This window comes from Equus quagga, chromosome 9, assembly GCF_021613505.1.
Source record: "Equus quagga isolate Etosha38 chromosome 9, UCLA_HA_Equagga_1.0, whole genome shotgun sequence".
Classification (NCBI taxonomy): Eukaryota; Metazoa; Chordata; class Mammalia; order Perissodactyla; family Equidae; genus Equus; species Equus quagga.
Window position 1 is genome coordinate 88,846,391 of NC_060275.1, and position 144,179 is coordinate 88,990,569.

At 39.6% G+C, this 144,179-nt stretch overlaps 3 protein-coding genes across 8 annotated transcripts; 2 read left to right on the top strand and 1 right to left on the bottom strand.

Annotated features, from left to right (window-relative positions):
• Positions 1-20,757: 20,757 nt before the first annotated feature.
• Positions 20,758-54,011, top strand: PRKAA1 (protein kinase AMP-activated catalytic subunit alpha 1). Of its 6 annotated transcripts, none has more exons than XM_046671671.1 (11): positions 21,106-21,254; positions 22,440-22,572; positions 22,998-23,088; positions 34,598-34,739; positions 36,658-36,751; positions 40,248-40,392; positions 41,595-41,682; positions 44,948-45,172; positions 47,472-47,958; positions 48,070-48,196; positions 50,588-54,011. In XM_046671671.1, the coding sequence occupies exons 5-11, from the start codon at positions 36,692-36,694 to the stop codon at positions 50,830-50,832; spliced, it is 1,377 nt and encodes a 458-aa protein (XP_046527627.1). In that variant the 5' UTR covers positions 21,106-21,254; positions 22,440-22,572; positions 22,998-23,088; positions 34,598-34,739; positions 36,658-36,691; the 3' UTR covers positions 50,833-54,011. The 6 variants fall into 6 exon arrangements, with proteins under 6 accessions (XP_046527624.1, XP_046527627.1, XP_046527630.1 ...); XM_046671670.1 differs by lacking the exon at positions 21,106-21,254 and adding an exon at positions 22,284-22,333; XM_046671674.1 differs by lacking the exon at positions 22,998-23,088 and having other exon boundaries at positions 22,440-22,519.
• A 3,190-nt stretch (positions 54,012-57,201) lies between these two features.
• TTC33 (tetratricopeptide repeat domain 33) lies at positions 57,202-97,488 on the top strand. The gene is made up of 5 exons (XM_046671626.1): positions 57,202-57,542; positions 62,148-62,369; positions 88,478-88,559; positions 90,228-90,359; positions 95,422-97,488. The coding sequence occupies exons 2-5, from the start codon at positions 62,149-62,151 to the stop codon at positions 95,773-95,775; spliced, it is 789 nt and encodes a 262-aa protein (XP_046527582.1). The 5' UTR covers positions 57,202-57,542; position 62,148; the 3' UTR covers positions 95,776-97,488.
• Positions 97,489-107,003: 9,515 nt separating this feature from the next.
• Positions 107,004-120,632, bottom strand: PTGER4 (prostaglandin E receptor 4). The gene is made up of 3 exons (XM_046671625.1): positions 120,090-120,632; positions 118,709-119,633; positions 107,004-108,967 (listed from the first exon to the last, which is right to left on the bottom strand). Exons 2-3 carry the CDS (start codon positions 119,588-119,590, stop codon positions 108,377-108,379), a joined length of 1,473 nt encoding a protein of 490 aa, XP_046527581.1. The 5' UTR covers positions 119,591-119,633; positions 120,090-120,632; the 3' UTR covers positions 107,004-108,376.
• Positions 120,633-144,179: the final 23,547 nt, after the last annotated feature.

Genomic DNA, 144,179 nt, shown 5'->3' on the forward strand with positions numbered 1-144,179 from the left:
CTGAAGGCAATGATAAATCATTGAAGTTTTCAAGCACAGAATGGCATGATTAGTTATCATTAGCAAGATTAAAGTGTAAGGTGATGGTGGTGTGTGTGTGATGCGTCTTGAAGCTGGGAAATCAGGCAGCAGGTTCTTTATGGTCTGTGGAAATAATGAGATTATGGACTAAGGTAGTGGCACTGGGATTGGAAGTGGCAGGAGGGTCTCTACTGAGAACATCTAAAACTTGAATCAAAAGGAGTAGCTTCCAAGCCCCCCCCCCCCCCCCATCTCCTGTATCATAGGCTCTGAGGATTCCATGAGGTCATAATGTGAGAATGAAGTGTGTCTACTGCAGCAGGCCTCACATACATCAGGGAGATAGGAGTCTTGGATGGCAAGTTTCTGACCAGGGCAAGGAGGCAGTGCATTCACTGCAAGGGAATGTAGAATGGAGGCAATGAGGGGAAATAGTAAAGTTGAGTGGTTTTGAGATGCTGACAGGGCACCAGGAGGAAACATCTGGGAAAAATTGAGTAAACCTGGTGGCACTTCAAGTGGCTGGCCCGAACTAGAGATCTGCAGTTGGAAGTAATGAACATGTAGTTGTGAAAGGGAGCTGGTTTTAAGGATTAGAATGGTAAAGATAATTTAAATGGAGATACGAGGTGATGGTGAGACCTAGGAGGCATTTAGAAATGATGGTGAGGGAAAAGGATTCAGTTTCTTGACTGATGAACTTGAGTAACCATCCTTGACTCAATAATGGTTGAAACCATTTGAAAATGTACTAACTGGAGAAAGAGAAGACAGTTTAGAGAGGGTCAAAGAAAGAGGAGGGGAGGTGTCCATAGGAGACACGAGGACAGAGTGTGGTTCATTCATTTTAACATGATAATGTATGATGCGCCTACTGTGTGCCAGGCCACATTAGAGATACAGTGGGAGCAAAACACATGGTTGAAGTTGACAGTCGACTCCAGTGGTTGCAAAATTAGCCCAGGAACTAGGATAGGATCCATCACACAAACCAAGAAAGATTATATTTGAGGCGGCACTAAGTCATATGTGCCTGAGGACAAGGAGAATGAAGATTTAAAAATGAAATAAAAAGGGGTTAGCCCCATGGCCAAGTGGTTAAATTCACGCGCTCTGCTTCAGTGTCCCAGGGTTTCGCCAGTTTGGATCCTGGGTGTGGACCTAGCGCTGCTCCTCAAGCCATGCTGAGGCCATGACCCACATAGCAGAACCAGAAGGACCTGCAACTACAATATACAACTATGTACTGGGGGGCTTTGGGGAGGAGAAGAAGAACAAAAAAAAAAGGAAGATTGGCTACAGCTGTTAGCTCAGGGCCAAGCTTTTTTATTTTTTTTAAAGTAATTTCTGAAATAAATAAAACCAAAAAAACCGACTTCTGCATTTGGGAAAATTTAGGTTAGTGTTTACTTTCCGTAAACCCCATTTCAGAAGAGTATCAAGAATAAAGTTAGTTGCTAGGGGTTCAGGGTAGATTGGGCAATGAGGAATGGAGAGTTCAGTTTAAAAAACCAAAGATGCTCTTTTTTTTCCTTTTTTCTTTGAGGAAGATTAGCCCTGAACAAAAATCTGCCTCCAATCCTCCTCTTTTTGCTGAGGAAGACTGGCCCTGAGCTAAATCCATGCCCATCTTCCTCTACTTTATATGTGGGGTGCCTGCCACAGCGTGGCTTGACAAGCTGTGCATAGTTCTGCACCCGGTGAACCCTGAGCCACCAAAGCGGAACGTGCGAACTTTACTGCTGTGCCATCAGGCTGGCCCCCTAAAGATGCTTTTGGAAGGTTACCTAAATATTCTATGGTTCCCTTTCATTTCTCTTGATAAAATAGTAACCCTTCCCATGAAGCAAATATCTGTTTAGTGACCTGTATGTGCCAGAAGCAGTTCTGGGCCCAGGAGATGTAAGTGGAAGACAAGACAGACAAGGACCCTGCTCTGACATCTCACTCAGTTGTGCATATGCTTTTGTGTGTGTGTGTGTGTGTTGGGGGTGTGACAGTGAACAAGTAAGCACTTTCAGGTGGTGATAAGTGCTATAAAGACAGTGAATGTGACCATAGGGGTGGAGGAAACTGCCTTAGGTGATGAAGAAAGCTAAATGATAAGGAGGGCAAAGATAAGACTAGCCATTCAGGCAGAGATTGTACTCAGCCTGTTTTGAGTTCTGGGATGGTTACAAAATTTAACCTTGGTTGTAATTAGCTGATACGTTGCACTACTGTATATTAGTGTAAGAAAAGCCAAGTAAAATATTATAGAATTGTTTTAGTTTCAGAGAAAGAGCTTTCTCGTTCATACTAGTACATATGGATTATGTTTGGTTTTTTCTTTTTTTCTCGAAACAGAATAAAATCATAACCTTAAGAGAAGCACTGGGCAGAGACTATCAGTAACCTCAGGAACCAAGAACGGAATGTGAAGCAATAGCTTCCTTGTATAGTAGGGTAGAGGAATATTTTGTCAAGGAGAATTCCAATGAAACAGTGGTTCTCATGTGTGCAAGAGATTTGTAGAAGAGGCCTAGTATGTGGATTGAGACAAAAACAACTATTTTTGTGTCCTTATCTTTATACAGTGGGAATCTGCCCCAGTGTCCCAGGATGACGACTTGGTCTGTCCCATCCATGTATTTTTAGATCACTCTGAGATAATAAAAAATGTCCTCCAGGCGCCGGCTTGGTGGCATAGTGGTTAAGTTCGTATGCTCCGCCTCGGCTCCGCTCATCAAGCCATGCTGTGGCAGCATCATACATACCAAATAGAGGAAGAATGGCACAGATGTCAGCTCAGCAACAGTCTTCTTCACCAAAAAATATACGTATATTCTCCAGTCATAATTGTAAAAAATTTTATTTCCATAAGTAAAATGTCCAGTTTTATGTAATAGTCAAAACTCAGAGTTGACTTAACTCACTTCTTCCACTTTGGGCGGGAAGCCAGCAGTGGAGGAGGCATGATTCCTCCCATCTCAGCTGTCTCCCTGTACACTTCCCTGGGGCTCCTGAGCTGCACTTTCACTCCTCGGTGGGGTTAAAGGGTAGACGGGAGGAGGGAGGGGTGAGGGGTGAAGGGATGGGGCCCTGTGTGGCCAGCAGATGATTAAGCTGACTTTTTCTCTCGGGCACTTCTTTCACCCCTTTGGAGGCTCCCTGCTGAGTTCCCTCTCCTATAGCTCCCAGTTCTATTTAAAATAGTCCTGTGGTTCCTTCCTAGCCCCTAGGATCCAGCTGTTTCTCCTGAGGTTTTCTCTACCTCTGAGGGCCCTGTTGGCAGGAACCAAAATTATCCTCTGCTGTCTCTCCTGAGTGGCCCATATCTGGTCCACAGGAGACAGTCCCACATCCTTGGACGGAACACATTCTGAAGTGTAAGGTGACCTCATAGCAGCAGCCCTCTCTCGGCCCCCCACCAAAAGAGTTGTAGGAAACGCCTTTCAAAGCTCTGGGGTGGTTCCTTTGAGTTGTCTTCCCTGGGTTAGAGCTAGAAGGCAGTAACCCCCTTCTCCAAGAAGGTTGGATTGAATACTTAAAACTCTTCAAAGGAATTTTTTACCAACCTCTCCCTTAGACCCCTTTTATATCCTTGATCTGGCTGAGGATTCTACAGGCTGTGACTAGGTTCTTAGATACACTTCCTCTGTTTGCCCTGTGTGTGTGTCTAATTTTGCTAGTTCCCTGAGGCAAGAAGAGTCCTGTTCTGATAGGGTGTTACATTTATATAGCTCTGCAAACAAACAGCTAGCAAATGTATAAAGTACTTGCTTTGCCTTCAGAAATGTTTAAAATGATTTGAACTGAGTGTATTATGTGTAGAAAATAAGTCATTTAGGGAAAGGTATTTTTTAAAAAAGATAACTGGCAAAACCGGACATTGGAGAAAGGTCCAGGTTCAAGTTAGGGCAGGTGGTCAAGGTGGCTGAGGAGGAAGCAGCTGGGATTATTTCAGGAACACAACCATCTTGGGCAAATGGGAGAAAGGGAGGGTTGGGAGTATATGGTTGAGCAACCTCAGAGTGGAGAAAGTGTGGTGGTCAGGGCAGAAACTGTCCGTGGTTCGTGTGTAACGGGAGCAGTCCTCAGAGGAGAAGCAGCTCCCCAAGGGAGGAGAGAGACAGGAAGCAGGAAGCCTCAGAGGGAAGAACTGTCCAATTAGGGATGGCTCCAGGGAGAGAAACCTGGGGACGGAGCCCTGTGAGGTAGCGCAGCACGGCACAGTGCTTTTAGAGTTGCAAGAGACGGGAGATGGTGTAACACAACTCCTTTACTTTGGAGAGGAGAAAACTAAGGCACAGAGAGATGATTTGTTAAAGGTATACATTTCCTTTCTCTGGTAATAAAGAGTCTGACAACGGTGAGTGTTGTTGGAATGCATTCCTTTAATAAAGATAGTATACAATGTGAGAATACTTTTGCGGTAAATCTGCCTTCATTGAATAGAATCCTTACCCATCTACGGCCTGGGTGTGGAAGCACAGTGCTAATCATACATCATGAAGGACAGAGGTCTAAGATACTATTCACACACAGAATTTTAGCATTGGATTAACTTGTTTAAAAGGTTAAGGCAAGGGGGCTGGCCCCGTGGCCGAGTAGTTGGGTTCTTGCGCTCCGCTGCAGGCGGCCCAGTGTTTCGTTGGTTCGAATCCTGGGCGTGGACATGGCACCGCTCATCGAACCACGGTGGGGTGGTGTCCCACATGCCACAACTAGAGGGACCCACGGCGAAGAATATACAACTGTGTACCTGGGGGCTTTGGGGAGAAAAAGGAAAAAAAAAAAAAAAAGGTTAAGGCAAGCCGTTTTCCAATCATCTGATCAGGGCAAATTTGTCCTTTCCTGATCCCTCCCCCACAAAAAGCCCTATGAGAGAATACATTATGGAGTGAAATCCTCAATGGTTTTACATTTGTGAACAGTTTAAAATTTTGAATAAGTTTCATATTCATCAAAGAGACAACTCTTAAAAGTTTCAATAGATAAACTTGAGGCAGATTTAAAGACAGGATCACATTCTGCCTTCTGGTGTTTTTAATGTCTTAAGTTTAGACCAGTGCTAAAATCTGTGTAGATGCAAGCATAGACAGGCAGTTAGTCTTTGCAAAATAAGAAAGCTTCAGTTATTGGACTGCAACATGGTAATTCATTACATAAATACCAAAAATAACATGTAGAGAATAAAAACATCCAATAAAAATAGTTGGTATATTAGTCAGGGTTCATTGAGGAGACAGAAACCACGCAGTAACTTGAACAGGAAAAGTTTAATGTAAGAGATTAGGGTAAAGAGGGATTGGCTAGTAAAAGTTAAAGAGAGTTCTAGAATATAAGAAGAGCAGAAATAAGGAGCAGCCGCTAACACTAGAGCTGAGATAGAGCACCCAAAGAGGCCTCCCCATGCCTGGAGCTGAGATCCAGATGCCAGGGAAGGTGCAGCAGCATAGCTCACTGAATGCTGGAGTGTCGTGCTTCTGGACTTGCTGGAAGGCCACCATAGGGATGCCAGTTGGGAAGACATTCATGGGGAGGTCCCTTGCCCAATAGCATTCTGCTGTGAAGCTGCCTGAAGGGGCTATGGGGGAAGCATTTACTCATTAGTTGCCTCTGGCTGGTATACATGGCAGAAACCTGGCACAGGGGAAGCCACCCACACTGCAGCGGCCTGGCATTGGGAAAGACCCTCATACTGTAGGAGCTTGACCTTGGAGAAATCATAGGCCTCTTTCTGAAGTTTACCAAGAATCTTTTTTTTTTTTTTGCTTGAGGAAGATTGTCCCTGAGCTAACATCTGTGCCAGTCTTCCTCTATTTTGAATGTGGGATGCCACCACAGCATGGCTCAGTGAGCGGTGCGTAAAGGCCATGCCCAGCATCCAAACCCATGAACCCCAGGCTGCCAAAGTGGAGCATGCAAAGTTAACCACTATGCCAGTGGTCCAGCCCCAAGAATCAATTTAATACAGCTTAGAGCTCTTTGTCAGATTCAACCTGAGTAAAATCTGTGCTGACCTGGCCAATATAAATGTCTGTAAAATATGCTAGACAAGCCTTGTCTAATAGAAATATAATGTGAGCCACAAGTGCAAACCACATATGTAGTTTTAAATTTTCTAGTAGCTATATTTAAAAAAAGTGAAGCTAATTTTAATAATATTTTATTTAAACAATATGTCCAATGTATTATCATTTACCATGCAATCAGTACAGAAATGATTGAGATATTTTACATTCTTTTTTCATAAGTCTTCAAAATACAGTGTGTATTTTACACTTTCAGAACATCTCAGTTCAGACTAGTCACATTTCAAATGCTCAGTAGCTACGTGTGACTGGTGGTTACCCTGTAGACAATAAAAAGTTTAATGTTTTGGGGATGAATGATCATTTGGTAAAGTTACCTTCATTAAAAATGTGGCTTCATTCACCATGTAAGGTAAAATCAAAACACGCAAAAATTATAGCTTTTAGGTCAGTTAATTTAAGCCCAGTTTTTTACCTGTAAAATAGTAGAAAAGTTGTACCTACCTCATAATGTTTGTTGTGAAGTGTTGCTATGAGAACAAAATGAGATGGTGCATGTAAGGTGTTCAGCATGCCTGGCACACGGTAAGAGTTTGAGAAATGTTTTTTTGTTTTTTTTTTTTAAATATTGGCACCTAAGCTAACAAGTGTTGCCAGTCTTCTTTCTGTTTTTTTTTTCTGCTTTTTCTCCCCAAATTCTGCCAGTACATAGTTGCGTATTTTAGTTGTGGGTCCTTCTAGTTGTGGCATGTGGGATGCCGCCTCAGTGTGGCCTGATGAGTGGTGCCATGTCCATGCCCAGGATCCGAACTGGTGAAACCCTGGGCTGCCAAAGCAGAGCATGAAAACTTTACCACTTGGCCACGGGGCTGGCCCCAGAGTTTGATAAATATTAGCAATCTTTATTATTTCTTTATAGGTATCATTCCCTGGATAATGGATATCACTGTGTTAATAGCAGGAAGACAAAACCCTATAAGACAATATGCATCTTGGTGAATTCACCACGGTCAATGGTCTGTGCTATATGTTACAGACTCTATAGCACTGTAGGCTCAGAAATTTGATTTGATTAGAGCAAATGAGGGTGGTTTCTCTCTCAAGTGAAGTTCATATTAACCAAGTCATCAAGATGGATGAATAGTCAATAAACTTATTTTTAAGAACATTCTATCTACAAATGTAAACTGAACACTGTCTATGTGCCAGGCACTGACCTAGGCATTGGGAATACATCAGTGAACCAAGAAGGGTTTGGAAAAGGGGAGAGTGGTCATGGATAAGCCGATATCATGTTTAAGACAAAATTACAGTCAACTCGTATTATCCAGGTAGGGGTGGGGTTAACCATTTGGAGATTATCTCTACTTGAGGCTCAGCAGCTACTTGGTGGGGATTAGGTTGAAAGGCAGAGGGAGCAGAGAAGGCATGGTCCTGAGATGCCTACTACGTGGGCTCAGGTTCAATCTCAAGGTCAGACTTTCTCCATCTACTCAACTTCTCCACCACTCCATGCACTTCACCTGCCTCTGTGGTTAAACAGCGAACTAATTAATCCACCCATAGATAATAAGAATCATTTGAAAATAAGCTTGCCAGTTGATCCAAAATGTAACTGTCAAATAAGCAGAATGTTCCTGTTGGCCTGACAAATAACTTTCTCTAACTCTGAAAGAGTACTCTTATTTTTGAGTTCAACAGGAAGCACCTTTCTATAGATCACATGAACTAACCAAAAAGAAAGTGGGAAATCTTTGCTTTAACACAGAGCTAGTAGGCTAAATGGCGAGGTTTAAGATCAGACACAGTACCTTAGAACTAGCCACCCACAGCCTAGTTAATTACACCATAAGCTGACCTATGTGGGTATGGACCTGAAACTAGACCCAATTACTGGGCGAAAACGTGGGGAAACATTGACCCAGTATTCTCAATTCTAAACATGGATCCTACACAAGCACTCTCACAAGGGCACAAAGTTACATGCCCAAGGGCATTTGTTGCATTATTTGTCATATAAAAAAATAGACACCACACACCAAAATAAACTCAAAATGGATCAAAGACCTAAAGATTAGGCCTGAGACAATAAGTCTTTTGGAAGAGAATATAGGCAGTACACTCTTTGACATCAGTTTCAAAAGAATCTTTTCGGACACTGTAACTCCTCAGTTGAGGGAAACAATAGAAAGAATAAACAAATGGGACTTCATCAGACTAAAGAGCTTCTTCAAGGTAAGGGAAAACAGAATTGAAACAAAAAAACAGCTCACTAATTGGGAAAAAATATTTACAAGCCACTTATCCGACAAAGGGTTAATCTCCATAATATACAAAGAACTCACACTGCTTAACAACAAAAAAACAAACAACCCGATCAAAAAATGGGCAGAGGACATGAACAGACATTTCTCAAAAGAAGAAATGAATATGGCCAATAGACACATGAAAAGATGTTCATCATCGCTAATCATCAGGGAAATGCAAATCAAAACTACACTAAGATATCACCTTACCCCCGTTAGATTGGCAAAAACATCCAAAACCAAGAACGACAAATGTTGGAGAGGTTGTGGAGAAAGAGGAACCCTCATACACTGTTGGTGGGAATGCAAACTGGTACAGCCACTATGGAAAACAGTATGGAGATTTCTCAAAAAGTTAAAAATAGAAATACCCTATGACCCAGCCATCCCATTACTGGGTATCTATCCTAAGAACCTGATATCAGATATCTCAAGAGTCCGTTGCACCCCTATGTTCATCGCAGCATTATTTACAATAGCCAAGACGTGGAACCAGCCTACATGCACAGAAACTGATGATTGGATAAAGAAGATGTGGTATATATACACAATGGAATACTACTCAGCCATAAAAAAAGACGAAATTGGCCCATTCACAACAATGTGGATGGACCTCGAGGGCATTATGTTAAGCGAAATAAGTCAGTCAGAGAAAGACGAACTCTATATGACTCCACTCATAGGTGGAAATTAGTATATTGAGAAGGAGATCTGATCGGTGGTTACCAGGGAAAAGGGGGGGTGGGGGGAGGGTACGGAGGGGGAAGTGGTGTACCCACAACATGACTAACAAAAATGTACAACTGAAATTTCACAAGCTTGTAATCCATCATAACATTAATAAAAAAAAAAAAAAATAGAAACAACTAAATCCCATAAGTAGAGGCTGAGTTAAATAAACTGCAGTATGTCCTTAAATGGAATAGTAATAGAGCTGTTAAAAAGTTATAGTAGTCAAGATACTGTAGTATTGGTGTAAGAGTAGATATAAATCAATAGAACATAACAGATTCCAGAAACACATCCACAATTATATGGTAAATTGATTTTTAACAAAGGTCCCAAGATAAGTCAATGGAGAAAGAGGAGTCTTTTCAACAAATAGCCCTGGAACAACTGAACATCCATATACCAAAAAAGTTTCTAAATAAAAATATCTCAAAGCTTGTCTTGCACTATGAAGTCAAGATGCATCAAAAGCCTAAATGTAAAGCCTAAAATTATAAAATTCCATGAGAAAAACAGAAAATCTCTGTGACCCTGTGTTAGGCAAAGTTTTCTTAGATATGGCATAAAAAGCACAATCTATAAAAGAAATAATTGGTAAGCTGGATTTCATAAAAACTAAATAGGAAGCTGGCCCCACAGCCTAGTGGTTAAGTGGTGCTCTCTGCAAACCTGGGTTTGGTTCCCAGGTGCGGACCTATACCACTCATTGGCAGCCATGCTGTGGTGGCAAACAACATACAAAACAGAGGAAGATGGCACAGATGTTAGCTCAGGGCCAATCTTCCTCAAGCAAAAAGAGGCAGATTGGCAACAGGTCTTGGCTCAGGGCAAATCTTCCTCAGAAAAAAAAGCAAACGAAAACTAAATATTTCTGTTATTCAAAAGACATAATTAAGGAAATAAAAAGACAAGACACAGGCTTGGAGAAAATATATGAAAACATATATGATAAATGACTTGTATTCAGAAGAACTTAATTAAAAAAACAATTGTCCAGTTTACTCTTTTCTTTTTTGCTTTGTGAGGAAGATTGGCCCTGAGCTAACATCTGTTGCCAGTCTTCCTCTTTTTGCTTGAGGAAGACTCTTCCTGAGCTAACATTTATGCCAATCTTCCTCTATTTTGGATGTGGTACACCACCACAGCATGGCTTGATGAGCGGTATGTAGGTCTGCACCCGGGATCGGAACCCGGGAACCCTGGGCCACCAAAGTGGAGCTCACGAACTTAACCACTATGCCACTGGGCTGGCCCCCAAATTGCCCAGTTTTTAAAATGGGCAAAAGATTTGAACAGATAGTTCACCAAAGAATAAATATGCATGGCAAACAAACACATGAAAAGATGCTCAACATCTTTAGTCATCAGGGAAAGGCACATTAAAACCACAATGACATAGCTGACAAAGCACTACACATCTGCTAGAGTAGCTAAAATAAAAAATAAATAAAAATTGGCAATACCAAGTGCTAATGAGGAACAACTGGAATGCTCATTCATTGGTGGTGGAAATGCAAAATGATACAGCCACCTTGGAAAACAATTTGGCTGTTTCTTATAAAGTTAAATACATACCTACTATAAAACTCCAGGATTTCACTCGAGTATTTATTCAAGTAATGAGAATGCAAAGACTTACATATGAATGTTTGTAACAGGCTATTCCTACTCCAAGAACCAGAAACAACCCAAACATCATAACTAGAGAATGGATAAATAAATTTTGGCATATTCATACAATGGAATACTATTAAGCAATAAAAAGCAATAAGCTACTGACACATGCAACAACATTCACATGGATGAATCTCAAAAGGGTTGTGCAAAGTGAAAGGAGCTGGATACAAAAGGCTATATACCGTGTAGTTTTCTGTATATGATATTCTGAAAAAGGCAAAATTATGTGGACAGAAATCAAAAGGGTGCAAGGGAATTTTTCGGGGTGATAGAGGTATTCTATATCTTGATTGTGGTAGTAGTTACACAGCTGTAAATATTTTTCAAAGCTCATTGAACTAGACACCTGAAAAAATGAATTTTGGGGCTGACCTGGTGGTGTAGTGGTTAAGTTCATGTGCTCCACTTCGGTGGCCCAGGGTTCGCCGGTTCGGATCCTGGGTGTGGACATACACACCACTCAGCAAGCCACGCTGAGTGTTTTTCATAAAACTACTACCTGGATATGTCCCACCAAAACCAAGGATAAAAACAAAAACAAAAAATGGGAAACCATGATTACAGGAAACAATAAATCTAACTTAAAAGAGAGGTAAAGGGAATCTCCAGGACGGTGGCGAAGGCAGATTCTTGGGTGAAAACTCTGAAATGGTCTAGAAGGCAAATGACTGAAGCAGCTAAGAAAGCTCTACAAGAGTCGTGTTCAGGATCAAACTGATAATGCACATTACATGTTTCAGTGTCTTGAGAGATTTTAGACAATTGATGGAAGTTTAGGTTGAATCAATGATAAGTACATGGAAAACTAAGCAAACAAAAAATATAACAAAGTATTAACACTTTCTGCATATTATAAGCCTCATGCATTTCGATGTCTTGAGAGAACATTTTAGACAATTGGTAGAAAGTTTGGGTTTAATTTATGATAAGTACATAGAAATCTAAGCAAGTCAAAAACACGACAAAGTATTAATTCCAGAAAAAAGTCTTTTAGTAAAGGTTAATTATAATGTACGTGATCCAATAAGACACCTAGAAGATTCTCCAAGTTAAAATTTCAGACTCAAGTAATCTAGAACCATTTCAGTAAAAATAAAATATACCAGATGTAGAACAAATTCCTAACACAAAGAAAATTAAATTCCTCTATAAAGCCAACTTAATTTCTGAAATTAAAAGCTCTACATTTCACAATATACTTGAATTTAATTGGGTTTTACCCTATGGAAGAGAAATAATAAAGAATATGAGAATTAAATTAGTCATTTCATGTACTGGTTACATATGTAAGGAATAATATTCCTTACTGAAAAAGACAAAAATCAGATCTTTAATCCTTTTCTTACTTATATAATTTATTAGTTATTGAGGAAACTACCAAAGCTACATAACAGCTCAGTTCTTCAGAGTATATCCTTTTGATACATTTAACATAACTTTTAACAAAGCTGTACCATCATAAGATTTTTCTTTTTTTTGAATAAAAATTTTATTATTTTTCCTTTTTCTCCTCAAAGCACCCCAGTACATAGTGGTATATTTTAGTTGTGGGTCCTTCTAGTTGTGGCACGTGGGATGCTGCCTCAGCATGGCTTGACAAGCAGTGCCATGTCGGCGCCCAGGATTCAAACTGGCGAAACCCTGGGCTGCCAAAGTGGAGCGCATGAACTTAACCACTCGGCCACGGGGCTGGCCCCAAGATTCTTTTAAAAAGTATAAAATATTTAAAAATATTGGAAGAAAATATTTTAGAATGGAGACTAATCTTCCTTAAATTTTTAAATGTTATATTTTCCTTGCTTCAAAAGCATTTAAGGATGACAGAAGAGATTCAAATGAACGTTAAATGGATATTGCTAAGGAAAAGAAGCCAGTGTGAAAGGACTACATGCTGCAGGATTCCAATTATATGACATTCTGAAAAAGGAAAATGAGAGAGTCATGAAAAAGAGGAGAAGGGTTGAATATGTGAAGCACAGGGGATTTTCTAGGGTGATAAAAATATTCTGTATGATACCGTAATAGTGGATACATGACATCGTACAGTGGTCAAAACCCACAGAACTTCACAGCACAGAGTGAACCTTAAGGCAGGCAAATTTTACAAAATCTTTTGGGAGTATGTGGTGTAAGGCCTAATATTAAGGCTCAACAGTATAGGTTGCTTTGACGTCTGATAAAGGGGGGCCTCAAATGGCCTAACTGTAAGTTCTCCTCCCCCTTCTTCTCCTATACATAAGTCCCTCCAGCCAAACAACCTTCCTTCCCAAAGGGCCAGGCACAGTTAGTGCTAATGCCTGAGTAGTGGGTTTCAGCTCCCTTCCAGTTTGTGGAATTCTTCAAAAAACTAATCACATTCTTCACAGGAACAAGTGGGCACCTCACCCTCTTGATACTACAAAGCCTGCCTTCCAAAGCCTCTGGTTGTTCACTTGTTCCTAAGTGCATCCCTCGTGTGGTCCTGAATAGTGTGTTGCACTCTTCCCCTAGGCTTGACTTTATGTGACCAAAAGACTGCTGTCAATATATCTGTCCTGTGTTGGGTGTTGTGTGGTTGGCCATCCCCATAACCCTGGGGAGGGAATTTCTCCCTCACCAACAAGGTGAGTAGGAGTGATTGTGACAACATAATCTATGTGTATGGTAGGAAACGGCCTCACTGAAGAGGGTAGAGGGAATAGGTACTTACCTGAGGAAATAGGGAGTCCAAGATTACCACTTGGAAATGAGTAGAGTCTGTAAGACAAAAGATAAAAGGAACTGCACACCAGTACTAGACGTAAGTTAATAAAATTGATATCCACAGGAGGAAGGTTAACCATCCTGATGCTTCCCTACATGTATACTCGAATTGAGCAATTAAGTAAATGGATGTTAGATAATGGAAGCTAGGTTTCTCACTGTCAGAGTGGGAGTTTACAGATAAGCAAAGGGAAGAGGCTAGAATGATGCATGAGGTAATAGATTAGAGTTGGTTGCATGGATCAGTATGAAGCCCTGTTTAGCTTAATATAGATGGGGTGGTTCCACATACAGAAATATTTAGAGATATGGGTATATTTATTAGTTAGTATACACACATATATTTCCTTGTTCTGTCAGCTGAGAGGGTCTAGAAGCAAAGACACTCTGAGAACCAAATCTTGGTTTCTAAGACCACTCTCCAATAAAACCAACCAGGACACCTTGGAGAAATGGCTGATCCTAGGACGGGGGCAGGAAGTATACAGGATGAGCCTGGAATATTTTGTAACACCAGAAAGTAAGGAAGTGCTACACAAACAAACAAACAATAAAAACTACATTGATGGACGTATGTCAAAGGGATACAGGAGCCAACTGAAAGAGCGCCCAATGACCAAAGTTGGAATGATTTAAGCAACAAAATGAAGGAGTACTGGATCATAACCTAGGGTATAAAGTAAATATTCATGAGTCCATACTGCTATAAATAAATGACTGACCAAATAAATAAATGGGAGAGGAAAGACAAATCTGTGAAGAATTCCAAATAATTCATATAGATAACCAACCCTAAAGGAGCGGGGAGCATAACTCCCCAATCCTTAAGGGTGGGCCATGTCTAGGCACTTCCTTCCAAAGACTACACTGCAGGAAGGAGGAAAAAAAGAGTCACTGTAAGGCAGAGAAACTTGACAAACACAACCTTAGCCAGGTAATCAGGGTCAACATCAACAGCGATAAATCAGGTGGATAATAAGAATCCTTGATGTGAGGAGATTAAAATGGACCATTGTCTGCATTCTTCCTGCCCAAATCCCATGACACACCAGTCTAGCCATGAGAAAACATAAATTCCAACAGAGGGCCATTCCACAAAATACCTGACCAATACACCTCCATCCTGTCAAGGTCCTCAAAAACAAGGAAAATCTGAGAAGTCACAGCCAAGAGGAGCTTAAGGAGACATGACAACTAAATGTAACGCGGTGTCCTGGATGGGACCCCAAGACAGAAAAATGACACTAGGGAAAAACTAAAGGAATTGAAATGAAGTATGGACTTTAGTTAATGACAACATATCAATATTGGTTCATTTTTTTCATTAATTGTAACGAATGTACCACATAATGTAAGGTGTTGATAATAGGGGAAACTGAGTGTGAGTATATGAGAACCCTGTACTATCTTCACACTTTTTTCTGTAAATCTAAAGCCGTTATAAAAAATAAAGTCTCCTAAAAAAGGCATCTGGGAAGTCTAGAGAGTAATAATACCCAGCAAAGTAAATAATGAATAAATGAGGAAATAAAGAACTCAGAGTACGGAAGATACGATAAATCCAGGGATGAGGTTAGAATACTAATGTGCACGCCTTTAGCAAGTATATCTTTGTTAGAGGTAGGCTGTAAAGTGGGGTCGGCTGAAGTAAGGACGCTTTGCATGTCTGTTTCTTAGAGCCTCCCTCAGTCCACTCCCTCACTGAGGACAGAGGACAGCAGCAGCAGACGAGAGGAGGCTCAGCTGGGCAGCTGCACAGGAGCCAGTCTACAAGGGATGCTACACATCCTGGGGGCCAAAGCATGCCTGGGATTTTTACTTACTGAGTTCTTCTCAGAAGGATGTGGCTTAAGAGAACTACTTTGATAAATCACCCGGGGTGGGATAAGACCTCCCCACTCCACAAAATGCACACTTCGATGGTGTGTTAACTGCTGGCTAAGAAGTTAAGGACTAGTAACCACAGGGTCTTTGTTCCCTGGGACACGGCTCCAACAGTCCTCTTTCTCTGCCTTTCCACTGAAATAAATGTTGAGCCGAGAATATTGTTTTGAAGGGGACCATATTACTAGTCTGAATGCAGAACCAAATTATTAGCCTATTCAAAGCGTCCATGTTTACCAGCCCCTTGTATTACCAAATTGAGTAAAAACAAGTTCTAACAGTGACTAGGAACAGGATAGTCCAATTACCTCTGTCTCTGATAGTCTCAAGTGATCCAAGGGTACAATTAGACTGTCAGTCTATCCTTCAAGCATCTATCCAAGGATATTATTTCCCTTAACTGATTAGAATAGGGCAGCAAGGAGTTGAGAGCCACACTTTCTGGTGAACGAATATACTTTGTGCTGCTGATCACAGATTGATCCACATGCCTGATACTCAGCAAGTCACCTGAGAGGTGGGCGAGACTGACATTTTCTTGTCAACAGGAAGGAACCTAACCAGGACCAACCAACCACATCTACCAAGACATGGGTCAAGGGAGTTCTTGTGAACAGTGCTAAGACTTTCTCTAAAAAACAGTTCTGGGCCTATTTCTACAAGGGTAATTGAAGCTTAAAATTCATCATCATGAGGGGGTTGCAAACATTTTAACCTAAAAAGATTTCAAACCCGGAGTTAGGAATCATCCACCCTCGTTAAACAGGAGACAATTATCCACAAACTAATTTTAATCACTGTAACTTCCTGGGGAGCTTCTAATATAATTTTTTTTTCTGATATAAACTGACTGCCTTTCTTTCTCTTCCATAGGCTTACACTGCTCCTGGATCTTCTTTTATCCAAACTCTCTCAGTAAGTTTTCGGTTCTTGGATCCCTTGACTCTACAAACTGAGGAGATCTCATCCATACTCACTGCCCTGCTTCATCTGCCATTTGTTTGCGATGACACCCAATTTGTACCTCTAGACTGACCTTTCTTTGGAGTAATAGACCCATATTGCCAGTCTATCCTGGGTCTCTTTACCTGAATGTCTCTTAGATGCCTTAATGTTACAAACAGAATTCACTATTTCTATGAATCTCCATTCCCCATCCCCCAATAATCACTCCAGAAACTTGGGAGGTAATCAAGATTCCTTCCTTTTCCTCTCTGTCTACACCAATCTCTATACCTCACTAATTCCACTTCTAAATAGGTCTTGAGTTTTCCCTTTGCATGCATGGTGCCCGTCTCATCATTTCTTCACAAGATGATTGCAAGCCTCCTGTTTCACCACTCAATCTATCCTCCACACTAAAGTCAGAGTGTAAAAAATTTTTCTAACAGTTAATTTTTTCAACTCTGTAATAAATGCATAAGGTTCAAAACCAAGAAGTTACAAAAGGATACCCAGGGGAAAGTCTCTCCCTTGCACCTGACTCTGAGTCACCCAGTTGCCCTCCCCAAAGGCACCCATAGGTATCAATTTCCTTGGTAAAGAATGTATTTGTAAAATGCATCTACTTCACACCCTCCCATGGAGGATCTCTATAAGATAATATGTCCAAATTGAGAAGCACATGTGAGTCCTGCCAGGATTTAGTCCTGTTTACCTCTCGTTTCTTCTAACAAGTCCCTCTGTGCAATCAGATTTCATCCCCTGTAACCACTTGCTTTTCCCTAAAAAGCTAAAGCTGTGATTCTGCATATGCTCATCCCTCACCGGGGCAGAGCATTTGGGATGCTTTCCCCAAATTCCTCCATCCCCCAAGCCACCTTTTTCTTTGAGTAGAAAACACCATCTCTTAATACTCCTTTAAATATATTCAAGTTCAAGTCTTTGTGGACCCCCACAAATAAAGATTATATCCTCCTCTCATGATGCCCTTTTAGGACCATATATATGTTTTTATTATAGCACCTATCACATTACTTTACCACTCAAAGGCAGATACCGTGTTCTTTTGTTCTTTGAGTCCTCAGAGTCCTGCAAACTGCCTAATACCTACCTGGTTGTTGTTTAATAAATATTGAATATTAGTTACAATGTAACTACAACTAAGCTAAGGAAATATTAGGCTGCATTTATAGCACCATAGTACTTCAGGTGTTTAGTTCTGACCACCATATTTAGAGATAGACAATAAGGAAGTGTAATATCCACCTGACAGTGGAGGGTCTACCAACACTATGACGGCCTCAAGAAGAAAAGACTAAGAGCACCCCCACTCCCTTAGAATTTCTGAAGGGCTACAGAGGAAGCCCCTCACAACTAACTACTGAGCTCGTCCAGGAGACTGGAGGTTATCCACCACCATGTTGGGTCATCCTGGTATGTCTACATCAGTGCTGAGGTTTACTGTAATGTATTTGTACTAATAAAAGCTGAAGTACTGAAGTTGGAAAAGAATTTGCTTTTAGAGGCTGGCCCAGTGGCGCAGCAGTTAAGTTCGCACGTTCCGCTTCTCAGTGGTGTGGGGTTCGCTGGTTCGGATCCTGGGTGCGGACATGGCACCGCTTGGCACGCCATGCTGTGGTGGGCGTCCCACATATAAAGTAGAGGAAGATGGGCACGGATGGTAGCTCAGGGCCAGACTTCCTCAGCAGAAAGAGGAGGACTGGCAGTAGTTAGCTCAGGGCTAATCTTGCTCAAAAAACAAAAAGAATTTACTTTTAGCCCCTCTCTCAAACTAGAGTGGATTCAAGGTTACTTCTGTAAAGTCACTCCTGCTTACTTATATTCCAATATACTTTGCTAAGATAGCGGTAGAGTTACAACTGAAGGGACCAGAAACTGGGTGTAAGCCACAGTTTACCTATCTTCACTTCTATACTGGAAGAATGCCGGTGGGAAAAAATGTGAGAAAAACTTCTAAAAAGAAATGAAGGAAAGAGAAAAAGCAAAGGAATAAAGGAGGCTTACTATTCACTTTCTTAGACATTGTTAATTGAATTCACTTTTTAACTCAACTTAAGGAAAAAATAAAAGCTGCTAAAACAGAGACTATGGAAGATTGGATAAGAAAACCTCTAAGTTCCTATTCAATTCTTTGATCTATGATTCTAGGTTTTATTTCTGCAACAATGCTTTTGAGTGACTAGTGGCATTTAATGAATATTTATTAAGTAAAATTATAATCTAAAATAACACCAAAGCAGAAACAAACTGATGTTTCTGCTAAAAAATGTTCATATTACTTTTGTTTGTTTTTGTTTTTTTGAGGAAGATTAGCCCTGAGCTGACGTCTGCTGCCAATCCTCCTCTTTTTGCTGAGGAAGATTGGCGCTGAGCTAACATCCGTGCCCATCTTCCTCCACTTTATATGTGGGATGCCTGCCACAGCATGGCTTGCCAAGAGGTGCCATGTCCACACCGGGTATCCAAACTGGCGAACACCAGGCCGCTGAAGCAGAACATGTGAACTCAATCGCTGCACCACCGCCCGGCCCCTATATTACTGTCTTAATTGGGTCTTCATGGTTTCATGAAGAGACTGGAGATGAGTTTGCAAAATTCAGCTTCAGTTTGCCCCCCTGTAAGATGCTCTGTGGTTTAACGGGCACCATATAGAGCTGAGGTACCTTGTGACTTTTTTCTTTTAGGTTAAAAGAAATAACAGAACCTTGCTAGGCTAAATTCTAGACATGATGCAAATTTAAAGTAATTTAAGATGCTATTTCTGGGGGCAAAAGTTAGGTTTTTTTTCCCTAAGAGAATCCAGAGAGCTATTTCCGCTTTGTAGAGATCCAAAAAGCCTGAGCTGCAGAAACTCACAAGGCAAACAGGTAAAGGTGAAGAAACCAGGGAGCAAAAATTACAACAGCAACCACTGCCCGCCCCACACATATCTCAGTAATCAAAGATTTCTTAACTTTTTTGGCCCTTCAAAATATGTGCAGGGGCCGGCTCCGTGGCCGAGTGGTTAAGTTCGCATGCTCTGCTGCGGCGGCCCAGGGTTCGGATCCTGGGCGTGGACATGGCACCGCTCGTCAGGCCACGTTGAGGCGGGTCCCACATCCCACACCTAGAAGGACCTGCAACTAAGATACACAGCTATGTACCAGGGGGTTTGGGAAATAAAGCAGAAAAGAAAAAATATGTGCAGTCCATAATACAGTAGGAGCTGATCCAAGGCTTGTGGTAACTGTTCTCTGCTTATTTGATGGAAGTGTAAGCTCAAAAGCTTTTTCTTCCTCTCCAGTATCTCACTTGGAGCAAAGCAGTGCTTAATGCATGTTATTTTGATTTCGTAAATAGAAAGTCTATAAAAGTCAGGAGAGTTGGGTAACTTTCGTTGGGAAGAAAAACGCCAACTTTTTTTTTTTTTTTTAATGTTATGATAGATTACAACCTTGTGAGATTTGTTGTACATTTTTGTTAGTCATGTTGTGGGTACACCACTTCCCCCTTTGTGCCCTCCCCCCACCCCCCCTTTTCCCTGGTAACCACCGATCAGATCTCCTTATCAATACACTAACTTCCACCTATGAGTGGAGTCATATAGAGATCGTCTTTCTCTGAGTGAAACGCCAACATTTTTAGTCTTTTTTAAAAATATTATTTTCATGAAGAGTCCAACTCTTTGTCCATTAACACTGGCCCAAATGCTATGACACTGCAAAACTGAAACCATATAAACTGGTTTTTTGGACACTTGATTTTGCCCATGTTAGAGGAATATAATTGAGTAACAAACTCACTTAAAAATTCGATTACAAATAAGCATACTTTCTCACCTCCCCTGTGATATGACATGATCCCATTTCTATAGATAAGACTAAATCTTACTCGTTGTAAGTAAAATAAATATTTGTCGATTGATTTGGTTGACGCAACCGTAAGCCTCGTCTTCAGCTCAAAGTCTACATTTTACTGATAATCTAAAAATATTAATTCCTATACATCAAAATGTCTAGATAACATCCCACTTCCCGAACACACATACATTCACAGATATGCCCAACCTGCTCCTTCCAACAGAGCTTGCTTCGGGGACGAAATTTCACAGGAGTATCTAGCGCGAGGAGAGACCGACGACGCCACTTGAGCTGCGGAGGTGCCCAACAGCAACTCACTGGCTCAAAGTAAAAAAAGAGCGGCGAGGCCGGGGGGCGGGGGAGGAAGGGAGAACTCCATCAAAGATCCAAGTGACAACTCCCAACGGCTTCTAGATTCCATCCGAACAGGAAAAATGAAAAGGTTAGAAACGGTGGCAGGGCGTTGTCCCCTGCCATGTTTCAATTCACGCTGTACTAGGAACAAGCCACACATCTGTCCTACCCAAGGGGGCTTCTACAGTGCCCGTCTCCCCACCTTGGAATCACAGGGAGAGCAGTCTCCTCGACCCAGGAGGAATAACCCAGGGAGACTACCGCGGGCAGAGACTCAGCCAGAGCGGACAGGAACCAAGGGGCTGCCGCCCTCCTCTGCAAGCCAGGAAGCCCCCTCCCGCCCGCAGGTGGGCGGGCGCCCGGGGCCGAAAGGATGCAGGGCGAGGAAGGGGGTACCGGCGCCCCTCCCAGCGACCCCGCCCCGCCCCGCCAGGGGGAGCGTCTGCGCCCGACGGCCCGCGGCGGGGACCGAGCGGGCGGCGCCGGGTGGCGTCTCGGCGGCGCGGCTCCCCTCCCGCCTCCCCACCCCCTCCCTCGCCGGCCGCCCGCCCCCGGCGCGGCCCTGCCCGCCCCCTCCGCCCCCTCCCGCGGCGCCATGCGCAGACTCAGTTCCTGGAGAAAGATGGCGACAGCCGAGAAGCAGAAACACGACGGGCGGGTGAAGATCGGCCACTACATCCTGGGGGACACGCTAGGGGTCGGCACGTTCGGCAAAGTGAAGGGTGAGCACCCCCGGGGCAAGGCTTGGCCCCAGCCCGGGATCCGGGCGACTTCCGCCTCCCGCACCCCTACATCCTCCCCCGCCCGCTGCGTGCCTCGTCCCCCGGGCTCGGCAGTCCGTGTCCTGGCTCCGGCAGGAGCGGAGCCCGAGGCCGCCGCGGGACTGCGGCGCGGCCCTCCCAGGCTGGGCGCGGGTGAGGGGGGCGTCGCCATGGCGACGGCGCCGCGGCCCGAGGGGCTCGTCGGGGCGCGGGGCGGGGATGCGGAGGTGCGAACTTTCCCAGGTGGGGCGGTCCGGGGCTCGCGGCGCGCTCCGAGCGCGGGGTGGGGGTGCCGGGCTCTGCCCGGAGCGGCGGGGGTGGCCTCCCTGCGCCCGGCCGTGAGCCCTCGGCCCGGGGCCAGCCCATCGCTGCTCGGCATTGTCCGTGTTTCCGTCCTCTGGAGGAGGCTGTCGACTTACCTGCCCCGGCCGACTCTCAAGTGTGAAATAATGTGTTCCCCCCCAAATTAGGCTGCTTTGGGAGTAGCTTGCAGAATTAAAAAAAAAAAAAAGGCCATCTCGTCGGAAGGATCACTCATTGTTTTCGGAGCAGTTAGTGAGTATAAACCGGTCCTATATTTGCGGTGTAGGGTTTGTGTTCTGGATGCAGACTCCGGCCCTTCGGTGTTTCTGAATGATCAGTTTTGCAGTCTCTGTGCCAAACCTGGTAGGTGGTGCAGATATTGCCTCCAGATAGTATTTCTTCATTAATGCAGTCGTATTTTCACAGGATATTTACATTTTAATAAACAATTCAGTGCACATCATGTGAACTTTTTAATTTTTTTAAAGAAAAGCGTAGAATCTATTACCCTTGTGTTTCAACATAGTATTCTGGAAATAACGAACTTGGTCTCCAGTTCACCAATTCTGGCACAGAAAGTTTAATTGCAGATTTTGTGAGGCATACATATTTTTTTTCTTTAAAATATTTTACTGTTATTAGGGATATAGAAGAAGGAAGTATGGAACTGATCAAAATAACTTGCCCATTGGTTTTGGATGAATGATAGACTATGACTTGCATACGTTAAGCTCCTGGTAAATATTTGACTTTAAAGAAAAAAGAGTTTGTGAAAGTCTGTACGGTGAATTAACTGAACCTTGCTGTCCCAGAGCTAAATAAACATTTTCTGATTTTATCTAGGGATGGAAGAGGAGAACCCTTCCTTCTCTTGCCCTTTCTGAGTCATAGAACTGGAAAATTGCCGTATAGCCAGCCCACAGGCAAGCAACTGCCTAAACCTTCTTATGAAAATCAGCAAGGCCAACAATGTAAGGTCAGAAGCAAATGCCAGAATAGGATACTAAGAGCCATTAGGGTGGGTCTGTATTAGGCCAGTAAGATGTTTCTGTGCCCTTGAAGTTATTTATTTACTTTGGCTATGCTGTCTCTTGTTAGTGGTTACCAACTGCTTTTAGTTTACAAGTATTTGTAGGAAATGCTCATTAATGTGCCCCAAATAGTGATGACACTTTTGATGCCCTCACCCCGCCCAGAGTTCTGCCTGGATTAGGGAGCTCATCTTTCTCCTAATACAGACCTGAACAGAGTCAGCTCCCATATTCTTATTTACTAGATGGCTTTTGGCATGGCAGATAGGAAAGCAAGAGGAAATTTTTCATTTTCTGGATTTGATCTGTCTTGTGGCTGGGACGTGAATCCCTCTAGTGACTGCTGTTCCTTAACCTTCACTCCGCGCAGGTGACTCTTGAAGTACCACACACTGGCAAAGTCAGCAACCTCTCCAAATATAGAAAGGCCAATATTAGTCAAAGCATCACAGGTTTCATAGGTATGATTACGTTTGTTCATAAATACTTTAGTTGATGTTGGTCAGAATGCTCAACTAGTGCATTTTTTAAGTTGTTAAACAATTGGGATGCTTTTCCCCCCAAGTGATAGAAAATCCAGCTCAGCCTGTCAAGAACATCTCTGTGGTTCTCTCTCCAGAGCAAGGAAGCTCCAGCATATCTTCATGGATCTCATGGCTCATCCAGTCACTCTGGCCGGGGATGCCAGTTGGCTCAGACTTGTTCCTAAGTTGGCACTAGCAAGGGAGATGGCATTACCCTTGGAGGAATATGGCCCACTGTTGGATGTGTGTGTGTAGGGGGGGGTGCATCTTCTTCTGAAGTGCTTGGATAGTGTAAGGAGATGGGGTAGCTACCTACACAGAAATGAGTATTAATTGTTAGGAGAGAGAAAGGGGGACATAGATGCTTGACAAGCAGGCAAAAATAGCTACTATAGTGGTAGCAGTAACTTACCCTAGCTTTAATTTGACGAGAATTCTTATGAATAATACGATTAGCCATATGTTTCAGTGGAGACAATTTAGAGGAGATAAAGCTTTTAAAATTATACACCTTGGTAAATTGAACAGAGAAAAGGAATCTAATAGAAGATGTGATGTTGATGATAGGCAGAAAAATTCCCAATATGATATTCCGGGCTTAGGGGAAATTTAATTTTGGGGGGGAGGGGAGTGTAAATTCATAGTAATTATTTTGTTTCCTTTTACAGGCTAGAAAAAAAAAATCCTTCGGTAACTTAATTGTAACGTTTTGAGGGGAAAGTTTAAATAGACAACTAGGATTAGTTTGGGATTATGCTTGAATTATCTTTTATTATTTCCACGGTATTCCCTTCCCCGCACCCCCCCCCCCCCCCCCCCCCCCCCCCGCCCCAGGTGGAACAGTTATAAAAGCATGGATGAATAAAGTCATGTCACTATTGCAGGAAATAAAAATGGCAGTTTTTGTTAGTTTTCCAAGAGAAGAGAAGAGTCTCTTTAGTGACATGGATGGTCTTTGGCAAATGAGTTGTTAACACATAAAACCTGTTTATTAAGTTGGTGAGTAGTTCTACATAAAATTGCAATTTCAGGTAAATAGGTGTCTGTTCTCTTTGTGAATGAATTATAATACAAGTTATTTAAACATTTCTTTAAGTTAGAAATCTGTATATGAGCTAGAGCTATGTATAGCATGGGTGAATCTCAAGTATATAAGATTAGACCACAAAAGCAGAAGTAGAAGAATATGTGCAGTCATGTTATTTATATAAATTTTAAAAACATGCAAAAACACTCATAACTTGCTGGTGGGAGTATAAATTGGTACCACCTCTATAGAGTGTGACAGCAATTCAACTTCTAGGAATTTATCCTGCAGATATACTCGTGTGTGAAATAATGAGTTATTCACTGTTGTATTGTTTGTAAATACAAAAGATTGGAAGTAATCTTTCTAATAGGTTAGTAGTTAAATTATGTTTTATCTATGCAGTGATATACTTTGTACACGTTAAGGAAAAAAAAGCAAGAGACTTTATATAATTTAGAGAACAATTTCCCAGGTGTATTTTTTTTTTTAAGGAAGATTAGCCCTGAGCTAACATCTGCCACCAATCCTCCTCTTTTTCCTGAGGAAGACTGGCCCTGAGCTAACATCCGTGCCCATCTTCCTCTACTTTATATGTGGGACGCCTGCCACAGCATGGCTTGACAAGCAGTGCGTAGGTCCGCACCTGGGATCCAAACCAGCGAATCCCGGGCCACTGAAGTGGAATGTGTGAATTTAACCACTGTGCCACTGGGCCACTGGTGTATTTTTAAGAGGAAAAATAAGGGGATAGTAGAACAATGTATATAGTATACCTACCATTTGTGTATAAAAGCGGGGGCAAGTATGTACCTAAGTGTAACTGCTTATGTATGTGCCGAGTGTCTAAAGGTACACATGAAACTGTGTTACATTAGTTGTTCAGGGGCGGGGGAACTGGGTAGCAGGGGGAAATTTCACAGTATGTCCTTCTCTACTTTTGAATTGTGTAGTGTAGGTATTATGTATTCAAAAGAATATATAAAATTAAATTTGTAAAAATCAACATGAGAAACATTGTTACTGTACACATGGGAAAGACAAACACTGCATTCAACATAGTAGTTCCCTCTGGAGGGAGAGAAAGGGATCTGGGAGGAGTCACACAGGGCTCCAGTTGCGTCTGTAATGTTTTGTTGCTTAAGTTGGTGGTATAGGTGGGATCTGGGTATTTGATTTGCCTTTTGGGATGCCTGAAATGTTTTGTTAAGAAAAGGTACCTTTCTCAAATTTCCACTTATGGGTTTGAAAGCTCACCCTTTTCCAGAATTAATTTATTTACCTTCTACTTTTAGCAGTGGGATTTTTATTCTTTTAATTTTAGAGCGAGAACAAAATGGTTAGGTGATTAGAATATCTTCAGTAGATATTTCTGTCTTTGTGGCATCTCTTTCCTATTTAAAATTCTTTCTTTCAAAGTATGATCTTGTTTCACTTTGATTACGTATCTGATAAGAAGAGCATTTGTTGCAATGTTCTGCAGTTAGACAAAGTTCCCTTTAGAAAGCAGTGACAGTTTGTTAGCGAGTATTTGGTTGACTAATCTGCTGTTCTAGTGAGACAGTGTGAATTCTGGTAACCTTTGCTGTGAGTGACTGCAGGTCTTCCCTGGCAGAAATATGTGTCTTCCGTTTCATTCAAAAGCAACATCTTGGCACTACTGTAAAACAGTGACAGTCTGAAAAGTAAAGTTTTGAGCTTTGGAAAAGGGGAGCAATTTCTTAGTAATGCATATTCCTGACAAAGTCCATTTACTACATTACAAAGTCCATTTACAGTCCGTTACTACAGTGATTTATTGACTATGGAGCAACAATTAATTTGGCTGCAACTGAGTTTAGTCAATGGAGAATCTTTAGCCCAGTGTTGAGAAGGCGGTTCAGGTTTTGATATTGTGCCGTTTTCCCCTCCTGCTGCACATTGATTTTGGGGTAGAGTGCATCGGTCAAAAGACTTGGAGTCAGAAGACCTGTCCCAACCTGATCGCTTAATAGCTTTGCTTCAGCAAATGGCACATTCTCTCAGAGCCTCATAATTACCTGCATCATAGGTTTATTGTGAGGATCGAATATGATAATTTGTTTCCTAAACTGTAAGACACTATATTTTCAACAGTATTATGCTACTGAAATTCTAATATTGATGTTGGTAATGGGGTTCAAGGAAAATATTTCTGTTCCTTTAAGGAAAACATTATCATATGATGGCCTTAAATTATCAAGATTTTGCTGGGAAGAAAGAGGGGGAAAAGCATTAGGGGGATACTGCCCACTCTGAGAAAATATTTTAGAGTCATCAGTGTTGGGTCATTATTTGAAAAGCGTGGAGGGAAAAACCTGTGTCCAGTTAAGACTGGGAAATACTAGGTTAAACAGCGTTTAACAGGTTTCTTTACTATAGGGCTTTTCAGAGCCATTGCTGTGTTAACAGGCATAGTGAGTTTCCAAAAGGGAGAGTGTACATCCTTTCCCAGACTTCCTTGATTATGAAATCTTTTTCTGTGGAGAGTCTCCAGTCCTAGTTTTTTGTAGAGCATACTTTAGAAAATCTATTCTAATAATTTTAGTTTTGTGATTTTTCTAGCTCATAGAAAATTAGAATCCCCCAATTAGAACATTGAGAGGGGGCTATAAGAGCTGACTCTTGATAGACCTGAAGGATGTAACACAACTTCAAAAAACAGAAAACCACACGAGCTGGAACCTAGAACCTGGGAGCCCGGGAGCAAGAAGTGCTGTCGGGTGAAGTAACTCCCACTGTGTCACTGTTTGAGGGGAAGTAACTGATGCTCACACAGGGGGAACCTGTGCCTGCCTCCCAGTCATCACATAGAGTGTGTTCCGTTTAAGAATTCTTGGGCCTCTGTAGTACAGTTTAGAAAACCTGTTTTCAAAAAAGATTACTTTTGTTAACTTGTTCGTTTTAATGGAGAATATCATATTTTAGGAAAAATGTATTATGTCAATTTCCTAGGGCTGTAGCAACAAAGTACTGCAAACTGGGTGGCTTCCAACAACAGAAATCTATTCTCTCCGAGTTCTGGAGGCTGGAAGTCGGAAATCAAGGCTTAGTAGAGTCACACTCCCTCTGAAGGCTGTAGGCGAGGACCTGTCTTTGTGTCGTCCAGCTTCTGGTGGCTCCAGGTGTTCCTTGGCTTGTGGTAGCAAAACTCCATTCTCTGCCTTTGTCTTCACGTGGCTGCCTTCAGAGTGTGTGTGTGTGTGTGTGTGTGTCCGTGTGTGTCCATGTCCATGTTCTCTCCTCTTCTTGTAAGGACACCAGTCATTAGAGAGCCCACCCTAAATCTAGGATGATTTCATCTTGACATGCTTAACCAATTACATCTGCAAAGACCCAACTTCCAAATAAGATCACATTCTGAGGTTCCGATGGACAGGAATTGGGGTGGGGGGTACTCTTCAAGCCAGTACGCTTGCCATTGTGGTTTATATGCTTCTAGTTTATGCTCTTCGTTTCTCCCTTGTATTACTTTAATTTTTGAGTAACTTTTAAATTGGTTTGACAGAATGAATAAAATGTCTTCTTGGTATCTTGTCTTAAAACATTGAAATTGGTCTGAGGCAGGTTTTTAGTTGACTGGATCCATTTTCTCCTATGGGAAAAAGGTCTGTAGCAGTGCTTGGCACAGAGTGGGTGCGGGTACTCAGTAACTATTTCTTAAATGAATGAGGGAATTTTTAGAATAATTCTTATTAGTGTGGGAGAATTCAGTCTATTATTTTTTTCAGACCACAAGACTATAAATTAAGGATTCCTCTGATATGTTCAACTTCTACTACTTATGGCTTTACATTTGTATTATTATACTATGTAACGTCCTCTTGAGGATTATCTTTTTTAAAAAATTATCGTATTTCACTTACCATTTTTGGAAAAAGCACACGTTTTTGAAGCAGACGGGTTCATGTTTTGGCTTTGCCAGTCACTAGCTGTGTAACTTGGGGCACGTTATTTCATCTTCCCATTCCTCCCTCCGTTACCTGTAAAGTGTTGCTAATAGCATGGTAAGAGTTAGAGTCAGTCTGTTTGTGTACAAACTGGGTGTGTCTCGAATATTAATTAGTAACTTGCATAGCTTAATTATGTGTTACAAATCAACTAGATTTACATTTTTAAAAGATAGTATTTGTTTAAAAACTCTGATTTAAACGCAAGTCAAATGAACCTGATTTTTCCCTCTGCATTCTTCTATGAGGGAACAAGTGTTCCCACGGTTTTTAGGTAGGAGATGAAATCACTGTCCAGGGCCAGCTGCTGTGTGGATATATGTGTAGCAGTAATATGTTGGAGATTAACCAAAGTCAAGAAATGAGTTGAACTTTGGAAACTAGAAATCTCAGGATTGGTGGCAATGGGAGTGGGGAGGGTGGAACAGGTTGGTGAAATCGAAGCTGTGAGGATGGGAGCCTGATGCATAGAGATCACAGCTGTTATTTATTCAGCACTTAGTATGTGCCTGGGTAAAGACATGCTACTGAATCTAAGTGGATAAGGGGGACAAATAAAAGAGCCGAGATAAAATTGGTTTTATAGGGATTAAACCAGAAAATTTAGGGCTGATTAGATAGGGATGGGGGATAGGTGTGGGAGCAATGGAAAATAACCCTAAATAGTAATAGCCAGCATTTATTTATCAAGCACTGACTGTGCCGGCACCATAGAAAAGTGCTTTACAAATCTTCCCTTGTGTATTCCTTACAGTCACCTTATGGACTATGTGGTATTCTTATTTTTAGGTAAGTGACTAGACGGTTGAAGTAATTTCACTTGCCCAAGTCAAACGTTTGGTAAATACCTTCATGCAGGAACAAAACCCAGGTCTGTGTGACTACAAAGTCTGTGCTTTGTGCACAGGTTGCCTTCTCACGTGGAAGTGGAATTGGGTACTCAACCCACTCCTGAGAAAGGTGGACCTACTAACAGCCGTCGTTGTTTTTCCCTTCCCTTTGGAATTTTTTTTAATGGAAAAGAATATAGAACAGTAAGTCAAATTTGAAAAAAAGTCACTGTAGAATAACTATTTTCATTTTAGTAAATTATCATTTTCATGTGAATATTTTTTGTGTAGCTGGAAAGTGTCAAACGCATATATAATTTTTGTTTGCTCTTTTCGTGTTTATAAGAAGATTTTCTTTTTCTGTAGTCTTCCTATGAGAGTCTGTTATGTTGGAATAACAAGGTATTAAATTCTTCTCTGGAATGGGTCATTTAGGTTACTTGTTGTCTGTGCTCTTACGTAAGACACTGTAATAGACATATTTATGCACATTTCTTCATCTACTTGATTCCAAGTTAAATTCTGAGTAGGGAACTGCAGATTGTAAAAAAATGGAGTATCACTCTTAGTGCTATTCTAGGACGTTGACTCTTCTTTAATTCCCCTAAAATGTTCTCTTGGTTTACGCAGCCATGAATAGGGAACTAGTGTACTAATTTTCCATTCAAAAACCAAACTGATCATGTCCCCTGCCTGTTTCCATAGTTCCTAATGTCTCCATGTGTGTGTGTGTGTGTGTGAATTTGAGTGATTTTACAGTCGCTGTCATGACACCCTCTCCCTCCCTGCCTGTCTCAATTTTGGTTTGAATATTTATGCAATCATACTTTTGTGATTTCTTCTGTTGTTTCAAAAGAGAGGAAATTATGCCTCTATACTTTCTTCTAATTAATTTATAATTTGATGAAATGCTCAAGTACTAGAAAAAAGTCTTGAGCTACACCTTGATTGTTTGGTTATTGATTTCGTTCTTTATTCTGCATTTTTTGGCGGGGTTCTATTCATAGGCAGAATAATATTCTTCTCCCTGTTACTCATGAATTGAATTTTACTTGATTCCCTGTTCCTTGTCTATCACTTTCCCTCCAATTCTTGCCAATTTCTTCCTCATTTTTTGGTATGTGTTCCATAAAATTTCATCACATTTCTGCTGCAACTTACTGGTTTCTGAATGATTTTAATTGTTCTGTTGGAGTTGGTTATCTTGCAGTTGCACATTTGCTGGAAGGATTTACATTGTAGAGGTATTGTGAAGGTTAAGAAAGAATCTAGACAAAATGGAAGGTGAAATTAGGTGGTAAATTGTATTCTTGAAAAGGACTGAGAGTTAAGACTCCAACTTAAACACTTTTCTTTGAGTCTTATTTAACAAAGACTTTTTTCTCCCATCATGAAATACTGTATAACTTAACATTGGATTTAATATTATTAACTAAAATATTTAAACAAAGTAGCAAACGCTTAAAAAAAATTCAAACTAGTGAGGAACCACTTCATCCCTTGTTCTACCCTCTTGACTGCAGGGTGTGGGGTGGGGCAGAAGAGCTGGTCACTCGTTGTCTTGGGTAGCCTGGTCGGGATAAAATGTTGAATTGTTGAAAACCTCTGGACCTGACGATCTGTAAGGAAGGTTCTGTTTAGTTCTAAAATGTTGTGCTTTTTATTGTTAAATAGTCAAGAGCACCTATTCAGTGAGCAGCAAGCAATGAGTCTTTTCTTTCTTTGAGAAAAATAATTTCACTATCTTAGAGCTCCCCTGCTTGAAGACCCGCAGTGCTTCTTGATCTTTGGGGGTCTTTAAAGGATGGTCAGCTCCATCGCAAATCCCAGATCAAGCAGGAAAGCCTATTTATATTTAGATTGGAATAATGAGAAAAATTCTTTGTTTAAAGTAATGTTTTAGATACAAGAAATTTAAAATATCAGTGTTGAGTTTTCAAATGGGAAATAGTAAAAAATATTGTATTCATCCACTAGGGCTGCCGTGCCAACAGATGGCAGACTGCATGGCTTTAACAACAGAAATGTGTTTCCTCATGGTCTGGAGGCCAAAGTCTGAGATCCAGGTTTCAGCAGGCTTGATCTCTTTGGAGGCCTCTCTCCCTCGCTTGCAGATGGCTGCCTTCTCCCTCTGTCCTCACATGGGCTCCTGTGTGTCCCCCTGCTATCTCTGTGTGTCCTCATTTCCTCTTACGAGGACCCCAGTCAGGTTGGATCAGGGCCCACCTGCACTGTCTCATTTTAGCTCTGTCGCCCCTTTAAAGGCCTTGTGTCCAAATGCTCTCACATTCTGAGGTACAACAGGTTAGGGCTTCAAGGTGAATTTTGAAGGAGACACAATTCAGCCCATAACAAGTATAAATTACTAAGAAGGGATTTCTTGGTATCATTACACTTGATTTTTCAGCTGGTCGTTATCAAGATTGCCAGGGAAAGCTCTCTGATATTGGTCTTACAAACTATGTTCTAATTTAGAAGAGAAGGTTTTCTTCCTGAAAAGATAAAACCCTAAATCGCTTATTTAAAAATTAAAATATATATATATATTTTTGTAAAGTAATACATAGGTATGTTAAAAAAGAGTGTTAAGAGGTATATTCATAAAACAGAATTCCCTACTCCCCACTTTCAACTCTTAGCTGTTTCTTCTTATATTTGTTTCTGTGGTTTATTTTTTAAACCTCCACGTTTCTAATTGATGTATGCATGTGTACAGTCTATCTTGTAATTCTTGTTGACAGAGTGTTTTTGTTGACTCCCTGTTATGGTACATGAGGATTTTAGTTCTCTTGTACCTTTTCCTCTACACCCTTATTCTCCTAATATAACTATATCATACTTGAAAAGACTTCATCTTTGGCATTTTCATCATTGTGACTGTAAAAACTATTTGCTGAGCCAATACTATGGCTATATTTTCTTATAGAACTTTTCATTTTTCCTGTAGTTAGTAAATTACTTCATTTTTTCGTTTGCTTAGTTTTATTTGAAACTAAGGGTAAATTTCCCACATCTTCAAATGCCTTTGTAAAATATCTCTCAATACAGTGTTCCATACTTTCAATCTGTAAGATAATTTGTCCTTTTTCGCCCCCTGGGAATAACTATCTTGGATCCTCTGTTGCATTTCTCTCTGGATTTGTTGCCTTCCAGGCCCCTACACATCTGTTACCTAGGACTTTGCTTCATTACCATATTGCAGATTCTCTTAGTTTTTCTCCTATGTTAGAGATCCCTCTTTTACTGGATAGCATCTTTTTTGGTTTCCTTCCAGATTTGATGATTATATATTCTCCAGTAGATTCTTGAGAAAGGGTGAATAGAAGCTAAATTTTTGGAGACTTTGCCTCTATAAGAATGTCTAAATTCTTCTATCATCGTTGGTTATCTGGGCATAGTATTCAGAATTGAAAGATAATCACTTAAATTTGTTTTTCTAATTTTGAAAAATAGAAACTACATGCTCATGAACCAAAATGTAAAAGGTTCCAGGGGTTATGGATGGGGACATGCATCTGCAGTGTGAGGGAGTTGCTTGGGATGATGGAACTGTTTCATGGCTGATTATAGTGTTGGTTACACCAGTTTCTACATGTGTTAAAATTCGTAGACCTGAACACCAAAATAAAAAGCTTCAATTCGAATGTATGGTAGTTTTAAAAATGAAAAATAAGTTAAAAGAGTTTGCAAATAGACGACATAAAGAGATGGAAAGACATTCCATGCACATGGATTGGAAGAATAAACATAGTTAAAATGTCATACTACCTAAAGCAATCTACAGATTCAACACTATCCCAATCAGAATTCCAGTGTCATTCTTTACAGAAATTGAACAAAGAATCCTAAAATTCGTATGGGGCAACAAAAGACCCTGAATTGCTAAAGCAATCCTGAGAAAGAACAACAAAGCTGGAGGCATCACAATCCCTGACTTCAAAACATACTACAAAGCCACAGTGATCTAAATAGCATGGTACTGGTACAAAAACAGATGCACAGATCAATGGAACAGAATTGAAAGCCCAGAGATAAAACCACACATCTATGGACAGCTAATCTTTGACAAAGGAGCTGAGGGCCTACAATGGAGAAAAGAAAGTCTCTTCAACAAATGGTGCTGGGAAAACTGGACAGCCACATGTAAAAGAATGAAAATCAACCATTCTTTTTCACCATTTACTAAAATAAACTCAAAATGGATCCAAGACCTAAAGATTAGGCCTGAAACAATAAGTCTTCTAGAAGAGAATATCGGCAGTACACTGTCTGACATCAGCTCCAAAAGAATCTTTTCAGACCCCATAACCCCTCACATGAGGGAAACAATAGAAAGAATAAACAAATGGGACTTCATCAGACTAAAGAGCTTCTTCAAGGCAAGGGAAAACAGGATTGAAACAAAAAAACAGCCCACTAATTGGGAAAAAATATTCACAAGTTATTTATCTGACAAAGGGTTAATCTCCATAATATACAAAGAACTCACACAACTCAACAATAAAAAATCAAACAACCCAATTACAAAATGGGCAGGGGACATGAACAGACATTTCTCCAAAGAAGATATACGGATGGCCAATAGACTCATGAAAAGATGCTCATCATCACTAATCATCAGGGAAATGCAAATCGAAACTACACTAAGATATCACCTTACACTTGTTAGAATGGCAAAAATATCCAAAACCAAGAGTGACAAATGTTGGAGAGGCTGTGGAGAAAAGGGAACCCTCATACACTGTTGGTGGGAATGCAAACTGGTGCAGCCACTATGGAAAACAGTATGGAGATTCCTCAAAAAGTTAAGAATAGAAATACCTTATGACCTAGCCATCCCACTACTGGGTATCTATCCAAAGAACCTGAAATCAGCAATTCCAAAAGTTCCATGCACCCCTATGTTCATCGCAGCATTATTCACAATAGCCAAGTTATGGAACCAGCCTAAGTGCCCAGCAACTGATGATTGGATAAAGAAGATGTGGTATATACATACAATGGAATACTACTCAGCCATAAAAAAGGACAAAGTCATCCCATTCACAACAGCATGGATAGACCTTGAGGGTATTATGTTGAGTGAAATAAGCCAGACAGAGAAAGACGAACTCTGTATGACTCCACTCATAGGTGGTAGTTAACGTATGGACAAAGAGAACTGATCGGTGGTTGCCAGGGGAAAGGGGGGTGGGGTGAGGGCACTAGGGGTGAAGTGGTGTACCTACAACATGACTAATAATGATGTACAACTGTAATTTCACAAGGATGTTAATTTTCATAACCTTAATAAAAAAAAAGTTCATAACTAATAAAAAAAAAGAATTACAAATACAAAAATGTATACAGCAAAAATGAAGTCTCTTTTCTTTCTCCCTCCTCTTGGCTTCCAGCTTACCTTTCTGGAAGCAACTGTTATCACTTTCATATGTTGTCTCCCACTTAATTACTCTTAAACATGTATACATTGACCCATTCATGGGTCAATCAGGGATAATTAAAAGGAACTTAAATTTGCTCAAGTATTTTTTGAGAATGCTAAGATTACTACTCTTAGAATACCTCTAAATATGTTATTAATGAAGCCTGGCTCTAACTTATTAAAATTATTTCTCCTACAGTTGGCAAACATGAATTGACTGGGCATAAAGTTGCTGTGAAGATACTCAATCGCCAGAAGATTCGAAGCCTCGATGTGGTTGGAAAAATCCGCAGAGAAATTCAGAACCTCAAGCTTTTCAGGCATCCTCATATAATTAAACTGTAAGATCTGATTGTATTAAATATACTCATAGAATTTTTGCATCATTTTTGTTAACCTACTTAATCCAACAAGCAAGAAAGATGACTGACATTTCCTCGGTCTATTCCCTGAGGGTTTTAAAACTTCTTCCCATTCATGTATTTATCTAACCCCATTCATGGTCACTTAAGCCTGTGTTCGTGTTTTGCTTATCAGCTGTTATCTTTCTCATTCTTTCTTGTCTCTGGACAATGCCCTTCTGATATCGTTCAGTGCCCCTATTGCTGTAGGACGTATGATTATTTGCTGGTAAAAACTCTTGACCTCTGCATTTCCCGGTGGTGTCAGTTAGCTCACTAGAGATGGTGCAGTAGAAAGCGTTCTCCCCAGTGCTGTTTATATCTGGTGAAACAAATGACAAATACTAGAATTTCAGGAATCCAGTATTTCAGAAGGGCAGTAATATTACCATTGTTTTACAGTTGCCAAGTGTAGGGTCTACAGATAACTTAGTTACTGCTCAGCTTTCTTTTTTTTTTATTTTCTGATTAGCCCTGAGCTAACATGTGTTGCCAGTCCTCCTCTTTTTGCTGAGGAAGACTGGTCTTGAGCTAACATCCATGCCCATCTTCCTCTACTTTACATGTGGGATGCCTACCACAGCATGGCGTGCCAAGCAGCGCCATGTCTGCACCCGGGATCCGAACCAGCGAACCCTGGGCCACCAAAGCGGAACGTGTGCACTTAACTGCTGCACCACCAGGCCAGCCCCTACTCAGCTTTTTTATGCAGGCTATAAGTTAAAACTGCTTAGGCTTTTCTGCTGAACTGGCTGACTCACGCTTTATTTCACTCTCACCTCTTCTCATTGGTTGAGGTGCCGTGGTTTTAAATACCATCCATATGCTGATAACCCCTAAATATACATCTCCTGCTTTGAAACCTCAGCCCTGGACTCCAGCCTCATATGCTCACTGCCTGCATCTCCATTTGGATGTCCAGGAGGCCTGCAAAACTCGACGTGCCCAAAACTGAACTGTGTATTACCCTCCAAACCTGCTCTTCCCACAGTTTTTCCCATCTCAGTTCATATCCAGTTCCCTCAGGGCAGAAACTTTGGAACCATCCTTAACTTCCCATTTCTCCCACTTCCCACCATCTGTTCTATCTTTCTCTTCAAAATATGTCTGGGATCTGAGTGTTTCTCATTTCCTTCATTGCTGTCAACCCAGCGTCAGCCACCTCCGTCTCTCTCATGGACTACTGCATTCGCCTCCTGCTTCCACCTTTCCCGTCCAGTCAGTTCTTCACATTGCTGCCAGAAATTAAAGTTACCCTTTTAATAGACCAGATCACATGACCGCTTTGCTTAAAACTTTCAGTAGCTTTCCCTCTCCCTGAGAGTAAAACCCAGAGCCTCATCCTGGCTTGTAAGGTTCTGGGTCCTCTGGTCTCCAGTTACCTCATTGACTCTCCATCCTCTGTCCCGCTCTCAGCTTCCTCTGCTCTTGCCTTCTTACCATTCCTCAAACATGCCAGCTGGGCTTCCACCTGGGAGCCTTGCACTTCCTGTTCCCTCTGCCTGGTTCACCTTCCTCCTAGATAATGGTATAGTTTGCTCCCTTACTTCCATCAGGCTCTGCTCAAATGCTACTTTATCAGAGAGGCCTTCCTCGAACACCCTGAATGAGAGATTCCCGAGTTTGCTTCATTCCTCTTCATAGCATGTTCCACCACCTGAGATATTGCTTATTTACTGAGTGTCTGTTTCCTGGCTCCTGGAACATGAACTCCGTGAGACCAGCGAATCTGTTGTGTTCTTACAGTGTTCCCAGTTCCTAGCACAGTGCCTGGTATATTATAGGCGCTTAGTAAATATTTATTGAATGAATGAGTAAATATGTTTTAATATTGGTAGATAATGTTTTCTCTCACCAGGTACCAGGTCATCAGTACACCATCTGATATTTTCATGGTGATGGAATATGTCTCAGGAGGAGAGCTATTTGATTATATCTGTAAAAATGGAAGGGTAAGCCGTTCTGATTTAATCCTGTGTATATTTGTAACTCCCCTTATCCCTTACTAGCTTTGAGATATCAGGAAGCAGTTTTATTAAGAGGTCTACTTGATAACCAGTTCCCTTAGTTTTATACTTGTCTAGAATCATAGACTATTTAGAGCTAGGAAGGACCTTAAAGATTATCTCCTTGGCTACTTATACAGATGTGGAAACAGACTCACAGTTTATATATTTGCTCGAGGTCACATGATTTATTAATGATGGAATTGGATTGAGAGCCCAGAACTCATGATCCTCAGACTTGTGCCTTTGGGGCATACAAATACCTTTAATACACATCTTAAAGTATATACTTAATCCTCACAAAATTTATTATTAAATACTTAAAGATCTAGGCCTTGCTAGTCAAAACCCTAGCCATATTTAAATTGCATTCATTTTTTGGTTTCAGAAATCTGATGTACCTGGAGTAGTAAGAACAGGCTCCATGAATGAGATTTAAAGAACTTAGAGTTGAAAGGAGCTTTAGAAGACATTTTGAGCAGTATCTTAAGTTAAGATACAGAAACCGAACACTGCCCGCCATCCATCCCTTTTCTCACACCCAGGTTATGTGGTATGCAAAAACCTCCTCTGGAAGAGCCGGATCTGGCACGGAGAAGCCAATTTTTTTACCTCCCAGTCCTAAAGTTCATTATGTTATTCATTCATTTGTTATATGCAGCATATCTGTTTACTTTCATCATTAACCAAGTTAATTTTGATTTTCCCATTTCTTAACATGGTTCATTTCAATTTCAGGTATTCTCCTTCTCTAGTCACTGTAAACCACCCCCACCCCACCTCCCCACCCCCAATTTTCTGCCTGGAAAAATGGAAACAGGCACAAATGGAATTGCTATCTTGTTTTCTTACCTTTTCTCTTCTTTTTTTCATTTCTTGGTCATTTTGCTTTCCATTATGGGAATTTTCTCTAATTTTTACCCGTTGCATAATAAATTTCAGCTTTCATCTTTTATTTCAGAGGTCTCTTTCTTGTTTTCTGAAATTTCCTTTCTTTAAATAGCCTATTTTTGTTCCACAGATGTAATAACCTTATCTTTCTGAGGATGACAGTTAGTTTTAAACAAAAAGGAGTCTTCTGCTCCCAGCATTGTTTCTGTTCCTTCTGTGCTCCTTTATTTTCTGTTCATTTTACTGGTCTTTGTCTGTTGTGTATGGCCCTTCCTCAGATATCTGGTGATTCTTGGTTGTCCACTCATGTTTGACAATGGGGCACTAAGTGCCAAGTTCATCTTGGTGGAACTTATTGATTGGTGGGCCTTCGCATAGGCTGAATAGGTAGAGGCCTGTCCGTTTTATTAGGGTAGACCAAAATGTCAATAATTACAAATATTTTTCCCTTGGATCAGATAGTTGCTCCAGAAGATACCTTCCTGTTTCCTTGAGAGTATTAGCTGCCAGTATTCCAGTTGCTGAATGGGGAAGAGATCTGCAAGTCTCACTAGTTAATATGTTGACTTTCACTTAATTGCCAAATTTTCCTTCTGGGACCTCATCTCTGCCTTGGTGTCCTTGAGAACAGAGCTGCTTCAGCATTACTAAAGAGTAAATCATGGGTCTTATTTCCCAGTAGGACTGAGTTTAAAACTTCTTACTTCAACCAATTGTCCTGTTGTCAGTCCACCTCTCCCTTGTCCCTCAGAAATCCCCAGTGCTTCCAATTTCTAAGCTTTTCCAGGGTTCTGTGAGTAGACAAGTTTATTATTGGTTTCCACCCCCTTGGGCTTAGGTTTCAGCTTTCTCTGGCTGGTGAAGTCTTTGTCGCTCTTCATCCACTCTCTGGCTTGGTGACTTCTCTTGATTACTGCTGTCTCTTCTCATACTATTCTTTATATGCTAATGTCATTTTAGGGATGTTTCAGGGAGTGGAGACAAAGGTTCAGTATTTACCCGGAAATGAGCTTTGACTTTGCTAATCTTCCTTTGTAGACTTCTCCTCCCCCATCCTTTGTACCGTATTTATTATTGCTATAGTTTAATTTTCACTTTTTATAGCCTATCTAGTTATTTTACCTTTTATATTTTGTTTAATCAATTAAGTTTTCTTCTATTTCACATTTAGAACACATTCTTGTTTTCATTTAGTATATTTGATATAAAAAGTTTTATTGTATTAAAAAATGAACCTACATTTCTTCTAGAAATAAAGGTGTTAGATTGTTAACGCATTAATATTTTCTTTAGAGGAAGGGTATCTATAGTACTTTAGTAGTTTTAGCTTTGGCTTCAAAAGAAATTCCTAGTTCATCTTTCCCCCCAGATTATTTATGCCATTTAAGGTGTAGAAGTGTGGTTTTAGAATGCTAATTTGTGACCTGTGTTAGAGAATTGCATATTAGAGTCCTTTGCCTAGAGGATTAATAGTTTATTTATTAAATATGACCTCTTGGGAACAGGTATGTCTAAGTGGTGGTTATCGCTTATGGAAAAAACATCATAAAATAAGAAAATATGGATAAATAGAATGAGAAGTTTTTAAAGAATCTTTAAAAAAATGTAGTTGCAGGAGCTGGCTTGATGGCATAGTGGTTAAGTTTGTATACTCCACTTCAGTGGCCTGGGGTTCACAGGTTTGGATCCCAGGCACAGACCTAGCACCGCTCATCAAGCCACACTGTGGCGGTGTCCCACATACAAAATAAAGGAAGACTGGCACAGATGTGATCTCAGGGACTATCTTCCTCACTCCTCCAAAAAAAAAATGTATTTGCAGCATAACATATAATTTTTTCAGTAAGCAGACTAAAGATAAATGCTTTCGTATTTTCTAAAACATATGAATTAAGGTTTTTCTTTTGTTAAAATTAAAACATCTTTTATTTCAGGACCTGTAACGTTGTTGCTTACTAATTCATTAACAATGCTTAAATGTACTTCCTCATAGAGTCTGAAATAGTATCCCCGCCACAATATAACTCTCTGTGCCCTTATCCTGCTTTGCTTTTCTTCAAAACACTGTCACTCTTTGACGTTGCATTTATTTGTTTATTGTCTATTTTCATCCACTAGATTAGGGCCTTTTTTTATTTTAGCTATATCAAGAGCATCTAAACAATGCAGGGCACATTGAAAATATTTAATACGTATTTGGTAAAGGCGTAAAGGATGAAACATTTCTAATTTATAGGAGAAAGCATGCCTCATTTCAAGTAGAAATTGAAACTATTTGTAATAGCTCATGAGACAGAAAGGAGAGCAAGCTATTACAGTGTAGTTGTCTGAGTGATAATATTAGAAAGTTGAGTTGCTGATTTGGGCTGCAAGATCCTCTGAGCATTTCTGTTTTGTGCTGCATATCTCTCCTCCCCATTCAAAAGTATCTCGTGAGTGAGGTTTGTGGGAAAGGTTTCATGCATTTTGACAGTTTTGTAGGTTGGAGAATTGTAGGTAAAAGATTTCTTATGAAAGACACACCTTTAAGATGCCTCTCTTCTTTTCTTAGCTCGATGAAAAAGAAAGTCGACGTCTGTTCCAACAGATCCTTTCTGGTGTGGATTATTGTCACAGGCATATGGTGGTCCATAGAGACTTGAAACCTGAAAATGTCCTGCTTGATGCACACATGAATGCAAAGATAGCTGATTTTGGTAAGCAGATTTTTATAGTTTCATACGTGCATTATGTTTAATAAACATTAATAGCATTCCTCAGATAATTTTTACTTCTATAGAATACATTGAGTATCCCAAAATAGTATATCCCCACCATTTTGTGTAGGAGTATACAGAAAGGGGAAAAGCTAAGGAATTCTCTTTTCTTAGCTTTGTGTCTTTAAAATTGAGTTTTATGATAGGAGGTAAATAATTTAAGATGGCAGCCTTAGAGAAATCATTTGAAAAGAGAACTATTATAAGTGAAGGAGAAGTTAGCAACCTTGTTTCCTGTGTGTTCTTGTGATCAAGTATGGAGCAAGAGGAAAGACACTGGGATAGTTATTTAAACTTGGAAAACCAGAAGGTAAACTATATGAACAAAATTATTTAAAAAAAAACTATTTTAAATGACAGAAAAACATAATTACAGCTTGAGGAACATTATTTCGATTGTCCAAAATGAAGTGATTTTTCCTTTGTTTCCTATACAAATTGCCATTGCCATTAATAAACCTAAGAAAAATGAATCTCTGCCACTCTCTTTTGCTTAGCTTCAGTTCAAATCAGAGGAGGTTCTTAGAAGTATTTTCCTCACTTTTGAATATATATATTTTAGTCTGTGGAGATTCATGGAACAGTGCCAACCAGCTCTGGGTACTGTGTGATTTTTTGGTAACTAAGTTGTTTTGACTGACTTATTCCTCAATTGTCATGATTATTTTTATAGAGTGCATTTTTGAGGAGGCAGAGGTTTCTTTTTGGAGTAAAACTATGAAGGAACTTTGATATTAAAAATTATTTCTTGTTGATTTTTTTTAGAGAATCAGAACAGGGCTTAATAGAAACTTTGAATTTTAATTCCTCTGCTCATGTGTCCTACATTTTTTCCCCTTGTAATTTTTGTATTAACAAAACTTGAACATGCCAACTTTATTCTAGTAAGCAGAATAACCAATTGCTTCATATATATTCATTAAACTCCAACAGTGCACTACCTTTAAATGTTGAAATAGATTACAAATTTTAGGGCATGATAGCAAAATATTTGGGAAATAGTAAAGACTACACGATTTTGTTGAAGTAAAGAAAAAATGATGATTTATCACTTTAATACAAACACAATTTTAGTGTTTAACAGTTTTGTTTTTATTTTTGTTCTTGGGAAATCTTGAGTAGTTGATTTTGTGTATTTTCAGGTCTTTCAAACATGATGTCAGATGGTGAATTTTTAAGAACGAGTTGTGGCTCACCCAACTATGCTGCCCCAGAAGTCATTTCAGGAAGGTAATATTGGACTCTCCCCCAGTACATTTGTACTTGCCTTTTTCTCTTAGATTTTGTTATCCTGTAGCATCATATTTAATCCTAGTGAAAGGAAAGAAATTAGAGGGTTTATTCTTTTATTGAGAAAGTGTTCTGTTTTAAGAATAAAACATTATAATGTCTTTATTTTTCTTTTAATTTTTTTTTCCTTTTTCTCCCCAAAGCCCCCTGGTACATAGTTGTATATTCTTCGTTGTGGGTCCTTCTAGTTGTGGCATGTGGGATGCTGCCTCAGCGTGGTTTGATGAGCAGTGCCATATCCGTGCCCAGGATTCAAACCAACGAAACACTGGGCCGCCTGCAGTGGAGCGCACGAACTTAACCACTCGGCCACCGGGCCAGTCCCTATAATGTCTTTTTTTTTTTTGACGAAGATTGGCCCTGAGCCAACGTCTGCTGCCAATCCTCTTTTTGCTGAGGAAGACTGGCCCTGAGCTAACATCCGTGCCCATCTTCCTCTACTTTATATGTGGGACGCCTACCACAGCATGGCTTGCCAAGCGGTGCCTCGGTCTGCACCTGGAATCTGAACTGGTAGACCCTGGGCTGCTAAAGCAGAACGTGGGAACTGTGGCACTGTGCCACTGGGCTGGCCCCAGAATAAAACATTATAAATGAATAAGTATTAAGGACTCCATTTATAGAGGAGAATGTCGGTTTGCAAGTCAATATTAAAGTGGTTAAATGAGAGGACTTACACTTTTTTCCCCGGTGGAAGAAATTGAAGGTTTAAAACTAGCGGGTTTTAAAGCTAGGTAAGACATTAAAAACTTGAATAATACATAAATATCTCAGTTAGAAATGGTTGGGGCTGGCCCGGTGGCGCAGGGGTTAAGTTCGCTTCTTGGCAGCCCAGGTTTTGCTGGTTTGGATCCTGGGTGTGGACATGGCACCGCATGGCACACCATGCTGTGGTGGGCGTCCCACATATTAAAAAGTAGAGGAAGATGGGCACAGATGTTAGCTCAGGGCCAGCCTTGCTCAGCAAAAAGAGGAGGATTGGCAGTAGTTAGCTCAGGGCCAATCTTCCTAAAAAAAAAAAAAATGGTTTACTATTTACTTAGATGAAGAATTAAAAGTGCAGTGTGTACCTTTCATTTTTCAAATAGATGGCATTTTGTAGCTTTAGGTTTTATGATGAGGTGTCTTGGGGAATTGGACTGAACTGTTGATAAAATCTTCAAACTTGATTTATTTTAAATTTTCATTGTTTAAATCTTTTAGACTGCAATATTATAAGAATTCTGACCTCTCAATTTACTAACCACCAGTGCTGAGAACATGAGGATCTTTGTACAGTGCAGCTTTTCACATAGTTTAGATAACAGGAAAATTTAATTTAATTTTTCTTTTTTAAAGATTGGCACCTGAGCTAATAACTGTTGCCAATCTTCTTTTTTTCTTTCTTTCTGCTTTTTCTCCCCAAATCCCCCCAGAACATAGTTGTATATTTTAGTTGTGGGCCCTTCTAGTTGTGGTATGTGGGACGCCGCCTCAGCATGGCCTGATGAGTGGTGCCGTGTCTGCGCCCAGGATCCGAACCAGTGAAACCCTGGGCTGCCACAGCAGAGCATGCAAACTTAACCACTCAGCTGGCCCAAAATTTAATTTTTTAAAGGGTAATTGTTCTTCACTATACCATTGAAATTGAAAACAGAGAAGGTTAAGTTTATTTACTAGAGGTTTTTGTTTGTTTGCTTGTTGTTTTAGGACGATTGGCCCTGAGCTAACATCTGTTGCCAATCTTACTCTTTTTTTTAGCTTGAGGAAGATTAGCTCTGAGCTAACATCTGTTGCCAGTCTTCCTCTATTTTATATGTGGGTTGCTGCCACAGCATGGCTGACAAGTGGTGTAGGTCCGAGCCCAGGATCCGAACTTGTGAACCCAGGCTGCCGAAGTGGAGTGTGCCAAACTTAATCACTATGCCATAGGGCTGGCCCATTTACTTTTTTTTTTGGTGAGAAAGATTGGCCCTGAGCTAACGTCTGTGCCAGTCTTCGTCTATGTTGTATGTGGGTGGCCCCCACAGTGTGATTTGATAAGTGGTGTGTAGGTTTGTGCCCAGGATGTGAACCCGCAATCCCCAGGCCACTGAAGCAGAGAACGCAAACTTAACCACACCACTGGCCTGATCCCCCCCACCGCCCATTTGCTATTTTTATAATTAACTTTTAATAACTTTTCACTCAAACCACATTTCTTTATTTTAATGTTTCACATCCTCATTCATTCGGAATGCAGAAATCTTGTAGAATTTTCTTTCTGTTTTCATAAGGTTGCTTGCGTAGCCTGCACAGAGAAATTATATTTGTGTGAAAGCATGGCTATGAATAGAGCAGAAGTATCTAATTTTAGACTTATCAAGCTTCATCATTCTCTTTTTATATTAACCTGATGTTCAATTTTTTTTTTTAATTATTTCATTTGTGTTGTCGAAATTCTTTTGGAAAGAAAACAATTCAACACATGGATCCTGGGGACAGTGTTAGTTAAGCGAATAAAAATAAATGTAGTTATGCATATATGCAGTGGGCATTTTTGAAGTCTAATTTTCCCAGTTTGTATACGGTCTTTCTGTGAGGTCTGGATGAATGGAAACTTACTTTCAAGACAATATTTATCGATCAGTTCAACAATTTATTTGACCAGTTTATAGACATCTTTCCCTGAAGCCAGACTTCGAATGGGTTACTAACTAGTCTGCAGCTGTTAAGTCAGTTGGCTGGAGTGTATTGCAAATAGGCATTTAAACTCCTCTGTGAACCAGTTAGCTTGGTTTCCTTGTGCAGCTTCAGACCCCTTTAACCTTGGTAGGAGGTCTTGGGTTATTGGGGAGAGTGGATTTAGAGTCCATCACTAAAGAACATTCTCAGTTGATGAAAGATCATTTAATCTCTCCCCTATAACCAAAAACAATGGTTTTAGGTTTAGTGGTGATATTTTTGTTTAAGGTTTGGCCCTATTGGTTGGATCTCCTGACGATCACAGTAAGATAGTGAGAAGAAAATTTTAATTATAGTCTATAACTTAAATTCATAACTTTTGTTTTCAAAGATAATACTGGTGAAATTAGTATAGAATCTTTATGTGTAGTGTGCAGCAGTGACTATAGAAACCACGTTCTGACTGATAATTCTTTGTGAAGTATCCATATTGAAAATTTTTAATTGATTGACTCTTAAGTTGCTAATGATTCTTTAATGCAATTGGTATTTCCTATTACAGATTGTATGCAGGCCCAGAGGTAGACATATGGAGCAGCGGGGTTATTCTCTATGCTTTATTATGTGGAACCCTTCCATTTGATGATGATCATGTGCCAACTCTTTTTAAGAAGATATGTGATGGGATCTTTTATACCCCTCAGTATTTAAATCCATCCGTGATTAGCCTTTTGAAACATATGCTGCAGGTGGATCCCATGAAGCGGGCCACAATCAAAGATATCAGGTAATAAAGCAACTTGGAGATCAGCAGCTCTAACAGTATCAATGAGATAAGTTAAGTGAAAGAACAAGTTGCAGGACAGTATGTACAAGGTAATCCTGTTTTTATGTTAAAAAATACAGTATATGGACACATTTATTTTTTTATTTCGGTATTTAAAAATACACCCTAAACCTGCCCCCTCAGGGAAGTGAGACTGGTGGGAGGGAGGGCTCTCACCTTTTATTTACGCATCTTTCTTTGTTTTGAAATTGTAACAATGAACATTATATTGCTTTTTAAATTAAAAAAAAAAAGCTAATGAAAAATAAAAAGGATCCTGGTGGGATGTTAGATTTTGTAGTGGGTCTTTAAAATTTTTTGTAGTATGCTTCATCTGACTTTTATGTGTTCTCATCAGGGTTAATACTTTATAGTTGTAAATTTGTGTGTTGCTATTTGAGTTCTGATCTCATGAATTATTGTCTTTTTCCCTTTTGTTCATCTCAAGGAATGAGAAAATTTTAATCAATGACATGTTTTTTTGTTGTAGTATACATTGAATCGCATATGAAATTGCTGTTTGGTAGGTAAAAAGTCCCTCAATATTGCCAGTTTCATATGGTTCAACCTAAGAGTTTAAGTAAGGCAGAAGTGATGATGACAAACATACTTCTCACATTTAGGCGAGTCGTTTCTGATGGAGACTTTAAAAAATCACTTCAAACTTTGTTTCTTCTGCCATCATTGTTTCCTTCCTGTTTTTCCCCCTGTGGAAATTTCTCTTTTGGTCTTCTAATGGTTAGATAGCGCACTTCTCTGAGTTGGAGGGACAAGGAAGAAAGAAATCAGATGTCGATCTAGGAATAGTAAATAAGAAAGCATTAGGGTTATGAAGAAGGAAAGAGTATATGTAGAACTTAAAGCTTGTTTCCTTTCCATTTACCCCATATGCTGTAGACCACCTGAATAAGAGGCCATGGATGGCAGGGCAGGACTTTACCAGCAGAGGAAAAGGACAAATCATTCTCTAAAATTCTAATAATTCTCTAAAAACAGTCATGCGTCACTTAATAACAGATATGTTCTGAGAAATGCATCGTTAGGTAGTTTCGTCGTTGTGTGAATATCATAGAGTGTACTTACACACAAACCTAGATGGTGTAGCCTACTGCACACCTAGGCTGTATGGTACTAATATTATGGGACCACCAATGTGTATGTGGTCTGTCATTGACTGAAACATCGTTATGTAGCGTGTGACTGTATTTTAAAGTATCTGAGTGAGAGAGGCTTTTTCCTGGGTTTTACTTAGTTTTCCAATTTAAATGTAATATGTGACAATTGGAACAGATTTAGAAAACACCAAAAAGAAAATAGAGAAGAGGACTAAAATGATCTTTAATTTCTTCACCCAGAAGATAATCATTGTTCTTTTGGGTGTTTCCTCTCTTGATGTTTTTAGTTTCAGCGTAGTTTTTTGACGTAGTTCAGATCAAACATATCCTTTTGTGTGTGAAGTTGGGATATCCTCAGTTCCTTCATTTAAAATAAAGGGACACTATTATCTTTATAGAGTAGTTTTGAAAATGAGGCGAGATAATGGATATAAAGTGTTTAGCTTAAAACCTACCACACAGTAAGCACTCGATCAATGGTAGTTGTCTATTTTTGTTGTTATATTTTTTCACTTAACATTGTATCAAAAGAGTGTTATAATGAAGCTCACAGAATATGTTCTCTTTCTGAGCTGGAAATAAGCTGGTCTTTGTCATTTGTCATTGTCCTTCGTTCCAAAACTTTAAATAAAAGTGTAGACATTTCTCTTACTGTTGCTATGGCAATGCTTTCTGCCTCTTAAAATCAGAGGGAGGCTGGAGCAATTCCCCCAATATTTTTTGTTTGTTTGTTTGTTTTTTTGAGGAAGATTAGCCCTGAGCTAACTGCTGCCAATCCTCCTCTTTTTGTTGAGGAAGGCTGGCCTTGAGCTAACATCCATGCCCATCTTCCTCTACTTTATATGTGGGATGCCCACCACAGCATGGCTTGCCATTCGGTGCCACGTCTGTACCAGGGATCCGAACTAGCGAACCCCAAGCTACCATAGTGGAATGTGCACACTTAACTGTTGCGCCACTGGGCCGGCCCCTCCCCCATAATTTAAACTGAAATGTGACCGAGAAGAGGAAAATCTCAATTTAAAAAATGATCATACCCTAAGAGTATAAATACAAAGAAATTCCTATCCTAAATTTCCCAAACCATTACTTTCAGTTTCATCTCTACTGGAAATCCTTCTCCTGATCTTGCCATTTTCTCTTAGGGAACATGAATGGTTTAAACAAGACCTTCCAAAATATCTCTTTCCTGAGGACCCATCGTATAGTTCAACTATGATTGATGATGAAGCCTTAAAAGAAGTATGTGAAAAATTTGAATGCTCAGAAGAGGAGGTTCTCAGCTGCCTTTATAACAGAAATCACCAGGACCCTTTGGCAGTGGCCTACCACCTCATCATAGATAACAGGAGAATAATGAATGAAGCCAAAGATTTTTACTTGGCGACAAGCCCACCTGATTCTTTTCTTGATGATCACCATTTGACTCGGCCCCATCCTGAAAGAGTACCATTCTTGGTTGCTGAAACACCCAGGGCACGCCATACTCTCGATGAATTAAATCCACAGAAATCCAAACACCAAGGTGTAAGAAAAGCCAAATGGCATTTGGGAATTAGAAGTCAAAGTCGACCAAATGATATCATGGCAGAAGTTTGTAGAGCAATTAAACAACTGGATTATGAATGGAAGGTAAGAAAGAAAGAGCATTCTGATTGTTGGCACATTTGGCAAACCTGTAGTCTGAAAATATTTTATAGAAGAATTGCTTTTGACTTTGTCTTTGTCCATACCATATGCTAGGTTGTAAACCCATATTACTTGCGTGTTCGAAGGAAGAATCCTGTGACAAGTACCTACTCCAAAATGAGTCTACAGTTATACCAAGTGGACAGTAGAACATACTTACTGGATTTCCGTAGTATTGATGGTATGTATATCACACAAAACAACACTGTTAACATAGTTAGACCTTATTACCTACCTTGGCATTTTAGTCTTTGGCTCTTTTGAAGCTTCTTGAATTGTTCCTAGTAATTCAATAGCAAAAGAATATTAAAATGTGAGATTTTATGCCTTTGGGATGTCAGCATTTGTGAATCTGGTTCTTGGAATCTTAGAGTGTATTGTCCTTTTAAGGTTCTCTCCTTGTAAGATCCTAAAGCCAGATGCAGTCTGATCCTAAAGGGGTAGTTTCTGCCACATTTCTGGTTTTTGGTGTGGTTCATTTGGTAAGATAAAACGTTTTATTTAGAAACAAATGTTGACTTTTTATTTTAAATATGTTTTATATCTGACATTTAATAACATTTTTACTTTTTATTTAAGAATTAGAGTACAGTTATTAGCTTTTAGAGTCGAGTGACAAGGCGCTGTCAATAGATTCAATTCCTAGCTCACAGGACAAGCAATTATTTGCCGAGTTAGGTTTCTTTCAGGGGGCAGAGGGAAATATTTGGTACACTTTAGGGACTTCTGGTTATTTTTTTCTTCTGAACTAGCCTTTTCCTCCCAGCCTGACCCTAGAGACATAATCAGAGATATGTGTCCTCTGTTCGTTTTGTGAGTGCTTTATGATTCCAGTATTAATTACATTTCAATAAAATGTTCTTAAATAATAGATCAGTTTTCTGTGGAATGCACTATGTAAGGATTCCTGGGACTAAAGCATTTTAAGTCCAAGATAATTATCATAATTAGTTAAAGGTGACATTGTTAACCTTATACCAGGTCTCCTGTACATTTGTATTTACCTAGAATCATAAATAATAATGTACCACCTAATGATCAAATGACTGAAATATTTAAAATTTTAAGTTAAGTATTTTAATTGGTCATCAAAATAATGACCCTCCTGTACTATAAGATCTTCAGGTACCTCGAGTTTTATTAAAGAAACTTTATGTTGAATATGTTTTACTGTTTGAAAATGAAAATCTATACTCAGAAAATATATCTCTGATTACCATTATGTATAGTTTGCCAGAATATCCCCTCAACTATTTAGATTGGTTAAGTTGAGGTAAATTATTAATGCAGAAAGCAGACATTTTTGTTTTTGTTGTTGTTTTTATTTTTAAATGGGAAAAATATATTCCAAGGTATGTATGAATAAACTATAACAGACTTCTAGTAAATGGTACAATATCATAACGTGGTTTGAAATTTACATTAATTCAGATTTCCCATGAGTATGCACTCAAACCTAATTTACCTTATCTATTAAAAAGCCTGACGGAACACACTTGACTCATAATTCAAGTAAAAATATTCTCTTTCTTTACCCCAAGAGAATATTTACAAAAGGGTATAGATGTATATATAAATGTTCTGTCACAGAGCCTTTAATTAAGTACAAGTTCATGGCAATTCTTCACTAGCCAATCAATTGAGTTAAGATGTGTTGCCACTCTTGTTCATCTGAGATTGAATGGAATTATTAGATGAGATTCACCTATGAATTTTTTGCCTTCTTTATAAACTCCAAGATAGTAGCTACATAGTATCAGAAAGACACAGGTTTGAGCCTGTGATAAGCTAGCCAAACCTGTTTGTCTGCATATCTGTATGTCCAGATGGTGTGTACCTGCTAATACCTACGAGTGCAGTCTGAGATATGAGTGTTATTTTTCTCACTGTATTTGGATCAATTTCCCACCTTAGGCTTATGAGCACCTGGACTTACCATTTGAATGACCATTTATTGTTTTCGTATGTCTTCCCAACTGTAGATTTTCCTTGATTTTTGTTCATTGGAAGTGTTGCTCTTTAATAAGATCTTAAATCGAATATGAAGAGAAAGAGGGAGAGTGAAAAGCACTGAGATGAGAGTGAGGAGAGTTGGGTTCCAATTTCCCTCTCTGTTCATTTGTTACCTATGGCAAGGCACTTAACTTTTGGGGGTTTATGTTTTCTTATCAATAAAATGAGGAGCCAGATGAGATGATTTCCAAGATTCCTTCCAAATTTTAAGTGTGTTTATTGTATGATTTTAACATAGAGGGATTAATTTTTATTGCTAGGGAATGATGTTTATTAAGCCCCAAGTTATTAGTTTATTGGGCTCTCAATGTTGGATTGCAAGACTGATGAGTCGCTCCGTGCTGTACCCAGTCTGGATTAGTCATCAGAATACATGTTGTGCGTAAACGTCGAGTGGTTTAACACAGATTCATTGCCTCTATTTTAGAAGATGTTCAAAATAAACATGCTCTTGATAGCTGGTCAGTGGTCTTACTCAAAAAAGCAAATTAAATACCATTAAAAAATTGGAAGGGAGTATTTCTAGATCATAATAAATAGAAGCTTTTTTTTCACCCAGATGAAATTACTGAAGCCAAATCCGGGACTGCTACTCCACAAAGATCGGGATCCGTTAGCAACTATCGATCTTGTCAAAGGAGTGATTCGGATGCTGAGGCTCAAGGAAAATCCTCAGAAGCTTCTCTTACCTCATCGGTGACCTCACTTGACTCTTCTCCTGTTGACTTAACTCCAAGACCTGGAAGTCACACAATAGAGTTTTTTGAGATGTGTGCGAATCTAATTAAAATTCTTGCACAGTAAACTTAAAACTTTGCTTATTTCTTTGAGAGCAATAAGCATGTATAATAAATCATAGCCAAATGCTTCCATTTATAATCAAGTTATGTATAACTATAACTGAAGATTGGCCTTTTGGAATGCAGTTTGCACAGGGATTGGAACATGATTAATAGTTAAAAGCCTAATGTGCAAAAATGAATTTAGATAATTTTATTGTTCGTCGTTCAGTAGGAATATAGCGTAATATAATATACACAATGAATTATAGGTCTCTCAGGCTCACTTGATTTTTGGCTATTTTATATTTAGTGTACACAGGGCTTTGTAGAATATTAATTTACCATGAAGGCCTTCGTATATTATTCCATGTTGGTGTGTTATATATTTGCTTCATAAATTTATTCAATAAATATTTGCCTAGAATCCCCAGAGACCTTTATAGATGAATTTCTTTTCTGAACTCCTTAACTTCTTAAATAGCAACTATCTTCCAACAGTAGGAACAGTCTGGATGACTCTTCCATATCCCCCCTTAATATTCTGTAGTCTATGGTAAGTCATATCAAAGATTTTAGACACAATTAAAAATTTTTCTTTAGCTTGGTAAGCCCCAAAACACACAGAACTTACCTATTCAGATACTCTAGGCACTAAGTTTAATCTTAAAATTTGTCTCATTCTATTCTGTACATAAATTGCTCTTTTTGTCACAAGAGCTGAGTTGCATATACTGTAAATAAATCATGTTATTTTGCCAATCTCACAAATTCTGCTGCTCATCATGTCGGGGTATTGAAGGTATGCAAAAATTTCTAGCCATTCGATTATCTATCTTTTAAATCGATTCAGTGTGCAGAAAGCACCTTTCTTACAAACTGTTCAAATGCTCAGATAAGACTATTTCTCCCAAATTTTATTATGAACATTTTTAAAAATAGAAAAATTGAAAAGCTGGAGGGTGATCCCACGTGTATGTACCACTTAGATTCAGTACTTGTTAACATTTTGCCATATTTGCTTTATCTGTATCTATCTATGTGTATATAGATATAGTTAGACATATATATGCATGTGTATATATGCCTTTTCTCCCCCAAACCATTTGGATGTCGCAGACATACTCATCACCCCTCAACATTTCAAGCATCTCCTAAAAATAATGACATTTTCCTAAAAAAACATAACAGCATTATAAAACTAGTAATTCCATAATGTCATCTAATCATGCATATTTAGACTTCCCCAGTTGTCCTCCAAATTTCTTTTATAGCTAGCTATTTCAAACTAGGATTCAACTAAAGTTTACACGTTACGTTTGGTTATGTCTCCCTAGTCAGGTATGACATTATTATTATTCTGATAGAATATGGAATAAATCAGTTCTTCTAGATGGTTACATTTGTTTTGGGTTTTAATTACTTTTAAAAAAGTAGCATTATGGGAACTGCCTGAAGACGCTTAATCTTCCTAAGATCTCTGATTTATGTTTTTTCTTGCTCTCAGTAATAGCATTACATAATAGGTGTAAATGAAGATTTAAAGTCACCTCAGATAAAATTGGTATCATGTGTATTCTAATAAGAAGTAAAAAAATAACTATCACCCATAATTGCCTTAGACTATTTTAACTTCAAGAAATTGATTTTGGTGGGGGGGTATTAGTCATTCTTCCATTGCAACAGAGCTGTTCTTTTTTTCTCTTTTAAGACTCTGTATTATGGGATTGGTTTGTGAAGTAACAGCGAACACCTATGTAACCAGACAATAATGTCCTCAAATGTTCTGACAGCTTGCATAAATTATTACTGTGGTTGTAGATTTGGCTTCAGCACCCCTGGAAATGTGCACTGAATTCAAAAGAAAAATCTTGCTTCTTTTTTTGTCCAGGGCTTGTTCTATTCAACTTCGAATCGGAAAGCTATATAAAATAATAGAGGAGTTCCATTTAAATATAAGTTCAACCTGTATTTATAATTTGTATGTGGCCTCTGTTTGGGGGATATTGATTTCACAGATGCTGTCAATGCAGCATTATGTTCCTGATGTTAAGAACAGAAGAGTGTATTTTTAAAGTCACAGATTTGTATATAGAACTAACATCGCGGTGAAGTCTCTGAGCTGTTGTGGGGAGGGGGGAACAAAAGGAGGAACCCATTGAATAGGACCTTCTAAAAATTGTTAATTTTGTAAACTTTGCTTCTTTTTAAGTTATTGTGATTCCTTTTAGTTACTGAGTTTTATTTTGAAGATATTTAAATATTGCACTTGTACAATAGTATGATAAATGCACAGAATATTGCAGTGAATTCTTTTTTAAGCTGAGATATTTGAAATGATAACTTTTGGTTGAGTATGTCAAGGTTGCATCAGAATTTTCACAAATTTATTGTGGTTTGCAAATTCTTATTAAATGAAGCTATAAGGGAGTCAATGCAAATGATTTTTAATCTTTTTTTATCTTTTCAGCAATTTATATTTTTTGTGATTTTATGCAACCATATTTTTACTTTGTCTTGACAACTGAAAGATGTATAAGGTTTTTGCCAGAAATGTACTGTATACATAGTTTTAAATATAACAGATTTTACTGATATGTAAAAATTTTGCCATTAAAATAAATGATTTCTCACTGAGAGGAACTTTTCTACCAGGTTGGGGGATGTGGGAGCTTAATATATCATATCTAATTTAAATAATTTCACTGAAATAAACTCCATTGCTTTTACTTTGGTTATATTTTCTCTTGAGATGCTTTTTGTAGTTTTTCAGAGTTTTAAATGATTTTATACAAAAAAATCCTGCCCTCTGCCCCTCCACCCCCCGCCCCGCTCCCTTTTGACCTGGTAGTAATACCATTCACATTGAATTAATGCTTGGTGGACTGTTGCTGGCTGTAGAATTTCATGTGTCTATGCTCTGGCACTTTTGGAATGAGAGAAAAATGTGTGTTGTTTCAATCTTTTCCCCTTAATTCCCTCCATCTCCCCTATCCACAATAGAAATCTCATTGTCATCGTGAGTTCTGACGAGATGGATAAAATTCCACATACAACGTAACTTAAGTGGGTGGTAGGGTAGAAATCAGTCTTTGTGGTACAGCATTTCTGAGATGTGTTCATGTATGTTTTAACTGGAGTATAAGTAGATAACTTCAAATACTTTGATTTGGAAGATGGGTAATAAAGGAAAACATCATTTTTCATCTGTTACGATGTGCTTAACTTCTTTAATGTCTGGAAAAACTAAATGAAAAAAAAAAAGCTCTGGTTCATGGCTGACCATCTGTGTACCTTTTTAACAATGTGCCTAAATATAAAATATAGTGCTTCAACAAATTTTAGCACTCAAACATTGTGATTTTTGTCTCAACTAAATTAGTTTTGATTTCATCTAGGAGTTAGCCACCGAAATATTAAGATACATAGAAGAAAAGTCAAAGTGGGTCCCATATCTGTGGCTGCTAATAACATTGGATTTGGTTAGAATTCTGTTACTTTAGAATTCAGTTAGTCTGAAATCTTCTATCCCATATGGCACTGTTAGCCAGGCTTGTGTTCGATTGTTGGCATTATAAATCCTTAAAATAGCTTGATAATTGTAACAAAACAAAACACTACTAAAGAGTATAATGAACAGTATGTAAGGTGGTTCTTTAGGGAACTTAGAAATTGCTCTAGGTATTTACCCTGACTGTACAAAATTGTACGAGAAATTCTTTTCTTTGAAAAATCACTATTTATTCAACTGTCCTATTTATTGTAAACAAATACTGTTCTATTGTGAATGTCAATAGATGTTAACTATGATAAATTTAGAAGATTTCTAGCAAGTTGGAAGATGATCATGTCTATAAACAGACAGCATGTGAAATCTGTTAAATGTATTGACAGCTACATCAAGATCAGAGACCAAAGTTAGCAGAGAAGTGGTGGGTGAAGTGTGAAAGCTGAGTGTTGGAGGTAGCCTGTACCAGAGTAGAATGGATCAAGGTTAAATTATTTGAGAGATTTAGGAGAGACCCTAAGAAAGGGGTACAGCTTCAAGACCATTTAATAATTCATTCTGCAAACTATATGCACTTGTAAGGGTACTATGAAGCAAGCACTACGAGTGTGACCATAAGGCATAAATCCTGCTCTGAGCATCTGGTTAGGGGCATAGATATTTTTAAAGACTTCTATAGAAGTACAGCATATACAGAAAAGTGAACAAATCGTAACTATTTGGCTCAATGAGTTTTCAGTGTTTTAGGTTTCTTAATCTCTACCCAGCTTAAGAAACATTGCCACCACCTTAGTGTCCTTTATAATTAATATCAGAAGTGATATACTACCACTTCTGCCCTATCTCTTAGGTAACACAGAACAACCCTGGTACTATGTGGGAAGGAAGTACACAGAGTGAATGTCAGGAGGAGGGACAACAGGAGGCCATCTTGGAAGCTGGCTACCACAATCATGCATTGATCATTTTGAAAATAATGGTTCACTTATGCAGCTCTTAGAAATGTTGATGCATTAATCCAACGATATAAATAAAAATCACGTCTGATATCACCACTGATCTCATCAGAAAAGTGTGGAAGTACTGGGAAGCTACTCAAGATCATTATGGCAAATACAAGTTTTCCGAAATCATAAATTCTTGAGTTTTATCATTGGCAGCACTGTCGCTTGTTTTTCTTGAAGTAACAGACTCCCTTTGTTCATTTTCAAGAAAAGTCCTGTCATACTGACAAATAAAAATGGCAAGCAATAGGATATATTGGACTCCATGAGGAAGCCATTTGGTTTAAACCTAATTCGGCCTGACCTTGTCTTTCCAAAAGGGCCTGACCGAGGCTATTGAGCATGCACTGTATATCTGTTTTATATTCCCTATGGCAAGAACAAAGGCCCTTGAGATAAAGGTGCAACTTCCCTCCCCCTCCCAACGTTGGCATTCCCTTAAAGATTAAGCACCTCTCCTTAGGCTAGGAACTGATTGCTGCGCTCACCTGTGACCACCCAGCTTGAGACAATAGACTTGCCTCCTGCTACGCCCACCGAGATAGCAGACCACTACCTGCTGTGTCCATCAAGTGCTGTGCTGACAGGGCAATCTTGTGACTATTGTGGGAGGGACATTTCAATCATATTGTGGACAAAAATAATCCATAACCAATCTATATATGAAAATTTGGATGAGTTTACTCTGAGCTGAAATCTGAGGACCATGGCCCAGGGCCTTTCTTCTCAAAGGAAATGAAAGGGTACCAAAGAAGTGAGGTACACAGAGTGGTTATATACCCTCATACGGGACATTTCACATATGACTGAAATCAATGATTTCAAATATGATTGAAAAAATAATTGAAATTATTTTTTCCTACCATGAGTGTGTGGTGGTGAGGAACAGGAGGACTTCTAGGACAGTTTGGTATCCTGGCCTTAATTCGTGCTGAGGCACCGGCGGTTTTACCCACCACTGCTTTTCCATTGCCAGGGCAAGTGTCCACACTGTGAGAAAGGCCAGTGATGTCTTCATATTTGCATGAAAATCGTTTTGACTTTGAAAAGGTCTTGGCAACCCTCAGGGGTCTGGATCACCTTGGAGACTCATGGGTTCACATCAGTGCTTCTCAATGGGGCAGGGGTGGGGGGACCATTTTTCTTCTAGGGACATTTGGCAACGTCCGGAGAAATTTTTGGTGGTCACAGCTCGTGGTGGTGGATGCTAAAGGCATCTAGTGGCTGGAGACCAGGGATGCTGCTAAACACCCTACGGCGCACAGCAGAGCCCCCCGCTTCCCTCGACAACGAACATCCAGTTTGAAATGTTACAGTGCTGAGGTTGAGAAAGCCTGGTCTACAAAAATAGTTTTCCTTTGCACAAGATAGCTACCTCGACAAATTAACAATCTCAATTTTTCAATTTCCTAAACACCTCCCTGGGTTACATTCCTCCCCCCACCCCCCCTTATTTATTTTTAAGACATTAGCCACAGTTATTTTCAGGCCGTAACTCTCTCTTCTGGGTCTAATTTATTTGATTTTCCGACGTGAACCCTACAGTTCAACCACGGCCCTCTGATCTGCTGCCCTGAACCCTTTTTCAGCCGAGTTTGGCCTCCGTCCTCCGCATCTGGCCGGCCTCCTCAGTGGGTGTAAACTCCCTCAGGGCAGGGCCAGATCTTAACGCCCGCGCCTCCACTGCGTCCCGCGCTGACCCTGTGGTGGGCGCGCTTTGGCCGGGACTCCAGCCTTGAGATCGCCCGTGAGCCTGACGCTTGGGGCTGCTGCTAGAGGGCGCTCCCGGGCGGGGTGGCCCGAACTACAAATCCCAGAGGGTAGTGGGGGTGGGGACGGCCGCAGTGACTTCTGGGAGTTGTGGTCCCGGGGGAAGAAGAGACTGGCGTGTGAGAAAGGCTCTGAGACTCGCTTCTTTCTTGACCGCTTCTTTGGAGGGTTCGGAATATCGGGGTGGCCAACCTAGTTTCTTAGGAGACCAGGCGCAAAAGTAAGGAGGTAGGAGGGCGAGCTCGATCATTTCCGTTTCCGGTGGGCAAAGGACAAGCGGAATGTAAACACGGGACCCGGGGAGTGGTTATCAGGTAACTGGGTTACCCGGTCCGTGGTGGAAGCCGGAGGAAGAGAAGAGAACGAGGCGAGTGGGTCTGTGGTCACGGGAGAAAGGAGCTTCAGAAGTGGGAGTTGATCTCCACCGGGACGTGGCAGAGCCGGGACACTAAGGTTGGTCTCTAGGGACGAGCGCGTCTGGGGGTCGGGCCCACCAGTGAACCGCGCCTGGGGGGCTTCTGCACCTCGAGGCTGACCGGGCGGCGCGGCTCTTCCCCACGCGCTGCGGGGCGGGACCCAGTTAGCTTTCCCCGCGCTGCGGAGGTGCCTGTGGCGGAGGGCGGGGCTGGGGAGCTCGCGGGTGACGTCCGGGGCAGCCTGTCTGGGCTTCGCACGTTTTTGTTGTGGAAAATGAAGGGAAGTCGCTGATACTGGTTTCTCTCTTGCGGTGATGTCTTCGGGTGCATTATTTCGTGAATTCCTCACTTCTGAATACATCCCTGTACCCGAAAGGACGCTGTTTTGATTTCCTGATCGTGTTCATTCGGTGGTTTCTCGCCGGGGGTGCTGCATCCCCCGACGCCGTGAAGACAGGCATTCTCTCGGCCTTGTGCCTGGGTTAGCTGGCAAGCCGTCAACAGCAATTGATCGCCTCCTATAGGGATCACTGTACCAGCAGAAGAATTTAGAATACAACGTCGTTATTTAGAATTTTTATGGCCTTCTTTAACTCTAATTCTGTATAAAATGAGTTTGTGTTTCGTGAGTTTAACGTGAAACCGTATGATTATGATTTACCCGTGTGATTTCTTATCCTGGTGAAAAAAAATGTAAAGGCTGGGATGTTGGTGCTTTGTGCATCTAACCATGGATTCAGGAAAGCCTTCTTTGTAAGAAGTTTTAATTTCACGTTTAGATATCTTTAGAGGAACAATTAACTCGTACTACTGAAGATATGTGAATCAACTCGTAGTGTTAAGTCCTCCAAGGCAGGAAGTGTTTTGCATTTGTTCTAGAACTCACCCTCCTTTTTAAGCCTAGCTAACTTTTATTCTTCGAAATTTACCGCCTCAGGAAGCCTCGTGTCCCTTCTTGGACGTCATAGCATCCTTTGTTTACTCCCTAAACGCACTTATCCTGTATTGTGTTGACTGTACGCTTGTGGTCTCCAGACCATTTTGAAGAAAATATAAAAGTATAAAAATATAAAACTAATGGCCTTGGTAACAGAGTCATGCTTTTTAATCTCAGTAGGCCCTTGATACTGTTTGATATCTTTACTCATCCCTTATTTTGCTTTTCCTGCTGTCCACAGTGACTATTTCAGATCTTTTCTACTCTTCTCAAGTGCTCAGATCCATTTCTTTTCCCTTTGCTTGGAGCAGAGGGCTAACCATTTCTCTGAGAAATGTGAAGCTCAGGGGGATGAAATCCTTCATTTTCTTTTCCCTCTACCCCTGAACTTGCCTATACCTCTCAATATTATCTCTTGTCTGAGAGGAAAGTATTGTTTTCCCTCTCTTCAAGGCTAAATTTGTCAATTGCTAGTGGTCATCAGGCCTTTTATACCCCTATAACCTCATTTTGTCCTGACCTCCACAGCCTCTGATTTCTAGAAGATTGTAAAGGATTTGTGGAGGAGAATGGCAGAAACACCTGAGGCAGCACTGTGTGTGGCTTTTTCACACATGGTTGAGAACTACCATCTGGGGCCTTAATCTCTACCTGTCTTCAGCATTTACACTGTGGTTTGGGTTGGAGGATGGAGGAGGGTATTGGGAGTCTGAATGACCTATTCATTTTTTAAAAAATACATGTAGGTCTGTCTGTCCCTTTTGCCTTTCCTCCCCACCCTAACTCTTGCTCCTTTCCTCCCCACCTTAACCCTTGCACCCTAATCTACAGAGCTGACAAATGAGTTCTAATATAATTTGCCTTTAGTAAACACACCAGGTTTCCATCTGTGTTAGACGGGTTCTCACACTACCTGGTGCCTCACATTGCGGATTTAGAAACAAAGTTCCATTTCAAACTTGAAGCCAGAAAACTTAATCCTCCTCATTCTTGTCACATTTAGAGACAGTCATAAGTACTTTTTTTTTTCCCTCCCCAAAGTCCCAGTGCGTTGTTGTATATCCTAGTTGTAAGTCCTTCTATGTGTGCCGCCGCCACAGGATGGCAGCTGACAGACAGGTGGTGTAGTTGCACGACTGGGAAGTGAACCCAGGCTGCCAAATTGGTGAGAGTGCTGAACTGTAACCACTAGGCATCAGGGCTGGCTCCAGACTTCGTTCTTAACTGGACTTATCTTGAGATCTTGTGAGACTTTCCTATCCATCTATTGTCTCACATCCTCACTCTCTGCCTCTGGACTTCTGTTCCATAGTAACCGCTCTTCCGTTTTCAGCCATTTCTTGGTTCTTCCCCTGAGTCACTTGTAGTCATCTTCAAACATAGGAAACTAGTTCTCCTGTGTTATAATGGATCGGGAGAAAGAGTGTAGCATTGGCCTGATTCCTTAGTATAGCTTAGTATAATCCATTACTCCTCCAGGTTTTTCTAAAAATCCCTGCTCCTGTGGAAGGCATATGGTTCACCCATATCAGCCTATACATTTCTTGATTGCTGTAATTTATTGGCACTTCCTCATATTCATTGAGAAATTAGGCACATGGCCCACAATTTTCTTATCCCCCTAAATTCTGTCATTATCTTGGGCCTTTCATGTGCATGAGCTCACAGCTACCCTCACTTTTTTTGTCCCCTTCCTTCGAGTGATTACTTATACTTTACTTTAGCCATGTGCATCAGTAATGAAGATCTCGATATCTGCTAGAACTTACCGTTTCATTTTTCTCCCTCCCTTACTCCCACAATGCCCATTCTTTGATAGTTTTATGAAGACCTCTGATTCATTGCTTTTTCTTACCCCTCTAATTGATCTAGCCAGCCCTGGTGGTCTAGTGGTTAAGATTCGGCACTCTCACTGCTGTGGCCCAAATTCATTTCCTGGTCAGGGAACCATACCACTCATGTATTGCTTGTCACACTGTGGCAGTGGTGTGTTGCTGAAAGCTGTGCCACTGGTATTTCAAATACCAGCAGGGTCACTCATGGTAGATAGGTTTCAGCAGAGCATCCAGACTAAGACAGACTAGGAAGAAGGACATGGCCACCCACTTCCAAAAATATTAGCTCTGAAAACCTGTGAATAGCAGTGGAGCATTGTCTGATAGAGCCCTGGAAGGTGAGAACATGGTGCAAAAAAGACTGGGCAGGGTTCCGTTAGGAGTCGGCACTAACAACAGTTAGTCACTCAGTTGGTTGATCATAATCTCCTTGGGGTCATAGACTTCTTTAAGAATGGAATGAAAGCTTAGACACTCTTCTCCAGAGTGCACACAGGCATATAAAAATTTGTATACAATTCCGGGGCTTTCTCAGGATCTTTAAGCCCATCCATGTATCTGGTAAGAGTTCTTGGATCCTTCAGTAAACCCCTTCAATTAATAAATATTTGTTGAATTCTTCTAGGGTTTCCTTTGACTTTGTTCCATCAATTTTCCTGTCTTTCTTACCTTTACATTTGTATATCATTGCAGATTTACAAAGCAATTTAACATTTATTATCTTTTTGGTTCACCCAGTAGTTCTGTGAATTAAGTCATTTACCAAGTTTGAACTTTTATTTAAAGCCCACTCTGTTAAACACATTTTATTTTATTATTATTATTATTATTATTTTGCTGAGGAAGATTCACCCTGAGCCAACGTCTGTGCCAGTCTTCCTCTGTTTTGTATGTGGTTATGGCCACAGCATGGCAGCCAACGAGTGGTATAGGTCCATGCCCGGAAACCAAACCTGGGCCACGAAAGCAGAGCATGCTGAACTTAACCACTAGGCCACTGGACCAGCCCCAAAGTTTGAATCTTTAAAAAATTTTTTATTATGGAGAGTTTCAAACATATATGAAAAGAGAGAGAAAAGTACAAGGAATCCTTTGTGCTCATCACCTAACTTCATCCACTATCAACTCACGGCAGTCTTTTCATCTCTATTTCTCCTCTACTGCACCCCTTCCCCTGCTGATTAGATTGAAACAATTCCTAGATATATAATTTCATGTGAAATATTTTAGTATGTGTTCCTAAAAGATAAGGGTTCCTTTAATAAACATAATCACAGTACTATTATCATACCCAGAAGAAATACCAGTAATTCCTTGATGTCATCAAGTATCAAAGCAGTGTTGTCGTTTCCCCTTTTGTTCCATAAACCTTTCCTTCCCACTGGCCTGTTCGAATCTGGAGCTGAACAAGGTCCACACATTCTCTTGCTCAATATATCTCTTAAGTCTCTCTCAATCTAGGAATTACCTCCCATCTTTCGCTCCTTTTTTTCCGGCAGTTTATTTCTTGAAGAAGCCTGTTTTATTTTTCCTTATTTTCTGTTTTTTACTGTCTGCATCTCTGATACGTTATTTAGCATGCTTATCTCTATCCCATATTTCTTATAAGCTGGTAGAGGCTTGATCTGATTCAAGATTAATTTTTGGCAAGAGTATTTCATGGATGATGTGTCACCTCCATCAGGAGATGCGTAATCCAGTTGTCTGTCTTTATGATGTTAGTAGTCTTTGATGATGGTTACCTAAATTTAATTGGGGATTAAAAAATGGTGATAGTCTGATTCTATTATTCCTTCTTCACTTGTTAGTTGGAATACTTTCATAAAGGGCCAAATTTGAAATTTAAAGCTGTTTTGTTATAATTTTCCAGAATGGCTTCCTTTGGATGGAAGAGGAAAATTGGCGAGAAGGTCTCCAAGGCCACTTCCCAGCAGTTTGAAGCTGAAGCTGCTGATGAGAAGGATGTAGCTGAGAATGATGAAGGAACCTGGCTACATGCTATTAAACGTAGGAAAGAAATTCTCCTTGAAGGCTGTGCTGAGAAAAGTAAACAACTGAAGGATGAAGGAGCCACTTTGGCTGAAAATAAAAGGTAAGTTTTTAGAGTTTTTTTAATAGAGAACAGTTTACATTTTCTGACTCACTGTCAGTATTGGGATAAAGAGTTATGAATTCTATAAATTCATGTTTTTAAAATCTGATCTAGTTGCTAAATTAAGCAAAGAAATACGAAATTTTAAAATCACCTTTAAACATTCCCATGGAATCTGAAAGTTTATAAAAGAGTCTTCAAGATGCTTATAATGTCTCTGCTTTGCCATCATTTTTGTTCTGTCTGAAGTAGAGTAACTGCTAAGTAAAATTTTATCTAACTTATTGGTTGGTAGGGATGATCTAATTTCTGGAAAATTTCTTGTTGTGATATTATGTATGAGATAAATTAGATGTTTTCTGAACAGCTTTGAGGGCATATACTTTTTACAAAAAATAATCATTCAGTTATCCTTTTCTACTGACTTCTGATATCCTCTAGTAAACGTGGTTTGATGCACAGGAATTTGATAATAACTTTATTTATTCTTAGTCTTTCCTCAGCTAAGCTCCTATACTTCTATATTCACCCTTCCTTTCTTCTTTTTCCCTTTCTTCTTTTCCTACTTTCTTATTCCTTTTCCCTTTCTTCTGCTTAGATCTTTCAGGGGGATCAAAAATCATTCTTGGGGCCCATCTGGTGGTACGGCGGTTAAGTTCGCACCTTTGCTTCGGTGGCCTGAGGTTTGCTGGTTTGGATCCCAGGTGTGGACCTACACACCGCTTGGCAACCCAATGCTGTAGCAGGCGTCCTGCATATAAAACAGAGGAAAATGAGCACGGATGTTAGCTCAGGGCCAGTCTTCCTTAGCAAAAAGAGGAGCATTGGCGGTGGATGTTAGCTGAGGGCTAATCTTCCTCAAAAAAAAAAAAACCCATTCCTTCACAAATCAGTAGGGAAAGGACAAGTTGTTTAGTAGATTGTATAGAGAAAGCTGGACTTCTGGATGGAGGAAAACAAAATGATCTGTATCTAATACCACTTACAGAGATGGACTCGAGAGGGATCAAAGACTACACAGTTAATAAAAGAAAATATAGAAGGGTATCCTTATAACCTAGAGGTAGAGAAGAGCTTTTTTATTTTTAAAAATTTCAAATCTATATTAAAGTTGAAAGAATAGTGCAACCCATGTATTCCCTTTACCTAGACTCAAAAATTCTTAATAATGGCTTTACCTCTTCCTACACACACACATACACACACACATAATTGTCTATTTACAGTTTTTTTTTCTTTTCTGAGGAAGATTCACCCAGAGCTAACATTTGTGCCAGTCTTCCTCTATTTTGTATGTGGGTCACTGCCACAGCATGGTTCCATGAGTGCCTTAGGTCCACACCCAGGAACTGAACCTGGGCCACCAAAGCAGAGCACACTGAACTTAACCACTAAGCTACAGGGCCAGCTGCTATTTACAATTTTTTCGCTGATCTGTTTGGAAGTAACTTGCAGACATTATGACACCTCAGCTCTAATTCAGCATGCTTCTCCTAAGAATATGGATATCCTCTTACCAAACACAATAACCATCAAACCTCTGAAAATTAACAATTCTGAAATTTAATGTTCAGTCGACATTTAGATTTTTCCAATTTTCACCTAAATGTCTTTTATAGTATTTTTTTAAAGCCAGGATCCAAACAGAGTTCACACGTTGCATTTGGTTATTATGTCTCTTTAGTGTCTACTTGGGTCTCCTACTTTCATCGCCCATAATGCTGACTTTTTGAGGAGTCTTCTGTTTGCTTGTTTTCTTATGGATGTCATTTAACTTTTCCTCTGTCTCATGTATTTCTCGTAAACTGAAAGTTAGGTGTTGAGGTTTGATTTAGATTCTGATTAATGTGGTGTTGAGGTTTGATTTAGATTCTGATTAATGTTTTTGGCAAGAGTGCTTCATGGTAATGTTTGTACTTCATATTGCATCACATTGGGAGATAAATAACATCAGGCTGCTGTTAGTGTAGCCGTTTGAAAGACATGGTGCCTCAGTCACTCTGTTCAGTGTGTTTGATATCTGCTGAAAGTCCCTATTTTTAGAAAAATCTTGGCACACTTATCCTTGGTGAAGGAAATATATTAGGAAAATTACCCTCGACAACATGAGGAATGTTGATTTGTTTGCACTAAAGGTATGATTTTTTAGAGGATATATATGTGGTCAGCAGGAGTAGGATCTGAATAGGTCTTTGGACAGAATACTCTTCAGATCTAAAATCTAAAATCGGGCCCATGTGCCTTCGACTGGTATCTTCCATGTGGTGTTGAAGAGTTTGAGAAATTAAAAGAAATAGTGGTGAACAAGAAGCACTTTTTTTTTCTTTGTTCCTTTTTTTTCATTGGTAAGGGTGGTTATAAGATTCCTTGTTAATCATTTTTGTCATAAATGAGTCAAAGGTGGGGAACCAACATTTTAGTTTCTAGGTCTGCTTATATTTTTTATTCTGAGAGTAATATTTTGTTAATATATTTTAATATAAAACATGAAATGGTGCTTAAGTTATAACATTAGCACCTCAAATATGGAATGAAGAGTAGAAAATAAATAATAATCAAGGACAGTTAACACCTTAATAGCCTAATGTTAGATGATGAATTCTCATTTGTGGTGTTTTAGGCACAAAGATTTTTATCTTGTAGAACTTTGCAAGATTGGCCATTCTTAGTCACAAGAAAACCAACCATAAATTTTCCACATTTATGAAATCATTTTTCAGAACATCCATAAAACGTCTTTAGAAATTCCTGTAAATGCCTGTTAAAAGTTCATTAAGTTTGTTGTTTTTATCTTTTTCTCTAGACCACACTAGTGTGTAGAAGGGAAAAGTTATTAAGTTATTGCCATGGGAGTCCCTCTGAATTTCCTGTGGTAGAGAGAGATATCAACTTTGTACATAAACAAAATAACTCTTGTTTTTTTGCCTGCATGTCAAAACATTGAGTCATTTCACTGAAATCAGCTGGATTGGATGCTTTATTTTGAATGGAAACACTGTGAGATGGTAAAGTTTTTTTGCTGGTTTGCGTTTGTTTTGGAGTAATGTATACACAGCTTTAGAAAATAACTAAACAGAATTAAAGGAATCCAGTGGAATTGAGTCGTTCTATGCCAAAAATAAATAGAAATAATAATTTAAAAATATCTAAGAGAATATTAAACTTGATTGGAAATAATATGCGGAGTAGAAAAGAATGTAAGGAAGAGTGAAGTTAAATTAAAAAAAAATAAAGGTGAATCCCTGTCTTCCAAATCAACTGCCCCTTAAACCAGTCTCATTTTTTCTGCGTTTTAGCCACACTCGCCATCCTGGTGCTGTTGAACACAGTTCTTATACTGCTTTGTCTTATGGCTTTCTCTCTAAAAAGTTCTTATCTTCCGTCTTTCTGATGTGTATCTTCTCGTCTTCCAGATCTCTGCTCACGTGTCGTCTTCTCAGCCCCTCTCTGAGTACCCCGTCTGAAGTAGCACCCCCTCCGTCTCCATCCCATCAGCCTTTTTTAACTTCTGGCATTTCTCCCTTTATGAAGTTACCTTATACACTTATTTTGTTGTTTCTATGCTGTTTGTCTCTCTTCCGTAGAAATGTAAGCCCCAGGCCAGCAGGAACTTTGTCCGCCTTTTGTACGCCATCTGCAGCTCTTAGAACAATTTGTGGCATTTACCAGGCCCTCAATATTTATTGAATATTTATAAAGCTGCTATTTTTTGCTATATTGTTTTTGCCATATTGTGTAACTAGGGTTTTGTGGATTAACTATCATTTATTGTATTGTATCTATAGGAATATACCTTTTAAACTCCACATTAGAATGTGGTATTCTGAGAATATGTTTTATTTCATATCCCAACCACAAAGGGCTTTTGGAAATATAGATGTTTTTGTTCGTTTGTTTGTTTGTTTTGGTGAGGAAGATTGTCCCTGAGGTAACATCTGTTGCCAGTCTTCCTCTTTTTGCTTGGGGAAGATTGTCTCTGAGCTAACATCGGTTGCCAGTCTTCCTCTATTCTCTATGTAGGATGCTGCCACAGCATGGCTTGATAAGCAGTGTGTAGGTCCATGCCTGGGGTCTGAACTCATGAACCTTGGGCCGCCAAAGCAGAATGCGTGAACTTAACCACTACACCACGGGGCCAGCCCCAGGAAGAGTTCTTTTACCCTCCTCCTGCATGAGAATATGGCACTTGAGAATAATTCCTTTTTCTGAGGCTCATTCCTTTTCTCATAACCCATACTTCTCCTATTCCCTTGTCCTCTGGGAAACTAGTGGTCTTGCTGAGTTGAGGAGATGGCGATTGTGTTTTGGAGAGGCTCAGGCAGCTAGAAGTTGTGGAGTAGAGTACCAGAGAAGAGGGAGCTACTCAGAAAGACCTCCAGAAATCTGCGTGAGGTCCCCTTGAGTATGTGTTGAACATTAGGCTGTCCAACTGTGGGGAAATTCTACAAGTCCAGGCAAAATGACTGAGGAGTTGTAAGCTGAACAGTTCTCAAGTTCAGGCAGAGCAGAGGGCTGTTCAAGCTTCAACCAACCAGAGTGAAGAGTCTTTGGTGGTCCCCAGGGACATTCTCTGGAGTCCCCTTTGTAGAACAGCTACGCTCTCCCTGGAGGACACTGTGGTAGACCTTCCCTAGCAGAGCTTAGCAGGTTTTGAAGAGTTCAGACTGATACATGAGTTACATAACTACCTGCCAGAACAGTCAAAAATCTAACATTTACAAATATCCAACATCCAATCAAAAATTACTAGACATGCCAAGGAGGAAAAAACTGCCACTCATAAACAGGAGAAAAATCACTCAATAGAAGCAGACTCAGAAATGAAATAGATGATGGCAGTAGCAGACAAAGAGGTTAAAATGGTGATATAACTATGTTCGAATGAATAAAAGGAAACGTGAACCTAATCAGGAGTGAAATGAAAGGTATAAACAGATAGAACATCTAGAGGTGAAAAATACAATATCCAAAATGAAAAACACACTAGCTGGGATTAGCAGCTATGCTATTTGAGTCCATCAAGAAGCAGATGCCAAGACCAGATTAAACACGCAAAGGTTTTATTAGGAGAAACACCTGTATGAGAGAAAATAGGAAGGGAACTGAGAGAACTATTACACTGCAGTGTTTGTCTGACCCTGAGTGGATGAGGGAAGGAAGGAAGATTGGGTGGAAGTATCATAGGCTATCAGGCAAGGCCTTTGTTAAAGTTTTAAAATTCTTCTAAAAAATGATTGACTTTAAAAAAACTATAGCAACATATTGGAGATTTATACTATATAGAAGTAAATGCATGACAACAATAGTAATGATAAAGCAGGCATGGATAAATGCAATTATATTGCTGTTAGGCTCTTACAGTATTGTGAAGTGGTATAATATTTGAACCTAAACCCTAGAGCCAAAGTAATAAGTAGTAAGAAGAAGCTTATAAGCCAAGGGTAGAGATAAAATGAAACAATAAGAAAATTTTTAAAAAGTACCATTTACAGTACCATGCCCAAGCAAAATTATTAGGGAAAAAATTCAACAACTAATGTGTAAGAACTGTATACTGAAAACTACAAAACATTGCTGAGAGGAATTTAAGAAGACCTAAATTGAGATAGACATACCCTGTTCACGGATCAGAAGGTTATTTTCTTGAGACATCTCAGCTCTTCCCAAATCGAGGTGTAAATTCAATGCAGTTCCAAACAAAATCCCAGAAAGCTTGCTTTTGTAATAATTGACAAGCTTGTCCTAAAATTTATATGGAAATGCAAAGAATTTAGACTAGCCAAAACAATTTTATGGAACAGAAACATGCTTAGAGAGCTTAGACTACTTTATTTCAACACTTAACCACATTCTTTTTTTTTTAGGATTGGCCCTGAACTAACATCTGTGGCCAATCTTTTTTTTTTTCGTTCTTCTCCCCAAAGCCCCCTAGTACATAGTTGTACATTCTAGTTGTAGGTCCTTCTAATTGTGCCGTGTGGGACACTGTGTCAGCATGGCCTGATGAGTGGTGCTAGGTCTGCGCCCAGGATCTGAACCCGTGAAACCCTGGGCTGCTGAAGTGGAGCGTGTGAACTTAATCACTTGGCCATAGGGCCAGCCGCACTTGCCACATTCTTGAATGCTGTATCTTTATAGTATTAGTGTAAGGATAGATATATATAGCTCATGAAAAGAATATAAAGTACAGAAATGACTCACATTTATGTGGTCACTTGACCAAAAGTTAAAACTTCTGGTTATCAAAAGGCATAATTAAGAAAATGAAAAGTGAGGCCACAGACTGGGAGAAAATATTTATAATACATATATTTGACATAGGTCTTTTTGTGGAATGTATAAAGAACTCTCATAACTCAATAATGTCCAGTTAAAGAATGGATACAAAGTTTGAACTGAAGCTTTACAAAAGAAGATATATGAATGGCCGGAATGCAGACGAAAAGCTGCTCAGCATGATTAGTCATCAGGAAATTTCAAATTAAAACCACAACATACTACTACATAACCACTAGGATGCTAAAATTAAGATCGGCAGTATCAAGCTAGGATGTAGAGCAACTGAAACTTTCGTAACATTGCTCATGAAAATGTAAAATAGTTTTACTACTTTGAGAAACAATCTGGCTGTTTCTTATAAAGTTAAACACACACCTTACTGTATAATCCAGCAATTCTACTCCTAGATGTTTGCTCAGGGGAAATGAAAGTGGATATCCACACGCAGACTGATCTAACAATGTTTGTATCAGTCTTATTCATAGTGGCCATGAACTAGGAATAACCAAAATGTCTATCAAGAGGTGAATGATAAATAACCCGTGGTATATCCATCCAATGGTATCCTACTGAGTAATGAAAACGAATGATTGATGTATCTAAAAACCACTATGCTCAGAGAAAAGTCAAGAGTGCATACTGTCTGATTCCATCTATATCAGCCTCTCTATAGACAAATCTAATCTGTAGTGACAGAAAGAAGATGAGTGGTTGTGTGGGGCCAGGAGTTGGGGTGGGTGGACTGAGAAAGGGCACAGGGAACTTTTGGGTTGATAGGAATGTTCTTTGTTTTGATGGTTGTGGTATTTACATGGGAGTACACATTTGTTAAAACTCATCAAAGAGTATGCTTAAAATGGGTACATGTTTTGGCATATAAATTATACTCCCAATAAATTTGATTTAAACAAGTCAAAGTTGAGGGCTTGTCACATGTAAAATAATTCTATATTTATTTGCTATATTTTTCTATATGTTCAGGATGTGTTTTTGTCCTGTATTTGCTATTATTAAGTTAACTGACAGAAGGAACAATTTAGATTCCAATAAAGCTCGGACCCTGGATATTGCATGTTATGAGGTCTCGATCATTTTATCACCGTCAGCCTGCTTCAGCACTTCTTGTGCTCTGGGAGCAGTGGCAGGAGTCCCCAGTCTTAGTTGAGACATGGGGAGGGGATTTTCACAGTTGCATGGATTCACAGATCTCGGGTTTGAATTTCACCTCCTCAAATTAGCACCTCAGAGGATGTATATAACAATCATGTAATCTTTTTTCATGTGAATTTTTGTAAAATAATGGTAAAGATTAAGCCCAACAAAATGTGGAACAGCTTCAAACTTGAAATGAGTGATAATCCTTAGAGGGGCAGAGAAGCAGAAACGCCTCTGGAGGAAGTGCTAGAGAAGGAGGGAGGGAGGAAGGTTGATGAAGAGACGCGGGAGCCACTTCTGCTTCTTGGGATATGTTCTTTTGCCTCCTTGTGATTTTCTCTTTCTTTATTTCCCCCTCAATATTTTCTCAGTTAGTTTTATTTAGCACTTAGAGAGTCTGAACACATTAAATGTAGCACCATCCAAGTGTGTTAACGTCTTCGTTCCTCCAAGGAGGCACACAGTTCTTTAGCATCACAGGGTCTCCGGCTGTCCAGGTTACTTCGTTAGTAACTCAGTATAACTACTCCGAAAAATTTGGTTTGTAATTGAATGGTTTTTAAATTCTGAAATTCCTCCTTGTAGTATTCATGATTCTTTGTAAGAAAAGACCAGTTTACTCTTCTACCCAAGCCCTAAGTAATTCTGGTGCTTTGTGGAGATCATATGCTGAGTCTAGTGGTAAGAGTGTGGATTTTTGAAGTCATTTTAACTCCATTCAAATCCCAGCTTTATCATTTCTATCCGTATGTACTTTGGGCAGATTATTAACTTTTAAGTGTCAGTTTCTAGTTTCCTCACATGTGAAGTGATGTTATCTCATAGACTATTGGGGGCTTAAAGAGCAAGTCCATGTAAAAGTTCTTAGCACGCCACCTGACACTTAGCAAGCACTCAATACATGGACTTTAGATATTATGTTTCAGTATCTTATGTGATTGGTACATTTTATATAGTATTAAAGTTTTTAATAAGTTATTGTGTTTAAACGTCTTTTTCTAGAATTATTATTGCTAACTAGGGTATACCTTCTCAAGGGTCACTGTGTGGCTCCCAACTTTGATATGTTGGCTTTTAAGGTTTCAACCACTAGATGGTGATATTTGATTGTGTACCTAAGTGGTCAGATTTTTCTCTGTGAGAGTTAGTGTGTGTGTGTGTGTGTGTGTGTGTGTGTGTGAAGCAGGACTATAAGTGGAATTTACCATGAATTTTGTCTGGAAACGTATACCTAGCAAAGTGATCTTGAGGGTGATCTGGCCATGTGACACATAAGAATGTTGAGTGCCAGCATGGATATATTTAATGACAGTGATCTTGCCTCATGTTCTGTGGAAAAAAATAGACATAGTCAGCATAGAATGCCTTTCTTTCTCACCGCCATATCTTCCAGTCTGACTGTATCTCTCCCCATGCCATCTGCCTTCACTCCGTTGTAATGGAGTGCCCCTGCTCTAATTGAAGGCCCGCCCCTCCTTTGTGCACTGGACCCCAGCCTTTCTTGCCTTCTCAGGAATATTGTTCCTAAAATCCTCTTTCATTTTGATGTCGTCTGTTCCTTCCTCTCTTTTGGCTCCTTCTCACTGGTGTACAAGTGTACCCTGATAACATCTGTGTAAAAAGCTTCCCTTGACTCCACACGCCCTCCCATTTCTCTGCTCGCCTCCACCACAGACTCTGTTTCTTGATGCATCATCCTTTCAGTCCATTCCAGTCAGGTTTCTGTCCCCATGAATCTTCTGAAACCACTCTTGTAAAGGTTGTCAGTGACCTCTGGGCTGTCGAATCCAATTATCATGTCTCTGTTCTCATTTACTTTCTCTCTCATCATTCAGCAGAGTTGACCACTTTTCCAAATAGACCGCTCACTGATCTACAACACCTCACTCTCATGCTTTTCCTTTTGTCTCAGTGTCCACTCCTCCTTAATCTTCTTAGCTTGCTCTTTTCTTTGCTCATTTTCTAAATGTTGGTGGGCCACAGTATTTAGAAAGCACTACTTCTCTTTTCCATATCCATTCTTTCCCTTCTTAACTTACATAGTCTCCTGGTTTCAGGACCATCTCTATACCAATGACTACCAAATATATGCCTGCAGTGCTGTCCTTCCAGCTGAATTCCAGACCCTTAAATCTCCAGTGCTTGTTTTATACCCACTCGGGTGTCTAATTAGTATCTCAAACTTAACATGTACAGAGCAGAGCTCTTGATTTTCCTCCCAAACATCTGGTCCTTTCCCCATGTCGGTAAACAGCACCATCATTTACCGAGGTACTCAAGCCCAATGCTGCTGGTTTATGTGTCACTCTAAAGCTAATTGGCCCCTCTCACCTCAAACTCCCTGCCCTTGAGACAGCTCATGCTCTTCTGATGGCCAGAAAGCCCTGGCTGCTGCTACTGTCCCCACAGACAAAAGTCGCCTCACCTGTGGTGCTGACTGACAGTGAAAGACCATCACAGCTCGACACTGGCCAGACTGGACCCAGAGATGCCCTGGAGGGACTGAGTCACACACTTGCAAGTGTTAGGAGGTTAAAGTCTTGTGGGGCAGATTTTGACCAGTGGGAGACGGGGGGTATGAGGGAGCATGCAGGTAAAGTCTTTTTCTTCCTTCTCCCACTGGACTGTTTCCAAAACACAGAGGTTTCATACAGTCTCTTTGAAGAAGTTCTAAAAAATTGGCAATCATCTGTGTTTGTTTTTGAAGCTATGGCCAGCTTAACGTAGGCCTTGTATTTGGTCTCCCTCCTTCCTGCCTCCCTTCTCTTTTTTCCCCTCACTCTTGCTTCCCTGGGATCCTACCCCGCACAGTTAGCCAGTAAGCTTTGGCCTTAGGCTCTGTTTCCCAGGTAACCAAAGCTAAGACAGCATCCTGGATTCATTTCGTTTTTTTTTTTTTACTCCTTATATCCAATCCAAGTTGAATTGACTTTTTAAACATACTCTGAATCTCTTTTATCCTCTCCTGTGTTTTCATTGCTGTCATCCTGGCTAATTTACTGTCATCTCTTACCTAGATTACTTGGGTGGGCTCTTAACTGGTCTTCCCGTGCTCGTTCTTATACCTCTACAGTTCACTCTCCTCCCCGGGCCTGACTGATCTTTTCAAAATGTAAATCAACTCATGTCTCTGTGCTGCGTAGAGACGCCATGGATTCCCCATCACATATACAATGAAATCCACACTCCTCACCACGGCGCACTAGTTCCTAAGTGATCATGGCTTTGGCCCACCTCTCTCCTCTCTTTCTCCCCTTCTACTACAGCCGTGCTAGTTTTCTTTCCTTGCCTCAAAACATGGGGTGTTCGGTCTGCCTTGGGTTCTTCCCTTTATCTGGAATGAACTTTCTCCAGCTCTTCACTTGGCTGACCACTTTTTGTCATTCTGATCTCAGCTCAAACGCCTTCCTAGAGAGAGCTTTCCTGAACACGCATTCTGAGTAGCCACTGGTCCTTCCCTGTCACATTCTTCCATTTGGCTTTTATCATGGCACTTACCGTATTTTGACTTACATTTGTTGTCTTTCTCCGCCTCCTTCCCACACGCAAACATCTTTAGAATGTAAGATCTAGAAGAATAGTAGGATCCTTTTATATCTTGTGTAATGCTGTCTCCTCAGTACCTAGACTAGTCCCTGGCCAGAGCAGGTACTAAACAAATATTTATTAAGTGAATAAGCTAATAACTATATGGCTCATTAAACTTGCAGCTCTAGTAAATTAGAAGTCTAATTGGGAGCAAAGTAGCTGAGTACTTTGACGTTTCCATCTCGTAAACGCGCACGCTATCTAACTTCTTTGGCTTGATCACCAGCTGTTCTTTACCTCAGCGGTTATCTCAGCCTGCGCTTGTGCAATCCGTGCAACTATTCACTCCGCTTCCTTCCTTGTGCTAGTTTGGTTGCATACTGTTAAGGTTGTCTTTAAACTGGCTGAATCAAACTTTGGTCATTTATTAACCCTAGTGACTTTAAACTAAGTTTTTATCTTTTAATGCTTCCTGTCCAACAGCTGCAGTAAGGCTGTGTCTGTTCACTCTGTTCCAAACTGAAGTTGAATTAAGAGATATGCTGTCGAAGTTATGAGAGACCACAGATTTATTAGGTGCCAAGTTTCCTATGATCCAAAAATGGAGGAGCTAGGTGGTGCCACCCTTTATTCATAGGCCAGGAAAAGTAAATCAAAGAGAGAATTGAGAAATGAAGGAGAGGAAGGAATGCAACAAGCTGAGCGTAGTGAAGTAAATGCCCACCAGTTCTTGCTTCTCTCTAGTCAGTGGAAAACAGCTGACTTGTTTCTTGAAACCTTTGTATGCCTTGTGGGCAACAAAGCACATTTCATTTAGCGCTGCCTCTGCTGGGAGCAGTGGTTATATTTTCAAAATAAAAGCAGAGCAGTTGAGGGGAAAGGACATTTTTCTTTTTTCCTCAAATCTGTGTGCCTTTGTTTGCACATGTGCATGTTTGTGTGCGTTTGACTGTCTGCGTACCTGCCTAGGGAGAGGAAAAAACAGCTAGTGATGGTTAGTGTCATCTTGAACTTCTGAGTTTATTTCATACTTTGGGACAACTTAAGCTTAGATATGTAAGCGACTTTGTGGGGTGGGATTGGGGTAAGCCATCCTGTTTCTCAGCAGTAGTGCTATTGACATTTGAGACAGGATAGTTTTCTGTTGTGCAGAATTTGCCCTTTGTCTTGCAGGATATTAAGATCCCTGAGCCCCTGCCCCTAGTGCCTCCAAATCATAGTGACAACCCAAAATGCCGCCATAAATGGCCATAAATGGCTTCCATGGGGTATAACTGCCCCTGGTTGAGTTAGGCAGAAACATGACTGAAAGTAAAAAGGACATTATAAAATGTGACAAATTTTAACACTGGTTGGGTCCTGTAGAGCAGGGATTGGCAAACCACAGCCTGCTTTTATAAATAAAGTTTTATTGGGACACAACCATACCCATTTATTTATGTATGGTTTATGGCTGATCTTGTGCTGCAGCAGAATCGAGTAGTTGTGACAGAGACTTTGGATATGGCTCACAAAGCCTAAACCGTTCACTGTATGGGCGTTTAATATGCTGACCCTTGCTCTAGAGGTCAGAGACCTCTAGCCCCGTCCTCAGAAGCCACAAAGGTTCCTGAAACCTCAAATATACCAGGTCTTAAGGGCCCTCTGCTCTATGTAGCATTCCAATCTCCTGGCTCTTTTTAGCCATATTCCCAATCTCCTAGTCTTGGGATTTCTTGTAATTTCTATACCTGCAACGGTGCAGTGGAACAAAGTAGGAATTACGGTGTTTGCTACTGTTACCTTAGGGTAGAATTTGTTTTCATTTCATTTTCTGAGATATTATCAGCATGCCAGCTCCTGTTACAGCCTCTTTTCCTGCCTTCTGTGCTTCTCTCTTTGCTGCTTTCTGGGACTTCTCTGGGAGAAGGGAGGACAGAGGAGATGTAGAATCTGTGATATTAGCACCTTCTGTGTGCCCACCCATGTTCTGGGTGTCAGAGAGAACACAAGCAGATCCACCTTTTGGCCCCTGAACTCATTAGTAAAGAGGAGATAAAAATACATGGAGGAATTAGAGATAAATTAAATGGGAGACAGCATTGGAATAGTTGGAGAAAGCATTAGTCTTGTGGTTATGACAGCTAGCTTCAGATCCTGATCTCTGCGGGCTTAATACCCTGTGCCTTTGGACTAGTCCTGTAGCTACTCTCTTGCTACCTTTGTTTCCTCATCAGTAAAATGAGAACAAGTAATGCCAATCATAGGACTTATGAGAACCAAGTGAATAATTGCATGTTAAGTAACTGTGTTGAAAGTGCTTTGTAAAACATGAAGTACTTTAGAAATACAAGTGTTACTATGTGGTCAGTTAAGTGGTACTCATGGTCTGACGAACAGGGGATTTTAACTTGGTCTTAGAGGAGAAGGAGCCTTTGAATAGGTGAAGAGGGGGGAACGGAATCTTAGATGAGCATGTGTTTGTGCGCTCGGGAACCCACATGAACAAAGCCACGATAGGTGGGTCGGGACCTGGCAGAGATGCAGCTGAGTGGAGCAGAGCTGTGCGTGGGGAGTAGTAGGAAAAAGATTGGACGGAGAGGCTGACACTGGAAGAGAGACGTTTACTACTGTTAAGTCCTGCAGAATTTACTACTGCTGCATTTATTAGAATATTATGAGTAGGTTATTATGAAGGAATAGGTTAATTTTCTAGAGAAGGAAGATAGAACATAGCAAATTTCTGAGTTTTCATGCTGTATCTATAATAACATTTAGAAATATTATTTAGAGACAGGCTTGAAGTCACCCAGAATTTGCCTAAAGAAGTACAGACACTTTCTTTTTAGGTGTCATAGTTAATGCTTCCAGAGGTACATAATATCATTAAAGCTTAGTAGATAATAACACCAAGAGACTAAATTTCTTTGGTGTTAAGAACATTATAAGTAATAGCTGTAAAAAATCAGAAATAGGTGTGAAATTATATTAAGTATTGTTGAGTGTCATGTACTTTTTTCCTCCATTATCTGTTACGTATGAAACCTTTCCTAATGTTTTTCTGAGTTGTACCCTACATGGTCATGTGGATTTTAAACTGTAATTAATTGCTGGATTTAATTTGCTAATCCTTTATTTAGGACTTTTATATTTATCTTATGGACTGAAAAGTCATCAGTGATTACTAGGATTCTCTTTTCTCCGATAGTGTATCTATCCTAGGACAAAAGTGCACTTTATCTTTATTGCTAGATCCTCCAAGTGTGCTGAAATGCATTAGGACTAGTAGGACTACATTTCTAATTGGGGTATTGAAAGCTTTGGATTCGGCAATGGTAGCTGTTTTCTGGTCAGGGCCTTTTCCATATCATCCCAGTTCATGCCACAAAGGCTGTCGACTACTCCTCGTGTCCACCTTACTACTTCAGAAATGATTGATGTGGCTTAGGCGCTGTTGTGTTTCGGTGCTGCAGCTGCATATCCCTTGGCGAGCAAAATACCTTTTGCACTGTCTACATAGAGCTTTTAGTTTAAACAAATACGTAAATAAATGTGAAGTTTCAAATTGTTCTATGAATAAAAAATAACTGGATACCATGAGCCAGTATTCACCAGAATGATTTAGATAAAGAGTCAGAGAAGGCTTCTCGGAGGAAGCAAGAAGGCAAGTGATTGGGTTCATCCAGGTGAAGGGAAATTTCAGAGTCCTATTTATTGTTTTGCCTTTTGCATAGTTTGTAATTTTATCATGTATTTATCATTTAAATAAGGCAACTTGCTGTAGTCCTGCCTTTTTACTTATACATGTTTTTGTTTCATCCAAATTATGCCATGATACTAGAATCAATTTCCAGTGAGTTTTATTTTGTGACAACATTTGTGTATATGCTAAGTGAATGAACAATATAGGTGGTAAAATATTTTAAATGATCTCTATATCTGAAGTCGAAATTGGGAGATTAAAATTGTGACTTTTTACTTGTTTCAGAAAATTCATTGTCTAGTGTTGCAAGGAGTAGAACAAGGTAATTGATTTCAATAAAATAACATCTAAGGGATGTCCTGCACTAGGTAGAAGTTGGCATCATTGTTTTAATTTGCTTTGGAAAATGACCTTTATTCAGTGTGTGTACACTTGCACGTAATTTCAGAGCTCCTTCCTACTGTTTCCAGAGTGAATTGATCTGCCCTAAATTGTTTGCTCTCGTCTGTAATAAGTTAGAAACTTTTAAAGACATGTTTGTTCTTTTGTGTAAGTAAATAGTTTAAATTATTACTGAAAGGAGGCTTTATGACTTAAGCTAATCCTATATCCACATCATTTCGATAAGTGATAGCGACTAAAACGCAGAGCAATTTAGGATTTATTTTTAAAGTATCTTTTCCTTTGCCTAGTAGAACGTTCTAGAACTTTAGTCTGAGCATCATCTCAAAACTTCTTCCTGATCCTGTTCTCCTTTCCTAAATATGACTGTCTTGAGAAGATATGCAATTAGGAAGTGTGTTTTCTCTCTTTTGTTGTTTTTGCTCCTTTTTTCTTTCTTTCTGAGCCTACATACAGGATATTAGGTTGCTTATGATGAATGCTCATTGTATGTAACTGTACAATATTTTGTCCTTCCTTTCTTCAGAATGCTACTCCAAATTCTAGACAGAGAAGCTCAAAATAATTCAGACTTTTTTGTTTCTTTCAAGAATTTGACCTTTGTTTAAAAGGTGGAACCTGATCTACCTACATTGGAAATCACACAATTTTCAGTCAACTTAGCTCTATCTAAAAACTACTTTCAGTATTATTATAATATCTGTGTGAAAGCTCCCACAAAATCAAGGAAATAAACAAAACTTTTAATTTAAAACATTATATACTGAACCAAGGAAAGTCACTTCCAATAACAAAACCTAAAGTGAGCCAGAAAAGTTATTTCTATCATTAAACATTTTGGGACACAATTATTATAAATATTATTAGAAACACAATGTAAAATAAAGTGAAAACTTTAAAGTTCTTGACAACATAGTTTTTTGTTTTTGGGTCTTTTTTGGTAAGGAAGATTGTCCCTGAGTTAACGTCTGTGCCAGTCTTCCTCTGTTTTGTATGTGGGATGCTGCCACAGTGTGGCTTGATGAGTGGTCCATGCATGGGCTCCGAACTTGTGAACCCTGGGCCACCAGAGTGCGCGAACTTAACCACTACGCCACCATGCTGGCCCCTTGACGGCATAGTTTTTAATAAGGAGATAAAATGATGAATCTTAGTATTAGCTACTGATTTGCTAAAAATATAGCTGTATAGGAATGACCTTTAAATTTGTTTTGATATTTCCACATAAGCACATAAAATTGTGTGATAGAAGTCTTTCATGATATTAGTGGAAAGTGATAATCATTTGTGATTGGTTACATTTCATTTGATGTAGACAAAAATGCTATAACATTTCTTCTTAAATATAGTCAGTCTTTATTCATGGATTCTGTATTTGTGAGTTCACCTACTCACTAAAATGTATTTGTAATCCCAAAATCAATACTCATGGTGCTTTCACAATCTTTAGCAGACATGTACAAAGCTGCAAAAAGTCTGAGTTGCCTGATGTGTATGTGCCCTGCTGAGTCAAAGAAGGCGATGCTCTGCCTTCTTGTTTTGGCTCTCATTCTGTAAACAAGCATCCTTTTTGTGGTCTATTTAGTGTTATGTTTTCCACATTTTTTTGCTTTTTCTTGGTGATTTTGCTATTTAAAATGCCCCCTAGGTGTAGTGCAGAAGTGCTGTGTAGTGTTCCTGAGCACAAGAAAGATGATGTGCCTTACAGAGAAGATACATGTGTTAGATAAGCTTTGTCCAGCCATGAGTTACAGTGCTGTTGGCCACAAGCTTAATGTTTGTGAACCAGCAATGTATATTAAATGAGATGTCTTTAAAAAGAAACACACATATAACAAGGTTATCTATTAATCAGTTGATAAAAATGTTGTGACCCGAGGTTTGAAGGAACTTAACCCTGTATTTCCCCTAGGAGCTATGATTCAGTATTTGCTAATTCAGTTTTTATGGTGATTTTATAGAACATAACTACTGGGAATGAGAACCAACTATATCTAGAATAAAGCTTTTGAGTTTAGTAGTGTTTTAATGTATGCAACTTTTCTTTTTATCAAGGATTTAAATAATCAGGACAAGTAATTAAAGTTTACTCTAAAACTATGTAAAATCTAAAAGTCTCTCTGATTCAGCAAAGATAAAATTGTGTTCCATATGATTTGACCTTGGTTTTATATTCTGCTCTCCTCACCCAAATAAGCTTAGTTTCTTATATCTTTTTCTTACAATTTTTTTATTCTTTTTATATAAGACTAATTTCTTATATCTTTTTTTACTCACTGAACATTTACTTAGTGGTTTTGTTAGGCACTGATGCCACAAGGAAAATATTAGATAGGCATCTTTTGCGGGTTATACATAGAGGGAAACTGTTTTGATATGGAGTAAAGAGTACTGTTTTTTTAAAGAGTTCATTGGTTGATATAAAAGAAAGGCATTTAACTAAATGGAGGAATAGAATTATAGAGTGTTTGAGAAGACTTTTCGGGAGAGCTGGTATCAGAGCAGAGTCATGAAGAGAAATGGGAATTAGCAGAAGAACAATGTTCCAGCCATAGGAATCTGGATGCGCAAAGCCAAGAGGAAGCCAGAAGAAATCTCTCCCCTTGGAGTATCAAAAATAGTTCAGTAGAACTGGAAGGAGCATAATGTACAATGTCAGGTGGAAGAAATGTCTAGAGGTGAGTGGAGACTTTGACGCAGAGAGCATGTCTGGGGTCTGTTGAATGCCTTGCTAAATTTAAGAGGCCTGAACTTCAGTGTCCTGAAGGTAGCTCAGTAAGGTGAACTTATCAAAATTGTGTTCTGGAAAAATCTTTCTGACATAAAATAGAAAACGGATTGGAGTCAGGCAAGACTGGTCTCAGGAAGACAGATTAATTGAATTTTTTATAATCCCGGCGAGGAAGACTGAGGACCTAAACTAAGTAGTAGCAATGACAATGGGTTAAAGAAATGAATTAGAGAATTGATGATTAATGTGACTTCGGGCAGGGAAAAGTGTGGTCAAGAATGTCTTCAGAATTCTGTCTTAATGACTTGGTGGTGCTGTTCTCTAAGCCAGGGATATAAAGGTGGAGTAAGTTTGGAGTAGATAATGATGAGTTCAGTTTGCACTTGTTGTGTTTGACATATGTGTCAACCCTCTCTTGACCTTATATTCCTGCCCAGTTATCTTCTCATTTCTCTCTTTGGTATTAACAGAAAAACTTCCCAAATGAGTTGTCAGCATTCATTGTCTTCACTTCCTTGCTTCCAGTTCGCTCTTCAGTCTGGTTTCCGTTCCCACAATTTCAAGAATACTGTTTTGCTCAGTGTCACCAATGACCTACATGTTACTAGATCTCTCTGAGGTATTCGGTACAACTCATCACTCTCTCGATCACAGACTTCTCTCTTCTTTTCTATGAAATTACACACACTCCTAAATTTCCTCCTTCCTCTCTTTCTCTTCTTCTCAGTCATCTTTGCTGGTCCTTCTCTGCTTGACCTCGAATTTGGAAAACCCCAGTCCTGGTATCTTTTCTCGTTCTCATCTGCTCTCTCTCTGTATGTGGTCTTACCCAGTCCCATGGTTTGTTTAATTTTTTTTTTTTTTTAAAGATTTTATTTTTTCCTTTTTCTCCCCAAAGCCCCCCGGTACATAGTTGTGTATTCTTCGTTGTGGGTTCTTCTAGTTGTGGAATGTGGGACGCTGCCTCAGCGTGGTCCGATGAGCAGTGCCATGTCCGCGCCCAGGATTCGAACCAACGAAACACTGGGCCGCCTGCAGCGGAGCGCGCGAACTTAACCACTCGGCCACGGGGCCAGCCCCGGTTTGTTTAATTTATTCTTAAAATTTTTAAGGAAAACAGAAAGGCAATAATATATGCTCATGATTTCAAAAAGAAAATGTAGTAATAACAAAGGATATACAGTGAAAAATCAGTCTTGCCCTCATTCCTGTCCCCTGGTCTATTAGTTCACTTTCCCACAGGCAACTACAGTCACCAGTTTCTTGATGTCCTGCCAAAGATAATCTTTAGATTTATAAGCATGTGGGTCTATATATCTTTTAAAACTTTGTAAATGGTAGCATTCTAAATATATGTACCATTCTCTCCCTTTCCTCTTTTTTACTTAATATATCTTAGAGATCATATTATGTATAGACTTGCCTTTTTTTTTTTTCTAATGGCGCTATAGCAGATCTCTTACTATCTAGACTCTTATTATCTAAAATCAGGAACCAGAAACATTTGGATATGAAGGGATACTTGTATTTCATTGTGTCATGTATTAAAATGTATTTAACTCCCCCTCTTTTGAGAAAGGATGTTTTCATCTTCAATTTTTACATATGATACAGTGAATATCCTTTCAGAGATATAAGTGTGTGCTCATACAAGTCAGTCCAAAAGAAAGATTTATAGAAATGGAATTGCTGGGTCAAACTGGATGTGCATTTGAAAAAACATTTTATTTTTTTCCCATTTTTCTTTAGAGTGAACTGTTACTAGAAACAGGTGGGTTTTAAAGGTTATGTGCGAGTATGTGTATATAGATGCATAAAATGCATGTATAAAGATAGGGAACACGCATATAACTTTCCGTTAAAAACTGTTTTCTGGGGGCTGGCCTGGTGGCGCAGCAAAGTTCACACGTTCCGCTTCCATGGCCTGGAGTTTGCCGGTTCGGATCCCCGGTGCAGACTTATGCACCGCTTGTCAAGCTGTGCTGTGGCAGGTGTCCCACATATGAAAGAAGATGGGCACAGATGTTAGTTCAGGGCCAGTCTTCCTCAGCAAAAAGGGGAAGATTGGTGGCAGATGTTAGCTCAGGGCTAATCTTCCTCAAAAAAAGAAGAAACTGTTTTCTGGACCAGCGTGGTGGCCTAGTGATTAAGTTTGGCATACTGTGCTTCAGCAGCCTGGGTTCAGTTCCTGGGTGCAGACCTACACCACTCATCAGTGGTGATGCTGTGATGGTGGCTCACATACAAAAAAAGAGGAAGATTGGCGACAGATGTTAGTTCAGGGTGAATCTTCCTCAGTAAAGAAAAAAAAAGAAAAAACAGTTTTCTTTTTATTATGAAAATTTTCAAACATACAGAGAAGTTGAATGATTATACAGTGAACAACTCTTTACCCACCACTCAGATTCAGCAATTGTTATCTTGCCATATTTGCTTTATCTGCTATGTTTTATTAACCATTTGATAAGTCATAGACATCATAAAAGCCCACCCCTGAAAACTTTGATAGGAATTTTCTATCAATAAGGACCTTTTCCTATATAACCATAATATAATTAGCACATAAGACAACAATAATTTCCTAATATATTCTAGTATCTCATATGTATTTAGTTTTGCAGTTGTCCATAAAATGTTTTTTGTAGCTGTTTTTCTGCTGAAGATCCAAACAAGGCTCATACATTGTTATTGGTTATTATGTGTTTTTAGTCTCTTAATTTAGAGCAGGTTCTACAAACTACAATTAGCTGACCAAATCTGGTCTGCCATGTATTTTGGTAAATAAAGTTTTGTTGGAACACAGACCCACTCGTTTGTATTGCGTCTTTCACACTACAGCAGCAGACTTGAATGGTTAGAACAGAGACCATCTGGCCTCCAAAATCTAAAATATTTTCTATTTGACCCTTTACAGAAAAAGGTTGTGGACTCCATATTTAGAGCTTTGGAACAATTCTCTCACCTTTTACATTTTTTCCCATGGCGTTGATTTTTAGAATTGACCTAACAAATTGTTTTGTAGACTGTCTCACACGCTGGATTTGCATGATTTTTTCCCTCTGGATCATTTAATTTTTTCCTCAACCTTGTATTTTCTGAAAACTGGAAGTTAGATCTGGCAGCTTCAATTCATGTTCAGTTGTTTTCTTTTTGCTAGAATAGTCATGGTGGTGTTTACTTTCTATGGCATCACATCATGATGTATATATCTGGGTACCCTTTAGTGATGCTGAGATAATTTACATCGTTCACGTGGAGTATCAGCCTTATCCTCCTTTTCACAGTTCTGCATCAGTCTTTTCCCTGATAGCTTTAGCGTCCACTGCCTAGATCCATTATTTGATAAATGATGATTTTTTAAATTCTAATATTACGCCTGCATATTTATTAGCTTCTTTCCTTCTATGAAGAACTTTCCCTCTTCAGCATTTGTTTAGGCATTTATTTTTATTTCAAAATTTTGAAGAAAAAAAGTCCTGTATTTGTCCTTCACAAAGGTTTTGAAAATAGTGTTCATGTACGCGTTCTCTTGTTTACTTAGTTTAAAATAAAAGTAATTGTTCATTTGAAGTCATGCTTTTGAGTGTGTGTCTGTGTGTGCATGTAGTTTGAAGACAAGATCGAGGAGAGAGGACACAAGAGGCTGCTGCTTTGCGTTTCATTGAAAGGTCTTTTCCCCCTTTTCTGTAAGACTAAAAATAAAAATTTAAAATTATAATTCTAATTGTTAAACATGTATACTAGTGTCTAGATGAATAAACAGTCTGAATATGATTTATATTTTAGATACAATCTTATATTGAAAGAGTATTGGTGTCATTTGAATTTTTGGTTAGCGTAGAGATTGCTAGTTGTAATAACTAAACCAATTGGAAACTGAAATCATGTTCCTTGTAAAGCTGGCAGGTCATATTAATAGGAAGTCTGAAAATGAGTAATATAGACAAGTAAATATAATATTTATTCCTTCCTTCATTGGCTTTTTTCTTAAAGGAATCAATGGGAATGATATCTTTTCTAAGGTGATCTCATTTCCAGTCAGTTTTACATTAAATGTAATATGTGTATATGTTTGACCTCCAAAATACAATTTTTCTTCAACAATTATTATTCACGGCCCACTTCCTTCCAAAAGAGAATTGTAATGGCCAAAGGGTAATGTTTTTTTAGCTTCATTGAAATATAATTGAGATATAACGTGTAAATTTAAGGTGTACAACATGGTGATTTGATACACTTACATATTGTGAAATGATTACCACAATAAGATTAGTTAACTCAGCCAGCACCTCACATAGTTACTTTTTCTTGTGGTGAAAACATTTAAGATTTACTCTTTTAGCAACTTTCAGGTATATAATATGATATGTAATAAACATGCTGTACATTAACTCCCCAGAACTTACTCATCCTATAATGGAAGTTTGTACCAAAGGGTAATTTTTTATGTCTAACAATAGAGGATTCATTTGAAAGAATTTTGCTTTGGAATAGCAGTAATCAGTCTTTAAACATTATACTGGAGAGAGAAGCATTTGATGACTTAAAGACGTAAGAAAAATGTTTCGCGTGTGTGTCATATACAATACATTGAAATAAACTGGAAGAAATATTCTAGTAAATGTTAACTATCTTAACTATGGTTATCATCTTCGGGTGGTGAAATTATGAGCATCTGTAATTTCTTTGCGTGTGTGTGTGTGCATGCCTGCTTTCCTCTATTTTCTGATTCTTCTCTATTTTTATACCCAGGAAACAATTTTTCATATCAAAACAATTGTCCTTTACTCAGGTATATAACACAAGGAAGACCTGATTTAAGAATATTTTAGTGTTTAAAAAAAAATTGAATACCCAGTACAAGTGCACAGTGAGTTTTAGTGTCTGGCATAGATTGCAGTCTTCGGCTGCCTTGGTAGCTGTACACACACAGATCAAAGAAGCAGGAGGTCTGCTGGAAGCTGCACAGCCTGCTTCCTCCTCCTCCCCGTCTCTCCTCTCCACAAGCTGCGGTTTTTATCCCGTGAAGAGTCCACCAGGAAAGTTCACACTTTCTCATTCCTTCTCTGTAGGTTCCTTTTCATCTTCTCCTTTGCTAACTTGTGTACTAGGTGAGGTCCTCACATCTTTTCTCTACTGTCCTTCTTTGTAAAAAGTGCGTTTTGCCTAAAGGAAGCTACTTTATCTGGGGGGGCTAGGAAAGGAAGGATTGTAAGAGTGGGACCCTTAGGGGGTTAACATAGGAGTCCAAGCAGTATGCCCTGATAGGTGGTAACCCTGCAGAAGCAGCTAGTTATTTAGTTCTGTATAGTTGATGGTATTTTAATTGAGTAATTGGAATTCATAAATAAGGAATTTTAATGGTAGCTGAAAAAGGAGCCTTCAGTAGCTTAGTTTAAAGTGCGTTGGGCAGGTTCTAAGCTGACATTCACATGTGAATTACCTAAAAATAACTGTGAGCCTCAGATTTCCATTCAGCGTAACTGGGACTAACAGTGGGACACAGTGGCTTAACCATCGTGTGTCTACCACCTGCTAAGAACAGAGTTTGTATGAAGAATTGTGTGCCAGCCACTCAAGCTTCTACAGGCCAGGCTAACGGCATAGCCTGAGACTGGGCAGAAGCGCCCAAGCACATGGAAAGCAGAGCAAGTCCTAGAGCATTTTGAAGGGGTCTTAGGGAGATGGAAGGAGAGCGCTGACAGACAGCACCAGTGAGACTGCACGTCTCCACCATTACCTCCTGTTTTTGGGACTCTGGCTCTATACAGATGCTCGAGTTTGGCAAAATCCTCGATAGAGGAATCATTTCCAGTTAGTGAAACTCTGAGAGATTTGATTTGTGACATCAGAGTATTGCTGATGCAGGCAGAGGCTGGGAAAAATACAGCATCACAGTAGCGCATCATTTAAAACTGAGGTGAATCATGGTTACACTGTTCAAATCAGTGGTAGTTCCTAAAATTCAAGTAGTCTTTTACTCAGAGTTAAACACAGTGTTCAAACAGTTATCTCCTCAGGACTCAGCAGGCCTCTGTGAGAGAAGAAGATATTGACGGTGGTCCAGACAGTCATTCTGGTGGCCGTCTCTGCGTATTCAGATGTGGTTTGCCTGGAAACAAAGACTGCCAGCCTTTGGGGCGTGATCTTCAGCTTTTAGTTGTATCCATAGCCCATTACTGCAAAATAACAATAGCCACTGCTACAACCTATTTGGCAGTTAAGGCAGGCTTCGTAAAGTGCATGGCCGGCTGTCTCAGCCTCACCCCTCCTGCTGGCCATGGAAGTGGCACTGTGGCAAACTTACTCCAAGGTGGCTGTAGCCCATTTGCCATTTGCTGAGATGGCATAAGACCCCGGAAATGGTTACCCTTTTGTATTATGTGCTAGTAAAGGAACTCTATAGCAAGGTGAAAACAGAGTGTGTACTTTTTTATGTTCTTCAACTTTATATTTTCCACCAAATTCTGCCTTTATTTCTTTAGTTCTCTGCTCCCTGCTAATAATAATCAGTGCAGAGAGCCCACATTTTCATTGTTATGTTTAGTTTGGATCTTCACATGTTAGGTAGGAAATTATTTACAAGAACACATACAGAGGAAATGAAGGGTCTGGAAAATAGGTAACAAGAAGTGATTCAAGAGAAGATAGCACAAGATAGGGCTTGGTATACTATGAGAGATGTTAGTGGTTTACACCCCTGGTTTTTATTAGCGTTACCTGGGGAACTTTTAAGAAATACAGATGCCTAGGCCCTACTCCGAGAATTTCTATTTTAATTGATCTGAGGCAGGGACCAGTGTGTGTGTGTGGGTATTTTTTCCCCTCCACTATCTTCGTAGGTCATTCTATGTGTAGCTAGGAATGAAAACTGGTAGATTAGTTTTTCTCTGTTTAGCTCTAGAAAGCAGAACTAGTAGCATTAGGGGAAAGGTACAGAATAGAAAGTTCCAGCTCATTATAATGAAGAATGTTCTGGTAATTAGAACTTTCATCTAGAAATATTCATGTGTACATGAATTAGCCACTTGTGAAGGATGCTGTGAAGATGACTACTTTGGATAACATGTAGGATTTAATCGTTCCTTAATTTAATTTAATTTTTTAAAAACTTTTTATTAAGATTATGATAGTTTACAACCTTGTGAAATTTCGGTTGCACATTATTGTCAGTCATGTTGTAGGTGCACCACTTCACCCTTTGTGCCCTCCCCCTACCCTTTCCCCTGTTAACCGCCAATCAGCTCTCTTTGTTTATATGTTAACTTCCACCTATGAGTGGAGTCATACAGAGTTCATCTTTCTCTATCTGGCTTATTTCACTTAACATCTCTCGGTGGAGATGTTAGTTGACTGTCTGGCTCTGGAGCTCAAAGGAGAGACCTGACTGGGTAAAGGGTGAAAAGTGTGGTTTCCCAGAAACCACATTGTAAGTGGAATAAATAGAAGTAGAATCGAGAGTTCCACTGAAAAGATGGTAGGGGAAATCACCATCTCCATACTATTTGTCATTCTTGACTCATTTTTTACTTTAAAAAAGAATTTTTTTTTTTGAGGAAGATTAGCTCTGAGCTAACATCTGCCACCAATCCTCTTCTTTTTTGCTGAGGAAGACTGGCCCTGAGCTAACATTGGTGACCATCTTCCTCCACTTTATAGGTGAGACGCCTGCCACAGCATGACTTGCCCAGTGGTGTATAGGTCCACACCTGGGAACTGAACTGGTGAACCCCAGGCTGCCAAAGCAGAATGTGCAAATTTAACCGCTGCACCACTGGGTCGACCCCTGACCCGTTTCTTATAAACTTACTATGTATTAATAGTGATGAACAAGACATGGTCCCTGTGCTCATAGAGCTTATAGACAAGGAAACTGAAAACTGAAGAATCTTTACAAAATTACGTGGCAACTTCTTCAACTGTCATGTGTCAGGTAGATTGCTGCAGTAGAGCCCAGGGTTGCATCTGGCTTGTAAATTCCTCAGGAAGGTCCTCTGTGGTACATCTAAAACGAGTGACAACATATGCAGACGTTGGGGTTAATGAAAAAAAGAAAGATCCTGGTGTTGATTTCTCAACCCAGAAAATAAAATCTTGGAGAAAGTTTTCCAAGATCTCTTTTATTTATATTTTGCTTTTTTCTCTTTTGCTGTCCCTTCCCTTCATCTCTTAAATTTTCCTGCTTTCGTAACGTCAATACATATTACCAGTTCTTGAATAGAGATATTTTGTGATAAGCACTTATTCCTTAGTATCTGATTTTTAAATTTGGTCATGTATTCTCAAGGACTCATTGAAAATATGGTATTAATGTAACTTTAACGACCACAGATACCGAGAGGCGATTCAGAAATGGGATGAAGCGCTACAGTTCACCCCAAATGATGCTACCCTGTACGAGATGAAGTCACAGGTAATGATTGTGAGGAATTTCTCTTTCATTATGAAGCTGTGCTATGTTTGTGTGGTGAGCCAAAATAGTATTTTCTTTTTCAAAGACAGTTTATTTGGGGAAAAAATGTTGCCATGTTATTTATGGCTCTTCCTCATGCATCAAATTAGAAATTCATTTACCTTTACAATGAAGTTAACTGTTATTTCAGCCTAACTGTGGTAAGATATGAGCAGATGGATATCTGTAAAGAAGTCACTGGTGATCTCTTAAATAAATGGAGTGTGTTTGCTTTTCTTGGGAATTATTTGTAGTGGATTTAGCAATAACTTAATTTCTTTAGAATGAGGATGAATTGGATTCTGGATGATGACATTTCCCTAAAAATGGCCTAATCCTTAGCAAAAGGTCAGAATAGACTTAATTTATTAGTAGTTTAAACACAACATTTGTCCTTAAAAATACATTTCTAATATTTTATGGGAAAGTTCACAGAGAAAACCTGCGAGCACTTGGGTTAGGTTAGCCACGAGACTTAAAATCTCAAACAGCATTAAACGTATTTTTGGCAGGGAATAGTTGGAATTTAGCCTTGATCTACACACCTAACAGACAGCTTTCAGATGATGATCTCAAGCATAGGGCACATCTTTTATCAGCTTTGATTTTAGCTCATCTGGGAAAAACCTAAATAATTTATGTCTACGAAATGAAGTGCTATGAGGACCTTCATTTGGATAAGACTTTAATTTTCAATCTTGAATATATATATATATATTAAAGGCAGGATGGGGCCGGCCCCGTGGCTGAGTGGTTAAGTTCGCGTGCTCCACTTCGGGGGCCCAGGGTTTCACTGGTTTGGATCCTGGGCCTGGACATGGCACCGCTCATCAGGCCATGTTGAGGCGGCATCTCACATGCCACAACTAGAAGGACTCACAACTAAAATGTGCAACTATGTACTGGGGGAGTTTGGGGAGAAAAACAAAAAAGAAGATTGGCAACAGTTGTTAGCTCAGGATTTGTAGAAGGCAGGATTTGTAGCTAACTGTATGAACCGAGTTGTTTAATTTGGAGCCTGATCATGATGGTTATATCACAAATCTTGTGAAATACAAATTGTTCCAAAGATTATAGATAAAATCCAACCCTTTCCTATAATTAAAATTCTACAACTTTCTGACTTTTCTGGTTCGTAGGGTTTGAAAAACCCTGTTGTGGGGAGGCCTGTGGAGCGTAGAAATGATTTTTATAGCAGGAAGATGTTCACTGGGGACAGGATGGGTGGTTGAACAAATTTAAATTTACCTAGTTTAACAGCTAGACCTGGGGTTCCCTAAAAACCGCATTGTAAGTAGAATAAACAGAAGTGAAACTGAGAGTTCAAGTAGCTCTGAGCCATCATGGCTAGAATATGACCGCTTGGTTTGGACCAGATGGACAATAGGCTTCAATAACTAGAAAGGGAATAGTTTATACTTTCATAGTTATTTCAAGAGTAGAAAGAAGAATATAATTCCTGACTCTGAAAGGCAGAGGAGAGGGCTCAAAACCACTGAAATGCTATGTTTACCAGACTAAAAATATATTTTTCAAAATGAAAAGCGTTGTTTGCATGTGATTATCCATTAGTAGTTTGCTAGTGTATGAATATTACCGACAGGTTTTTTTTCATCCTTTTGGCTCTAGGTCCTGATGTCTCTTCACGAAATGTTCCCAGCAGTCCATGCAGCAGAAATGGCTGTCCAGAGAAATCCACACTCATGGGAGTCTTGGCAGACTTTGGGACGAGCTCAGCTTGGATTAGGAGAGATAGTCTTGGTAAGGAAGTCAGATTATCGTAATACTGAAATTTTATTTTGGCATGCTTTTGATCAACTGAACCAAAAAGTAAGTAGTCATTTATCAAATCTATGCAAAAATAAATAGCAGATTACCTCTTAAAGATATTAACTCATAAACACAGATCAAAGTAATTACCAAACATCTTTTTCCATTATAAACACCATTATATCAGGGTCAGAATATTTTTCAGGTATTTAGCATCATGAAAGTTAAAAAAAATTTAACATGAAACGTTGGCATTTGGTAAACTTTATTTAGATATAAAATAAGGAATTTCTAGGTTAGTTCTTTGCATCGTTAAATTTACCACATTATAAAGTGATATAAGTATCACCATGGAGACAAAACCAGTAAAAGATTATGTTAGGGAAGGAAAAAGTAGGCTGGGAGAGTGATGGTGATAAATCTTTAGACTGAGAAGTTGCTGGCTTAGTGAGGAGAAAATGGGGAATGGTAGAAGCTTTTGAAAATGAAATACTCATGTAAAGTTTCCTGTAAACTGGTGCTTAATGCCTTTCTCAACTTGCCTGGACTATACCTTGTAGGTAGCAAAGGCTAGATGGGTGAGAGGTGGCTGTGGGGACTGTCCTATTTTTGTTTTTGTTTTGACTGGGCTATATATACCCGACAGCTAATTTCCTAAAGCATGTTTGCAAATCTAATATAGTGGTGCCAAATTTCCTCTTTGTCATTAAGTAAATTAAGACTTTTCATGCTTTTTTTTTTTTATGATAAGAACTTTATTGTATTTTCTGGGTATACAAGGTAAACACAATCAGCATAGAATCTTTAAAATAAGCAGATAAACAAAATGCCAAAACATCCCTCAAAATCCTGATTACATAGTTATGTAATTTCTTCTTGTTTACCTAAAATTTTGGCGTGAACTTCTTTTCCTATTACTAAATATTTTGCTGTAACATTGAAAATATCACTGTAGTATCGGGATAGCACCAATTGCGTAATCAACACTATACTTTTGAAAGTATACCTTTTCTTTCTTTTTCTGTTGCTACTATAAACAGTGCTATGAAGAACATCAATACAGGTGAATAATCACATCTTCCGGTCACTTTTTTCATTCTTGGACCACTCATAAATCTTATGGCATCTCACTTCTCAACAGCACTCAGAGCTGGTGACCATTCCCCCAGAAACACTCTCTCCTTCCTTTTGATGGCTCAGGATACTAATGTCTTTTCTTTTTTAATGACTGCTCCTTTTCTCTTTTGTAGCTCTAGCCTCCTCCACGAAATATTAAATGTTAGAATTCCTCTCACTCTTCTCATTTTAAATTTTCTCCTAAAGCCTTCTTATCCACACCCATATGCTTTTTTTTTTTTTTTAATAAATGTTATGATAGATTACAACCTTGTGAGATTTCAGTTGTACGTTTTTGTTAGTCATGTTGTGGGTACACCACTTCCCCCTTTGTGCCCTCCCCCCACCCCCCCTTTTCCCTGGTAACCACCGATCTGATCTCCTTATCAATATAATAACTTCCACCTATGAGTGGAGTCATATAGAGTTTGTCTTTCTCTGACTGGCTTATTTCGCTTAACATAATACCCTCGAGGTCCATCCACGTTGTTGTGAATGGGCCAATTTTGTCTTTTTTTATGGCTGAGTAGTATTCCATTGTGTATATATACCACATCTTCTTTATCCAATCATCAGTTTCTGGGCATGTAGGCTGGTTCCACGTCTTGGCTATTGTAAATAATGCTGCGATGAACATAGGGGTGCAACGGACTCTTGAGATTTCTGATATCAGGTTCTTAGGATAGATACCCAGTAATGGGATGGCTGGGTCATAGTGTATTTCTATTTTTAACTTTTTGAGAAATCTCCATACTGTTTTCCATAGTGGCTGTACCAGTTTGCATTCCCACCAACAGTGTATGAGGGTTCCTTTTTCTCCACAACCTCTCCAACATTTGTCACTCTTGGTTTTGGATGTTTTTGCCAATCTAACAGGTGTAACGTGATATCTTAGTGTAGTTTTGATTTGCATTTCCCTGATGATTAGCGATGATGAACATCTTTTCATGTGTCTATTGGCCATATTCATATCTTCTTTGGAGAAATGCCTGTTCATGTCCTCTGCCCATTTTTTGATCGGGTTGTTTGTTTTTTTGTTGTTAAGCAGTGTGAGTTCTTTGTATATTATGGAGATTAACCCTTTGTCGGATAAGTGGCTTGTAAATATTTTTTCCCAATTAGTGAGCTGTTTTTTTGTTTCAATCCTGTTTTCCCTTGCCTTGAAGAAGCTCTTTAGTCTGATGAAGTCCCATTTGTTTATTCTTTCTATTGTTTCCCTCAATTGAGGAGTTATAGTGTCCGAAAAGATTCTTTTGAAACTGATGTCAAAGAGTGTACTGCCTATATTCTCTTCCAAAAGACTTATTGTCTCAGGCCTAATCTTTAGGTCTTTGATCCATTTTGAGTTTATTTTGGTGTGTGGTGAAAAAGAATGGTCAATTTTCAATCTTTTGCATGTGGCTGTCCAGTTTTCCCAGCACCATTTGTTGAAGAGACTTTCTTTTCTCCATTGTAGGCCCTCTGCTCCTTTGTCAAAGATTAGCTGTCCATAGATGTGTGGACTTTTCATGCTTTTATTGGCCTTTCACGGTAAAAAGAAAGCAAACAAAAAAAAATTTAAGTTTCTTTAAAGGCTAAAATTATTCATAAGTCCTGAATTTGACTTTACTAGAAATGGCTTTAGTAAGTTGTGGGTAGCTTAGATTTTTCTGGTACTCTTGTAAATGTTTCATTTTTTTCTGTTTACAAAAAAAGAGATGTTTGTCATATTCTCAGAAATAAGAAGTAAGGGATTTTGATGAGAAAATTGATGGGAGTAAAAAAACTTAAAAGTAATAATCTAGGGGGCTAGCCTGGTGGCGTAGTGGTTAAGTTTGTGCATTCTGCTTTGGTGGTGTGGGGTTTGTGGTTCGGATCCTGGCCGTGGACCTACACACTGCTAATCAAGCCGTGCTGTGGAGGCATCCCACATACAAAATAGAGGGAGATTGGCACAGATGTTAGCTCAGGGCCTGTCTTCCTCACTGAAAAAAAAAAAGATAATCTGAAATGAGATTCACAGTGACAGAAACCAGTTTAACAAAATGCCATTTTCTTTCCTTGCCATTTAACATAGCCATCTTTTCTCTTTTTTATGTAAAGACTTAAATCATACCAGAGTTGGAAAAAAGAAATTCAAGGAATTTAGTTTTCTAATAGGTTAACAGGAAAACAAACAAAAACCTATCATATAATACTTTTTCCCCATTTCTCCTTTATTAAAAACTTGCAAGTCATTATCTCTTTTGCTTGTAAGTGCCTATGGTAATGGAAAAAATCTCTAGGACATAATGTTTAGCAAAGATTGTCCTATAAGGAAAGAAAATATATTACAGATGAGACAACAGAGATCCTTTGAATCAACCAATAAAATTATTCAACATTTTGGTTTCTTAAATAAGTACTAGTTGTTCAACTGTTATTTTTTCCTATTGATATGATTCTGTCCATTAATACTGTGAAATTCTTGGAGGAATTAAAAGTGTTATTTTTCCCCATTTAATGTAATTTTTAGGACTCTACTTAAAAAAATTTAAATTTATAATTTTTATGTAAACTTAAGCTGTTCTTTTGAAAGACTGGAATGGTTTAAAAGAATGACTTAAAATGTCATAATGAAAGGATACTATGAAAAATATATTGAAAGCGAGCTAGAATTTCTAACATCTAACGATTCTTACTATATATACCTATGGACAAAACATAAAAAATATACAGATAAATAGAACAGGTAGTAAATTAAGTCAATAGCTGGGTATATCTCTATGAGTCATTATTTAGATTTATTATGAGTCATTATTTAGAGTTGGGTGTATATGTTGGAAAATGATTATAGCTTTGGTTTGTTCTTTATTTTCTAATTCTTTGAGGTGAAAAGTTAGATTTTTTTACTTGAGATCTTTTTTATTTAACGTAGGCTTTTATCATCATAAACTTCCCGTTTAGTTCTGCTTTTGCTGCATTCCATAGTTTTAGTATGTTGTATTTTCATTTTCATTTGTTTCAGGATATTTTCCAATTTCTCTTTTGATTTCTTCTTTAGCTCATTGGTTGTTCAAGAGTGTGTTGTTTAATTTCCACATATTTGTTAATTTTCCAGTTTTCCTTCTGCTATTTTCTAATTTTATTCCATTGTAGTCTGAGAAGATACTTGGTCTGTCTGCTTAAATTTGTTAAGACATGTTTTGTGACCTAACGTGTCATCTATGCACCTAATGTGTGATCTGTCCTGGAAAATGTTCCATCTGTGCTTGAGAAGGATGCGCATTCTGCTGCTGTGGGTGAAATGTTTTGGATATGTCTATTAGGTCCCTTTGGTCTGTAGTGTTGTTCAAGTCTTCTGTTTCATATTGATCTGTCTGGATGTTCTACCCATTACTGAAAGTGGGGTGTTGAAGTCTCCTAGTATGACTTGATTGCTATTTCTCCCTTCAGTACTGTCAATGTTTACTTTTTGTGCTTAGGTGTTCTGATGTTGGGTCCATATATGTTTGTAATTGTTATATCTTTCTGGTGAATTGACCATTTTATCATTATATAATGTATGTCTTTGTCTGCTGTGACACTCAATACAATTAGCATTATTATGATATAAGTTCTTGGCTTCAAAGGAATTCATTCCTGGTACCTTCCTGATCAGGGTTTAGCCCAGGAAATCCCCAGATTCATATATTTACTTATCTGCAGAAGCTAACAATGCATTTGCCTTGTTTTGAATTATAATATCAGTACTTCTACTTTAATGGACTTTTAGTACTCATCAGCAGTTTGTCAGATTTCTTTCACACTTCCGTAACTTTTTGTTTTCTGTTCGTTAGGGCACAGCCCTAACTTCCATCCTTACATTCTAGTAAATTAAAAGAAAAAAAGTTGTATATACATGGATATTGTTGACTATATGAAATACATTCATTTTTTAAAACAAAGCAAACAAAAACTGACTTTTTTTTACCCCTAGGCAATTCGGAGTTTTCAGGTAGCCCTTCACATCTACCCAATGAACCCTGAAATATGGAAAGAAGACCTTTCTTGGGCAAGAACGCTCCAGGAGCAGCAGAAGGTAGCACAGAGGATTAAAAAAAGTGAAGCACCAGTGGAAGTAACCCATTTCTCACCAAAGTCAATTCCTGACTATGACTTTGAAAGTGATGAGATTGTTGCTGTTTGTGCAGCTATTGCTGAAAAACAGAAGACCATCTCAGCAAATAAAACAATGGTGATTGTGTCGGCCTCTGGGACTGTAGAGACGGTAACTGAGAAGGAAGATGGTGCTGCCCCACCAGATGGCTCTGTTTTTATCAAAGCCCGATGAAGCATAGCAGGAATTCTTTGAATCTGTCTTTTTGATTGCCACTTAAAGTTGTGAGCATAGGGACATTTACTCTGGAGAAATAGGGGAAAACTCCTGTTTGTAAAATAAGTTTTTCAGATGAAGCGTATAAAAATAAATGGTAGAAGTATTGTATAGTGTTTGGACTATGCATTGATAAGTTATGATTTAAACTTCTTAAGATTAGAATTCTGAGTCTAGTGGTTTTTGATTAATAAACTTAATTTAATCCAAATATATAAGTGAGTACATTTTAAAGACACAACTTGAAAGTGGATTCTCGAACAGTGAATAGCTTGATGGCCAGTGTTATATTAAAATGTTGACTTGTTGACTTTTGTTTTATGATAAAGGAAGTGGGTGATTTCTTTTCCTTTTAGAAATATACTGCTGTCACTATTCACTCTTCTATTTTTCTTGTTTCATTAGAGTAAGTTTGTCACAAAGCTTGAATATTTTTGAAAGTCATTTTGATTCAAAGTTGTCATTTGGTTACAAGTGGAATCTTTGAAAGTTCGGCTGAAAATGCATGCAAATGTGTACATTCTGAACATTTTCTGAAGTTTCTCCTAATTCTGATTTGTGCTTATATTTTGACTTTAAAATTATTATAACAATGGTACTTGCCTCCTTCAGTATTTGTTAGATGTGTAAAGAACTGGTAAACGTTAGAATGATGGTTTTATTTTTTTAATTCTTAAAGTAGGTAGAATAGTTCTTACCGCACGCAAGTCGTTTTTAAGATGTGCGTCTTTGAAATGAATGGCTCTTATAGATACATCGTAACAAATTGTACTGCTGTCTTGTCCCAGTCAAAAGCAGTATTTTCTTCTTATTATTTTTAAAAGCTTAAAAACCTTGAAGATAACTTAGCTCTTGCTTATAACTTTCCAGCTGATAGTTTGGAATTCCTTTTCTAGATAACTTTTTTGGAACTACTCAGTGAAATGAGAAATAATCACAGTTTTGAATAGCTAAATTGTATCTTTCTAAAGATAAAAAGCAGGGTTGTTATTATTAAAGTGCCACTGAGTGAATAACTTAGGCACAGCACACGTGGAAACCGAAATGTGACTTATGGTACAGGCCCATGAGTAGAGAAGGATATGATATGTTGAAGGAATATTTCATTGAAAGGCCACAATCACATCCCCAAATCAATACTGTCATTGCTAATGTGAATTATAATTTTTATCCTACATATATTGTAGTACAATTATATAAACTGCTGGACGCTGATACTTCTGACACTCAGGAAGCTATTATTGGTGTAAAATTAATTTTATCCTTGTTAGAGATGAAAGTAAGTTACTTTATTTTAAGGAATCTTACCTTACTCTCTTGGAGGATGTGAGTAATGGTCTACATTTTTCTGAGATGATTTTTAAAATTTTTATTTTAGTGGAATGCTTCTCTCTTTTTTTCAGAGTTGGAGAAGTCAGCGCTTGCCTTGAAAAGTATATTTTCCCCCAAAGTTGTATCAGAAAGTTAGCTCTGGTCAGAGAGGTTAGTTTTAGAATGATCCAGAAAACCAAATATTAATTATATTTTATTTTGTATAATAAGGAATATCCTCAAAGGGTAGATAGTTGGGTATCTAGAGAAGTGAGCACTTACCATTTGGTATGTTGTTTTGAGTAATAGGTGTTTGTTTATTGTGTAATTTGTGAATAAATATTTTTTCTGAATTTTAAAGATTTGCCTGTTGTGTTGTTAGCTTTTTAAAAATTAGATTTATTTATTTAATTTCTTTCTTATGTGACAATAAAATATGTAAAGCACCTTGCATGGTGTCTCGCATATGAAGTACTTGGTAAATGCTAGCTTTTTCTTTGAAGAACTTGGATTAGTTTGGAAATGTTTAACTTCAGTTTCTTCTGATTTTAAGAAAGCAAGACAACTTCTTTGTATGTAATCTTTTCCTTATCTGAAAGTGAGACGTCACTCCTCATATTACAGGACAGATGGTTATCAGTTGGAGGTTCTTCTTGTTGTAAGGTCTGTGCCTCAGCCCCAAAAGAGGCAGGAGCCAGAGTGGCGCGCACGTAGCCCTAGCTTCTGTTGAAGAACCTAGGGTTCCCCACATTGACATTGCTAGGCCAGGTTAGTCACTTCCTTGCTCAGATAGAAGAAATAAGAGGTTTTAGACATAAGTTGGAGGAGAGAAAGAAGTAGTCAGTCATGGAGAAGAATGGCAGTTCATTTCTCCAGGCCCCTAAAAATGCTTGGCTAACACTCTGGTACGCACAAGGAGAAAAATACATGCATTATTTTATAAGGATGTGAATACTGATATAAAGACATTTACTAAGTTTGTTACATAGAATAACACATCCTTTTGAATCTGAAAGAAAAATAATTGATGTTCATGGCAGTGACATAATTAAAGATGTTTAATACACTTTCTGAAAACACTAACACTAAAATTATACTGAATATAATTTGCATTATTCTTACTTGAAAATTGTATGGCAGAGACACTCATTAGATAGAACACTACACATCCAGACCATGCCTGATAATTTGAGAATCCTATATTATTTTCTAGACAACTTAGGTTATAGAGTATTTATCTGAAATGTGCTAATAAATGCTATGTAAACATTGAAAAGTCGTGAAAAGTGTAGATCACAGAACTTAGATCTACAATTGGGGCCTATGTACAAAATGTTATGGTGGTAGTCTAAATATAAGAAGCTTTTAAATTGATGTTATATGGCAGAACTATAATGAGGACATAATGAAAAAAACTGTCTCAGAAAGCTGGAGTTTCCATAACTGACCCGTATAGCCTTTTCAGTTTGAAAATTATGCTTTATGTAATATCAAAAGCTTGTTTCACTGCCTTTCCCAGCAGTAGGAAAATTGTCAATAATTTCTTTAATTTCAGGCTTCCTGGTTCAGAAGCCCTTCTAAATCGACTGTGGACGTTGATTTCAGGACATACGTGTGATCTAAATGAGTTATGAGTTGACACAAGAACCATAGTTTCATAATTATCTTCAAATAATGGATATACTAAATGTGGTTTTTATTTTCCTGAGAGAGGATTATTAAACTGATGGTGTATTTTGTAACTGCTGGCATTTTAGGATTGAGAAAGTAATTTTTTTTAACCAATAAGAAAATACAGAAATTTGTAAATGACTAATCATTGCCAAAGTAGATTAAAATGAAATATATCCCTTTAGTCACTTGCAATTAAACATGCCCTCTTGAACGGAAGAGAAGGGGTGCCCCTATCGCTGGTGTACCGTGAATTGTGCCTTAATGTGTGTTATGTGTGAACTTCACCAGCTGTGTGTGCCAAGCTGGAAGAAAGGTTGAGAAATGCTGATCTCCCCTTCATTGGGATGGCAGAAGGTGGGATGGCTTCCTTTCATAGTGCTGCTTTGGGTACCATTAAGCAAGGAATCCTGATCTCTCCCTTCCCTCCTCCCTCCCACCTCCCCAGGAAAGGGAGCTTAAGATAAAGAACTGGACATACAAGCCCCTTTCTCCGCTTTTTTGGATGTTCCTGCAGAGATCCTATGTTGTAGTCTCTTGGCAGACCTGTTGTGAGTTTTGCAGTGAAGGCTCTCTGCCTCTGCGAGGGGAGAGCTGTGCTTGTGCAGGATTGCCTGTGCCTTGGGGAGCAGGTCTGTCTAATTCTGGCTTTGATATCAGGTGGCCATTGTTGCCACAAACCTAAATTTTATGCTCTACCCTAGACTTTCTCAGCAATAAATCTGACATACTGAATCTCCATCTGCCTGATTCTTTTTGTCTCTCAAGTAGCTCAGAAGTCAGGAGGGGACAAGGGGTATTATTTTATGCCTCCCTCAAACCCCGGCAAAGATTAGTGCAGATTATATTTCAAAGTACGCATGACACAAAAACTGAATTGGAGAATTTTTTCTAATTTTACATTTTCTTAAATCACTGAAATTCTATTGAAAATGGATAATGTTAATTACAAGGCAACATGTAAATATTTGTTCAGGATATTTGAAAAGTCGACTGGCTTGACATTGTGATAGACCACAATGTTGACTCTAGATTTAATTTGAAGGAAGGAATGTGAAATGAATCATGATAGCCTCTGCCCACTCTGTCAACTTTTTTAAGAGTGTAATTTACATATAGTAAAATGTGCCCATTTTAAGTTTACAGTTTGAGGAGTTTTGACAAATGTGAACCCTCACACAGTCACCGTTACCATCAAGATGAGGGATATTTCCATCACCCAAAAAGTTCTCCAATGCTCATTTGCAGTCAGTTCCCTTCCACCCCAACACCAAGCAAGTTTCAACTACTGATCTGCTTTCTGCGACTGCAAAATAGATTTGACTTTTCTAGAATTTCAGATAAATAGATCATACAATATGTACTCTGTGTCTGACATTTTTTGCTCAGCATAATACTTTTGAAACCTATCCGTGTTGAGATTCATCCATGTTATTGTGTATGTCAGTAATGTGTTCCTTTTTATTGCTGAGTATTATTCTGTTGTGTGGATAACCCACAATTTGTAGCTATTCATATCTGTGGATGGACGTCTAGGTTGTTGAACATCTGAGTTTTGATCTATCACGAATAAAGCTGCTATGTATATACATCACAAGTCTGTGTGTGGATATATGTTTTCATTTCTCTTGGGTAAATACTGGAGGTGGGATTGCTGAGTGTTATGGTAACTATATATGTGTAGTTTAGAGGAAACTGAAACTTCTCCAAAGTATTATGTATTAAAAAATTTCAGTTGCTCAGTGTCCTTGTCCATGGTTGGTATTGTCATTGTTTTTAATTTTAGCTACCTTGGTGGATATGTAATGCTATCTCATTGTGGTTTTAATATTCGTTTCCCTGGTGATGTTGAGCATATTTTCATATGGTCATTTGACATTTGTATAATTTCTTTTGGGAAGCACTGTTCAAATTTTTGCTCATTTTTTATTTGGTTTATCTTATTACTGAGTTATCAGAATTTTTTTCTATATTCTGGATAAAAATCCTTTATGAGATATATGTATTGTGAGTATTTTGTCCTCATCTGGGGCTTGACTTTTTGTTTTCTTAATGATACCCTTTGAAGAGCAGAAGTTTTTAATTTTGATGAAGTCCAATTTATATATTATTCTTTTAAGGTTGTACTTTTTGTGTGTTGAGCAATCTGTGTTTACTCCAAGATGAGAAAGATTTTCTATGTTTTCTGTTAGAAGTTTTACAGTTTTAGCTTTTATAGTTAGGTCTGTGATTTGTTTCAAGTTAATTTTTATGTATGGTGTGAGGTAAAGGTCGAGGTTCATTGTTTTTGATGTCTAGTTATTCAAACACTATTCATAAAAAACCCATCCTTTCTCATTGTAATGCCTTGGCATCTTTGTTGAAAATTAATTCACCGTGTGTTTGAGGATCTGTCCAAGCTGTGTGTTCTGTTATGTCTGTTCCTATGCCAATACTGCCCTGTCTTCATTACTATAGCTTAAAATCGTAGTCTTAAAAATCACTGTAATTTTTCAAACTTATTTTCACCCCAAAATCATTTAGCTATTCAAATTTGTTTGTCCTTCCATATACATTTTAGAATCAACCTGTTTCTATCTACTTGCAAGTCTTCTGGGATTTTGATTGAAATTGTTTTGAACCTATAAATCAGTTTAGGAGGAGTTACTGTCTTAACAATACCACGTCTTCGAATCCATGATCATGGCATGTCATTGTTTTGTGTCTTTAATTTCTCTTCGTAATGTTTTTTAGTTTTCTGTGACTAGGTCTTGCCCGTATTTTCGTTAAGTTTATCCTTAAATACTTCATATTTTTTTGATGCTGTTACAAGGAGTGTTTTTAAAATTTTATTTTCCAATTTGATACGATGACATAAAAATACAATTTAGTTTTGTATATTGACCTTGTAGCCTACCACCTTGGTAATTGATTTATTAGTTGCATTAGCTTTTTTGTAGATTCTTTAGGATGTTCTACATGTATTATCATGTCTTTGTGAGTAAAGACAGTTTTCCTTCTTCCTTTACAAACTGTATGCTTTTTATTTCTATTTCTTGCCTTATTGCACTGGCCAGAACCTCCAGTGCAACGGTAAATAGAAGCTGTGAGAATGGACATTCTTGCCTGGTCTATAATCTTTTGGTCTTTGACCGTTAAGTATGATGGTAACTGTAGTTTTTTTATGTATGTCCTTTATTAAATTGAGGAAGTTCCTTTCCTAGTCTGCTGAACACCTTTTATCATGAGTGGGTATTGAATTTTGTTAAATGTATTTCCTGAATCCATCAGAAGATTGTATGATTTTTCTCTTTTATTCCATTAATAAGATGAATTACATTTTTCAAATCTTAATTCAGCTGCATTTCTGGGATAAACCCTATTTAGTCATGATGGATTATCCTTTTTAGCTCTTCTGGATTCAATTTGGTAATATTTTATTAAGAATTTTTACGTCTATGTTCATGAAGAATATCGTTTGGTAGTTTTCTTGTAATATCTTTAAAATTCTTGAATCAGGATAATGTGGACCTCATTTAAAAAAGGTGAGAAGTATTTCTACCTGCTCTTTTCTCAAAGGATTTCTATACATTTGGCATTTCTTTCAATAGTGTTTAATAGAGCTAACAAGTGAAGTTACCTAGGCCTAGCATTTTCTTTTCGGGAAGATTTTAAATTACAAACTCAGTTTTAAAAACAGCTACAGTGTAAATCTTATCATTTATGTCACATTGAGTAATGGTATGGTTTGATTAAATTAGGATCCAAAATCCACTCATTGCGTCTGTTCACATGTCTCTTACTCTTCTATAATCTAGGTTCCTCTTCCTTTTTTTGTCCTTGCAATTTACTTTTAAAGGAACTGAGTCATTTGTCTTTTAGAATTTTCCACACTTTGTATTTTATTTATTGTATCTCACCTAATGTTATTAATGTTCCTCTGTACCTACATTTCCTATAAATTTTCCTATAAATTCATTGGTTCAAGTTTTTAGCAAGAATGCATCATGAGTGGCTTTGGGTACTTAGACCAGAAGTTAAATATTTCTGGCTCTTTCTTTTTGTAATATCAAAAGCAATTGACTCTCTTTGCCTAGATCCATTATTTCATTGGAGGCTAAAAAATGGTGATAATTATTGGTTTTTTTGTTGCTGGAAGACTTGATCTTTAAAGAAAACTTTTCCTCATCAACTATTTTGTTACCTTGAGAAACAATTTATGTAGTTGAAGGCTGGTAATATAGTGGAGGCTTTCTTCTTTCCCTTTGTTTACCACTAGCATCCTCCAAAGGTGATGAGTGAGGTGTTCTGTTTGGTTTTGTTTTTGTACCATTATGAAGTCATGCATTGACATATTTGATATGTTTTCCCTGCAGTTATTATTCATAATGAGAGTGTGTACATGCTGAACTTCTGGAGATAATTCCAAGTTCGTTTTTTCGAAATGATTGTACCAATTTTATACCTCACCATTAGTATGTGAGAGTTTCTAAGGCATACTTGGTATTTCCAGACTATAAATTTTCTACAAATATAATTGGTGTATAAGGGTATATATATCATTGTGATTTCACTGCTTATTCATTTTTAGACATTTATGACCTGAATTATTGATTTCTTATGATAGAGGAATATTATTTAGCTTTCATATTTCCTCAATATATATACTTACTAGTTCTGCCTCCATTTCCAATAAAGTTGATTATAATTTTGTCTTCGATCTATACTCATTATTTTATGACTATGTAATTACTGCACATAGTTGATGTCACCTAGTATATTATTTTTATTTTACATTTCTTGTACTTGTGTTTGTTTTTCATGGAGTTAATAATTGCCTTGTTGTTTTGTTCTTTAGTTTTCCATGTATATAATGCTAATTTAGCCTGACTGTCTAATAGAAATATAACACTCCCCTCAGTATTGCCAAACACCAAATAATCTGTCAATTTTCTTTTGCTTTTCTTTCTTTTTTAACCTTAGAGACATCCTAGAGCACCCTCTCCTGACTCAGTCTGGTTTCACTGTGCTCTTGGCCTGCTGTGGAGCTGATGTCTTGAGCTCTCTTTCATCATTGTTCTTGAAATTCTCTTGGCTTCCCTCGTATACTGAATCTTGTTTCACGCCTTCTCAAGAGAGAGAAATGTTTACCTAATTGTTCAGATTTTAGTGTGTCGACTTGCTGTGGTTAAAAGTTCTTAGGACACAAATATGTTTGGTGTTCTCTTCTGTCCTCCTCTTCCATGGTGTGGAATGGGGTGGATGAAAGGTAAGGTCATGAATGAATGGTAGAGATATTGATACTGATATAAGGACAATGGGCCCAACTATCTTTCTCTCTTCTCTTCTTTTTTTCGAAAAGGCTTTCAACCTGGGACTAAAACCCCAGGTGTGGTTCAGGGCAGCTCCACACTAAATGATAGCGTCAAACACTCTCTCTTGCTCTGAGTCTCTTTCTCTGGTTCCATTTCTGGTGTACCTGGACAGCAATCATGAGATCATACTTGCAGCATCTTAGACTCAGGTTTAACGGTGGTGAAGGGCATGAGGTGGGGGGCGTGGGGGAAGAGAACAAACTTCATGGCTCGTTTGGTCTTGAAACTAGTACGAGTAGTTTAGGGAAAATGAATATTTCTGTGTCAAGGTTTATGGCCAAAGGCATAGCTGATTTTTCCACAGCCCTTAGTGTTTGTGGCTCCAATAAGAAACTTGTGGAGAGGGGTGGCTAGGCTTTGGGAAAGGACTGTTGCATTCCATGGTCTTCTGGTCAAAGTATCACTTTAGAAGCTCTACCAATCTTACAATCTTATCTAACACATTTGACCTGGTTGGTTAGATTGTCTTTAAGATTATGAGATAGTGTTAAAATTAGCTTTCTGTCTGCTATATCCTGCTACGACCAGGTAGGATTTAATATCAGCCAGTTAGACAGTCAGAACTTTCTTACATGGAACGTTTGGAGCCACAAATGGTCTGGAACAACTTTTCCACAAGAAACCATCTTTGCGTAACATAGCTGGTAAGCCTTACAAAGAAATGTGGAATAGATGACAAACAATGTTGGAGTCTTTTTCCTTGGCTGTTCTATTAAGAATAAGCCAGACTCAACAGTAAAAAGATATTGTTATGAACTGAATTGTGTCTCCCTGAAATTCATATGGTGAAGCTCTAACCCCCAATGTGACTGTATTTGGAGATAGATCCTTTGAGATAATTAAGGTTAAATGTGGTCATAAGGCTGGGCCCTAATCCACTATGACTGGTGTCCTTATAAGAGAGACACCAGGCATGCATGTGTACAGAGAAAAGGCCATGTGAAGATACAGCAAGAAGGTGGCCAGCTGCACACCAAGGGAAGAGACCATAGGAGAAAGCAAGCCTGCCAGCACCTTGATCTTGGAACTTCAGCCTCCAGAACTGTGAGAAAATTAGTTTTTGTTGAAGTCACTCAGTCTGTGGTATTTTGTTACGGCAGCCCTAGCAAACTAATACAGACATATAACTCAATTAAAAAATAGGCAAACAATTTGAATTTGAATAGATATTTCTTCAGAGAAGATATACAAATGTCCAAGAAGCATATGAAAAGATTCTCAACATTAGTAGTCATTAGGGAAATGCAAGTCAAAACCACAGTGAGATACCACTTCATACCCATTAGGATGACTGTAATCAAATACAAGGACAAGAAGCATTGATGTGGATGTGGAGAAACTGGAACTCTTGTGCATTGCTGGTGGGAATGTAAAATGGTGCAGCCACTTGGGAAAATAGTTCGGCAGCTCCTCAAAAAATTAAACATATAGCTACCATATGACCCAGCAATTTCACTCACAGGTATATAGAGGATTGAAAACATAGGTTCACTCAAAAACCTGTACACAATGCTGCTACCGGCGTTATTAATAACCAAAGTGGAAACAACCCAAATGCCCATCAACTGATACACGGATAAACAAAATGTGGTATATCCACACAATAAAATGTTATTCAGCCATAAAAAGGAATGAAGTACTGATTCATGCTAGAACATGGATGAACCTTGAAAATATACTAACTGAAAAAAGCCAGACAGTAAAGGCCACATACTGTATGATTCCATTTATGTCCAGAATAGGCAAGCTCATAGAGATAGAGTGATTGCCAGGGTAGAGAATGCAGAGTAACTGCAAATGGGTATGAGGTTTCTTTGGGGCGTGATGAATACGTTCTGGAATTAGACAGCAGTGATGGTTGCATTCTGTGAACATACTAAATATTTTATAGGGCAAATCTTATGTGAATTATATTTTAATTAAAAAAAAGAATAAGCCAGAATCAGTGTCCTCAATGGTGAACCTGGAGGATGGGTGAGATTGTAACTTGAGTACTAGTAATGCTGGCTTGTGAATGAGGCTTTTGTTTTTCTCCATGAACACAGGTGAATACATATGTGTGTGTGTGTGTGTGTATTCATTTCTATATAAATCTAGGTGTTGTTTCATTGTCCATGTACATGGGAGAAAAACAAAAGCCTCTTTCACAAGTAAAATAGTCTCCAAAAGCATTGTTTCTTAGGCATTGGTTAGCACGGTGAAATAGAACATTTTAGAAATTTGAGTCAGATGCTCCTTCTCTGAACCATCCCTACCTCAGCTGAGAATCACTGTGCCATCAGGTCCATGAAGATGAGTTCTGTTTTTCTGACATTGTCCAAAATTATCTTTAAAAACTTGCAAATAGCAAATCATGACCTTGCTCCTGGGGATTATTGGTACTCGAAGTGTGTCCTAATACTGGCAGCGTCAGCATCACCTAGAGCTTTTTAGAAATGTATACACTCCCGAGACCTACTGAATCAGAAACTGTGTTTTCAAGGGCTCTCTAGATGACTCTGATGCATACTGAAGTTTGAGAAGCACTGATCTAGAGAACTTACAAGCAGGAAAGAGCACAAGTCTATGTGAATTTTTTGTAATAAATATTTGGGTTCTTTACATGTACCAAGTTAAGCACGAATACTGTCTCCCCCACCCCCCTTACAAACCAGTGATTTTGAGTACACCTCACACCCAGATCTTGGTTTCTAAATACCATTCTCCACTAAGGGGATCCAAGCCTTTGTACTATTCCTGCAACTTTTCTCTATATTTGACATTATTTCAAAATAAAAAATTTTAAATATTTTAATTTAAAAAGATACAGATGACCTGAAACAAACAAACAAAAATCACAGTTTATGGAACTCAGATTGAGTGTATTTATTTATTATAATCTCCAAAATAATTTCAGTTGGTACAACTGTTTCTTAAAACCATGTCACTATCAGGCTCAGAATTTAATTACAACCAAGCAATTCACAAAAACACTTTAAGCAACAAAACATGCTTAATATTTCTTTGAGAAAGGGCCTTCAAATATGTGTACAGCATTTCTGAGTGTTACACAAAACTGGTAGGTGACCCTTACATGCCCAAGTTCTGCGCCCTTAACAACTGCCCACAGTTACTCGTTGAACTCTTATGACATCTGTGACAGGCTGATTTAACCACTCCTTCCACATAAAGGGCGTTATGGTGCAATCTGTCTTCCTCTTAAATTTTAAACAATATTCTAGACCATTCCTTAGGAAAGTAAAACTATGCACACTTTCAGGGGGAAAACAAGCTGCTTAGACTTTTTATTTTTATATTATACACTTCAATTACGGGTTATTTACTAAAGACTCTTTAAAATTTATGTTACATTTTAAAAAGAACCAGTTAGTGGGGGCAAAAGTAGAAAATATTTACCAGCATGTTAGGGTCTCCTGAAATCACAGTTTTCTGGGTAAACACATAGAGCCATCACTAAAAATTTTTCACTATGTATTACACATACATTGGAAAGAACTTTAACACTTTGGACCATAATTTTCACATCTTAAATAGTCATTTTTCTTTACTCCTTTAACAGTACTAAACTTCCTTTAAAAAATTTATATCCATCTTATAGATATGAGTTTCACTGTGAATTTTCAACACCTTGGTCTGAATCTGTTTATGAAAAAAAAATCTAACATCTGCAACTTCAGCTGGTTATACTGGGAGAGAGGGCTTACCATAATTTTATTATACCTTGTATTAACAATAAACCTTCTCACAGAGAAGAACATACTTTAAATACTTTAAATCATATTTACAACAATAAAATTCACATTTCATGCTTTAGTGAGACACTTAAATCATCCATAAGATAGTCCTCATAGTTTATTGGAACGGAGCCCTCTGTACCTGGCCTTCTTTGGGGTGCCAGATAGAAAGCTCACGATGTTACGGAAATAGCAAAACTTCTGCCATCCTCCTGTCAAGTAGAAAAACTGAGGGTAGATCTTCTCAGCCATCAAGCTGTGACGGAAATCCTGTGTCATAACGAGGTGGCAACCGATGCGCTTCAGACCTCGGGACCCATGTGAATCACCTTGCTCGTTTGAAAAGTGCTCAAAAGCCAGGATATTCTTGAATGTGAGTCCTAGGACAGAAATAGCCCTTCTGAGCACAGCTAAACACTTCATTTATGTGTCTATTGCACAGGATTTTATAAGCTTTCAGAAATAGTGCTGTATTTCTTTGCTTAGCTCCTATATACATTTTTCTGATAAGTTCAGTGTTTCATTGGGAAATGTCACTTGCAGAGAGCTCCCCTTCGGGGTAGGCCCAACCCTGCTAGTCCCACCCACCTCGTCCACCAGTAAGACACTCTCTGAGTCCTGCCCCTGGGAGGAGTCCGAGGTCTCTGATATTCGTAAAGTCCTCAGTGAGGTGGTGTCTACTTGGGTCAAGCCCATGCCAGGCACACCTGGAAGCAAATTCCTGCCTCCAAGGCCATTTTCACTGAGGTCTGGCATGTAAAGGAGGGTCTGAGATGTGCTGCTGATCTCCTTCAGTTCCCGGGAAAGGAAGGAGCGAGAGTGGCCAGACATGGCAGAAGATGTCCTCCTGCTGTCTGAGCAGTGCGGTCCTGAGCGGTCTCTGCGGGACCCACCAATGCGACAGAAGAGGCATTTGATCTTCTCTATCGCCTTACTGAGCACTGTCTTCCGCAGGAGGATGTATATCCAGGGGTCCAGGATGGGATTCACAGCAGCAATTCGGATGGCCTGCAAATCTGGGTTTTTGCTGACGTCTTGCTCTGAACTTGGCTGATACAACTGGTTGATGAACACTCGCACCTGCATAAATGAGAGGCCTACATTTAGATTTTATCATCAATCAATCAGAAATTCATTTGCATGCAATGTCTAACTTAGCCACATTAGGTAACTGCCCTCTTTTCTGCTAAGAGGTGCCAAAAAGAGAGCAGCTTACACAATAAGCCTCAGAAAAACCACTGGTTGTACAATTACATGTATGTTTCCAGATAGTATAACTTTAAATATTTTTGTAACTATCTTATAAACATCTTCTCTAGATCAAAAATGGTATACAAAAATGCAATGTGTGTACAGGCAACATATGCACAAAGTTCCCTTGAGAAGCACTTTATTAACTTCATTTCTGTGAATGCTTTTAAGTTTTTGTAAGTAATTAATGAGGTCTGTTTTTTCCAATAGCCATTGATTTCCCTTATTCCAGCTGCCATTTAATATATTTAAGTGATAGGCATTTTGTAAGTCAACTAACCATCTAATCATCATAGACAAGCCCAGAGATTCCTTTATTTTAGAGTCTAGAAAGAATCTATTGGAAACTTTTCAACCAACATCTGACTCTCCTATCATCCAGAATGACCACAGAATAGTTTTTATTTTTCTGAGTCTGTTCCCCAGTTATTATCATCATCTAGCATTATCAACCCTTCCTTCAAAAATCTGCTCCAAGTCTTTTCTCCTTAACTGCATTTCTCATCTGGATGACTGCATCAGCCACGGATCTAGCTTTCCCATCTCCAATTCCTGTCCTCTCTAATTCCTCTTCCAAACTGCCCCCAGAAGATGATTTCTAAAATGCAGATCTGATTATTGCTACTCAGCTGCTAAACCTTCAGTGGCTCCCGGATGCTTGAAAACTAGAGTTTTGCTCAACAACTATGACTCAGTGAATGCATCCTGAGACTCGAGTCAGAATCAGTCCCTCCTCTGTGCTTGTAAGCATCTGAGCCAGGAAACAGCCAAGTGCCAAAAGGGCCGTCTGGATAGATCAGTAGGGATGACAACTCACTCTCGTGCTGTTTGAGCTATCTGAGTCCAGAGGCATGTCTGCCAGCCCCCCACAGGCCATGTATGGCTTACATGAAGGAAACACAAGGAGACCCTAACAAGCTGTTTGCGCTTTTGCAGTCTTGTTTTCAGCAGTTAAAAAAATTTTGCTCTTACTAGAACGACTTATTTATTCACATTTTCTCATTCAACAGTAAGCACTTATTGTGTGTTAGGCATTGTGATAGGGTGCATTAAATACCACAGACATCTTAAAGGCAGAGAGTAACCCACAGTGCAGAAGAAGGAAGGTAGACCGACTGTTCCTGCAGGGTCATTGGTAAAACGGGAGAGGTCCGTACATAATACAGGTATATGCAGTTAATCTAGACCTGGACGGGAGGGTGCCAGAAGACGCTTCCTGGACGAGAGGAAGCTTCACTGAGTTTTGATGGATGAGTGGCAGTTTGCTAAATTTAGAAAGAATGATACCACATTTCAAAGAGAGGCAATTCCATATGCAAAGTCTTGGAAGATAAAAATGATATACCAACTTCTGGGAACGTTAAAGGATTCAGTGAAGACAGCATGCATTTGTGTTAACGTAAGGAAGACAATCATCTTATTCCTTAGAAGAAAAAGCACTTCTTAAATGTACACTCTCAAATTTACTCTCAAAAAGTAGATCTTAAAAGTTCTTATCACATGAAAAAAAATGTTGGAACTATGTGTGGTGATGGATGTTAACTAGACTTATTGTGGTGATCAATTGGCAATATATGCAAATATGGAATCATTATGTTGTAACACCTGAAATTAATTTAACGTAATATGTCAATTATATCTCAATAAAACAAATATATATAAAATTTACTCTTAAAGTATTATTATTTTGTCAAGATTTTACTTCTAATTCTACTGAGACCTTTATATACAAATCTCACCTGTAATTCATATAAAAATATTGGTTTTAAGATAATGTCTTCAGCAATTATTTAATAATTGTCACTTGCCTTTAGTAATTATTTTAGATTAGGAAGAAGTAAGAGATGAGTCTCACAGCCAAGGAGGATGCATAAAAACCATAAAAAAGAGAAAGAACTCAGAAAAGCACACCTGGAGCCATTTAACTAGGGGCAAATATCCAACCATATCAAGACTTGAGACTATTGCTACCTTACCACACAGTAGAATAATTAAGATTCATGGTGTACGAATCACTAAGAAAGAACAGGGATATTTTAGTAAGATTTACAACAATTTGGATAAAAGAAGTTTAAAACTTTTAAGGAAATTTCATTAATCTGCAAGACAACTCATATGAAACTTACTCCTAGATGATGCTAGATCAATGAGGTGTAATAATATTTCTATTTCTTCCTTAACTGGGATTTAGACCTTAAATACCCGCAGGTCCATAATCCTTTATCAAGAAATTGTTGTTCATTTGCTCTTGCTTTGTGTTATTCATTTGTTTTGTTTTATTTTTGGTTGCAAAACCTGACCTAAACTCATTTTGACAGCAAAACCTGAACTGACTAGACCATGAGGCTATTTATAGTTTTATTTATTCCACTTAGCGTGAGTATTCCTGTGTTTTGCTCCAGAGGTGCTGTCCCACTTCTGATGGGGCTGTATTATATTATACAGTGTATTACTAAATTACTTTTCTAAAAGCCAAGAAATTCTGAATTCTACAACACATCTGCCCTAAATGTTTTGGATAAGGAATTATGGTTCTATAACTCTCATGGAACAAAATGATGAAACAGCTCTAAGATGAAACTATTACCCTGATCTCCGGAAGACAGCTACGTAAAAACTGAACTAGAACGAACGGCAGTATATGTGATGACTTCTCTTAAACTACTTGGAGAAACTCTGCTTGGATAAATGATGCTATCAAGACAAAGCATGACTGATTTTCTATCCTTAAAAAATCTAGTGCAGCAAAACACTTTGGTTTCTTCCTCCCATAATCTTTATTGAGTTTCTCAGCCGTGTCGGTGCTGAGAGATGAATCTCCCTTAGGTCTACGGACCTTTCTAGATAAAGTGTTACTGAGACCTGGAGGTTTTGAGGAACTTATCAAGGGCCCCCTACCCTGTTGGTGGCCGACTCTGGTCTGGGCTCCAGATCTACAGATGACTTCCATGTTGCTTTTTCTGTTCTACCAGGCTGAGTGGCTTTCTGTTTAACAGTTATTTCCCAGCAATGGAATTATTGGTAAAAAGAGTGAGGTCTATATTTTGCTCTTATCACATACAGATCTTCCTCAGCTTACAATGGGGTTACATCCAGAGAAATCCATTGTAAGTGGAAAACATCCTAAGTGGGAAACGCATTTAATACACCTAACCTACTCATCATCACAGGTTAGCCTAGCCTGCCTTAAATGTGCTCAAGACATTTCCATTAGCCTATGGTTGCAGAAAATCATCTAACACAAAGCCTGTTTTATGAAAAAGTGTTGAATATCTCATGCAATTTATTAAATATTGTCCTGAAAGTGAAAAACATAATGGTTGTATGGGTACAACCCTAGTGATCAAGTGGCTGACTGGGAGCCAGCACCACCAGAGTACTGTACGGCATATTGCTAGCCCGGGAAAAAATCAAACTTCAAAATTCAAAATATGGTTTCTATTGGAGGCCTATCACTCTCACACCATTGTAAAGTTGAAAAATCATAAGTTGGGGATCATCTGTATTCATTCCTAAGGGTAAAAGAAATGATGGATTAAATCTGTTACCATCAGGCCCTCCATGTCGTCTACAAAAATGCCTATGGCAGGGTTTATGCGGACTTGAGACTTCCAGCCTCTAGGTGGCAGTGTTGCTCCACTTGGGACTTCTTGGTCCCATGAGGCCTTCCTAAGAAGCTTTTCACCCAGCCATCTCTAAGACCCTCTTTCAGAACAGACTCTTGGTTAAGTCTCAAGTTTGTGTTTCTGATATTTTTGACATTTAAATGTTTTGTTGCTAGTTGCTTCTCCCACAGCCACCTCAAAGGAAACATGGTTCCTACTGAAAGGAGGACAATTTTTAACAGTTAAAATGGTTATAAAAGGAATGAAATTTATAGCTATTTAAAGGAATGTATTGGGAATTCCCACTTTATTTTAAATTTCTATGACCTTTTAGAAAAGTCTGAGTGTTGTAAAAAAAAGTAATAATGGGCTTCCATAATCAAAAGTGACAAGAGGCAAGGAAAGAATCGTCTCTGTGCCTCACTCCATCCCCAGCGGTAATTAAGTTTGACTACTGTAGAAAGGAATGAAAGCAAGCCCTAGTTTAGACATCCATGGGGGTTGCAATGAACACAAGCCACGGAGCCTCGTCACTTAGTTTCGGCAAAGGGGCGCTCACAGGGTGGCAAAAAGATGAATACAAAAAGCGAAATTCCAAATTCAGGTAAAAGCATTCTCAAAAGTCAGTCAAATTATTTGAAAAGAATCAAGACAGATGAGTTTTCTTTCGCAGCATGTTTTCAATGGATATTGACTTGAAATAGAGAAAAAAGGACAAAAATGAACAAAAGCTCCACGTACTTCGTAATGTTTGAAAAAATATAGCAATCTCTTCCTCATTTAAAGGCGACTAGGTTTGCTCTCCCCAAAGGGGGAAACCCCAGATGACGATGGGACTATCCACAGCAGTACTTCAGTGGCATGTGGGGAGAGGAAAGCACTTTTCTGGAATTCTTGTCCAACGGAGCCCCATACGTTAAACAAATAAACACGCTCAGGCAGTTTTCAGTGTTGGAAGAGTGTGCTGTTGATAAAACAGAACCTCCGAGTCGGGGGGAAAACACCCTAAAAGAATTACCTGAACACAAACAACACATACTCTGTTTTAATATTAAGTCAGTCCATTTTTTAGTAGCTGCAGATTTGTGCACGTAGTTTATCATTCATATTGGCAGACATTACAGTATTCTCAACTACTTGAGGATGACTACAGATTAGGGTTCAGGGGCACTGGAGCATAACTTGGAGAAAATATGATAAATCCAGAAGAAGATGTGATGACAGGAAAGCTGAATGTTGTGGAGGTAACTGCCCAAACTCTGGAATCAAACAAACCTCTGTTCATATCCTAGCTCTGCTCCTTATAATTTATGTACAAATGATGAAAGCGCTTAGGAAAATGCCTAACATTTAACATATTTCTTGGCTGTCGTTACTTTTTTGGTAAACCATATGTGAAAGCTTGACCACTGGAATATATCAATAATTTGAAAATCACAGCTTAGAGGTAGCTTTGGGGTACAGCTAATGACATGCTATCAAAACCATGTACTTGCTGTTTAAGAACAACCTGTTGGCAGGGAATGTCTAATTGAAAAAACATTGAAATTTTGATTAGGCCGATTTAGTTATTGACTGTCAAAGTAGAAATGCTTTCCACTAAATGACAAGGTTTGTGCGTGTGTGCTACTTGCTGTGTTCCAAGCACATAAAAGGAACGATCTGTGTGTGCTCAGTTATCTAACTCCCTTGTGAAGAGTCCAAAATTGACACAGCTGTTACTAGAAATTCTTACCACTTTTTTTTTTTAGTGACCAAAAAAAAAAAAATCCTTTAAGTAAAGAATAGTGGGAAGAGTTCTTACTGGGCGGTGGTGTAGGAGAGCTCAATTTCCCTTCCCTCTGGGTCACTAACTAGCCATTTACTATGGGCAAATTACTTTGTAGGCCAGTGTCTACATCAAAAATTTATTTTTACTTTTAAAGAATTTTTTTTTTTTTTAAATCTAACTTTCAGCATTTAATAGGAGACTACAAGAATCACTTCAGCTCTGGGGGAAAAAACATCTTGTTAGTAGATGTTTAATAACAGCAAGCCTTGACAGGTCAGCAAAGCACTGTGAAAAGAGCACCGGACTAGGACTGATCCATAGCCACCTGGTAAGATGCAAAAGGATAGAAATTCTTCATCTTCAGTTGAGAAAACTGAGGTGCAGAGAGAGTGAAAATATTGGTCAGCCCTACTTTCTCCCTAGAGCTTTTTTCAAGATTCATCTGAGATGCCGGCCGTGGAAATAAGTTACTTTTATGCTACGCTGCGATCTTCCAGGTAACACTACTAGCTCTCCAAATTTCATGTTGTGACTCAAAGATTGCTTTTAGGAATTGGTATTTTTTTAACTTAGCTGAATTTATTTGAAAAACAATCAAATCCTTCAGGTTCTCCTGTAATAGTACCCAAATTTATGGCATTACTCTTGTACCTATAGATGCGAGCTTTGCTCATCTGAAATCCCATCAGCTTTATGACTCCACTTCCACTTTGCCCACAGCAAACAAAAGTGTATCTATTTACGAAGTTTTCATCTGCCCTAACAAATCTTTGCTGATCAAATGCTGGGTAAGGCTTTACAGAGACAACCAGTTTGTGGTAAGCAACCAAATACACACTCACAGGAAGCTATTTTCCCAAAGACCTAAGTTTTACCCTCCAAGGCAGAGGATTAATCAAACTGGCCATTCTACACCTAACAGAGATGAATACTTGTTATTTCAGAGAAAGAAGAAGATAAAAGAAATAAGTAAGCAATAAATATGGTCTTGGCTTGCCTGTGCATGGAGCAAAATGCCTCTCCGAACACTACAGTATTAAGTGTTTAGTCCTGAGGCAAAAGATTTGATTATAATCATCATTTTAACATTAGTAACTGCAAAATTAGGCATTAGAAGTTGATCTAGCCACAGCATTTAACACGAGGAACTTATGAGGCCGACTTGCTTGCATATTTCTAAAGAATTCAATCCCCTTTGTTTATCTTAAGCATAGACTCTTTCATTTCTTCACCTTCTCTTGTATTTTAAAAAACCAGAGACTGGTTATAAATAGAATAGACAAAATGACAAGAACCACCGTCCCACTAAGTCTTGTCTTGTAAGGTTCCTTCTAGATTGCACTTACGCCTTCTCTGTTCATTGATTATGACTCACTTTAGAAAGTTTTGCAAGTTCAGCACAGTTCCTTATATCCACAATTAAGTTCTCAACCTTTCTCGAATTTCCATTTCAAGCTCTATTTATGAGACGGATATATTTTGGATGACAAATTACAATTTACTTTTCATACTAAACTCAGTATCAACCGCCCTCTAAGAGCCACTCTAGTTTTTTCTTCCCTGGTGTCCAAAAGACAAAAACTTGGCTGCTTTTCAGTGACTGCTTGTTTTCCTTTCATAGTGTGTCAAACTTTCTGAAATTGCAAGTAAACTGTCTTTGCTCTGGTGGTCTTTCCAAAGCTTTTTAAATGTTACGAACGGTTTGATTTTCCTCAAATAGGATTAACAACCAACTCAGTCTAATAAAGTTAACAGAGATGCTTCATTGGTTTCCTTGGAATTAAAGACAGCTCCAACTGCTTTAAATGTCAGAGAGTCTGGAAACTTTAAACTTAAATTACAATACGAATATGAGAAACATGAAAAAAACAAGAAAGTTGTAAAAGGAAGCCAGAGAAAACTATAGTTGTGGATAAGTTTCCCTTTTAATTCTTTCATAATCACTAACCTGTGGGTGGGTGGGTAGTACAATGACCCCATTGCTTATCATTAATTTACAATTAACCTGCTTCTGAAATTAGATTTTGGTAGCCAAAACTAAAGGCTACAAACTGAAGATACCACTACTTACATGATTCCTTACTACTTAAAAAGGTACGTGTTTCATCGTGTGTTAACTTCTTAGCTGAGCCAGCTTCAACCTTCAAGGTACAATTCCTTACTATCTACTACATGTTACTGACTTTATATAGAATGGACAGTATTTGTAAGTTAAAATGTAGTTAATTTGCAAACCACAAATATAGCTCCTATAATTTCTAGCCTCCAGCTTCTCCAATAATTTCAAAAGCTTTGTGATAAATGGCCTTGCACCTTACGGCTAGGTCTGCCACTTCGGCCCATTAGATGAATTAAGCTTTTATGCCTGTCTAGATGCTGGAAGAAAACAATTAATTCATCTGTGACTGTGCAGTCATCAACAGCTTCACAAGTTTACCTCCAACCAAAACACATTTAACAAGTATGTGCATGTGGCTAAACTTCCAGCTCCAATTCCTCAGTTCCTTATAGTGGATGTTCTGTAAATAACGACCACTCACTTTGTCATTTACTGTTCTGTAAAACATAAGGCAGAAGCCAGAGAAGGGAGCCCCAGCAGGAGCAAAGCTGTTTCTTCCAAAATCTCGCTTTATTCAGAATTGCCATTACAGACACTAAAATATATTTATGTGGCTCAAGTGTGACTTAACTCTGTATATTGGGTCCTGGAATGGTTTAAAGGGCGGTCTGGCCAATTATATTTACTTTTGTTTATACAAATTGGCAAGAAGCTACTGTATGCTGGCTCTCAGCCACCTCTAAGTTCCTTCCATTTACAGTCACTTTTATCAGAGATAGGATATTTTTATCTTAAAGATCCCTGGACAGCATTAATAAGGGAAAAGAAGGAATAACAGTGTGTTACATTTCTTTTCTCTTGTTCTCAATCAGCGTAAGAAAGAGAAGTCCTCTCTGAGTTGGTAGTTTTAGAATTTCCAGGAATGCAGTGTTTTGAGAGATGGAAAAACTCAGGACTAGTGGCTTTTAAGAGAAACTCTGGATAAAGTATTGTGTTCATCTGCCCATCAGTTTCTGGTGCATTCCGTTTTCATGACAGGCAAAGTAGAGGACAACGAGGTAGGTTTTCAACCTTTCTGCTTTTAATATTTAAAAAGTTAATCCGAGGAGAATTTTAAAGCTAGTGTTGTCCTAAAAATGAAGCATCGCCACACTCAAACACACAAGATACAAAGGTCAAAATTAGAAGTGTTCTGGGAGGGAGGCACAATGTGCTACCACACGAGCAAGGTCTGGCGTCAGGTGGGTCTGAGGTTCATCACACGCCGTGGGGCTTGGGCCTGGCAATAAATATGACGACCATCTCTAGAGCTCCGTTCCTCTAGAGTGGCACTGTACCTTTCACAGTGGTTGAGAATTCAAAGTCAATGCCCCATGTACAGCAGCCTGCCCTTAACAGGCCCCCTGAGAACCTTGCTTGCCTGGCACCTAGAGAGAATGAAGGAGCCCGAGTCTGGGCCATGTCCTGTGCAGGAATTGTGACCCGAGTGTGCACTGAGACGTGGTCCCAGGGCCCAGCATGGTAAAGAGCACGGACTTTTGACAGTTGTATTTCTGCTAGATTATTTTAAGCAAGTTACTCCCTGTGTAAAGTGAGGGAGTTAGATTAGACCAAAAAGCATCCAGTATCTCGTCTAGCTCTAAAATTCTACATCATCTACCAAAAAACCCTGCATAAACCAAAACACCAAACCCCTACTGCTCTAAGGAATGGTGTACACAAAGAGATCACCAGCCCTGACGTTTCGGATTCTGCGGTTCACAGTGTGCAGGACTGGGCTAAGTCACACTACAGCAGTTTCCCCGCCGCCTCTGACAGAGGGTGGCGGGTGTTCCCGGAAGGCTCAGGGCCAATGTCAGGCAGCAAGGGGTAGGGGCCGTCCCGGGGGAGAAAGGCAACCGGCTTTCGGGGAAAGAAACTCGGGGATGTAGGGTAAAAGCACCTGCAAAATCTCTGGGGAGACGGCCTAGGAGGAGGCTGGGTCTGCTCTGAGAAGCCGAGCTGGGGGTCCCAGCCCTGGCCTGGAGGGCACGGGTTCCCTGCCAAGGAAAGAGCGGGAAAGGAGGGAGCGGGAGACGGAGGAGGGAGAGGGATGCAGGAGAAGGGCCGCGGGGGGTCCCAATCCGGCCACTCACCACGAGCGGGATGGAGCAGATGAGCACCACCAGGGAGGTGGCGATGAGTAAGATGACCATCTGGATCTCGGCGCCCGCGATGCGGCGGAAGCTCCGGCGGCGGCGAAAGTCGCTGAGGCGCGGCAGGGCGGGGGAGGCGGCGGCCGGGGGACCCCGGCAGGTAGCCGAGGCCACTGCGGCGGCGACCGCGTGGTGCTGTTCGGTGCCCAGCGAGGTGCGGCGCATGAACTGGCGGTGCATGCGGAGCAGCGCGCCGCACACGAGCACGTTACAGAGCACGGTGGCGAGAATGAGGAAGGAGCTGAAGCCCGCGTACATGTAGGAGAAGGCGGCGTCCGCCGTCACGTTGGTGGTCCAGTCAATGAAGCACCAGGTGTTCGGGTACTGCAGCCGCGAGCTGCCGAGGCCCATGTTGGGCAGCGCGCAGAAGAGCACATTGGACACGTAGACGGCAAAGAGCGTCAGGCCCGCCAGCCGCTTGTCCACATAGTGGCTGTAGAAGTAGGCGTGGTTGATGGCCAGGTAGCGCTCGATACTCATGGCACAGATGATGCTGAGGCCGGAAAGGCCGAAGAAGAGCAGGATGAAGGTGCTGTACTCGCACAGCGCTTCGCCCCCGGGCCACTCGCCCTTCATGTACGTGGCGATGGTCACCGGGCTCACCAGCAACGTGCCCAGAAGGTCGGTGACCGCCAGCCCGCATACCAACGTGTAGAAGGTCGTCTCCTTCTGCTCCTTGCGTGACTTGCACAGTACCACGATGGCCACCAGGTTGCCCACCACCCCGAAGATGAACATCACCGCCGGGATGGTCACCGGACTCTTGGGCAGGTTGGAGCTGGCGATCGAGGAGGCGGTCGCATTAGCCCCCGGGGTGGACATGATGGTGGCCGGCGGGACGCAGCCTTGGAGTGCGAGGCTGGGTCTGGGGATGGTAGGAGAGAGACAAAGGCGCGGTGAGCGAAAATGACCACTTGCAAGGTGTCAGACCCGCGTCCAAGAAACAATACGCTGATGAGACAAGGGGAGCAACTCCATCCTACAGTGTGGATTGTATCCACTTACCAAATGCGGCTACCGAAATGTCTAGGCTCCGGATACGTCCTGCCAGCAGCATCACTCTACTGACATTAATATTTATAAGTTGATAGTGCCATTCTCTCCTCCTCTCCCCAGCCCAACTCCCTCCACTGCCAAGAAGAACAAGACTTATCTCGAGGGAAAAGTGGCTCGCTCTTATTCCCGACAGATTCTGAGTCAATAAAATTCTCATTAAAAACAAGTTATGGAAGACAATTTGGAGGAGGCGCTCTCCTCCCTGGCTCCTCTCCCGGAGCGCCCGCCCACCGCTCTCTGTTCAGTGCCCCCAACCCCATCTCACCTGTGGTGGCTGCGGCAGGGGCAGCCCCGCGAGCCCCCAGGGTCAAGCCTCAGAGGTCCTGGACACGCCTCCAGACAGCCCGCAGTCTCGCCCCGCTCAGTGTGGAACTTGCCAAGCGTTTGCCTTCTCAGAGCTGGGTCTCGGTGGCTGCCAATTTTCCGGAACTAGGTCACAGTGGCAAGCTTTCAAAAACTTGGAGAACCAGAAGGGCAGCGGAAGGGTTAGTGAAGCCTGATCTTGAATTTCTTTCTGTTTCTTCGTTCCTTCACAGACGAGTCCAAGCTTTGAGGAGCCCGAAGGTCCCTTCGCGGGCGGATAGCGCTCAGATGTGCGGCCGCGCGCGCAGGTGGCACTGAGCCTCAGTCCCTGGCTCGGAGTACCTTCCTCCCTAGCCTTGGGCAGCACGGGCAGCTACCGGGGCTGGTGGCTGCCGCTGAAGTCGCTTCTGGCGCCCTGGGGGCGGCTTGAGGTCCACTCGGCCTGAGGCTCTGACCTGGGGCTGTTCATCTTCTTCCTCTCGGGCTGCGGGGTTTCGAGCTCCGCTCTCGCCCTTGCAGCCTCTGTACAAACTTTTCTCCTGCTTCAAGTTTCCCTGGCGGAGGCGGGGACACACAGTGCGCGGCCCGGGCGCCCATTGGCCGGCCGGGCAGGGGGCGGGGCGCGCCCTCCCTCCGCGGCGCGGCGGGGAAGGCGGTGGCCGGGGGCGGGGCTCCGGACCCAGAGGGTCCCACTGCGCCCCGGCGGGTGGCTCCCCGCGGCTTTCCCGCCCTCGGAGGGGAAGGTCGCCGAGACGTGCCTCCCATGCCTCGGGCTGATGGTGCTGACAGGTCGCCGTTGGCGGGGACCACGGGAAGCCCCGGTGCTCTCCCGGGCACCCTCTTAGCCACTCTGAACTCGGCGTCCAGGGGCCCAGCTCTGAAACCAGCATCTCTTCTTCCTCACTGCCTCCCGCTCCGAGTGGGCTGTTTCGTGCACCTTTTACACGCAGGTCGTAACATCTGGGTGCTGGGAAGGGAAGTCAACTGCTTTAGGACTCTACCTTGGAGCGGCTGAGGTGTACGTGTGTGCGCGCGTGGCCCCCGGAGGAGGAGTAGGCTCTGTGCGCGCGTGCGCGTGTCCCCTGTTCAGAAGTGGGGTGCGCGCAACGGGCTTGGTGGGTGGATGGGAGGGTGGGTACTAGACTTGGGCGGGGAAACAACGGAGAATCCATCCTCTCACCGGGAAAGGAGTTGGTTGGCGGTGCTGAGTTGTGGGCTGGGCTGGGCAGGGCAGCCCCGGGCAGGGCAGCCCCAGGCAAAAAAAGGGAGACGGGACCGCAGCTTCTCACGGCGCAGCTGGCCGAGTCCTGCGGCTGTGAAGGGAAGTGGCCCGCCGGCACCCCATGGGAGAGGCTGGGAGGGCTGGCTGTCTAACCGCGGAGACCTTTCTCCTCCCCCGGAGAACTCCTCCGTCCTGTAAGAACGGTTAGAATGAGCTTCATGCCTTGGCCCTTTTATATTCATGTTAGACACCTTCCCCACGAATCCTTTGAACGGATGATGGAGAGCGAGACGGGGATTCGAAACTCATTCGAAACTGGAGTAAAAGAATTCTCCAGTCATTACCTCCATAGTTGACTCTTCGAAAAGCCTATTTGCTCTACTCGTTTTTGTTTGATTTGCAGTTTGTTTGACTTTTGTGGGAACAATTTTTCTGTATACTCATTATTCACTTATTCCTACTCTATTTCTTAAAATCTGAACTGAAAACTGAGAAAAAAAAGCTTGTAAAACATCATGGTATAATTATAACCGCGTCACCATTTTCTTTTTAAACCATAAAGTAAGATTGCATGAGCTTTCACACAATTTGAGTTCCTAGGAAAACCTCTTTCCGTGTGCCGTATACATGCATTTTAACGTGTTTTATCTCCTCACAAGGCGAGTAAACAACTCTATTCTTTTATATGATAAACAGGCACTCGTTCCTTAAATGTTATTTCATGAATGAACAAACCTCCTAAGAATTTATCTGGTTCTCCAGTTATTCTCAAATGGCACAGTATCAAATGAGTAATAGAAACAGAGGGCATTCCAGATTTCAACTAATTACAGGACATAAAATAACTAGAATCACATTACTTGGGTAAGGCACCATATGGATATATAAATATAGCATCATTCTCCTGTTTATTCTATTTGCTCATGAATAGCAAGGATTCAGAAAAACACACATTTGTTAGCCAATATAAAAAGAATTCATGGTGATTGGTGAGTGTCTCAGAGTCTTCTCTTAATCATCGCTATAAACACTTCTGTTGCCTGTGCTTCCTTTGAGTAGTAACCTCCAGAATTGTCATCATTGAAAACAAATCGGCTCTAGAAAGAGGAAACTGCACATTCTGCCCCAGTTCCTCCCTAACCACATTGCATCACTGTCACCCTGTCAGGTGGTTGTCAGTAAATATATGAAGGGGAGATGGGAAGTTCCACTTATACTCACTTTCAGCTAAGAAAAATATTTTTTCCAGTTTTCTTTCTATTTGAAGTTCCTAAAATGAAAAACAGTTAAGATTGGTACTTGTTAATTTTTCAGGGTAAAGAGTATGTTAAATGTAAAAATTCAGGCACACTGCTGAGATAATGACTAAGTATTATCGGTTTTTAGAATGTAATCTGGGCTATCAATATTGAGTTGTTTTTCTTCCTAGTCCTTAAAATTTCTTTCCACAGTAGCTTTAGGAAGATGAAAATAAGTAACCAGGACACAAGATGAAAAAAATGCAATGAGGTTTACCTGTACCCTTTTTTGGTGCATGATTCTTAAAGCTTAAATTTTGCCTTCTGGAGTAGAAGTTGAAGATTAGGGAAACAAATAATTATTTTCTTAATTTGAAAAACTGGGACTGTGCAGCTCAATTTCACTCACACTCTGCCAGGAATCTACGTAGCAAAAGGAAATGGAGAATTGCCTTGATTATGTGGATGATTCTTGTCACTGTATATTTCAATGAAGACGTTTTTATTCTAAACATTGTTTTCTATCCTTGCTTGCAATTTCTGCCTCAACTTCTACTTCTCTACACTGGAAGACTGATTCAATTCTTTAGAACTGTTGTTAAATCCTGTCTGAAGGTTGGAACTAGTCCAAGAACAGCCTGACTGATCAGTTTGCTTGCTCTGTCCTAGCTAATTATTTGACTGCTCTTTTGAGTCAACACCATAAGATGGGAACCCCTTTAAAAGCAAAGGCTACATGAGGGCTGCTAATCACATTCCCTTTGACTAGGTTGAATCTTCCTTGGGTCAGAGGAATGGGTAAGACAGGGGGATAGTTCCGGGGAGGAAGGCAGCAGGATGAATCAGATCTGGCCTGGACCCCTTACTAAGGCAAAGCTGGCCTGATGGTAGAGCATTCCTAAAGCACTAATATTCGTGTAACGAAGCCTGTGCAAATTGTGTTTGTTCTTTGTCTTTCACGACAGGCCACGTGGATACTCAAAACAGAGTGAAAAAGACATCTATCTGGTGCAAATAACACAGTGCCCTGGGACACGTTTGCACAGTTGGTTCAGGGGATTACAAGCATTAACCTGACCTTGGGTGTGAAAAGAGGTCCGTGATTGTGGTTGTGGCTGTAATGACTGCCCTCCCTTTTTAGTGGTGCATTTCTAATGTGTGGTCTCCTAATTACTTTCATTTTCTCAGCGTGAATTTTGTGCTGAGTCTAGTGCCTGGAGTTGTTAACATGTCAGTGCCAGGATTAACTCCCCTGCATCTTCTTGTGGTGATAAATTACTGCTGTGGAAGCTGGCTGCCACCAAGGGATTGCTTCCGGCTGCTTCCTTCTCTGACAACTACACTCCTCAAAGTGATGGCTTTCTACCCCTTTACTTTTCACTTATTTTTTTCTCCAAGTAAATGTTTCCATTGCACTCCCATTGTGGATGGGCCAATGGGGAGAGAAAGGGGATTATTTACTTCTCGTTGCCCATTTTTGAAGACACAGGTGGAGAGTCTCTTCTACAGGAAGATGGACATTGTGATTACATTTCAGTCTATTCTCACACCGCCCAAATTGCTGTGTTTTTTAGCACTTTAGAAAATACACAGAGACTCACTAGTTTGGTCATCAATACCAGTATCGTCTGTAGCTTGTTTATCACTTTCCATGGCACTTTGACATTGGCATTCACACGCGGTCTTATTAGCAACTCCTTGAGGATGTTAGGTAGATGTGATGGAGACTGCCATGTTTCACCAAATCCTGTTTCCATTTCATCTTGAACACATAGCTGGATGTTACTTCCCAGACTTTTTGTAGTTAGGTGAGGCCTGTTTGACTGAATTCCAGCCAAGGGGATACAGGTAGAAGTGATGTATGTCACTTCCAGGCCTCGTCCCTAATAGACCCTGATCCTCCATGCTATCTTCCCTCTTCTGCCAACAAGATAAAAGGCCCTGATTTATGGCAGAGCCATTAGATAGAAGGTAACTGGGTCCTTGAATGCCTGCATGGAGTGGGACCTCATTCCAATCCCAGTGACCCTCATTGGACAATGAACTGAAAGAGAAATAATCCGCTGAGGTTGGAGGGGCTGCTTGTTTCAGCAGTTAGCCTGTGCTGACTAATAAGTATGATGGGAATCATCTGTCTTCAGTAACGAGAATGTGGGCGCAGAAAAGCTATGTGACTTGCTCAGAGACACAAGAATTAGTAAGACCAGCTGAAATGTACGCAATGATTAGTCTGTGAGACACTGTGTTGAATGCTTTATGCATTTGTCATCTAATCCTCACAACAGATCTATGGGGAAGGTACTACATAGTAATATGCCCATTTTACAGATGAGCAAACTGAAGTTTGGTTAAGGAATGTGGAGGACACTGTCATTTTTTAAAAGACTACACAGCATCTGGGGATGGTGGTGCCAAGTGTCTTATAGTGTAGCGGCTGCTGGTTGAGACATCCTAACCACCTCAATTAGGTGTGGCGTTGGCTGAGTTGGCTGCTGCCAGCCTTCCTACTGACTGTTTGTGCAATTGGTTGTCTTTCCAGTGAATTATTTTCTTGCTTAAATTGGCCATACTCAGTTTCTGTTGCTTTCAAATAATAACCCCACCCGGTACCGAGAGGTTGAGTAAGTTACAGATCACGGTACTGGTAAATGGCAGAGCAAAAATTTTAATCTAGGTCTTCCTGATTCCCCCACCTGCACCCCTGACCCTTATATTTCTTAGTCCAAACTGGAACTCCAACCATATGACTCTCAGTCCTCTTCTTTTCTCCCTCGATATCATTCGCTTTGAGATAAAGAAAATCTGAGTTTAATATTATGCCTTGAAAGAAGCTGTTCCCTGACTGGGATGCTTAGTGAACCCCTGCAACGGAAGTCCAAAGCTTTTAATCGGGGAGCAGAGGGATGAAGCAGGATTGCCCCCTGGGAATAATATCAACTTCATCGTCTGTTGAAATTCAAGCCAAACATTAGTCTCAGGCCTGGCCTGCCCCCTGCCTTCCAGAATAATGGGTATTGATCTCAAAGGAAACTAAAGTTATAAGTTAAAACTCAGCTGTAGTTTAAGAAGATTTGAAGGTATGGAAGTCTGAGGCAGGCCAGCTCCTTCAAAGTAAATGAATTGGATGGGCTGTTTGTTTTATACGAAAACTTATTTTTAAAAAACTAGCTACAGCACTTGATCTAACAAAAAATGAGGTTTGATTGTTCCTATAAACAATTTTTAAATGTGACTTTCTGAAGCCAAATTATTTTGAATATATATCTTCCTATAAAATAAGAGATTACATATGAAAAAAGCCGTAAAATTTGCCTGAAGCCTTTCTGCGGTAAGATTCATTCATTTAATCCAACAGAAGAAAAGCAAGTACATGTTGAAGATATCAAATGTGAGGGCTGAGAATCCAAGATGGATTCTTTTTTCTTCTCAATCCTGAATTAGTGTAAAAGTGTCAATTGTTAAGAAGTGAAAAAATCGTGAAATTTGAGTAGCTGAGAGAACAGCGTGCGCTTCTCAGAATCGTCTTGCTGTGAATGGTTTGTTTTCATCTCAGATCGTATTCCACCAGAGGTGCAGGGACTTAAGAAGAGATGCTGGCACCGTCTACATTGTGTTTTCGCGGAGACAATGTTCATTCTTACAGAGAAGTACCTTGTCTGGAATGCGTTTCTCTCTAAATTGTGTGTGTTCAATTTAAACTTTGATAGCAGTCTATTCTTACCTGAGTATTCCATCTATAGATTAAAACCCTTTTTTTGGTGATTATTATTATTATTATTTTTTTATTGAGGTCACATTGGTTTATAACATTATATCAATTTCAGGTGTATGTCATTATATTTCAACTTCTGTGTAGACTGCATCGTATTCATCACTGAAAGTCTAGTTTCCATCTGTCACCATACACACGTGCCCCTTTACCCCTTTCGCTTCCCTCCCCTGCCCCTTCCCCTCTGATAACCACCAATCTGTTCTCTGTATCTGTGTGTAAAACACTTTTTATAGCCAAAGAAACCATAAAGAGAAAAAGTATTACTATTGAGTTTTGTTTTCCTTTTTCTGGCCTGTATCTATTTTTTTTTTCAAAGATTTTATTTTTTCCTTTTTCTCCCCAAAGCCCCCCTGTACATAGTTGTATATTCTTCATTGTGGGTCCTTCTAGTTGTGGCATGTGGGACGCTGCCTCAGCGTGGTTTGATGAGCAGTACCATGTGTCCGCGTCCAGGATTCAAACCAACGAAACACTGGGCCGCCTGCAGCAGAGCGCGCGAACTTAAACACTCGGCCACAGGGCCAGCCCCTGGCCTGTATCTATTTTTAATTTTATTTCCCAAATTGAACATTTAAAAGAAAATACCCCCAAAAGAATGGAAGTAAAGTATATTTTCCTCTTGGGGAGGAGGATATGCTCTGGATGAGGTTTTACCTGGACTCACGTAATTTGGGAGATCCCGTTTTCAGACTCCTTTAGGTTCTTATATGCTCTGCAGTCACCTGAATGTCAAGGTGTGGGGCTAGAAGTGCCCATTTTATGAAGCATCCAGAAGTCCTAGATTGTCAAAGATAGTCCAAAGGTCTCTCTTTTTGGTCCAGATGGCAGACCATTCAGCTTTTAATCCCAAATCACATCTTTTAGCTCTTGCTAAAGGCTGGTCTTAAGAAAAATTGAAAATCTATATATACTTTTAAAAATTCAGTAATTTCTATTTTTAGGAGATTTTCCCTTGCTAATTTTTAAAGATTAGTTTACTCTCTTAGGACTTTGACAAAATGTGTGGTTTTCTTTTTTCTTTTTTCTTGAGGAAGACTGTCTCTGAGCTAACATCTGTACCAGCCTTCCTCTATTTTGTCTGTGGGATGACACCACAGCATGGCTTGAGAGTGGCGTGCAGGTCCACACCTAGGAGTGGAACAGGCGAACCTGGGGCCAGTGAAGTGGAGCACACGAACTTAACCACTAAGCCACTGGGTGGCCCCCAAAATGTGTTTTTGTATTTGACTTTTTTTCTGAGATGAGATCTGTGCAAAGGGGTTAGAGGATCGAGTCTGCTGTTTGAGGGATTTGCACAGACACGTTCACTTTTAGAGAAAGTTGCTGAGATCTTGGTAGTGTCTAAAAGCTATATTTATCAGAAAGTGTTCAATTCTGTCCAGCTAATCCCTTGATTGCTGTGTGGAGGGTCCTGGGGCCCTTGTATATTTTTAGGAGCTTGAGGGAACCTTTTCCCTCAAAGAGCCAGTACCTACCCCGTGATGCCTGAGCTGATGTGTTAATTGTAGTGGCATTTTAAGCTTAGGGAAAATGCTAACCTCTCATTTCCCCCTTTTATAATAATGATAAAAGCTTTCCTGTGATTCAAATTAAGAGTCACTATTGGGAGCTTCCCTTTTGTGCAACCCCTCCCAGCTCTGCAACAATGCCCCACCCCCTCGAATAACAGTCACCTACTGAGCTCTGAGTCAACAAACCCAGGAATCCAGATGACCAGGATTCTAGACAGCTGTCCAAAAATGACTGACAGAGCAAAGCCAACTAGAGCGCCTTCTTTCCTTTCTTCTTCTCTCTCCCCATCTCTCTCCATTCTTTGCATTTCTCACTCTTTGTCAACAACCTCAGTAACTAACATTTATTAAACACTTATCACATGCCAGGAAAGGTGCTTTTAGTGAATCATTTTCCCTGTGTTACATATGAGGACACTAGGACAGAGAGAAGTTAAGTCATTTTTCCAAGATCACAGAGCTCATAAGTGCTGTGGCAGAGAGTGCGTGTTACTGACCACTGAATTATATACCATCTACTTCCCCTTCCCCAGCACAAGTCAGGGGCCCACTCCCAAACACCTCACCTATCCATTAAAAAACAAAATAACAACACCACTGCATTTCAATAAAGGATAAAGGTAAAACGTTTCTGAATAATAATGATATATTCAGTCTAGCCACCCACTACCCATCCCTCTGCCTTCAAGAGGCAGGTTCCAAAAGCAAGGAGCTGAAAATTCATCACGATATCGTATTTCTGATTTGAGATTATAGCCACTTATTTTAATTTTCTATTTCATGTGGCATCGTTCACCACTTCTGCAACTACCAAGGGGACCGATAACTTCTTGGTGTTTAAATGATCCAATACTTCCTCAGGAAGCTCTGGCTTATTCTGTTCACAAACACACCACCCAAATCAATTTTCCTGCTTCATTTGAGCCTATGCGTAATGATAAAGTGAAGAATGGTGTCAATAACATGAAAAGACATCGATCGAGCATAAGCTATGTGCCAGGGATTATACTAAGCTTTTTATATTTATCTTAGATAAGTCTATGGTAAATCTACAAGGGAGGTGGCATTATTGCACCTGGAGCTCTATCAGGATGTAAAGTCAGTAAGAAAATCTGAATTCATATGGTGCATCTCTTTTATGGGAGTTAGGGTGGAAATGGGCATAGGCAAGAAGGATTAGCATAAACTCAGGGATGACAAATAGGGGGAGTGGGAAATACATCATCTAACCCTTTGTGTCTTTCTAAACTCATTAGAGACATTGCTAATCCACAACATCACTCTTTCCTTCAAGGACCACCACCAATCTACTAGTGATGACGCAAGAAATTAAACTTCTTCACTGTGCTTGATCCAGCATAGGATGTGTGTAGAATTGGTTCTAAAAGACCCTAAGAGATGGTAGTTGTGTAAACCTGTGAAGGTGTGTGTGTGAAGTCCTCTCTGCCGAGGCAATTATGGAATGGCTATGAAGATCTTTCATCAGGAGTTTTTGCTTTGGAGGGCAAACTTTGTGCCAAGAGAATAGGAAAGGGGTATAGCAAGAGAGAGATCACGATCATTAAATATGTACCTAGGGAAAAAAATCTCACGCAGGATGGAAGGGACTGCAAAGCATATTCACCTATAAAAAAGATGCTTCAAGAATGTCTGGAAAGTATCTAGCAGTATAATAAATGCCTTTATGTAAAATATCCACATTTGCAGTTCAGGGAGCAGCAGGACAAAAATTGGAGAGGCGGGAGGGGATTGTACTTGGGTCAAACTGTGACATTTCAGTATGAATGTTTTCAACTCTTGTGAACTACTTAAATCTTCCAGTACCTCAGACAGAATTTTGGGAGCCAAGTGGAGATTAAATGATTAAAAAAACCAAAGAATTGCAATTATTAAAACCTAACTTTACTTTATGCAGTAGGTACTTTGTGATGTTTAAACATACACAAAAATGAATATTTGGAAAATTGAATCATTTAATACCTAAGGCATAGAAGTTTGCTAAAATAATAGAGTCCTTGGGGGAATATTTCCGTAAAGGATCAAACATTTATTAGTTATATCTATTTTATCTTATGTTTTTGATGCTTGTGTATTTTAATAATTCTCACTTGTATAAATTAGAATATGTATTTTTAATTATATTTACACAAGTTAAACTCTTGTGTATCTTCCTTACCAAAAGGATAAAATGCTATTTATTTCTACATTCTGAATGCAGTGCTGTGCACAATTGACTCTAGAACCAGAGAGGAGAAAACCCAATTTTTAGTCTCAGTTTGTACCTATGTTAAATATTTTGGAGAACTGAGCTCATTCAGGCTGATTCTGTTGCAGTGCATTATTGTTAAATGTGGACATCTGCAGGAGCTGAATTATTTTCCTAAATCTTTTGCTGACCTCCAATGTTTGGTGAGAAACCTCAGAAAAACACAGTTTTCTAGTTAATACATATTTTTGAACAAGAGAATAAAAAGCATTCTGTAGAATAAAAGTTCATTCTATGATTTGATAATCTCCGTAAGGTGTACAGGGAGAATATATGGAAACTTTGGTTGTTAGGAAATAAGTATAAGAGTGATATACTCAAGGTACTCTGTGAATTGGTGCCTGGTTGCATGAAGGAACACCTTGTTCTTAACCCATCAGCATTCTCTTTTCCTAATGTCAAACTTGATTTCATTAACATGAATGCTGAAGAAAGGGTATTATGACATTTTCTTGGCCTTGAATCTTAGTTCTTAACTTTATTAGAAAATGTAATAGAAGGAAATACTCATATACTTTGGCATTAAAACATTAGTTTAGGGCCGGCTGTGTGGCATGGTGGGTAAGTTCATGTGTTCCTCTTCAGGGGCCCAGGGTTCCCAGGTTCTGATCCCGGGTGCGGACCTACACACTGCTCATAAAGCCATGCTGTGGCAGCTGTCCTACATACAGAATAGAGGAAGATTGGCACAGATGTTAGTTCAGCAACAATCTTCCTCAAGCAAAAGGAAGAAGATTGACAACAGATGTTAGCTCAGGGCCAATCTTGCTCACCAAAAAACCAAAAAACATTAGTTTAGTAACTATGGCATATTTTCCCCATGATAACACAATTGAAGACAAAAATGCGTAAGGATGAACACTCCTTTTCAGTTTTTAATATCAAAGCGTTTGAAAGGGGAGGGTGAGAAAGAGAGAAAGGAAGGAGGAAGGGAGGGACGGACCAAGGAGAGAGAAAGAGAGAAAATAACTGGGTGGTAAACAGTTACACATTTTCTCACAGTTACACCCACAGATCAAATGTGATGTTACGGGCATGTCCCTCTTGAACTTCCACCTACAAGCCCCAAGGCAACAACAGCAAACCTGAATGGAAAGCCTGTGTATCATCAACTGCCGTCAATAATGTGGAAGATTTGTATGACTTATTGGAAGTTATGTATATTCTTTTAGAGTGCCTGATATCATTGCAGGTCTTTCCTTCTGAGTTATCATTCTCCAAGAGACAGATCCTTTGAAAATGACAAGAAGAAAGATTACACTTTCCTACCCATTCTTTTTCCCCCACTAAAAAATATCCTAACTATGCTAATAGAGATACAGTGTAAATTGTTGTATACATCATCTATTTTTATAATTTCTGGGCTCAAAAAGAAAAACTGTAGCCTTTTGGATATTAACACAGCTTAGAACATGTTTTCAATACTGATCCTGTCTGAAAGAAAGAGTTTCATGGTCAAATACATTTTGGAAATGTTCTATATTCCCAGGTTAAAAAGTCTCTTTGCTTATTGTTACAAAAGGCCCCGAGATGACTAACCATTAAAAAAATTCAAAACTGGTTGACTTTGTTTTAGTTAGCATCCCCCTGGTTTATTCAATCATGCACTCTTTCATCAACTCTTTCATTAACATGATATAGATTAGAATTCCTTGGAACGTAGGTAGGGGATCTTTCCATATATGGCAAAGGATGGTTTATTTTTCTGAGGAATGGTTCAGAGACAAACATGTAATTTCAGTAAATATGTTTATTTTGATGTGTTAGGAAAAATGCACATCTCATTCATGATTATGGATATTGTTACTTAGAATGAAGCTAAGTTAATGTATGTAGAAAAGGAGTAGATTTTACAAAAATAGTGAATAATAGTAGAGACAATATATAGTGTAGCGAAATCAGGAAGGTGGTAGGTGAATGTGTGAAGGTAGGGAAATGCTGGTTTAATCTATAAGTGCAGTAATTTGGATGTGTATATTCACACTGGTCACCAGGAAACGTGGGGAAGGGAGGTAGTTAGCTCGCTTGTTCTGGCTTAAAATAATTTTGAGACCTGGGTGGAGAAGCCTGTTCTAGACCTCACTTTACTTATTTGTAAATATCAATGGTTGACTTCATCTCAACAACGTCGATGTGAACAGAAAGTTACAGGGGTGATTTGATCTGCTTACCTCCCTCAGGCACTCTGGGCCTCAGGAAGGCTCTTTTATTTCTGCATAGCTGGAGAATTGAAACCTGCATTGCTATGTTTATCAGGAAAACAGTGCTCAAATGTTGCACTGACCGCACCTTAGTGAATGTTGATCAACGTGTCACATTGATGCCTTGGTCCTCGGTGGCAGTGAAGCAGAACGCTTCATTCCATGGCATGCCATCATTTGGGATCTCCTTAAGCCTTTTCCTGAGAGTCGCTGACCCAGATTCCTGGATTTGAGCTAACTTTGTGTGAATGGGGCATCTTGCAGTTCTAGATCCAAGGATTCCCTAAGTGACAGGCCAGAGGACTAGACTATCCAGAGGGCAAGACTAACTCCTTTTTTTCACCTCACAAAAGTTTTTGTTATTTTGGAAAATTGACATCCATATAGTATGATATTTAGTCTTCCAATCTGGTCTTGTTTTACATTTTTTAAAATATGGCTTTTTTGTTAGATTTATCCTTATTTTTGGTTTGGTTTTGCTTCGATTTTTGTTTGTTTGTGTTTTTAATGATTCTTGATTGTTTTATGAATGGGATCCTGTGACCTATCACATTTTCTAACTACTTATTGTTAGGGCAACATAATGTAATTGTTATGTGCACAAACTCTGCCAGGTTCTGTCATTTACTAGCTGTGTGACCTGACACAAGTTTTTTAACCTATCTGTTCCTTAGGGTGTTTATAATATTTAAGATCACGATAATAATACTAACCTCCCTCAAGATCAGAGTAAACACATTAGGAAGCACTTAGTACAGTACCAGGTACATAGCCCTCAAAAAAGGCTAGCTGTTATTGTTACCTCTGGTGTCTTGGATAATATTTGGTCAGATTACTGAATTGTTATTAGTGTTGGTACATTGTCAGTTAATTTGTCTTGAAAGTTCTAGGTATATAATTATATCATGAAAAGAATATCAGTTTAGATGCGTTCTTTCTTTCTTTAATTTTTTGAGAGTTTTTTTGGTGAGGAAGATTTGCCCTGAGCTAACACCTGTGCCAGTCTTCCTCTGTTTTTTATGTGGCATCCACCACAGCATGGCTGACAAGTGGAGTAAGTCCACCCCCAGGATCCAAACCCGGGAACCCCAGGCCAGCAAAGCGGAGGGCGCAGAACTTTAAGCACTCAGCCACGGGGCTGGCGCAGGAGAGGAATTCTTTACTGGGATCTTCAGCACAATGTGAAGTAGGAGTTGAGATGATTTCTGTGTCTTTGCAGTGACAATGCCAACTTTCCCGTACTCTCTATACCATAATTTATAATCAGTTTTATGTCCTGTTTTGTTTTTAACTCACCATTATGACATGAGCACTTTTGATATTGATGAACTTTTGGTAAACATTATTTGTTCTGGATTATACTGAAAATTGTATGTTATAAAATATAACATGTATGTATACATTAGTATTAAAATGTGTATATAGTTTAAATAATAATAGTAATAGGAATATCTGTGTAAGTTCCGAGCTTAAATAGAATATTAGCAGGCACTTGGAGCCCCTGTGCCTTTTCTCAGTTGCATTGAGAATTTTTATTAATCATTTTCTTGCCTTTCTTTTTTTTTAACTTTTACCACCAGTGTATACATATTACCATATAGATGTATTACAATTTACTTAATAGTTCCCCTATTGTGATTATTTAGGCGGGTTTATATTTCGGATGTTGGAATAGAGCTTTTCCCATATTGAAATAGATTATTTCCTTGGGACAGATTCTAAGAAGTGGAATTACTTGGTCAATGGGTATGACTGTTTGAAAAGATCTGGACAAATATTGGTGGTCAAATTGCTTTCCAGAAGACTTACATCGGTTTCTATTTCCAAAAAGCAATGTATATGAGAATGACCATTTCAGTCAACAGCCGTGAACACTGAGGGGTATTAACGTGAAAGCCAAGAAAGATCTTGTTAAAATATTTTAATATAACTCTTAATGAGGTAGAATTTTTTAAAAGACCAATTAAATTTTTTTGAGGGATACTCTGTATACAGAAATGTTCACATATCCCAGGTGTTTAGCTTGATGAATTTTCACAAAGAGGACAGCTTTCTTACTGACACCTAAGTCAAGAAACAGAATATTATCTACACCCCAGAAACTGTCCTTGTGCTCACTTCCGGTTTGAAGACTGTTTTGTATGCAAAACCTCTGAGGAAAGAAAATCGACTTTGCTTTGACCAATTTAGTTTTGACAGCCAGCATTAGGTTTTCGGATTTTGAAAGATGGAAGATTTTGAAAGGTTTATATATGTTTAACACTGTTACTCTACTTGTGAAGTGAAATACTGGATTTATAATTCTGATGGAAAATCACTCTTTTGAAACAGTCTGGTATCCTAGAGTACAGGTATTTAAATTCTAGTGTATGTGAATAGGGATTACCTCGATGCTTATTTAAGACACAGATTCCAGAGGCCCAGCTAAGACTCACTGAATCAGCATCTGCGTTTTCAGGAGCACCTCGTGATGCTGATGCATGCAAATGGCCCCGGGACCACACTCTGCGGAATGTTGCTCTAGAGGATAAAGGTCTCTTCTTGAAGAAAGACATTCTGAAAACAGTGGTAATTGAAGCAGTTACCTAAGAAAATCCTTCTACACTGCATGACCTCAGTTTTTAAAATATACCATCAAATCTGCTGCATCCTTCATTCCTTTCTAGGCTTTCCTACTGTGGACCTAGACGCCTGGTATTTGACCTAGGAGTGGTGCAGTTTGTATAACCAGAACAGGAAACATCCAACTCAAATCACACCCCTGGATTGCAACATCTTTGGAAGTGGCCTGGTAGAATGGGCCTAGCTTTGCAAAGGATCACCCTTAGCTTCTTTGTCTTGGCAAACTTGTGGGTGTGTTATCTGTATTATTGTCGTAGCCAGGTAAAACACTCTAACTTAAAATTTTACGTGACTATACAAGTAGCAATAAAATGGAAACAGGCTAACAGTTGACTCCCTCCCAAATGGCATTCTATTGCGCCTAAGTTTACCTCTGGTGCTGCAGCTGTGTAATTGGATCATTTTATGAAAGGGTTGATAAGTCAAACTTTTAGTCAAAAGAAAGGTTGGGAAAATTATTCCTCTGTTTCCTTTCTCTAGACATTGAGTAACACTAAAGTTCATGTGTTTTCGGAGAGTCGTTTGAGAAAGAGCAGAGTGATTACTAAACGGTCAAATATTAGGTAATAACTCACAGAAACATTTTTATGGGATTTGGCTTTTGACTTAAATTATCTTAATTAGAGGTTTTGCTTGTTCGGCTGGACTGGATGGATTAAAGTCTTACTGATTCTGACCCCTCGATATTGCCAGAATCTGTTTACTTCTCTCCATCTCCACCATCTTGGCAGATCCACCTTCTTTTCTCTCCTGATCTATAACCAGAGGGTCCCAGCTGCTCCCCTTGTCTACTCTTACCCCTTTCCAATGAGTTCTCTTGAGTGGTGTTTTTAATAAAATAAAGAGAATTATGTCAACCTTCAGCCTAAAATCCTTCAGAGGCTTTTCTCGGGTGATGGTCCTCATCATGGCCCACAAGATCCTGCATGATCTGCTTCTGACCTCCCTTTCCGACCTCAACTCAATCCCGACTCCCTCTTGCTCATCACATCCTAGTCACATTCCCTCCCTCGCCCCTTTGGTTCTTTGACCCATCCGAGCCCTTCCCTAACTCAGGGCCTTTGTGCAGGCTGTTCCTTCTGCCTGGAAGGCCCTTCTCCCAATTTTTGCCTGGCTAACTCCTGTCCCTCTTTTAGATCTCTGCTTTGATGCCACATCCTTAGAGAGCTCCTCCAAATCTAAATGATGTCTCTCGCATATTTCTCCTCATCGCGTATTCTTTTCTCTCAGTACTTATCACAATCTGTAAATATAAATGCATGTGTTTGTTAATATCTTCCTTCCCCACTAGTCTACTTTGAGAGAAAAGATTATGGATATATTGTTCATTACTAAATCCCCAGGGCCTAGCCTAGCGCCTGGTCCTGAATCAATAAAAGTAAAGATTTGTAGTTACCCAGCATATTAGTTACCTACTGCTGTGTAACAAATTAATGCACAAACTTAGACATTTACTTAAAACAACAAACAGTTTTTATCTCATAGTCTCGATGAGCCAAGAATTTGGAGTGGCTTGTCCGGGTGGCTCTGGCGCAGGGTCATTGGTGAAGTTGTAGTGAAGACGTCAGCCAAAACTGTAGGCATCTGAGGGCTTCAGTGTGGCTGAAGGATCTGTTCCCAGAGGACTCACTCATTAATTTTTCTGTGGGTTATTAAGGCTGTTGGCAGGAGGCCTCAGTTATGGGCTGCAGGGGCCACTCTTTAGGGCTGTTTGAATGTTCTCGTAATGTGACAGCTAGCTTCCTCCGGAGACATGATCCAAGGGAGAAAGAGATGAAGGAGGAGTGGCCACCTATGTCCTAACTTCAGCTATCACATAGTGTCACTTTTACAACATCCTGTTTGTTAAAAGGAAGTCACCAAGTACAGGTCATGCTTAAAGAGAGAGGAAATTGGCTCCATCTTTAGAAAAGAGGGATGTCAAAGAATTTGTAGACATATTTGTAAACCACCACAGTTCTTCCTCTGGCCACAAATTATTTATAGTACCTTCACATTCAAAATAGACTGAACTCCTCCCACTAACCCCAAGGGTTTCAGTCGTTTAAATCATCGGCTCAAAATCCAGGATGTTGGCTTCAAAACCAGGTCCAAATGTGGAGAGACTCCTTGGGTATAGTCCCTTAAGTAAAGCTCCTTTAAAACCATTCCTCTTGATCTGAAGACCTATGAACAGAAGAAACAAGTTTTGTACTCCTCCCACAGCCAACCTACAATGGTGGATTGGGGCTAGCATAACCACTATAGACAATCCTGTTAAAAAAGAGGGAAAATGGAATGTACACAGGAGTCCTTGGTCCACGGCAATTCTGACATCCACCTGGGCACAGGTTGCAGTTCTTGATGAAGAATAAAGACCTGGAAAGAATTTTTCATGGCTCTTGGTCCCACCCTCTGCTCTTATTTCCAACCTCTGAGCCACTGTTTTTATTTTCCTGACAGGTAGGTTGTCCTTGTAGCTGAGTAGTTTTTTGCAGCCTACCTCCTGCTTGTAGAAGTATGGGGGTATAAAGGCCTCTTTTCATTTTATACTCTCTCTGTTCCTCAGTCCAAGCTGGTGGTATCCCTACCAATATGATATATGTAAAAAATGTAAGTGTTTATAAGGCACAGAAATTATATGGAGGAAGAGATTCATTCTGCTGTGGGCAAGGAGGGACTGGGAAGGCTCCAAGATAGACAAGGTCTAAGCAGCATTTTCAAGAATGAATAGACAGCTGTTAAGAAGACTTTAGAGAGAAGACCAATTGAGATATAGGGAAAAGCAAGTACAGAACAATGGACTCAAGTTGTACCATATGTACAGGGACATACACACAACTTGGTATTGATAGACCATGTAGCATGCCAAGATGTTTGGGTTTTACCCTGTCGCTCAATATTTCTCCAAATGTGGTCTATCAACCTCTCGTGTCCAAATCATTTGGGCACTTATTAGAACTGCAGCTTCCTGGATCCTACTTTAGCCTAACAGAATGAAACTCTCTGGAGGAGGGCTCCGGGGATCCCTCAGTTTTCAGACCAGCTGCTCTAGGCCATGGGTGTTAGCAGGGTTTCAGTAGGAGGTGGGGACCACAGCACGATTTGCATTGTGGATACCTTACTTGGGGCGCTGTGTGGAGAGTGGCAGATGGTCAGAAAGGGAGATCAGTCTGGAGACTTTGCAGTGGTCCAGGTAAGAGATATCGAAGGCTTTTTGGAGAAGAAAAAAGGAAAATTTAGGAGTTTTAACAATAATGAAGGTAACAAAGACAACAGAGTATGGTACAGTGGGATTTTTATAGATTTGCTTATAGATATATAAAATTGACAATGCATACATGTTTAAAGTTTTGTGGGAAACTTTAAAGGCAGAAAATAACACTAGGAGGCAGGGAAATGAGAGGCGGGGCAGAGGGGAAGTGATGTTTGAACTGGGACTTCAAGTATGAATGGGATTTCACCAAACAAAGAAGGAAACTTACAAGTAGCAAACAGCACCGGTAAAGCCAAGTGAGGATCTGATACATTTTGGAATAATAGGAAGTTGGGTTGGATATGAGTATAGTTGCTTAAGGGAGAGTGGTGGAACATGAAGAAGAAAAGAGAAGGTAAGGTCACCAGAGAGTGGCTATCTATGCACTGGGCTGTTTCCTCTTCTTCCTGAGCACACACATTTCCCAGCCTCCCTTGCAGTTAGAGTTCTTACAATTGCCATGTGTGTGGAAGTGATCTGTGCCGTTCTGGATCTGGCCCTTCAAAATCTCCTACATGCTAATCTCCATCTCAGAAGCCACTTGTTGGAGATGGCAAAGCTACAAGATGGACAAAGCCTGGGTTCCTCGATCACCTTTTGGAGCATAGGTTCCCGGGGATCAGGAACACTCATTTTAGGTTTAATATAAGCAAGAAATAGACTTCTATTGAGTTTGAGCCATGGCATATACATGCTATGCAAAGGAATTTGGACATTGTCTCTCAAGCAAAGAGGAGTCAACAGACCTTTCAAATAGACAGTGATGTGATCAGGTTTGTTTTTAGGGGAAAATCACTTTCAGGATATAATAAAGACAAGTCTCAGAGGGTAACGTAAGCATCTTCCACAAACATTCCAAAGCTGTCTTGTGAATGGATGATTAGCTCCTCGAGGGTGCGGACCAAACGCTGAGCTGAATGCATTAAGTGAAAGTTACAGAGGAAATGAGTGCAGCTCAGTCTAGAATGAAAAAAATTTCTCATAGTCACAGCTGCCCCCATGGAGATATCCTCAGTGAGCTTGCTCTCTCCAATGAGATACCCAACGGGAGGATGGAGGACTTCCTGTCCCAGTTTTTGGTCGGGGACAGAAATAAAATACCTTTAAGATGCTTTCCCATTTGGGGATTCTATGACCTAAAGTGATTATTTTAGTTTGAATTAGCATGTGTGTGTGTGTGTGTATGTAAACTGCAAAATCTCTACCTTAAGATGCACCGAGATAGGATGAGCATAGGTCTTGGGATCAGGTGACCAACTCACCAACGTCACTAACAGCTGTTAATGATGTGACTTGGGGCAGGTGACTTGGCCTTTCTGGACCTTGTTTTCCTCAACAGTAAGATGAGGACAAGAATAGAACCTACTGCACAGGGTTGTGGTGAGGATGAAATGAGTTAATACGTGCACAACACTCAATAATGCCCAGTACAGACTGAGCACTCAATAAATATTTGCTGTTATAACTATAGCCCCTAAGGAGGTGTCCCTTTACCCACCATGAGGCATGTAATGCATCTCTTCTTTATACGTCTCATTACACGGGTTTTTACATTAATTAGCTAAGCACTGACTGTGAATTCTCTTGTTTCATTTTGTGTGTATAACTACAGTCACTGTTTCCATGTATATAAGTTTGAACCCGCAAACAAAATTTAGCAGCTGCAAAATTTGCATTATCACCTCATCTACTTATTAATACTATTTTCTCTTTCCTCAGCGTCATTTCCAGCAAGTTGTTAACTAGGCTCAGTTAACACATGCTTGTGAGAATGAACACAGATGTTTCAAACACACACATACACACACACACACACACATGAGCGCATGTGCGATTCTCATGAAAAATAACATAAATTATTTCTTTCTAAAGGGAAACAGAACTTCAGTTTCTTAATGGCTTTGCATCTTTTCCCTGAGCCCTGTCTTGATTTCTTTTAGTTCCTGGTATATGGCCTACAGTAATTTACATGACTGTATAAAATGTTATCAGAGATCTTTAAAGAAACCAACTAGATTATAACACAGTAGTCTTTTGATTCCTAGGAATATAGCTCTTGACCATAAAAGAGGTGATTAGCATGGTATCTATTACCTCCTGCATATTTTCTGTGATCTGGCTGGCCACCTTGGCTTCCAGGAGAAGACTGAACTTGACCTTAGGTTGTCGGGAATCAGGGGTAAAGTTCATTAGCTTTGGCTTAATTAAACCGGTGCCGTACAGTGGGAGCAAGGATATCACTGCCCCTTTTGTTGCTCTTGGCAATCCTCCCTTTTCTGTTTTGTGATAAATTACCACTCTTGGCCTCTGATTATCCACCAGGGAAACAGGTTATTGCTTTGTGGAGCAGAGGGGCAAGTCTATCATCATTTAATTTTCAACTGCAAGGGCTGGCATATTGTGTCAGGAACAAATAAATCTGAACAGCCACTCATGTAATATTTGAGTGATCCTGGGCTTCTTTTATTAGGACTTTATAGAAGTCTGTCTGCAAAGGCTGACATTCGGCTCTAGTTGCCAGGTACCCAGGTTAGGAAGCCATGACTGGGTCTCCAGCTTGAGAAAACAGGGAGGTATCTTTTCTCCCAGGGAGACACTGGCTAGAGCAGTGCTCACAGAATAACAAGGCAGCCTACAGAGTGTTGCAAATGTGTTTTAAAGGAGACGCTTCCATTTATTTTTTTAATGTTTCTTGTTTTGGTGAAGAAGATTGGCAGTGAGCTAACATCTGTTACCAATCTTCCTCTTTTTTTTTCTGTCCAAGGCCCCAGTACATAGTTATATATCCTCGTTGTAGATCATTCTAGTTCTTCTATGGGACGCCGCCTCAGCATGGCCTGATGAGTAGTGTGTAGGTCCACACCCAGGATCCAAACCAGCGAACCCCTAGTCACTGAAGCGGAGTGCACAAATTTAAATGCTCAGCCACAGGGCTGGCCCCAGATGCCTCCATTTAAAGGAGGAGTTTTACACGCCAAATTGTCGACAGCGGATATTTCTTTGGAGGAGGATTTGGTGGACGGTCTGCAAGTAGGGTAGCTTCCATTTCTAACTTTATATATACCCATACTGTTTGATTTTTTAAAAATAACTGATGTAGATTACATTTGTAGTAAAAATGATTGTGACAAAAACTAGCGGTTCTCAAATGCTTTTAATTTTGGAGAGACACTGACTCTGTACTGTCATTACTAAAAACAAAAAACTTGTCAGCATTTCTGCCCGTGTTTCAGAAATAATCCTCTCACAGAGCTATAGCTTATATATATATATATATAATTTTTTTTTTTTTTGAGAAAGATTAGCCCTGAGCTAACATCTGACGCCAATCCTCCTCTTTTTGCTGAGGAGGACTGGCCCTGAGCTAACGTGGATGCCCATCTCCCTCTAGTTTATATGTGGGACGCCTTCCACAGCATGGCTGGATAAGCGGTGCTTAGGTCTGCATTCCGGATCCGAACTGGTGAACCCCGGGCCCCCAAAGGGGAATGTGTGAATTTAAGCACTGCACCGCCTGGCTGGCCCCTGTGGCTTGTAGTTTTAAATCGAGCATGACAGAATAGAGAAGAGGAGAAGAAATTTGACACGGAGGGGAATACAGAAAATGAAATCGCATGGACAAACCAAAATTCTTGAAGCACTGATTCTAAGGAATTGACTTGTGAGAGAGGAAAGTAAGCCTTTACAAGGGTGTATCAGCTTGCCGGGGCTGCTGTAACAAAATGCCTCAGCCTGGATGGCTCAAACAACAGAAATTTCTTTTCTCACAGTTCTGGAGGTGGGAAGTCTATGATAAAGATGCTGGCAGATTCAGTTCCTGGGGAGGGCCCCCTTCCTGGCCGCAGACAGCTGTCTGCTCACTGTGTCCTCACATGGTCTTTCCTCTGTGGGTCCACAGCCCTGGTTTGCCCCAGTCTCCTCTTATAGGGACACCATGAGTTGGATTAGGGCACACCTTAACAGCCTCATTCAAATTTACTCACCTCTTTAAAGGTCTTGCCTCCAAATACAGTCACATTCTGAGGTTCAGGCTTCAACGTGGATTTGGGGGGAACACAATTCAGTCTATAATAATGGATAAAATCTCCTAGAGATTTTTATTCTTACAGATTTTGGTGAGAATGAATTGGGAATGCAAATGACTATAAATATTCAGACTCAAAGTAACTAATTATAGTTTATTGAAGAATAACAGATAATCACTACCCTATTGTGCAAAATAAAGAAAATTAAAATTGAAGATCAAATTGAGATTTAAGCAAAGTTACGCTACACATTTAATGCATGAAGAATAATCAAGAAATTGTACATTTATAGGGGAAGCAAATTAACTTGTTAAGAATGTTGGCGTTTCTGATGCTTGTGTGGTTTATTTTGAAATCCTGCTACTTTTATAGTCAAGGGACTTATGTTACTTTCTTTATTATTTTTTAAATAAAAGCAGACATCGAAAGCATAAATGTTAAACACACCGAAGCTTTAAGAGAAGTTGTTATTCAGTAACAAAGGAAATATTTACCTGGTATCCAATTCAAAATCCTTTTAAAAACATAATCAAAGTATTTTAATTAGAGTATATATTTAGTAAAATGTTCATCTGATTATACCAAGATTAAAAGGAATAGCTCCACAATTATAATAGAAAATACAGAACTTTTCACAATTTTGTAACTTTGAGTTATTCCAAGAGGTTTTTATATTCTTTAATGTTTAGAATGCTAAATGCTCAAATTATTTCTAGACAAGTTTTCTACACTTACTGTCAGCCTCTCAATTTGACAAGTACTGTACATTACCTGTGTTGCTGCATTTTTTCCTGTGTTCAGAGTTTGTCCCCATGAATAAGACTGTCAGCATCTTGAGAAGGACCATGGCTAATTCACGGTTATCGCTCCAGAGCCTGGCACATAGTTGGTAGCTAGTGAAATATTTTATTTACCAAGGACAAGTAGGATAGAAATTTTCTCATACATCTAACTCTGTTTCGTAAAATGTGAAAATGTAAACTGAATTAGGATAAAAACTGTCAGACGATGGCATGTTGAGTCTTTAGCTATTGGGTCAATTGTCCAAATAATTATCTCAGACCCCAAAATACTTTAAGGTGAAGTGCTTAGAAAATGGAGGCTAAAAGGTTGTTTTAATTTCTTTTCTCAAATTACCTGTGTTAGGTATAGCATGGGGTAAAAATATGAACTGCTGGGTTCATAATCGCGGCCTTGCCACTGACTAGCTGTGTGACAATGGGCAAGTTACCTACTGGATCTGTGACTGAGTTTCTCATCTGTAAAATGGGATAATATCGATACCTACTTCCTAGGGTTTTTCTCAAGATTCCATGAATGGGTCAGTGCAGAGCTCTCAGAAGAGTGCCTGGTGCATCTTAGGTGCTGTGAATGTTTGCTTTTTCAGATGTCTTTATTGGTGCACTGAAATAGGTGGAAACACTCCCCTGACCCCAACTCAGCTAATTTTAGTCTTCTGCACTTGTGATGTTACCCAATTAAAGAAACAAACAAGCAAAATGATTTCACCTATAAATGCATTCCACAAGCAAAGTAAGTGTTAACTTGGGAAATTAAGATTTATGCTTCCCAGGCCAAATCTGAAAGAGTTCACCAGCTGAGCAACAATGACACATTTAAGAAATGGCAGGTCCCTCGAATCTTTTACAGTGAGTACTATGTATGATTAATGCTCAAGAAATGAGCCTATTGGGCCAGCCCAGTGGCATAGTGATTAAGTTCGTGCACTCCGCTTCAGTGGTCTGGGGTTTGCAGGTTTGGATCCCGGGCACAGACCTACACACCACTCATCAAGCCACGCTGTGGTGGCATCACACATACAAATAGAGAAAGGTTGGCACAGATGTTAGCTCAGCAACAATTTTCCTCAAACAAAAAGAAGAAGATTGGCTACAGATGTTAGCTCAGGGCCAATCTTCCTCACCAAAAAAAAAAAAAAAGAAAGAAAGAAAGAAAGAAA

What these genes read in the sequence shown, in the direction of transcription:
- PRKAA1 (XM_046671668.1), top strand. Translation starts at nt 20,906, where the DNA reads ATGCAGGGCGAGGAAGGGGGTACCGGCGCCCCTCCCAGCGACCCCGCC. An exon ending in TGCAAAGATAGCTGATTTTG is followed by an intron (nt 40,393 to 41,594) that starts GTAAGCAGATTT and finishes GTGTATTTTCAG; the next exon opens with GTCTTTCAAACATGATGTCA. An exon ending in GCCACAATCAAAGATATCAG is followed by an intron (nt 45,173 to 47,471) that starts GTAATAAAGCAA and finishes ATTTTCTCTTAG; the next exon opens with GGAACATGAATGGTTTAAAC.
- TTC33 (XM_046671626.1), top strand. Translation starts at nt 62,149, where the DNA reads ATGGCTTCCTTTGGATGGAAGAGGAAAATTGGCGAGAAGGTCTCCAAG. An exon ending in ACTTTGGCTGAAAATAAAAG is followed by an intron (nt 62,370 to 88,477) that starts GTAAGTTTTTAG and finishes TAACGACCACAG; the next exon opens with ATACCGAGAGGCGATTCAGA. An exon ending in TGTACGAGATGAAGTCACAG is followed by an intron (nt 88,560 to 90,227) that starts GTAATGATTGTG and finishes TTTTGGCTCTAG; the next exon opens with GTCCTGATGTCTCTTCACGA.
- PTGER4 (XM_046671625.1), bottom strand. Translation starts at nt 119,590, where the DNA reads ATGTCCACCCCGGGGGCTAATGCGACCGCCTCCTCGATCGCCAGCTCC. An exon ending in TCTGCTCCATCCCGCTCGTG is followed by an intron (nt 108,968 to 118,708) that starts GTGAGTGGCCGG and finishes TCATTTATGCAG; the next exon opens with GTGCGAGTGTTCATCAACCA.